Source organism: Lepidochelys kempii, chromosome 1, assembly GCF_965140265.1.
Source record: "Lepidochelys kempii isolate rLepKem1 chromosome 1, rLepKem1.hap2, whole genome shotgun sequence".
NCBI lineage: Eukaryota > Metazoa > Chordata > Testudines > Cheloniidae > Lepidochelys > Lepidochelys kempii.
In genome coordinates this window covers 165,028,112-165,172,290 of record NC_133256.1, presented here as the reverse complement: position 1 = coordinate 165,172,290, position 144,179 = coordinate 165,028,112, and the positions used below count along the sequence as shown (strand labels likewise).

Here is a 144,179-nt window from a genome sequence, read left to right as displayed (position 1 = left end):
TGTTTACCCCCCACCCCTTTTCCAGAAACTACAAGTACACTAAATCAGCTGGATCACCCTTGTCCACATGTTTGTTGTCACTCGCAAATAATTCTAATTGATTGGTGATTCATGATTTACCCATTAGCCATATTGACTCTTCCAAAACATGACCTTGTCTTTCTTGAGTTCTCCTTTAGCACCTCAATCATCCGGTGGCCACACTGACTTTGTCAGGCTTTCTGCTTTTGATGTACTTTAAAAAAAAAAATTGCTGTTAGTTTTTGTGTTCTTAGCTAATTACTCTTCAAATTCTTTCTTGGTCTGCCTTATTATACTTTTACACTTCACTTGCCAGAGTTTGGGGTCCTACCTATTACTATTACCTATCACTAGGTTTTGACTTCCAAATTTTAGAGGATGCCTTTTTGCTTCTGCTGGCCTCCATTACTCTGCTGTTTCACCCTGGTTGCATTCTTTTGGTCCTTTCATTGTCTCTTCAGATTTGGGGTATACATTTAGTCTGCACCTCTATTATGGTGTTTTTAAATAGTCCCCATGCTGCTTGCAGGCATTTAACCCTTGTGACAGCTCCTCTTAATTTCCATCAAACTAGTGCCTTCATTTTTGTGTAGTTCCCCTTTTTAAAGTTAAATGCTACTGTGATGGGGTTGTTTTTTGTTTTTGTGTTTTTTGGTATTCTTTTACCTACAAAGATGTTAAGTTTAATTACATTATGGTCATTATTACCAAATGGTTTGGCTGTGTATACATCTTGACCAGATCCTGTGTTTCACTTAGGACTAAATCAAGAATTGCTTTTCCCTTATGGGTTCCAGGACTAACTGCTCCAAAAAGCAGTCATTTAATGTGTCTAGAAATTTTTCTTTATAGCCTCTCTAATCTCCCTGAGCATTTCACAATCAATGTCATCATCCCAGTCAGGTTGTCGATAGTATATTCCTACCACTGTACTCCTATTGTTCAAGTATGAAATTTCTCTCCATAGAGATTTCATGGTACAGTTTTATTCATTTAAGATTGTTACTTTATTTCACATATAGTACCACTCCTCCACCAGTATGACCTAAGTTGTCATTCCTATATATTTTGTATCCTGGTATTACCATGTCCAGTTGATTATCATCAGGATACAAATTTCCATGATGCTTATTATATCAAAATCCTCATTTAATGCCAGGCACTGTACTTTCCCCCTTCTTGGTATTTAGACTTGCAGCATTTGTATATAAGCACTTGTACATTTTGTCAATGTTCATTTGCCTGCCTTTATGTGTTATTTAAATGGGACTCTGTTACATTTGACTTTCTCACTAGCTCCTACCTGTACTTTACTAATTTCTCTTTACTAGGATATAGAGTTCCCCCTTTAATAAATTCATTCCCTAGGGATGTCTCCGCCTGAGCCCTGTGTTCCATCACACCTCTGGGTGTTCCCCCAGCTCTTAGTTTAAAACATCCTCTACAACCTGATAGGATATAGATATTCAGGCCTGTGTGTAAAGGCTTACGCTCTAAGAATTTAGGTGTATTCTTATCACTTAGCTAGTTATAGAGGTATAAAAGAAAAGAATCAAAATCACTGTCTGCCGGTGTAAGGTCCTTCTCTTACTGTGACAGTCTGAGGCCCTGTGCTTAGGCTAAGATCTTTGGCTAAGCAACCTAGGCAGCCATAAGCTGGGAAGTCAACAATGAAAAAAATTCCTATATGTTTCAAAGATATGAATAGACCAAAACATTATGGTCTGGTTCCTGCTTACTCTAAGGCACATTCTCAACTTTGCACAGGAGAATAGTTCCACTGAAGTCTTTGGACTGCTTATGTGTATAAAGTTAAATATGCACGTTAAGGTTTGCAGGATCAGGACCAAAATGTAAAACATCAAGAATGGTAGATTATATATATGAGAAATACAGGGAAGGTGAAGTAATATCTTTTATTAGACTAACTTTCTGTTGGTCAAAGGGACAAGATTTTGAGCTTCACAGAGCTCTTCTTCAGGTCTGGAAAAAGTAACCAGAGTGTCACATACATTACACAGATATAGAATACATGATCATATGGTATAGCACAAAGGTTTTATCAGCATGAGTTTGGGATGCCTGCATTACTTATGACCCAGTCTGTGTGCAAAAAGCTCACTGTAGTTTTATTATTATTTAACATTTATATTGTGATAGCACCTAAAGGCCATAATCAGGTTGGGCCACACACTGAGTCAGGTGCTATACAAACATATAATAAATTACAGTCTGTACCTCAAAGAGCTTGAAATCCAGTATGGCTTACTGAACATTTTACATGACTTTAATGCCATATATTTTATAGTTTTAACTTTTTTCCTTTTTTGATATAGTTTTCATCTGTGCTTTGGAAGCACCCCTTTTTTTTCCTCTATTCACCCCTGTACATGGGTTATTTTAACACAGTTTCAGTCTGCATGCTCATATTATTAGCAAAGGGATGACTATACTAAAGAATAGATGTATAGATACCTGGGTGTGAGTATGCTATATATAAATCACAGTTATCTGATGTAACAGAAAAATTGTTGATGCTTCATGACTTTTACTCACATTTCATCAGCAGCTGCAGGGCCAGAGTTCTTTACTCAAGCTTGTTTATTTCTGAAATAGTTCTCTGCCTTCGGCGTCTTTGCTGTTGTTTTCTACCATAATGCAACTTTCTGCCTCATTGATTTTCAATTTACATTACCTTTGGCAGATACATGATTATGTACAGTTCTTATAAATTTTTTTTTGCAAAGTAACATTAGTAGATCCTGATCCTGCAAGGTGCTGAGCCAACCTAAGCTTTCCTTAGTGTCTTCTAAATCATTATGACCATTGTAAGTCATTATTGACAAAATGATATGTGAAAATAACATTTTTATGATTATCACCAGTTTTTCCTTGATTCTCCATATTTGCCTTTGATTGTTACTCTGATGAATCATTAGATAAAGAGCAGTTATCACTTGAGGTATTGTCATCACTGTCATATTCTCATTTACGGGTGTAATTGATGGGGTATGGAGTTCTTGAGCAGGATTTCCTGAAATCCTGTCTTCTAAAGTAAATGTCAAAATCAGTATGCATGCAATGTTGCTTTCAAGTTCTGTTCCAAGTATTTAGTCCTACTTTAAAGCCCTGGGTTCTAATCCATAAAGCTTTGTAAGCTGGCTACCCTATAGAGGGCCTCTTTCCCTGTGCACCATTACTATGACTGAGATCAGAGAAGTTGTTTTTGTGGACAGACCCTAGATCTGTGATGTTGTCACGTAAGGTTCTCCAACTGCAAAACTTACTGTCTCTAGTGGTCTCCCAAAGACTGCTTGCTTGCAAAGTGTATGGAGCAAAGTGTGTCTTTTTTGGTCAAGGATTTAGTCCCTCTGTTGGGTTTTACAGTTGGTTGAGACAGTGGGGACTTAGTGCTGTTTGTGTTGTCTGTTGTGAGCACTATAAATTATGTTGTGTGCCTAGATAATGCTATAATGGATATATAAAAAGTATTAAATAAGTAGCTTGATTTCTTTCTAGCTGTTGAAGAGACTTTGGGTCTCCTGAACTCAGCTAATGTGTATCTAATCATTGAGCATGTAGCTTACATATATCCAATGTTTAGTTTAACGGTTCATTTTAAACTTTGCAACCACGGTTGAGCCTCTGATCTTTCCTCACATAGATGTCACACCATCAAGATTACCAATAAATAGTATGAATTCACAGTCTTAAACCACATCTACACTACAGAGTTAAGTCAACTTAAATTAAGTCAACAATCATAAACCACTGTGCATATTCACACAACACTCCTTGTGTTGGCAGAGCATGTCTACATTTGGTACTTTAGCACCAATAGAGCAGTGCATTATGGGTAGCTATCCCATTGTGCAAATCGCCACCTTCTCTCACTAGGAGTTCTGGGAATGGATTGCAGTGCATCGTGGGGACAGGATCACTGCCCCAGGAGGCAGTGTTCTCCGTCCCATAATTCCAAAGGCTTTCAACTATGTTTTGTGCCATTTTTCAACTGCCCCTGTAAACTCTGAGCCCACCATCTGTGCCTGAAAGCATGGATCCTGCATTGATCACCTGTCTTGTGATGAGTGTTATGAACACAACACGACTGATCCTGCAGCATTTCATGAGCTGCAAATCTGAAGAGGAATCCATGCTGCCTGCCCTGCTGTGTGTCATAGAAAGGAAGAATTCAAGACTGATGTTGGCATTCATGGAGCAGCTGCACGCAGTGGACCATCGCTATTGGGCTCAGGAGGCAAGCACTGAGTGGTGGAATTGGATTATGATGCAGGTATGGGATGATGAGCAGTGGCTGCAGAACTTCTTTATGCACAAAGTCACCTTCCATGAATTGTGTGCAGCACTCATCACCACCTTGAGGCACAAGGACACCAGAATCAGAGCTGTCCTAACTGTGGGAAAGCATGTGGTGATTGCTTTCTGGAAGCTGGCAGACTGCTACCAGTCAGTCACAGATTAGTTTGGAGTTGGGAAGTCCACATGGGAGTTGCGATGATGCAAGCATGCAGGGCCATTAATCACCTCCTGCTACGAAGGGCTGTGACTCTGGGCAATATGCAGGAAATGGTGGCTGTGCAGCAATGGGATTCCCTAACTGTGGTGGGGCGATAGATGGCATGCATATCCCAATTCTGGCCCCAGACCATCTTGTGATGGAGTACGTCAACCGAAAGGGCTTTTTCTCTATGGTATTGCAGATGCTGGTGGATCAATGATGTCATTTCACTAACATCAATGCAAGGTGGTTAGGGAAGGTATATGACACCTGCATCTTCAGGAACACTCGCCTGTATAGAAAGTTTCATGCAGGGACTTTCTTTCCAGACCAGAAGATTCCAATAGGGGATGTGGAAAGGCCGCTACTGATCTTGAGACCCAGCCTACCTCTTACTCCAGCCTTACACTGGAAGCCTTGCCAGCAGCAAGGAGCACTTCAACAGGCTCAGCAGGTGTAGAATGTGCATTTTGTAGATTAAAGGGTTGCTGGTGTTGCCTTTTCGGCCAGTTAGACCTCAGTGAGGAAAATATTCCCCTGGTCATAGCAGCCTTATGTGCTTTGCATAACATTTGTGAAGCCAAGGGGGAAATGTTTCCTTAGGGGTGGAGCATCAAGATGGATCCACCTGGTGGCTGATTTTGAAGAGCCAGAGCTGTTAGAGGGGCTCAACTGGGGGCTATTCAAATCAGGGAGGCTTTGAAGCAGCATTTTGACAATGAGTACCAGTAATGCGTCTTTCTGTAATGCATTCAGCCAGGCATTGTTTACTTGCCACCTTGAATGACCCTTGTAATGATTCCTGCCTGAGCATTAATTGTAGTTGGCAAATGTGCCAGTTGCCATTATATATGAATTTCTGCTGCAACCAAATGTGTGTAGGTCACAATAAAGAATCACTGTCTTTGCAAGACTAAATTTTTATTAAAAACCTCCAATACCCAGATTAACCTTTCTTACAAGGGACATGACAGTGAGCAGCACTCTTTGAAATGAAGAAAAGGAGTACTTGTGGCACCTTAGGAGACTAACATTTTATTTGAGCATAAGCTTTCATGAGCTACAGCTCACTTCATCAAAAGCTTATGCTCAAATAAATTTGTTAGTCTCTAAGGTGCCACAAGTCCTCCTTTTCTTTTTTGTGGATATAGACTAACATGGCTGCTACTCTGAAACCTCTCTGAAATGAGGATCTCACAGCTGGGTGTAAGTCTAGCTGTCATTATGCAAAATATCCCCATGTCCGGGAACGTGCAAGGAATGTGTTTGGGGAGAGCAAGGAATGCAGTTTTGTATGGGCTGCAGAGGGCGTCAAGCATGCATTTATTCCGACTACAGTGCAGTCAGAGACCCGAGCATCTCTGATTCATCCCCTCCTGCCCCCATCTCCTCTCCTAGCTATCTATTTCCATAGGCACCGGTCAGCACCCACCGGCAGCTCCCCACAGCCCCCCCAGCTCACCTCTGCTCCATCTCTGCCTCCTCCTTTAAGTGCGCCTCCGCTCCGCTTCTCCCCCCTCCCTCCTGCTCCAATGCCACGGCAAGCCTGGGAGCAGGAGGGAAGGGGGAGAAGCGGAGCGGCAGCAATGCGCTCAGGGGACGAGACGGAGCGGAGGTGAGCTGGGGCGGGTAGCGGTTCCTGTGTCCCCCCAAGGGGTACTTCTTGAACACCCCCACCGTCTCACCTCTGTTTCGCCTCCTCCCCTGAGTGCGCCGCCGCTCTACTTCTCCCCCCTCCCTCCCAGGCTTGCTGGGGAGGAGGGGAAATGCGGCACGCCCGGGGGAGGAGGCAAGAGGACCCACTGGCGCCAGCTAAAGTCGGCGCCTGTGTCCAGTTCTAGTTTTTCGTTTCTTTCCATGTTCTATGCTTGCTATCGGCCTGATCTAATGATTGCAGCACTTCGCAAAACATGTCTTCCTTGTTCACTTCCTTATCTGATGGAGGCGTTCCACTGATGTGTAGTCCCTCAAGGGCACAGCTGCAGAAAGAAGCCAAAGAAACAATACACAGAGTCAGTATTGTCTGTGTGCACTCAGTCCTGAATTATAAAAGTTACATACATCTCTTTCTCACTTTCCCTTGGCAAGCACGCACCACAGACAGAGTACTAAACATGGTGAGTTCAGCCCGTGTGTGTGTGTGTGCACGCTCGCAAAGTGTCAGGGTGGTTTCAGAAATGGATCAGTAAAAGCGCCTAGGCCACTATTCTGAACACTGGCACCATTTTTCCACAGGCAGGGGCAACTGAAGCTGAAATCTCACCACTGAGAGTAACCGAAGATGCAAGGGCATCTTCCGCATGTGTGCGGCTTCAGATCAGGCCTGTGTGCTGCTTGCCTGTGTGCTGCTTTGGTTCCTGCAGAAGTAATTGCCAATTGGCACAGCAAAGATTCCTACAACGGGGAAGAGAAACAAAGCAGCTCTGCCCAGGAATCTTCGGCAGAGGATTGCAGAGTATCTGCAGGAAAGTTTCCTAGTGATCTCTAGGGAGGATTCCCAGGAGATCTTGGTGTGCATTAACAAACTTTTCCGCAGTGCCCCTACTGCGTAGCTGCACAGGGGAGTGAGAAGCAGATGCAAACAATACCTAGTGTTAATTTCAATCCCTTCTCCCATGTGCACCATGTAACAAAATAAAGGGCACCTCTGTCTCATGTATCTGCACTATCAAAGCAAATGAGTACTTACTGGAGCTCCCCTCTCCTGCTTCAGGCACACCAGAGCTGGACTGCTGGGACTGGCTAGACCCTTCTGGAATCAAAAAGAGGTCCTGTCTCACCACACCACTGGACGGGCCTGTCCCACATCCTCCTCCAAGTCGACCTCCTTGTCCACTGCTTCGTCCTTGGGGTTGACTCTAGTGGCTGCTATCTCCAATCCCCGCAAAGTATCTACGGGGCTCTTGGCGGTGGAGGTGGGGTTGCTGCCAAGGATGGCATGCAGCTCCTCATAGAAGCGGCATGTCTTTAGCACCGCACCAGAGCGATAGTTGGCTTCCCTTGCCTTCTGGTATGCCTGCGTCAGCTCCTTGATCTTAGAATGGCACTGCTGTGTGTCCCTTTTGTACCTCTTGAGCAATCTGGCCGTAGGTATCAGAGTTCTTTGCTAATCTCCCTCCTTCCTGAGAAGTTTCCTGGGATGCTGCTTTGACGCTGCAGGGTCAGGTGACATGTCACTGGGTGCTGGACACCATCTTGGACTTCTAGTATTTTTCCGTTAAAAGGGGGTGGGGGTCAAGCTGGGAAACAAAGGATTCCCGCCATATGCAAATCCTATTTAAGTTTGGGGAATGAGTTAATCTAGGCTCTTCTCCACTGCCTTCCCACCCAAGAAGGAAGACTGCTGAAAACACCTGAAGAAACAAAGGAACTAAACTGGGGGGAGAGGCTGAGTCCAGGTGATAAAGGTCTAGCCTGTGAAAGGAATATCTGGAGATTTAAGCTGCTAGCAGTGCAGCTTACTTTCAAGAAACTCTGCAACCTGTATAAAAGACATTTAGGGTAAGAATTTGTTACTATTAACCAGTTAATTTAGTGTATTAAGCTTAGTTTGCATGCTTTGTTTTATTTGCTGAGTAATGTGCTGTCAAAGTTCCTTTCCCACTCTGAACTCTAGGGTACAGATGTGGGGACCTGCATGAAAACCTCCTAAGCTTACTTTTACCAGCTTAGGTTAAAACTTCCCCAAGGTACAAACTATTTTACTGTTTGCCCTTGGACTTTTGCTGCCACCACCAAATGTTTAACCGGTATTATTATTATTATGAAAGAGTCCATTTGGAAACGTCTTTCCCCCCCAAATCCTCCCAAATCTTACACTGCCTTTCCTGGGGAAGGTTTGATAAAAATCCTCACCAATTTGCATAGGTGACCACAGACCCAAACCCTTGGATCTTAAGAACAATGAAAAAGCATTCAGTTTCTTAAAAGAAAAATTTTAATAGAAATAAAAAGAATCACCTCTGTAAAATCAGGATGGTAAATACCTTACAGGGTAATTAGATTCAAAACATATAGAATCCCTCTAGGCAAAACCTTAAGTTACAGAAAGACACAAAAACAGGAATATCCATTCCATTCAGCACAGCTTATTTTCTCAGCCATTTAAACAAACAGAATCTAATACATATCTAGCTAGATTACTTACTAAGTTCTAAGACTCCATTCCTGTTATGTCCCCAGCAACAGCATCACACAGACAGAGAGAGAGGCTTTGTTTTTTCCCTCCCGCCAGCTTTTGAAAGTATCTTGTCTCCTCACTGGTCATTTTGGTCAGGTGCCAGCAAGGTTATCCTAGTTTCTTAACCCTTTACAGGTGAAAGGGTTTTTCCTCTGGCCAGGAGGGATTTTAAAGGTGTTTACCCTTCCCTTTATATTTATGACATGTGCTTTGATCTGTTTGCTATTCCTTATAATCAGTCAAAATCTATCCTTTGTAGTTTATAACCTTGCTTTTTGTTTATTCTAAAACCAGTTTGTGTAATTCATAACTTGGGGGAGGGGGGGAAAAACCTGTGTATATCTTCCTCCACATTGAGGGAGGGAGCGAATTTCATGAGCTTATGCTGTATAGACTTCTGTGCAGTGCAAGGCAATACAGTTTTGGCTTTACTCTCCAGAGGGGGTGTGGACTTGAATGCTGAGCAATTTCCTAGCTGAGTCTTCCCATGGAGAGCTGATTGAGGACTCTGTGATTCTACATCTGAGTGTGTCCCTACCTGTGTGTGTGTGTGTATTGGAGGATGCCGTAGAGCCTGGCTCAACAAAACAGTGTAAGGGAGCCCAGGCTGGTGGAGCAGGCAGGCTCAGTGAAACCCTAGTATATCAGGTGGCACCCTAGAATGGGTGACAACCCCTTACAGTGATTATCATGAACAATAACTAAAGAGAGTCATGTTTCAGGTCTAGATGTGAATTACACAGAATGTTCTACTTAAAAACAATAACGAACACACACCGTTTTCTGGGGCAAAACGGTTGGAGACTTTTGAAGTGATTTTGTTTGTGTGTAATTTATGTACATGGTTGGTTGGTGTACTGGAACTGTGTTAAAAACTCCCCTACTCAGCATTACCAATCCCAGGCATTCAAAATTCATGAGTCAGGTCCCCCCCCCAATCACAAGAATGGCTTAAAATAATTAAAAATAATAATTTCGGGGTTCTTTTTATTTGCCTTCTGGCTTTTGAGCCTTTAGAGATCATATATTCCAGCTTTTCCTCTTAATGAGGGAGACTAGAAATTTAAATATTTTTTTTAAAATGATAGCTGAGATTCTCACATAATCCTAAGACTCCAGATGCTGGGACTTTAAGAAAAACACCAAATATTATGAGATTTGCAATAAAATCATGAGAGTAGCAACTATGCTGGATTTGTTATGGGAACATGGCCATCCAGTATTAAAGACGAAGAGAGAATGTCCAATTAATTAACTTTTGAAATGGTTACATAAAGATTTTGCAATTCAGTAGAACAAAGCTCTTCCTGTAACCGTCACTTAGAATCATAGAATCACAGAATATCAGGGTTGGAAGGGACCTCAGGAGGTCATCTAGTCCAACCCCCTGCTCAAAGCAGGACCAATCCCCAATTAAATCATCCCAGCCAGGGCTTTGTCAAGCCTGACCTTAAAAACTTCTAAGAAAGGAGATTCTACCACCTCCCTAGGTAACGCATTCCAGTGTTTCACCACCCTCCTAGTGAAAAAGTTTTTCCTAATATCCAACCTAAACCTCCCCCACTGCAACTTGAGACCATTACTCCTTGGCCTGTCCTCTTCTACCACTGAGGATAGTCTAGAACCATCCTCTCTGGAACCACCTCTCAGGTAGTTGAAAGCAGCTATCAAATCCCCCCTCATTCTTCTCTTCTGCAGACTTGGGTGGTATCAGCAAGGTTCTATGAAAATCAAGTTGCACACAGTATGCTGTATTTAAAATGATGTCATAACTGGGGAAAAAAGGATAATTGACAATGATTCTTCTCTGTTTTGGGCCTATAAAATAAGTGTTATGTTATCATATAGACTCCGATCCTGCAGTGGACTGTATGTGGGCAGACTGCTGTCCTCGGTGTAGCCCTGTCAGGTTTCACGCAGCGGTAGCAGTCTGTCCACATGGTCTATACTACAGAGTTAGGTCGATGTAAGGCAGTTTACATCATCTACACTACAATGTTGCTCTGTCTGATGTAAGTTGCCCACTACACTGACCTAATAACTCTCCCTAGCACTTAGGTCGATGCAGTTAAGTTGACAAAGTGTCTGTGCCAGTGCGTTGACTGTTCCAGCTGTCAGCTGCCAGGGGCTAGCAGTTGGAGCCCCGCCACCTGTGTCTGACAGCCGGAAGCCGTCTGGGCTGACACCTGGAGCCTGGCTGCCTGGGGCTGACACTGAGGCTTGGGGCTGTCAGCCCTGGGTGGCGGGGCTCTGGGTGTCAGAGCCCCAAGCGTTCCTGGTGAGGAAGCATACCACAGACAGAAGAGTGTAGTGTGGATGTGAAGAGCCAATTTAATTACTGCAGTGGGTAATTTAAGTCTACTTAATTTTGTAGCGTGATCTGTTGCCGCATCAGGGCGACAGCATAGCAAATGAAACGTCAGATTTTCTGAAATTCCACTTATCAGAGTAACTGCCATGAAAGGGACTTTAACATTTGCTTTGGTTTCTACAGGGAAACAACACTGGCACAATAATTCTTGTCATTACATTAGTTTAACTTTTCATAATTAAATTCTATAAACTAATGAAGAGTTGTGCTTATGTGTTTAAACTTCATTTTTCCACTTCTGTGTACTGAGGCAATTCCCCTTGGTGACCAGTAGATGGCACTTGAGTACACACTGAAAAGGAGACAAGAAGGTTTAAGTAATTTATTTCAGATTGAAATTTTATATCTGTGCAAAAATAACTTTTTGAACAGGAACACAAGTATAAACTATATTATACACATGTGCATTAAATCCCAAACCGGCAAGCTAATCTGTGCAAGCCTGCCCTTTGCACCGCATGAAGTGCCATTGAAGGTTAGGGAGTCTGAAGAAGTGCAAAAGTCTACCACACTGGATCTAATTGTAGGATCGTGGCCTAAAACATGATCCGCTTGTGTGAACATAAACATGTGTACTACTTGCACTGTGAGTCTGGTAAGTATACTTATTCATTTTACAGATAGACACACTTCAGGCATACAGTGAAATACAAGATAAAATATCACTTCTGCCTGTAGTACATTGGTCAGATGGCTAAATCCCTGCTTTCAAAGTCCAGGAATGTGTTATTCCACATAGAAACTTGTATTTTCCTTTCTACAGTAAGGTTTATTTTAAAATAATGAAATTATCATATAGGAGACTGTCAGTTCAAAATTTTGTCAATAAAAAATAGAATTTAAAAGCTGTTTCCAGTGCTTTCACCACCCTGGGTAAGGTTCTGGGCTGCAACTGTAAGGCCTAGTCTAAACACAGATTTTGGACTGGTACAACTAAGTCAGTTAGGGGTGTAGTTTTTCCCCACCCAAATAATTATGCTGGTACAGTCCTTACTGTGGACATAGTTATACCAGCATAGTTTATTTGTCTTGGCTTATGGAAAGAAGACAGAGGAGGCTGGTATTGCTTTAACTATACTGGGATAGTTAAAGCAGTGCTATTGTATATAGACCAGCAGTAAGAGGCCCAGTACAGAGCCCACAACCTAGGAACAGTGGGGGGCTAAGGTATGGTGGCAGTCACCTTTCCATCCTCTCAATCCTGGTCTGATCCAGGGCTCACAGCATACGTTAGGCAACCAGGGATTCCTGCCTAAATTACAATAGCCTGCCCAGACTGTGCTGTGGGCTGCAGTGCTGCCTGGAATCTCTGAAATGTTGCAGTACCATCTTGGCATGCCCCTCTCACCTCCTACACCAGGGCTAGCCCCAGGGTGGTGGCAGGACAGATTTATTACTTTCTATCACAGTGGTGTGCCAGAAGAATTCTCCCCTGGTAGGAACCAAGGTGTTTAGGGCCCCTTAGCACTGCTCTGGCCCTTTCACCTGGTTTACAGGATCCAGGATGCTGTTGCCCCCACACATGTTTTTTTAACACTGATTTATTTTCAAAGACTTCCTTCAGCCCAACTGCATCATTTTTTATAAGAACAGCAAAGGTGGAGCACTCTGTACTGAAGTGAAAGTGTCAAATTGCTGTCAAGCCATTAAGATCCTTCAGTCCTCAAGTCTGCTATAATTAATGCAGTCCTGGAATGAGCTCAGATACTACAGTGATGAGGGTGGTATAAGAACCAGAATAGAATAGAATTATGAGTTTAGCATAGATTGCGGGACAGGAGACCTGATTTCTGTACACAGCCCTGCCACATACTCCCTGCTGCAGTGCCCCTTCCATAAAATGTGCTTAGTAGATTACCTTTTTGAGGTTATGTATTGTTAAATTCACCAATGTTCATAAAGTATTTTGAGAACCCCAGCTAGAAGGTGCTAAATGACTGCAAAGTTTTATAATCTTTCTCTGGACCTGTTAACCTAAGGATCAGAATATATACCTTTCAGTGCAAAACAGCCAATAAAGTATAAAACATTAATGAACACCAATACATACTGAAAGCCCAAGTTTAGGGTATATTTTCATCTCCGAGGGTAGGATGGACAAGTGTAACTTCCAGTTCCATTAACTGGAAATAGGCATGTCAAAGTGACAATATGCTCTTGAGCTGAATTTTTTAATTAGTGACATAGCCTTCTACAAAATATATGCAGACGGTCTTCAGTTGAAGAAAAAAAAATTGTGTGCATATGAATTGAATGCTCATGCAAGATGCCAGATAGACACTGCTATAGAGTGATATCCTATATTTTTTCCACAGAAAAGCTAAAATATAGTCAGGAGAAGTGCACAGTTTCTTCCAGTGTACCACACATCTGACCTAGAAGGCCCATCAGCACAGGTGAGATGGTAGTTCAGTCTCTGAGCCTTTTGTGAGATTGCCAGTAGTGTGCCAATTATAGCAGTGGCAGTTTTTTGTTTTGAAGACAAATTTTTCAAAGCTCCTAAATCAGTTAGGTGCCGAAATCCCATTTTCAAAAGAGCCACAAATTCAGATTTTCAAAGTGACTAAAGATGCATTTAAGTGCCCAATGGAATTTTCAAAAGTGCCTTTCAATAGGAGTTACGAACCTAACCTGCTTAGTTGCTTTTGAAAATCCCACTAGCCACTGAACTGCAACTTTAGGTACCTCAATGCCTTTGAAAAATCTGGTCCTAAAGCACTCAATCCCACTGACTTTCAATGAGACATAGGCTCGTAAGTGCTTAGGTGCTTTTGAAATTTTTTCCTGAGGACACTTGGACTGAGACCACATAGACCACCAAATAGCCATCAGATAAGTAACAGTTTTTGGTAACTGTTGACCTGGGGCCTGATCTGGCATTGCTTATGCTAAACTAGAATTAAAATTCTGAATGTTCAAGAAATGCAGAACAGGGCTCCTGGATTAGATTTGAACAAAGATCTGGAAGTGAGAGGCTCAATAATCCCATTTCCTCTCACCTAAAGCATCTAGCTCCCCCTAACCTCAGCTTTGTGTCTAATGAAAATACAGTAATAATTTTGATTTTTCAGGAGTTTTACATTTTAAAATGAGTAATAATTGTATATTTTGTCTTTTTATTTTGCAGTGCTCTGTCTTTTGAGAGCTCACTATAGTAGTATAGCAATACTTTGTTTTCTGTATCCACTCTGCTGTTGCCAGGCAACTAAATACTAATACCAATTTCCATAACCCATTGTTTGGATTATATTAATATGCAGGCATTAGTGTGGTCATGTAACCAATCACAAACAAGGATCTCCTGAATGGCTGCCTCATTTCCTAATGCTGCTTGAAGCTGCTGCTGAGTGAGCTACTGCAAATTATCTAGTATTAAATGAGATGTAGAAATGTTAGCACCAAGAAAAATATGACTTTACATACCCTGAGATCATCTTGATTTACTGAAGACAGAAGAGCATTCAAGGGTAGAGAAGGGAATGTGGTTAGAGGTTTAGTGTGACAGATATGTTATTATGAGCAATAATTTTAAATATAGGATGACATGTTAAAAATGATCTTTGTGATAACGTGTGCCCTAGTAATTTTACAATCCCACTGCTAAATCTAAAAGTGTTTGGCCACCTGTACGGAAACTATTTCTGGGAAAGATTCCAAAGCTGTGGTGACCATCTTCTTTCTGATAGTATTGAGGCAGATTTTCAGAGGCATAGATGGCAGTTAGGCACCTAACTCACGCTGATTTCCAATGGCAATTAACAGCTATTTGTGCCTTTGAAAATCTCCCTCATATAAAATAATTTAATGCGGATTTTTTTTAAATCAGAAAGCTTCTTTGAAAAAGGCTAGGATACGTTACACTGATATAGGAAATATGGTTAGAATAGGGGATTGGCAATCAATAAACAAAATAGGGAAATACAACCTAGATGGAGCTACTATAAGGTGGGTGCATCACTGGTTGGAAAACCATTCCCAGAGAACAGTTATCAATGGCTCACAGTCAAGTTGGAGGGCTGAATCAAGTGGAGTCCCGCAAGGATCAGTTCTGGGTCTGGGTTCTGTTCAATATCTTCATCGATGATTTAGATAATGGCACAGAAAGTACACTTACAAAGTTTGTGGATGATCCCAAGCTGGGAGGGGTTGCAAGTGCCTTGGAGGACAGGATTAAAATTCAAAATGGTCTGGACAAACTGGAGAAATGGTCTGGAGAAAGTAGCATGAAATTCAGTAAGGAAAAATGCAAAGTACTCCACTTAGGAAGGAACAATCATTTGCACACATACAAAATGGGAAATGACTGCCTAGGAAGGAGTACTGCGGAAAGGGATGTGAGGGTCATAGTGGATCACAAGAAAAATGAGTCAACAGTGTAATGCTGTTGCAAAAAAAAGCAAACATCATTCTGGGATGTATTAGTAGGAGTATTGTAAGCAAGATACGAGAAGTAATTCTTCCATTCTACTCTGCGCTGATTAGGTATCAACTGGAGTATTGTGTCTAGTTCTGGGTGCCACATTTTGGGAAAGATGTGGACAATTGGAGAAAGTCCAGAGAAGAGCAACAAAAATGATTAAAGGTCTAGAAAACATGATCTGTGAGGGAAGATTGAAAAAACTGGGTTTGTTTAGTTTGGAGAAGAGAAGACCAACAGGGGACATGATAACAGTTTTCAAGTACATAAAAGTTTGTTACAAGGAGGAGAGAGAAAAACTATTCTCCTTAACCTCTGAGGATAGGACAAGAAGCAATCGGCTTAAATGGCAGCAAGGGCGGTTTAGGTTGGACATGAGGAATAATTTCCTAGCGGTCAGGATGGTTAAGCAATGAAGTAAATTACACAGGGAGATTGTGGAATCTCCATCATTGGAGATTTTAAAGAGCAGATTAGACAAACACCTGTCAGGGATGGTCTAGATAATACTTAGTCCTGTCATGAGTGCAGGGGACTGGACTAGTTCCTTGCAGTCCTATGATTCTATGGGTCTATGATTCCTACGTTCTATTCCCAATGTTGCCACTTGCTCTGTGAACTTGGGCCCATATTTTCAAGTGGGCTCTAATTTTGTGTCTTTATTTTTATGTGCCGAACTTGAGACACTAGATTTTCAGAGATGTAATATTGTATTTCAAGGAACAATTAAGAAGTTTATATGTCAGAGGTGTTGTTAGGATATCCTCCTAAAATCTGTCATTAATTCAAGATTAATTGCATTATTTTGTGTAGGAATATCATAGATGTAGATGTGAAAATCGTAGTATAAAATCTGAAATATAAAGTTATCTTAAAATTCATGAAACAAATGTAAATCAGATACTTCTATCTTTTAATTTGTTATACATTTATGTAGAGCATTTCTTGTAGCTAAAATAATTATTTTGGCCCCAATCCTGAAAACACTTAGAGACATGCTTGACTTTACTACTATTAGTATTTATAAAATTCTGGCCATGGTGTGGTGTTTATATATTTATTTATATAATATATATTTTCAGTAAGAAATGTTTACATATGGATTTGAGATATGATGTAAAATTATGATTATGAACGTAAAGTTCTTCAGAAAAGGTGTCATGTAAGCATATCAAACATAGTTATATGTACTGGGAAGTTGAACTCATATTGTGGTCAGTTAAAGATTGCAATGTAATTTTTTGGTTTCTTATTTGTACTTAAGTGTATTGATTGAAATATTATGTAAGCATATATTATTTCTAAAGTTTGGGAGATAAACTTATCTCAGGATTTCCTTTATTTTTAGTAATGTGTTGTTTAGAAATGGATGACAACCTTAACTCCAAGTTAATGCAGGATGGTTTTTTGTTGTTGTTGTGTTTGTTGTTATTGTGCTGACTGTGAAACTTTGCTGGAATCTCTTTTTATATTCCTTATTAATTAGAAACATTGGTGAAATCCTGGCCTCGTTGAAGCCAGTGGCCTAACTCCCATTGAATTCAATGGATTTCACACATAGAGTTGGATCCTTTAAATCTTTACAGCAGTAGTCCTTGTGCACACACGTACTGTGGTCCCATTACTTCAACAGGGCTACTTACATGAGTAAGGGTTTGTAGAATTTGGCCCATTTTGAACATCAGCCTTTAAATATAATCATATTTGCTTTTGATCCCTTTAAGAATACTTACTCTGTTTATTTCTAGACAAAACTCTATTTTTTTTAATCTGTATGTGTTCTTAAGGTAGGTTATTATAATAGTTCAGGGGACTTGCTTTTCCATAAAATGCTTACGTATACTAACTGAAAACTGTAAGTGATTGAAAATGCTGCAGTGTATTTAATAAATAGATATTTCCTCATAATCTTTCTACATAATCTTTCCTGGCTCTGTCAGACAGGTGATTGGTTTTTCATTCTAATTTTGACTGTCATGTAGAGTCTTCCTATTTATGTGAGGGGCTTTCAGGTTTGCTGGAACTGTATACCTGTTCATGATGTTGAATATGCATGTGCACACATTGTACCATATCTCCATGTTCCAATCCAACTCCATTTTTATGGGCCAGCAGGGCACTAAAATTTCCAAGAATCATGCATTTGAGCATTCCTTATAAACTCAGCCAGCGAGGTCATGGTGATGACGCTTTTCATCAACAGTGATTTTAAAGCTTAGGCAACTCTAGGCCTGAAGGGCTAATAGTTTTGCATGATACAATGCATTTATCTGGAAGCATCTGCCTTGAAAAACAGGACCTGCCTCACACCATGGCCAGCCATCACACCTTCTGGTCTGTTTATAAACTGATGATCATCATATTGCACGTTCAACTAAAATTTTACTTGCTCTGATGATTTGTATTACAGAATGCATTGCACCTAAGAATGTGTGAAATTTGAATTACTTGGCTGAGATGGTGAGCAGAAATTCCACCAAATCTGCTCGGCTCCTTCAGTTGCCATGTGAGCAGTGTGCATATGGGGTGAAGGGTTGTGGGAAGGAGGATTAGAACGGTTATCTTCCATATATCTTCCTTCTTTCAGAAGAAGCAAGGCTGATCTAGCCTTCCCCACTTTTCCCCAAATATCTATTCAAAGTTTCACACACTTATAACGGCTCATCATATTTTGGGTCATCTAGAACAAGAACTTGTGTACCTATTGACTGGATATTCAAATACACCAATATGTTCAGACCAATCTGTGATGGTTCTCAGGGTGCCCAGGCCTGCGAGTCACCTTGTTGCCCCCCTGCCTCCTGCAAAAGAGACTTGCTGATGCTTAACTGGTTGTCTGCTCCCTGATAACACCAGCCTATTAGCCACTATGACCGAATGCACCCCTACAATCAAACCCTACACATTATTGTAATAATCTTAGTACAAAATATGCCTTGAGAGGTGTCATTTGAAAACTAATCATTCACTGGTCAATAATATCATGAAGAAATGTATGTAGCAACATTATATGTAAAATTTTGAATGTTCCCTGAATGATGTTGATGGCACATGTTCAAACCCATCTAGTACCGATTAGGCAGAACTGGTTAAGCAGGTCTTGAGCAAAGGAATGTGTGTTTACCTCAGTTTACATATAAGTTGTAAACAGGGTCCTCAGCTAGCTAACGGGGGAAGACAAGAGAAAAAAAATCTTTACTTCAGCAAACAGAGGTGAGAAGAAACAGCGTACATCCTTTTTCACTACCAGACAACATTGCCTTCTTTATTATTTGAATAAACTTTGCTTTGAGGGGTAACCTTCAGGAAAACATATCTCAAAGGGGGACTGGGCTATAAATGTGAGGGGCAAAAACACCCCCAAGTTATCTCTCCCTATCCTCTTCTCTCTCTTTTCACCTAAAAAGATACAAGAAATAGCCCTGGGCCTTGAGAATTTGTTCAGCAGTGTTACTAGAAATATGGTATGCGACTTCATCTTAAACCAAGTATGGTTTGTTAAGTAGAAAGCAGGGAGCTAGGGGTAATGAGTTTGTCAGACCTGTCAGTGAACCCATTGCTAGTTGGCACTGAGGGGTTCTTAGCATCATACCATCAAAGAAACCCAACCGCACCCCACTTGCCCTCACTACAGTTACCAACCTCTTCTTACAGTACCAACTTCTTAACTTCAATTACAAGACTGATTCCCTCCCTCTGTAAATCTATTGATGGGACCATGACCAGCCTCCTAATCCCTTTCCATCATAAACCACCCTCCTGACTTCCCCTCTTGTCTTCACTACAGCAAATAAAATAGAGTTAGCTTGAGTTAAGAACATGCTTTTTTGCAGTGATGACAAAGCCAAAGGTTTTGTGGCTAATACCTCTCATCTGCCAAACTTTTCATGATACCTCAGAGCCCACCCATCCATCAGTGCTTTTGCCTGGGGAAGAGTACATTTTCTACAGGATCAGGTGCAGGAATTATAATAATACCCTTATCTATGGGCATTATAACAACCAACCGGTTGTCTCCACATATTCAAATATGCCTTTGTGTGATATTACAGTCAAATACATACACAAACACAGCACAGTTCTCTTCTCCTTCTCTCTTTTATTCTGCCTCTCTCCTGTTTTGTGGCTCTTATTTTTTTAAAAAAGGCAAATCAAATTTTAAAAAGTCTCCTTGTAATAATTAGGTTGACAATTTAAGGGCCTTATTCAATGCCATTTGGAGTCTTTCCACTGACTTCTGTGGGCTTTGGGTCATGACTTGAATGTACAGAAGTCAGGAAATTTAGAAATTAAGGTTCCACATTAACATTAATTTGGTCATACTGTACATATTTAGGGCCTGATTTTGCAAAACCTCACTCACATGAATAGCGCAATTAAGTTTGACAGGCATACTCATGAGTAAGGACTTATGTGAACAAATGTTTGCAGGGTCATATGTATTATGGACCACATTTAATGGCATAAACAACAATCCAAATACTACATATGACATGTGCAATGGGTCAGAAGTAAATTTTCTGTGAGAACTTTCTTTTTGTTTCCTGATTTTTCTGCATTTAAATCCCCAACTTTAAGCTGCATCCATGTAAATTTTTGCATTTAATTATCCATTTTTAAACTTCTAATGTAAATAACAGACACAATATTTTAATGCTGGAAAATGAGTATTTTTTGACAAGTTACTGAATCACAGAATCATTGGATTGTAAGGGACCTTGAGAGGTCATCTAGTCCAGTCCCCGGCACTCATGGCAGGACTAAGTATTACCTAGACCATTCCTAACAGGTGTTTGTCTAACCTGTTCTTAAAAGGAGAATCCACATGAATCAGATCTATTGAACATAGGTGTAGTTAGAAAAGGTGTAAATTTGTCACCAGCCGATTTGATGTAATATGTAGAAACAGATGGGCATACAAATTCAGACATAGAAAACTCATTCATATCCTCTTTGTTTTTAGTATGTTAATTCATTGCTTTGGACTGTGCCCTGGGATGTTTCAAGAGATAAGAGGCTGTGTAATAATCAAATATTATTCTGTACAATGACCTTTTACCCTAAAATGAAGAGAAAAAATTTTATAGGGTCATTGACTCATAGCAAATGTAGGTTTCTAAACATGGAGACACTGCAGTTAATGCAAGGAAATTAACTTTCTTTCTGAACGTTGAGTATCTAACCCTGAGATATGAAACAATAGGAGGGCTAGGGACTATTGCCAATATTCACAATATTGTTGCAAGTTTTGTGTTATTTGGTGGTTTTCTCAAAGCTTCATTTCCACATGCAAACTTTTTTCTTTTCTATTCTATTCTATTCTTTTCTAGTTTCTTGCCACAAACCCAAGCGTACCTTAAATGCTCAGAAATCAAATAAAAACAACCCAACATTTATAATTTTTTAAACATCTACAGTTTTAAGCCAATCCCATGATTTTGGGAGCCCTGACTCATGATTTTTGAATGCGTGCAGCTGGCAATGCAAGGTAGTGTTAATATGAAGCATTTTTCATGGCATTACAGTGGGAGGAGGCTAGGTGGCCACAATAGAATGCCAGAGGAAGACATGCCACAGATCAGTACTGGAGGAATGTGGCGGAAGGTGATGCAGAACCTCCTGGACCCATGAGGTTTTTGGGATGAGGACCATGGAGCTTTACCATTTGCTAATACCTGTCTCAGTGACTTCTGACTCAGGAATGTTTTGGAGTTCTTTTGCAAACTCCTGCATTTTCCATGAGAAGTGGTAAGCTCCTTTACACACTCTTTTTCAATAAGGTGATTTATTTCATGTGATCATCCTATCAGCGCCAAAAGCACAGTGCAAAAGTTTTGCCATTAATTGGACAGTCTTGGCTTTCTGCTCAGGGATTAGATTTTCTCCTACTATCAGAGCAGTAGTTATTTCTAACCCCAACTCCAGTTTGGCTGGGGAAGGATCTATAAACATAGCTTCCCCCACTTTCCAAGGTGATGTTTGCTTGCTTGATGCCTGTGGATCCAGTCACTTCCTCTTGATGGAAATAATCCATGTGAACCATTATTCCACCGTAATCACTTCTGCATGCTCAGGTGTTAGCAAGCACCAACATAGTTTCTGTGGTAAAAATTTCAAAAGCACCTAAGTCCCATTTTCAAAAGTCAGGTACGTGGGAGCCTCATTTGTATTGATTTTCAGTGAGAGTTAGGCTACGATGTACCGGTCACTTTTGAAAATGGGGAGTTTGATGGTTCTGAACATTTTACCTTGTAGCTTCTGGGCCACCACATAGCAACAGACTCTAGGCAGATATTTCTGCTTGCAAAAACATCTCAGTACATTTCTTCATTGATATTTGGCGGTCCAGAATAGCAACAGCAGCTTCCAAGCCTGGGCTACCCCATCAGATATGAAGCCTGCTGGATTGCCCGCTGTTTAAGTGGTCAGCAAGACACATCTGGTAGTATTTATGGGTCTGTGGCATCTAGGACTGCAGCCTGCCCTTGCGGCAGCCGCTTGCTGTACCAGCTGTTTTCCATGGCTGCTGCTGCAATTGGCTGCTGCTGTTGCAGCTGGGCAGCCAACCATTGAACAAACTGTTGTTGCTTCTGCTGAGTCTGGTTTTCTGCCATCCATTTTAATGTCCATTCAATTTCCATGCTGCCAGCATTGAGTGACTCTTCCTCACCCTCTCCTAGGAGCGTTCAGCAGAAATCCTGCTCTTGCCCCATGTGAGTAGGAAAGGGCCGAGTGGCCACACAGGGGACAAAAAGGAAGACAAGGTTAGGAAAACCCATCTCTTTCTACTTGTAAAAATGAGAGAGATGCTAACAAAACCTTGGGGAAAGGGTTCCTTAATCAACCTTGGGTTATGGAGGTGGAGACAGTGACCAAACATTCTAAATTGTATATTGTCCCACAGGTTTTAATTTCTGGTGCCATTGGTGTCTCTAAAAACTGAATGGGATAATTACAGTATTTGAGAATTTCTGGATTTCTACAGAGAATGAAGTTTATAGCTACTACTTCAGGGGATAAAATAAAAAACAAACAACCTGACGAGAGCCAGAGCGCAGATGGGAGTAAACTTTCTGCTGAGTAAGCGGCAAACAAGGGATGAGTTAAGTGGTTTTGGCCAGGTTTTGCTGTAGTGAAATCCTGAGTAGCTTCACAATCTTGCTGCTACCACACTGTGGCAGTCTTAGTCACTGATGCCAGAAAGCTAGAGTTTGAGTAGACTGGTGGCTATATATAAAAGAAAATCATCAAACGTTAAAAGATCCCTATGCAGACCACAATGTGACTTGACCATTGGCAGCTCGGAGCAGGATGCCAACAAGCTCTGTGAGAAAGTACTTTAAACGGTCTGTCTGAGCTATTGTAAAAAAAAGGGATACTTTAAAAAAGGATTTTCATACTGGAGAAAACTTTCAGATATATCAAATTTGTATCTAAATGGAGTTACCCAGGAGCACCACTTCTAAGCTATATATATATATATAGTGCAGAATGCAGATACCCTGTTTATTTAGTAATGCTAGCCACAGAGAGTACATTAAAATTTTCCTCCAAAATCTACCTTGACTTCCTGTTTGGTTCTGGGAGCAATTTTGGGTACTGATTTTGACTGATGAACCCCCGTGCGGTTTGAGTCCTATCTGCCTAAGGAATTGCCTCTGCCATTGTGGACAATCATGACAGCTGAGACCAGTCAGGGTGCTTTTGTTGACATGCCCTGCATTTGAACATCTGGTGAATGAAAGCAGTGCATTCTTGGTGGAGAATACTCAGCTCTGGAATTTACTTCCCCCCTTGGTTTGACTGTCAGGGCACAGTATAAGGCCTATCTGTTTTCTCAGGGCTTTGCCTGAGGGGCTGGCAGAGATGCTTATATGTAGCTTGTTCTGGGGGAGTCTATTAAGACTGACTTTGGTCAGTACATTGTGTATCTTATTTTTAAACTATGTACAGGTACTCAGTGTCTGAGAAATACATTTAAAAATAAAATTATTTTACCTTACGTTTCACAATGATTTTAGAGTGTATGCTAATTATCCTGGTGTTGTTTATACTTCTTAGACCATCTTCTCTTGATGCTGCAGAGAAACCATCTCACAATCACTTCCATGACAACAGACTGTGATATAGTATATGCTCAGGATTATACCATCACTGAATCATTAAACAGAAGAGTTTGCCTCTGTGGTAGGAAGCCCTTAGTAAAAAAAAAAAAAATAATTTTAAAGGAATATAGAAGCACATTGGCCAAATAAAGGACTTCTTGTCAAACGTTTTTTCTCTTTTCAAGGTCATTCTAGTTAGTCTCCCTTTAAGGCAATGGATAGAGAAAACAGCAAGCCTGGTATCAAGATGTCCCCACACATGGGCTCTCAATAATATGAATGGAAGGTGATGGAATAAACAGATATCACTTCACTATTGGAAACATTTTTAATGGACCCAAAGTCTCTTGGGAATGTGGAGGATGTCTTTCTGCTCTCAGAACATCTCCAAGAGGAACTCCAGATCCTATAGGAAGCTCACTGTGGCCCATCCTGAAAGCTGTTACAGATCCTTGGAGATCTATTTGTCTACTTCCTCTGCTCTTGTCTTCGTGCCTTCCTTCATGTCACCCCCTGTACTTGGCACAGCCTCCTTCTTCCTGTGTGGCATCTCTCTTTCATCAAATCCTCTTTTAAAATGTACTACATTTGTCCACACTTCCACTGCTGATCAACTATGCCTCTGCCTGCTCCTGCTTTCCTCCTTTAATTCCTCCTTGCATAACTACTTGGAGCAGGGAACAGAGGCCAAAACTTTTCCCTTTTACTTGCACAATAACTCTATGAAAGCCAGTAAGAATAATCTCATTAATAAAGAAATTGAGATTTGGTCCCACATCTAACTTTATATTTGTAAAGCACCATACACTCCTGTGTTTTATATATATATATAATTAATAATAGTCCCCTACTGTCATGTTTGTTAACTGTAAATTATTAGGAACATAAACTGAATATACCAAATCCCACCTAAATTAAACTATTTCAGCACTTAGTTGAATCACATGGAAATGATTCATATTTTAAACCTTGCCTTACATTCTTTGTTAATAAGCCAATGTCATTTGTAAAATATGGCTTCAAAGCAGGCAGAGTCCCATGTGCATGCAGAAATGTTCACATCTGAAAATCAACCGTGCACTTCATAATTGAATCCCTCATCTCCAAATTTTTCTCGTGGTTTCAGTACCTGGGAGAATTGCATAGAGAGATATGACTGCAGCAAGTTAACCGTGACTTGCAAATGAGATTTAACAATAATCGTGCAGCAAGTCTATCTGTATACAAAAGAAGACACAGAGAAAATTAATGTTTTCTGTTTCAAAGCACCAAGATGAATTTTCATAGCTTAGAACAAGATTGCATTCCTTTCAAGGGCTATAATCTGATTAAAAACTATAATGTGTCCTAAATTCTCACTTAACACTGAATTTATTAATAGGATTTGTATAGATATATATTATATTTTGGAATTTGTGCAAAACAATCAAACCAATGATTAGCTAAATACTATTTACTGTTTTTTCATACCAGATAGAAATCTGTAGTGTTAGTTGATTTAAATATAATTTCATGGATAAGGTGCTGTCTTCCTGGCTGACAGACAACAAATCTGATTTATTATGAGCCAACAAGAATCCAAATGTCTGTTGGGTAAACAGTGAATAAATGGCACTCCTGCACCACTATAAAACTTGGGGAGAGCCCAGTCCTGCACAGGGACATGCAGACCTACTTGCTGTGTGCCCTAGTGATCTCTTGGTCCATAATTCCCAATATGAAAGCAGGCAACCAACTATAGCACACTGGCTATGCTACATTCTGCCCTAGGTTGGATAGCACCTGTTCACTCCTTCTGTACGCTCCTGGTACAGCAACCTATATGGAACTTGAATGGAAGAGCACAGGAGGGAAGTGTTTGGATTAGGCACCAGGAAGTTAGTCTGTATGCACATGGCACAAGTTGCAGCCTCTGTGTAAATAGTTCTCTTAATAAAGAGCCAGCTTAGTTTTACAGGCATGCGGTACATGAATCACCTGGCTGCTATTGCCTGCAGAAAAGGAAACAGGTAGAGAAGGGTATGCAGCAGGGCTAAAGTGGAAATACTCCAGACCAGCTGTCATGCATCCATTTTTGAGTTAAGCATTTAATTCTACATACCTACCGCCGAAGTAACTGCCTTTACACAGTTCAAATATACTGGGATCTAGCTGCAATTCCATTATAAAACTCTGTTTTCCAAGAGTTTATAATTCAGTTACAAAAGTTTGCTTCAGGCTTTAAATGAAGCATGTAGATCCTTAGCCCAGGAACGAATCACTTGGTTTGCTTATAGATTTTTTTTCCCCCTATGTAAACAATGGGTTTGGGAAATTTGTTAGAAAAAGCATTTAAATTGCTGAAGTACTGAAATTCAAAGATCAGCTGTGGCTGTGGGTACAGGAATATGAAAGGTGCCTCCTGGTTGTGGCTCAGCCCAAATACTGAGTCAACAAACCCAAACTAGGTCCTGAAAAGGTGTATTAGGCTGGGATCTTTTTTTGATTTACAAATCAAAGCAAACAAACAAAAAAACCGCAGGCATTCATGTTCCAGTGACACTGTGTTGTGGTGGGTCTGCCACTTGCATGTCCTCTGACCCATGAATATATTTTTAAGAGATAAGTTGTACAGAACCACTTAGACTTCAGTTCAGCACCAGCATTAAACCCAAAGCTTTTTCTCAAATATCTGCTCCTCCTTAGCTTTATGGTGTGTTTAAATATGCCCATATATATATAATGAAAATTAATAATGCAATCAGCAGCCCCCTGCTATTTACTTTGATATTAAATTTGATTTGTAATGTACTCCTATACATAGGCGCTGACTTCCCCTCTTTTCCCTGGGTGCTTGCCCCTGCCCTGCCCCCGTCTTGCCCCCACTCCACCCCTTCCATGAGGCTCCGCTCCTGCCCCACCTCTTCTCACCCGTTCCCCACCCCCATTCCAACCCCTTCCCCATAGTCCCTGCCCCAACTCCACCCCCTCCCAGCCCCTATTCCAACTCCTTCCCCAAATCCCCATCCTGGCCCCGCCTCTTCCCCACCTCCTCCCCTGAGCACGCCATGTTCCCGCTCGTCCCCTCCACCTCCGGAGCTTGCTAATGCTGCCAAACAGGGGTTTGGCAGGCTGGGCGGGAAATGCTGGGAGGTAGGCGGAGGAGGGGGGATGCGGCGCACTGGGGGGAGGAGAAGGTGGGGCGGGGGGAGGGGAGCTTGGCTGCAGGTGGGTGCAGAGCACCCACTAATTTTCCCCTTGGGTGCCCCAGCACTTGCGCAACCACAGAGTCAGCACCTATGCTCCTATATCTACATTACCAATGTGTAAGTACCACAACATGAACTGACCCAGAAAATAAACTGGAATGGCTTTGTCTGCATACATAACACTGCCCAAACACTCCTCACGCTTTTCCCAGCGCAACTCCATTGACTTCAGCAAGGTCACTGTGTGACTGAGAGCAGAATTTGCCCATCCATGTTTTTAAATTTCTGATATTTATGTCAGATTAGTTTGTTGTGTCAACTTTCCTGGATTTGAGTGAGAGATTATTTTTCTTTAATATTGTTATAAAACTTATAATAAGTTAAATATAAAAATTTCTAATGAGCCATAACATTTAAGGTCTCCTTTGTTTCTCATATTGTTTCCAATATGTAAGGGCTTTCCAAAATCATGAAATGTACACATATATGCATAATTATACAAATTACTCTCTGGCTAATGGAACTTAAATTCAAGGTCCTTGTATTCTATGATACTCTAGACTAGAGGTTTTGCAGCAGCTTAATTTAAATGTTTACATAGATACTTTAACTTAATGAAATATGAAAATTAATAATGCAATCAGCAGCCCCCTGCTATTTACTTTGATATTAAATTTGATTTGTTTTTATAGTGTCTCCATGTTTTCAACATACTGTTGTCTTTTGTATTGACAATGCATAATTGCACCATTGAAGTTATTGGGCTGTGGGTGTGGGAGAGCTGGAGGTTTTGGTGGCTGCATAAGGACAGTTGGGGCTTTTGCCACCTGGGCAGGTTGTGTGGAATTGTGGGGTAAACCCATTACCTAGACATTTCTGTTAAAATCATCATCAAATGGTTTAAAATGTTTACATTTAATGTTATCTTGAGATTTCGGAATGAACAAACCATGGAGATGAATAGGTCATTTCATACCTCTCAGGTATTTTTTTCCAAGCTATTTGCAAACTCAGAAAGGAAACAGTGTATCTTTTTACTTTACACTCTGTGTGCTCAAGGTTTTCTTCATAACCATAAGGGTTAGAAACACAGGGCCTGATTTTTCCTTTCATTTTTTAGCCTGGTGTAAATACACTTTGTGACGTTGGACCCCATAATGCTTTATGGGAATATGCTTATGAATGCATATATGACATAACTGGGATATGTTTGATGCTACATATGCCATGTAACATATTTCTGTAAAGGTTATGATCTACTGTATATATTCATCCTATTTGTATGCATGTGTCATTTTTGTACTCAAAGTTATGAATATTGGCTGTGTACTTGCTTGATTTTAAGTAGCCTTAGTAAAACATTTGGTCAGCTTCTTGAGAAAGGAATGTGTAAATTAAGTGCTCAATCAAGAAACACTTAACGGACAATGGATCTCGGAAGGCTCCAATCCACATAAGAAGTCTACTTGAGGACATTCAAGGAAGCATGTGAACAATGGCTGCTATCTGTAAGTTCTGAGTCATGCATGGACATGTGACTTGCCCATGTGACTCCAAAACTCCATTTTGTAGCTGGATTCTAAACAGGGGGAGGGAGGGGTGTCCACCCACAAAAGAAAGTCTATTTAAACCCCTGGAAAACCCCTCCATTTTGTCTTCAGCTGGCTCAAGAGATAGCCTCTCCACCCCCAAAGGATACCTGAAAGAAACTGGAACAAAGGACAGTAGCCACAGGGGGTGTGAGTGTGATTGCTGAACCCAGACTAGAAGGAGACTAGTCTGTAAAAGGAAGCTTACTGGAACACCTCTGAGGGTGAGGTTTTATCTGTATACAGCTTTCTTACTGTATTAGGCATAGACTTGCATGTTCTATTTTGTTTTGCTTGGTAATTCACTTTGTTCTGTCTGTTATCACTTGGAACCACTTAAATCCTACTTTTTGTATTTAATAAAATCACTTTTTACTTATTAATTAACCCAGAGTATGTATTAATACCTGGGGGGGAGGGCAAACAGCTGTGCATATCTCTCTATCAGCGTTATAGAGGGCGAACATTTTATGAGTTTACCCTGTATAAGCTTTATACAGGGTAAAATGGATTTATTTCGGGTTTGGACCCCATTGGGAGTTCGGCATCTGAGTGTTAGAGACAGGAACACTTCTTAAACTGCTTTCAGTTAAGCCTGTTGTTTGTGGGATGTGGTTCTGACCTAGGTCTATGTTTGTAGCCGGCAAGTGTGTCTGGCACAACCAGGCAGGACTCGGGAGTCCCAAATTGGCAGGGAAAGCAGGGTCAGAAGTAGTCCAGTAGTTGGTAGCCCCAAAGGGGTTTCTATGATCCAACCCATCTCACAGTTCATATGGAATTTCTTCAGATTTACACTGGCATAAATGGGATTAGAATCTGGTTGATAACATTTTTCAAATTAAAATTTCACTTCTGGAGCACAGTTCTGTGACAAGGAGTAAGCAAGAATGGATTCTGAAGCTATAGATTACATGTGGCTGTGTGTGTGAATCTGCAGGACAGATTCTAATACCCTTACTTACAGTAAGTTCCTTATTCCTTATGTATTAGCACTGAAATCAAGGAGTGAGGTACTATTCAATTTGAGTAAGGGTATTCAAAGCTGCCTCTTTGTAAATATATCATATCAAATGTCAGAGGACTGTTGTCATATGCATTTCTGTATGAGCATACAGGTAATACCATTATCTTATATTGCACATCAATAAAATACCAAAAGAGCTAAATTTCTCATTGCTGTCCTCATTAAGCACAATATGCAGGGCAAAAATACCTCTGGTGCTGCACCATGCACCTAGTATGTCACTGAGGAAGTGTCAATAAGTTGAGGATCCTATGAACTTAAACTTGGACCAGAGATCAGAATTTAAATGCTGTAAAAACAAGCTTTTATAAAACCTAAACCCAAACAAAAATATTTCCAAAATTGTTTTTTAAAATTCAAGAAAACAGTTGTTGCAAAACAAATAAACATTCCCCCTGCAGTGTTTGAAGCCCAAACAGTACGGCACTGAAAAGTTGAAAGAAAAATTAGCAATAAACAAAAATGACTTTATTGATTTTCATTGTCCATGCTGAAAGAAATAAGAGACAGCAAACAACGACAACTTGACTTTAATTTCTTTCCTCTTTTAATAATATAAGATGTTAGTAATATCAGTAAAGTTTTCAGCATATAGTTTTTAATTTGACAATGTCTCTAATAATATACTGTGGAGAATTGACGGCAAGTGGAGGGTAGACAGAGTGTGCATGGAAGAAATTAGAGGGAAAATGAACTTGGTACTCTCAGTGATAGAAAGGCTGGAGAGAGCATGTTTCAGGCACGCTGGACATATGATAAAAATGGGGAAAGAATGGCTAGCAAAGAAAAGCATAGGAGGAAGAAGACAGCAAGAAAGGATGTGGAAGGAAACAATGGAAACACTCTGTCAAGAGAAGTTTGAAGAGCAAAGAACTGGATCTCAAAGATCTATGAACCTGTCCATGGACCAGAGGAGTGGTGAAGAATGTGGGCACATCTGCCCCCATGTAAATGGGAAAAGGAGTCAAGAAGTGAAGTGAAGTGAGTGTCTCTTTAATAATACTTGGGGTGAAATCTTAGTCCCATTGAAGTCAATGGCTAAATTCCCATTGACTTCCATAGGGCCAGGATTTCACTGTCTGCACTCACAGGCACAGATCCTCAAAGGGATTTAGGTATTTGGTTCCTTCACTCTCAGATCTCAAAGCAGATTAGAAAGGCAAGTAAGAGCTATTATTGTATGCCTTGTCTACAGATGGGGAAACTGAAGGTATATCTACACTGCAATGCAAGCTCAGAGTTAATGGGATTTGAATCTGAAGACCCTGGATTTGAAAGCCTAGGACTTGAGCATCCACACTCATTGGTGACTCTCGGATAAGTATTTTCAAGTCCGCACCCCACACTGGTGCTTCAACATCCCCACTGCAGTATGCAGACCCAAGTTCAACTAACCATATCCCAGACTGCCTATTGCCCTCCCAAAATGTGGTGATGTAGGCGCCCTTTGTTTGTGGTTCAACGTGGCAGAACCAACACATTCTGCTGAGCCATCATTTTGGTCTGAACACTCCCAGCAACCGGAGCCAGCAACATGGAGGAAGAACTTCCCTTGCTTGGGCTTTTGCTCCTGTTTCAGGAATCGGGGAGAGATTCCATGAGATACTGGTGGACACTTTGGCAGTGTTTTCTGACCCACCGAGTCCGTGATGGCTAATGATGAAACAGAAAGAGGAGGAGGAAGATGATACAGATGGAAGACTTGAACTGGCTGATGTGTCTCATGACTCTCAATATAGCTGCTGATGTCCCCTACATTGACTGGCACTTCTGGAACAGGGTCATAAGTGTAGGCTGATGGGATCACATTGTCATACGGACCTAGGATGACCATCCATGGGTCCAGAACCTGCCTTGCTTGCCCCAACCTTCCAGCATTACAGCATACACATGAGGGTGGCCATATCAGTTAAGAATAAGGTTGCTATAACTGTCTGGAAGCTAGCTATCCCAGACTGTTGCAGGTCCGTTGCTAATCAGTTCGGTGTTGGAAAGTCAACTGTGGATAAAGTGGTGGAAAGGATGGAAGTGGTCAGGTGTGGGATGTACCCAGTGGTGGGGGGGCATAAATAATATTCCTGAAGTAATTGCTGCTTTTGAGAAAATGGGCTTTCCAAACTACACCAGGGCCACTGGTGGGACTCATGTGCCCATAGTTTGCCCTCCTCAGGGAGCAAATGAGTACATGGACCATAAAGGATATGCCATTATTATGCAGGTCCTTGTGGATGATTTACGGATATCAGTGTGGGCTGCACTGGAAAGGTTCATGATGCCGAAGTTTTCCATTGGTTGGCAGTCCACATTCATGGATAGGCTGGGGAAACTATTCCCACCAAATGACATGGTCATAAATGGAGTTATTGTCCCCATCGTTATTCTGGGGATCCCATGTACCCCCTTTTGCTTTGTCTTTTGAAACTACATCCTGAGCTCAAAGGCCCTGGCAAAAGAAGGTGCAGAATGGTGGGTGAATGTGCGTTTGGCAGATTGAAATCCCACTGGGATTCCAGCGTTATCAGTGCTGTCTGCATTATTGTGGCTTGCAGTGCTCTTTGCAATCTTTGTGAAGCCAAGGATGAGCCATTTGCCCCTGAATCATCCTATGACAGTAGTGGATTGCTGAACTGATACACTCAGCCAGAAAGAGCACTGATCATAGCTGGAACAGGATGCACCTGGGCAACAGACATCAAGGATGCTCTGTGCTCCCACAGTATGGACTGGAATGGGCCAATGGAAGAGGGAGAATAGTATGTTTGTCAATGTTTTTGTACAGCAATGTTTACAGTAAATGAGGTATTGTCACATCATGCAATGAAATGGGAAGGGGTACTGTCAGTGTACGTAGAGACTAGGGGGGCAGTGACTGTCCCACATTTTTATTTTGGATGATATGACTGTTAATGTAATGAGGGTGGGGGACCAGTGCACTTTCATTAGTGACTGATGTACACAGATGTACTGAAAAAAGAACAGGAGGACTTGTGGCACCTTAGAGACTAACAAATTTATTTGAGCATGAGCTTTCATGAGCTACAGCCCACTTCATGCTCCTTTTCTTTTTGCAAATATAGATGTACTGAGGTATTGTGGTTGAATACAACTTGCCAATTGTGCCTTATCCTGTGTTTATCTTTATTATTCAAAGTACACATTATAAGATGTGATGCAGAGATGGCAATAAATTTTCGTAATAAAATAAAAGCTTTTACTTGTATTACAAAAATAAAGATATTAAAGTATTGCCAGGCAAGCCAGTTGCCACTAGAACACTGGAATAGCAGTAACAAACCAACTTCACAACTAGTAATAAAACAAAATGCAGAAACCAAACACTGAACAGGGCAAACAATGCAATCAAAAAATCCCCTAATTTTAGGTGTGTCCCCTGGCATGTTCTCCTTTCCCTTTCTTGTGTGTTTAGCATGCACTTACCGCTGCTGCATGGGTCTGGAGGCCTGCAGGGGGGTTGTGGACTGCACAGGGGAGGGGTCTGTGCCGGGGCGGATGCATGCAGTTGGGTGTGGGGGACAGCATGGGATAGAAGTATGCAGAAGAGTGGGGGTCATTGCAGGGGTAGAAGTATGCAGGGGGGTAGATGTGCCCTGTCCAGCTGCTAAGTCCCAGTTGCGTAGGCCACCTAAACATGGAATTGTCCAGAGTGTTCCTGGTATGCAGCACATGGTACCGCGGAGGTGACTCAGTCTCAGGCCACAGTGTGGGGGCAGCTGGAGCCTGCACTCTTGTGGCCATTAGCAAAAGCAGCTGTTCAAACAGGTCTTTCTGCTGCACTATGTCATCTTCCCTCAACCGACGTTCCCCGAATGGCAATGGAAGTGCCTGTTCCCACACTGCAATTCTGTCCTCAGGCTTTGCAGCCTGCCTGTGCCTCTCTACTTGCCTCTCCCCTTGCCATGAATCCTTCTCTTTCTGGCATTGTACATGCTTGTTGGCCATGTTCAGAATGTCAACCCTAAGTTCATCATGGAAATCACTTCTTCTTGGACTGGTCCATAACTCTATGGTGACCCAGGCTTGGCTGGAGTATGTGCGATCTACTGGGTACAATGGCCAGTAGAGCTAGAGGTGCCTGCAAGCAGACATAAAACAGAGCATTATTGTCTCCGTTATTTAGAAATGGTTCAGTGCAAGAGCACAACCTGCTTTCCCCCAACCAAACAAAAAACAACAAGCCAATCCTTGTAGAATCTCAGGGACAAAAAATGATACTTTGCAAAACTGAATGTCAGTATATTGTCAGAGGAATGCTTCAGATCCCAAAAACTCCGTGAACAGAACTGGGTTAATCACAATGAAAAGAGTGCCCACAGAATGGTAAGTTAAAAATCACAATTTTGTTTAAAAATTGTGACCACTCTGGGGGAAGTGGGTGGCTGTGGTGTAGTATGTAAGCCTTCTCTATCATTTCAGGCATTCCACATTTTGGAGGACAAAACAATTCTTGTGGTTCCTGAATGACAAAGAGAGACTTTATTCCCAGCTTCTGGTGGCAAGCTAGCCCCATGTATGCCACCAAAATATTCAAACTTATGGTAACTGAAAAGCACAACTACAGTGGAGAGGGCTGGCCAGCTACCACAGTGGCTTTGGAAAATACACCCTTCCCTAAAATGTGACTATCTCTCTGGAGTTCCCGTTAGGGGCATATGTTTGCAGTTGTCAGCACCCAGGATTGGGATAAAGTTCCTGGAGGAATCAGCAGGATGCTCTGTTAGTGTCCACATGGATTACTGCCTCCCTGTGGCTTCTGATAGAGCCTTTTATGACTGCATGCAAACACACACACTAATGTGGACTTGCAAAGAACTCCACAGCGACAGGATTGGCCTGGAGTCCCCAGGAGTAAAGATTAATCTTTAATTAAAGATTATGTCATGTGATGAAGTCTCCAGGAATACATTCAACCAAAATTGGCAGCCCGAGCACGGTAGCCAGCACCCAGTCAAACGCTGCATAAAAGGGGCAGGATGCTGGTGAGTTCCTAGAGGTGCAGTTCTCATCTCTAACTTTCCAGTAGTCAGTCTTGAGTCACTTAATCCTCTTCCTGCACTGGTCCAGTGAATCGCCAACACTGCCAGCTTCTTTGCTGTCTCTTGGTATGTGTAGTCATTCCTGGTGCTCTTAGTAAAATCACGCTTGTTGCTTGCCTCGCACCAGAGATACACCATAACCTCCATGACCAGGAAGCAGCACACTTGGCAAAGGTCTTCCTCTGGTAGGTGGACATTTCAAACGCAGGAGAAGGTTCATTGTGTTTGCAGTTCAGAGGTCAGAATAAAATGGACGCTACTGTACTTGAACAAGGGGGGGCGGGGTTTGCTACCATTTCTTGGGAGTTGATTGACTACCCTTGCAATAGAGAGGACAAACAACACCATCAGTAGGATTGTAGGATAGCATTGGCAGACTCTTAGGGCCCGAGTCCAGAGGGCATAGACCCAAGCTGCATCCACACTGCAAAATAATGGAGTTTGGGCCTGAGTCCTAGCAGGACCCATGCTTGAACCCACCCATCCTGCGCGTTGTTGGGGGTCAGGGTCTAAGTCATACAGAGCTCTGTGTAGCTAGAAGGGCGGGTTTGGGCTCAAGCCTGTGTTTGAGCCTATGCTTATATTGCAGTGTAGACATACCCTGAGGCACAGAAAGCCTACATATCTCAGCCAAAGTCATGGAAAGAACCAGTGGCAGAGTTGGGAATAGAATCTAGATGTCCCAGCATCCAATCTACTGCTTCAACTGCTAGATAAAAGTGCTTAGAATGCTGCTTTTACAAGTGTAGCAAAATGAAGTAGCTAAGAGGTTAAAGATTAAACTTTGTGCTAAGGCTCCCATGGGGTTTGACCCTGCAGCGGTGTCTGCTCTGACCCATGCAGTTCCTTTTGCAGGACTGAGGCCTAAATGACCCAGTTGTTCCTAGCTGTTATAAAGATCTCATAGCACTGATTGAGGCATATTCTACTGCAATATTTTAGAACAATGAAGTTAGTGAAGGACCAAACAACTTTGAATTTCTTTGCATTTGTGGGAAGAAATCTGGATCTTACTTATTTTTAGTAGCTGGTTATAACACCTTTTTCAACCTGTAACTACGCTGGTACCTTTAATTCATTAGTAATTTCAACAGTTAGTCAGAAAATGTCATTACCTAGGACAACTACAGCTCAGATTAAAGCACACAGGAGTTAAATTTAAATTAAAGTACTGACAGAAATAAATGCAGCCTTTGATCCCAGCAATCCCCTTACATCCAGACTGCACCCTGATGGGCACAGCTGGATAGGATAAAAACCAGAGAGAGGTGAGAGGCTTGCTTGTTTAAAAAGAGACTGTCAAGCTATTTAGTTCCCAAGTTTAGTAAAATTTAAAAACAGTCACCAGGTCCTTTCAGGGTTCCTCTCATGGTCTCTGCAACATTCATTTAAAAAAAATATTTTTGAAAGTTTAAATGACTGTATATGCTTAACATCTATTGAACTCTCTATCCACAGTGACCAAAACTACATTTGTTAGCTACATACATGTTAGCTGACATGTATCTTTATCTTGTGTGTACAAACACAGTAATATATGCCCCTCCCTTAAAGTGTATCCCAATGGCCAGATGGGTTTTCCACCTGTTATGCTCCTGACTAAACCTGGGTAAAATTTTTTGGCTGAAACCTTTTTTGCCAAAAAAATGCAGATTCACGTCAACTGAAACATTTTGCAATTTCTTGTTGATTTTGGCAAATTGTTTCAATCAAAACAAAAAAAAATTCAGAAATGTTGATGCATTTCCAAAACTAAATGCTTTGATTTTCTAGGCTACAGTCACAAAGGGGTTTAGGTTTCAGAGTGGTAGCCGTGTTAGTCTGTATCAGCAAAAATAACGTGGAGTCCTTGTGGCACCTTAGAGCCATGGATCTTAACCTAGGGTGCATGCACCCCCAGGGGTGCAAGATGCCCTTTCTGTGGGTGCGAGACATGCTAGATTTTTTTAGAAGGTAAATCATCGAAAACACAAATTAAGCACAGGCACGTAAGTACAACTACTTGGTTTAATCACACCTATGTATTTATTAACATTATACATTTTTTAACGATTACTGCAATATACAAACAAAAATATATCTAGGTTTAAAGAACTGACCAACTTCAACGATTTTTGATAAGGGACGCAAGAACAAATTTGGTTTTTGATAAGGGGTGCGAGAACATATTTTGAGAACCAAAGGGGTGCAGGCTGCAGTAAAGGTTAAGAACCACTGCCTTAGAGACTAACAAATTGATTTAGGTGCCATTTACAAAACTGAGGAGGAAGGAGAGGTTCTACCCTTATTATCTTTAGCTTAGTGGTTAGGGCACTCACCTGGGATGTAGACCCAGGTTCAAATCCCCATTCTGGAGCAGGGCTTAGGTCTTCACCTTTCCAGGTAAGTGCTCTAAACACCTGGCAATTGCCTGTTTCTGGCCCAATGACTACTCCACTATTCAAGTGGAACGGCTGCCCCAAGAGAGACTGAGTGAGCCTCACTCTGGAATACCCTCTAGCCTGGTAGTAAGAGTATTCACTTGGTAGTAGTAAGATCTAGGTTCTGCTTCCTGCTCTGGGTTGGGTCTGTGACAATCTCAGGTGAGTACTCTAACGACTGGGCTAGAAGTTAGGAGGGAGGTTCTTCATCCTCTTCCAATTCTGTGTGTGTAGTTGTTCGTTGCCTTTGCCTATGTTAAAAATGCCTGAAACAAAATGTTTTCTATGACCCCAAAATGAAAAATTTCTGACATTTCAATTTGCTGAAAATTCAGAAAGGTTTCAATTCGACCCAAACGGAACCACTTTTTTTAGATGTTTCAGAACGGCCAGAAAACTAAAAAATCAGTTATTTGGTCAGCTGTACTCCTCACATGTTCAGATAGTGGGTAGTTCTCCTAATGCCTGCTGTCAGCTGGGAAGTGGTTTCCTAAGGCCATTTCCCTGAACACAGCAAGTCCCTAAGGCCTTGTCTAACCTCATCTACACTGGACTGCTTTTGCTGGTATACCTTATTACAGCTGCCCAAATAAAATGAGCTATGCTGCCAAAAGCACTTCTATGCCAGCATAACCACATCCACATTGGCTTTTGCCAATATAAAAATGTCACAAAAAAATCACAGCTCCAGCCAACATTGCTATACCTGCAAAAGTTTCTAGTGTAGACCTGGTGTCAGTCACGGAAGGTGTCCCTCCTCCTGACAATCTGTTCCCAATGGTGGAGCAAGCAGGGCTTAACACTTTTGGTGTGAATGAAGAGGATGGTCCTGAAGCATTCCCACTTTATGCTCCAAGTCAGGGAATAGCTACAACACTTATATCTGAAGTGGGGGAGGGGGAAAGGGAAGGGAGAGTTTATCAGCTCCATGTGATTTGCTAGGGTTGGGAGGAACTGGGAGTGCTGTGTGGTTTGTTTGAAGTGTGGAAAGTTGGTCAGGGCCAGATTATTTGCATGGGCAGAGAATATCAATCTTCCTTGTTTTTAAAACCCTCCATGAACTTACTGCTGCCTGTTCCATGGACTTTATCTTTCTCTCTACTCCCTTTCTGCTCCTCTGCTCATCTTGCACTGACACCTTCTGTGGACTGTCACACAGATTCTCTCCTATTTCATACCACCACAGTTGAGCTAACTAGCTGCATTCAAGATATCGTCTCTCTTGGTTTAACTGAAAGGGGGCATGAGCAGGTCAATCTTGGTGAGATATCATCTGCAGTGGAATTTGTTCCCTGGTTTGGCATGTCAGAGCCTGAAAGTGTTAAACTTCAGGACAAGCTGAAAGAGCCATTTGTTCTCCCAGACTTTTCCTTAAGGGAAGGATATAGTTCTGGAAAAGGGGTGGGAATTGAGAGCTGGTGGGTAATTTGATTGTTATTTTCTGTTCGGGTATATTGTAATACTGTAAATGTATCCAGAGCATGCGATGTGTGTATATTTTAAAACCAAAAGGAAACCATCAAAATAAGCTCTATTGGTGTTAGACCCTTCTGTTCAGTTCCTGTCCATATTTCCCCTCATTACTTTTCCATCTCATTTGAAATCTCAGCTGAAAACTTATCTTTTCACCAATCATATAATATCTGATGTAGCCTTGTTGGGGGAATGACTCTACCCTGCACACAGAGGGGGAAGGGTTTTCTCAGTATTCATTATTTCAAAGTCTCTAATACTATGCTAAATTGGGGCAGTTTCTTATTTGTACTCTGAGGCAAAGAGCTTACAAATCAGTTTCAGACACATAACACAACATAGGGGGCAGCAAAACAGCAGGGTGTAAATGGACTGGAGGAAGCACTGGGGTAACAACTAAAAGATTATTCAGTTACTTAGCAAAGGTTAGTGTACATGGTGGAGCAAAGCTATTTTGACTTTTTAAGTGTAAATAAAGAGAAACATCTTTGATTTCTTGTGGGTGTCATGGTACAGGGAAGGTTTAGGTAGGAATTTAAATGAGAAGAGGTCAGTGACCTTCTGGGCCAGCTCAGGAAGGGCTTTTATGTGTACACAGGAATTCAGCCCCTGACTGAGGTACTGAATGTCCTCAACTCCCAGGGACTTCAGTGTAAGTTGAGGGGTGCTTAGCTTTAGGATCAGGACCTCAGGTCTTTTAAATCTCTAGACTCTATTATCCTCCCTTGTATATGTCCCTGATTGCCTCTGTAAATACCTGCACATACTGTGTACAAAAGAGGGGAAGGGAGGAGAATGGAACAGTCTGATTCCTTTTCTCCCTTTGCCTGGGATGAGGAAGATCTCTACAGAAAGGATTGTCCTCGCTCCACTAAGGGGGCAGGGGATCAGAACCCATGCCTCCATGTCTGTCTGCCCTCTTGTTTTACCTAATACTGCAGGCAGGTGTATTATGAAGCACTGAAAAACATTTTAGGATACAGTTTATAGGAAAGAAACTATACCAAATAAAGTTATGTTGTAAAATGCAACTTTGAATTAATTGGTAACAACAAAATCAGGGTAGAGAACTTAGAAATGTAGAACCCCCCTGTAAATAAAGTAATAATTTGAACTGAAGCAAAAGGGTGGTACATCGAAAAGCTGCATAGGAACTACATTGGCACTCTCAGGATTTTTTAACAACGTCGTGGGTGGGGGGGGGTATTCATGCACTCAATAGCAGAGCTGTCACGATCTCAGCTCTGGAGCACATTCCACCAACAAAGGAGTGAAAAACACACCCACCCTGAAGTGTTCACAAGTAGAAAGGTGGGGAAAGCGGCGCAGGATACAAATATTCTCAAGCAAGAATAAAACATAACGAGAAAATAAAACCACACACATACATGTCCAGAAAAAGAACCACGTCGAATGTCTGTATCCGGCTGGGAGCTGGGATTTGTAGTCTAATTATCCAGAGAGAGGTGCACTGTCATGACTTTCAGGTGGCTTTTCTCTCTGGGAGAGGGGTTTGGGGGTGTTCTGTTTTGAGAGCCCTGCACTAGCAGAGGGGGAAGGAGGGGCGACCAGGGTTTGAAAATGTTCAGGCTGCTGTGCTGAGTTTAGATCACATCTGTTCCCGCCGCGTGTGATCGGATTAAATTACTGCACATTCAAACGGAATTAGGCTCCCCCCCCTCCCCCATCCGAGAGGGCGCCTCAAGCAAAGAGAAAGCACCTCTCTCGGCACAGAGCGAGGGAGGGAGACACACACAGACAGAGGGGAGGGGTAAAGCGAGACAGACCCAATCGGGAAACCGGCTTGCACGGGGACTGGAGACAATTGATCTGCGGGAGCTGGCTCTCGCTTGCTCTTCAACGTGATGCGCTGTGTGCCAGCCTTGCACGCTCGCCTTCAGTAGCTGCTGGGCTGGCTGCACGTTGCATTGTCGCCGGCGCTCTCCGGAGAGGATCGTGCTGGAGCGGCCGCCCCACCTACCCCCCAATCCAGCCCGCGGCTGGTCGGAGGAACTTTTCTCTTTGCCTCAAGCAGGCGCCTGAGCAGCCCCCTCCCCAGCATCCCGCCAGCCCCACGTGCGCTCGGGAGGCGAGCGCCTGGCCGCAGCCTCTCCGCGGGGCTCGCAGAGCGGGGAGCGGGCGCCCGCCGCCGCTGGCCGCGGGGGGAAGACTCTGCAGGGGCGGGACTGGCCCCGATGCCGAGGGAAGGTGCCCGGCGGCGGCGGCGGCGGCAGTAGCGGCGGGCAGGGCAGAAGCGGAGCCGGGGCGGGAGGATGCCGGCGGCGGCGGGCGACGGGCTGCTGAGCGAGCCGCCGGCGGCGGGGTTCGGCGATGGCGGGGAGCCGAGGAAGCCGCCGCTGGGCTCGGAGGGAAGTTTCCTGCCCGCCTGGGTCAGCGCAGCGGGGGCGCGGGAGCGGCTCCGCGATTTCCAGCACACCAAGCGCGTCGGCAACTACCTCATCGGCAGGAAGCTGGGAGAGGGGTCCTTCGCCAAAGTGCGCGAGGGGCTGCATGTGGTGACCGGCGAGAAGGTACCGACCCCTCCGCTCCCCCGCCACTTCCCTCCAGCTACCCATCCTTCCCAGCCCCGGCCGCTCCCCCCGTGCACCCCGGCCCCGCTCCCCGGGGGGCAGCTCCCCCCGCCATGCACCCCGATCCCGGGGGGAGCTCCCCCACTATGCACCCCCGACCCCGCTCCCCGCGGGGCAGCTTCCCCCCCGTGCACCCCCGACCCGCTCCCCGGCGGGCAGCTCCCCCCGCCATGCAGCCCGATCCCGGGGGGAACTCTCCCACTATGCACCCCCGACCCCGCTCCCCAGGGTGCAGCTCCCCCCCGCCATGCACCCCGATCCCGGGGGGAGCTCCCCCACTATCCACCCACGACCCCGCTCCACGGGGGTAGTCCCCCCCCGCCTTGCACCCCGATCCCGGGGGGAGATACCCCACACTATGCACCCCCGGTCCCGGATGCAGCTCCCACTATCCATCCACCACACTCACCCTAACCACTGGGTAGCTCCCCACTGTGCACCACCACCACGGGTCAACTCACCGCTGAACACCCCATCCCAACCACAGAGGCAGCTCCCCACTGTCACTCCCCAGCCACACCCACCCTGGGCATAGGCACAGCTCCCTTCTGTGCACCCCAACCAACTAGACTCCCGAGGGCAACTCCCCACTCTCATCTCATTCCAGTGTGCTCAAAGGGCTGGCGCCACTCCATTCCCCGCAGTCTTACTAGAAGGGGCAGCTCCGCCAGTTTACTCTCCCCCTCCCCCCCGGAGGAGATCCCTCTTAAACCAGCCCCTCTTCTGGCAAGGAGTATTGCAGTCTCCCTATAGCTGTGGCCCCAAAGGCTTCCATTTACAGTTGTGATACCGCAGTGTTACTGTATTTGTGTTTAAATTCTCCTCCCCTCACTCCCCCCTCCACCTCGCCCATGGGCAGCTTCCCTCCACACTTGGAGAGCAGCTCTCCTGCTAGCCGCTCACAAGGAGAATGCACTTTTCCATTTGAGTTTTGGGTCAACTCCACTTATTTAAGGGCGAACTGAGGCAACTTCCCCCTCTCCTTGTTGCTTGCATGTTTGTGGACAGTTCTCTTGCAGATTGTATTTGTTCCTGGGATTTGGTTGCGGTATGTGAAATGAATTTGGTATTCCCAGTTCTGCAGGGAGCAGATAAGGGTCTGCCACGCCACTCCCTCCCCACATCCCAATTGGTATAACTGCTGGCAATCTGAGCAGAGAGATGCTCCCACTAGGACTGAAGTTACCTGTGATTGAAAGGACAGCAATTGATTAAACTGTCCTTTTTGCTAGAGGCAGTCTCTCTATCTGGATTGAGGCTCATTGGCTGGGCATTATGCCTGTGCTCTACTATGTAGATAGATGGGTACTTGTGTCTGCAGGAGGGCTATTAATCCAGCACCCAGAGGTGCAAAACCTCTGAGGGGTCACTTCCATTGATAGATAGCATTTTATGCCTAAGAAAAAATAAATGTGGTTCTATATGACAGTGAAAAGAAAATATCTGAATTTATAGTATACTGAACTTTGTGACTAGTTTGACTCTCTAAACATTCAACACAAAAATAGTATTTTCAGTTTGTCAATAAACTAAGATCTTTGATAATTATAGATTTTGGGTTTTTTTAATGTCTTAATCACTATAATACAATATAGATTATTCAATTCTCTATCTTCCCCTTTTGCTTTTAGTTATAAATATGCTTTAAACATTGTGGTAAAGAACACAGCCTCTTAAACTGTTGCAATATTGGCCGCTCTGTGTAATTTCGTGTGTCTGCAAGCAAGACAGATACTATTTGCTTATTGAAATGAGAGCTAGGGTTTTTTGGGTGGACTGTATTTATGATTAGAAGTTGTTGACATTGTCACACACTGGAAGGTGTAGCAGTTTAGTTTTTAGAGGACATTAGTAAGAGATGAAGTCATCTCATGGAGACTCACTTTTGTTTGTTTATTACTATCTTATACAGAATCTTTTAGCATAAGAATATAAGAATGGCCTTGCTGGGTCTGACCAATCGTCCACGTAGCTCAGTATTCTGTCTTCTGACAGTGGCTGGTGTCATGCTTCAGAGGGAATGAATAGAACAGGGAAATTACTGAGCCATCCAGTCCTCTCATCCAGTCCCAGCTTTTGGCAGTCCAAGGTTTAGGAATACCCAGAGCACGGCGGTTGGGTCCCTGGCTGTCTTAGCTAATAGCCATTGGTGGACCTATACTCTAGGAACTTACCTAATTATTTTTTGAACCCAGTTATACTTTTGGCCTTCATAACATTCTCTGGCAATTAGTTCCACAGGTTGACTGTGTGTTGTGTGAAAAAGTACTTCCTTTTGTTTGTTTTTAAAGCTGTTGCCTACTAATTTCATTGGGTGAACGCTGGTTCTTATGTTATGGGAAGGGGTAAACTTCCTTATTCATTTTCTTCACACCATACATGATTTTATTGACCTCTATCATATCCCCCCTTATTCATCTCTTTTTCATGCTGAATGGTCCCAGTCTTTTGAATTTTTCCTCATATGGAAGCACTTGCATACACTGAATAATTTTTGTTGCCTTTCTTTGTACTTTTTCCAATTCCAGATCCTACAGCGATCAAACATGAGGTCACTAATATTATTAAGAACGTAACTACTTGGTTTGTCAGTACTAGGAGCATTGGAGAAAAACTAGCTTGTTGACAAAGTGCAATACAATTAGTCTGCCCTTTTCTGAGCCCATAAGTCTCTGCCTTTTTCTCGCCAGTTTGTCAATGGAGAACACCCAGACTTGTCTAATGCAGGACACTTTGTGATAACCCTCATTGGACTTATTGAGCTGAATTTATTCCTGACGTAACTCCATGAAGCCAAAGGAATTATTCATCATAGGTGTATTGGGCTATTGCATAAAATGTGTCCTGATAAAATGGATATGGCGGCAAACACCCCAAAAAGGAGCACCTTCCAGCTAATGCAAAACTATTAATTTTGATATAATCTGGCCTTTCTAGTTATGTGCAACAAGTGATGAAAAAATGACTGTTGGTGTCCCACACCGACCTGAAACGTCTTTCGAAGGAAGGTTTTCACATAAGCCTTTTAAAATCTTTTTAATTTTTACAAGCAGCCTGTAGAAATATAGTTAAGTAACAAAAATGGAGGCTTACTTTGGAGACACAGTGGTCTAATGCAGTGGTTCTCAACCCATGGCCCAATCAGCACACAGCTGCGACCCATGTGACATCCTCAGGGCCATACAGGTATAATATACATTGTGTGGATGTGGCCCCCATAATACACAGAGAGCTGCATATGCGGCCCATACTGGTAAATGGGTTGAGAATTAGTGGCTAACATACTACATGGAGTTTCAGGAGTCTTGGGTTTTAGTCCCAGCATTGCTACTGGGGGTTGTGGGCAAGTCACTTCATCTCAGTAAGCCTCTTTTTCACTTCCTAGCCTTCGACTGTCTATTGAGACTGTATACTCTTTTGGGGCAATGGCTGTTTTACTGTGTATGGTGCTTCATGCAATGGGGCCCCAACCTGCATTGGTGCCTCTTAGTGCTACTGTAATGAAAACAAATACAAACAATAATAAAATGGATTAAAAAATCCTAAAAAGGGTTTTCTCTACAGTTGTTCAGAGTGGGTTTGACAGCTTATTTTAACCAGTTAGATCACGGTAAGCAAATGACAAGAGTATAATGTACTCTAATTTTAGTGGCACTGTAAATGCAGCTATCATTAAGATTGTCATAATTTCCATTATAAATTCCTGTGCTCAAGTTTTTAACTCCAGTTGTAAAAGAAATTTGTTATGGGCTGAAATTTAACATGAGACTTGCCCTGAAACTCACCATGGGAACAATAATAGGGTTAGTGATTATGATATTATAGGAGTGCAAAAAAATTCCTTCCCTGCTCTCTTCTGTTACCAACCTCATGCTTCTCCTCAGTAACAAATTTATCAACCAGAGGATTAGATGTAAGACACCTACACATGCATGCCCTTCCCACTTCCCTTTTTTGGATTGCTATATTTACTTTAGTCTGTTAACAAAAAAAAGAAAAAGACCCACCATTGGCCACGCTGTCTCAGTTTCCAGACCCACAGTTTCTTTATTGTCTTGAATAACAGCAATTATAACAAAAGAAACAAACAGTGAAAAGTGTTGGAGAAACAGCTTTTTCAGTTATGTGGGCTAGTGTCCTTATTTGTGGACAGGCAAGTTGCTTTACACCTGTCAGGGCCCCCAACCTTGAGTCCCCAAGTTGTTTTCTGGGATCAGCATCTTTCATACAGTGGAGAACTAGATGTGACTTTCTTCTGAGCCTGTCAGTGTTGCCCTCAGATTGGACAGAAGCATTGGTGTTGAGTGTTCAAGACATCCATCTTTCTTTAGAGGCTGAGCATTCCACCTCCCTGGCATTCTAAGCCCTGGCTGGCTTGTGTCAAGTAAGCCTCTAAAGTTATTATCCAAAACTGACGCGAACCTCTTTGCCTGAGTAATTGGAATGTTTTGATGAGAATTGGAGTACATTTTGGAATACTGGAGTTGGAAGTACAGGGAAAATTCCTGTGATATTTAGCATTTCCACTTTTTATTTCTGGCTGAAACTAAGGAAGAGCAGGAGTGTATGGAAATAATAAAAATGATAGTTACTTGAACTTCTCTGAACCCCCAAAAGGTTGAACTTTAGCCAGATCAGTTTTCTCATATCTACTGTTTGCCCTGGGAACAAAGAGCCGCAACACTGTTCCCTTTCAGGTGCACACATGACCCCAGACCTGAACTTCAGCCCCTATATGGAGCTGATGAACACGCAGCTCTCCTGTTCATACTCCTCTACTGAACTTCTGATGTAGCCTCCAGCCAGCTTACACAGTGCCCAGCCTGCAGCATGAGGTGGGAGAGACAAACATCTGCTTTCCTGGACTCCTTTGCTTGGTGTGTGGGGTTTTGGGGAGGAGATTAGAGCAAGCACCTCCATGAATGAGATTGGAAGAGAGTATCACTTGGGGAGGAGAAATAAAAGTGGGAAGGGAATGACACCAGTGCACAGGAGATGGGTTAGTAAAAAGGGAAGTTTTACTTAAGTAGTTTGTTGCTATGTCAATGTCCTTCCCCACGTGCCTGGTAATATATTAAGAGGCAGATTAATTTATTCATTCATCAAGCCTTAATTTTTTAGGGCTGGAATCTACCAGCCCTATATTGAGTAGTTCCTTGAGAATTCTCAGTGACTGCAGTGGGGCAAATTGAGGAGCAATATACTACTCAACATAAGGGTACCAGAATCTTGCCCTAAACGACTAAGGGTTCAATACTGCACTCCTTACACAGATCAGACAGCCAAAGCCACATTGAAGTTAATAGGAGCTCTATTTTAAGGCACATATGACCAGCCTCTATATGACAGTTACTTTATTGATTTCCCCTTGCCCCTCCAAATTGCATTTCTGATTGCTTAGCAAGAAATGTTCACTAGGTGTGACATCTTACTTGTCTCATTGTACAGTTAAGAGGGAATGTTGAGCTGGGTCTGGAGTCTGGACTAATATCCAGATATTCTACCTGGCAGTGCACAGCCCTCTCACTCGGCCAGAAGACCATTGTGTAAAACCTTTTAGCCCATGTAGATTTAAAAAAGAAATAATTTAGGGCTCAAAGCTGTAAGCTGATCTGTGTGGGCAGACATGTGTGCCTGTAGATGGAGTCCCACTGACTTCAGAGAGGCTCCTGCTGGAATAAAGGTCTTCTCATGTGGAACAGTTTGCAGGATCATGGTAGTTGCTGTATTTTTCTAAACTGACATTTTTCAGGCCTATGATTCCATGATGCTGATTAGTGCCCTTAATATATTTTAGAAAAAGGAAAAATAAATTGACAGTCGATTTTGTTTTTTAAAGCAGTTATTGAGCAAGGGCACTGACTTAATTTCAATAAAAATGCCATAAAAATGTGAACGCTTAGTGCTAATATTTGGTGGCTGCATTGGCACAACCTGAGCCTATTACAGTCTTTCAAATTCCAAGTAAATTAAGGTACCCAAAGAGGCACGATGCAGGAGACCCAATAGCTCTGGAGGAGTTAATACATATTATTGTTTCATAAATGTATGTACTTAGGCATTACATTTTTGAATTAATGAGGCCCCAACTAGGTTCAGATGCAATTGTGTTATAGCACAAGATCAAGGCAATACAAAGTAAATGCCAAAACTCTGCGGTTACTTCACCCCATCATCGGTAGGTGTTGCAGGGACCTTCAGGATTTGGCCCAAAGTAATAAAATATCACAGGCTGTCTGGTTACCCTACTCCCTAGAGTAGTCTTGCTGAAACTAATGGGACTACACTTGTGAGTAAAATAACCTGGATTTGGTCCTGTACTTCTTGCAAATGCCTAGGCACAACAGGGTGAATTAAGGTTAAATTTTACAGCTTTAGCTATGAATGTCTTTACTTTTTGAGGGTTTTAGGTCAAACCTTTTACTGTTCTTTTTGTGGTTTAAGGTTTCCATAATAACAGGCATGTGATTACTTTCTGGTCTTGAAAAAGGAGTGGTTATGCTTAATGCAAGTAAATGCATTTAAGCTGAGCACAGGAGAATACTGAACAGATTATTTTTTTCCCATTGCTGTTTAGATGAAAATATCACAGCCTACAATCTGAAAATTTTTTGGGAAAGGATTGATTTGTAAGATTCCTCAGTTCTGACAATCTTTCTTGCTACTTCTAAGGAAGCAGTCTCTCTTTTGGTAGCGTGCTAATTTAGATTTATTCTTAAATTGTGATGATGAAATCCTTGTTGAGTTAGCTCTATTGTCGTTCAATGAATGATAGGAGACTCACTCATGGTATTTTCTGAGGTAGTCTCAAACTCAGTGTCTTTAGACTCAGAATGGCCAGCCACTGAGCAATGAAAATTTGCCAGAAATAGATTTCACAAGATATTATTCCTTATGGCATTAATGCAGACAGAAAAGGCTATGTCCCTTTGAATATAATTGAGTGAGACTGTTTGTACTTTCAGTAGATTGAGGAGGCTGGATGATCTATTATGTACTCTAATAAAATATATGAAAGCCTCTGTGTCATATCACAGAATGACAATATATTAGGGCTAGAGAATGTTTTAGTGCTGAAGGTTATATAAAGGAACTTGAGCTGAAATTACATTTAATTTCATTCTGGGATAGATCTAGGCACTACAGAAGTAGTTGCAGAAATTGAGTTGCTTGATTCCTAACCCACTGAAAAACCTATTTATTGGTTTCTTTAGAGATATTGTTGATCTTAAAAAGGTGCATTTTTAGGTCCTGGTAATCAAGTGTTTTCCATGACAATGCTGATTACCCAGTGGGAAGTAGCTACTAAAAATATAGTTTTCTAGGTTCTGCCATAGAGGTAAAATGACTAATATTAGAGGTGGCCTTTTCACGGGAAGTTCTGTTTTCAGAATACATTTTTGTAGCAAACAAATGCTAACTTGTGTATTTTAGAATCCTGGAAACGCAGGGGTGGGATACGTGGGAAGAACAAGCACTCTGTAGAGAGCTGGAAACTCCTATTAACCCTCAGCAGGTACTCCGTGAATGAAGCAAGTATTTGTAAAAAGCACCTGCATAGTATGTCCTGTAGAATCTGTCATCTGTCAATGACAGATTGCTCTGCATACAGATTACAAAATTACATGCTACTGTAGCAGGCACGTTCTCTTTTGAACTTCATGGCCTGCTTTACCTTTTGAAGTGCTTATGAATGATTGAAATAGGCGTATAGGGAATAGTACGGCTCTAGATTTTCTCAGCAGGTGTTGAGTCATAGAAGTGCTATTTGGCTTCCATAGAGTCTAAATGAGGCTCACTCAGAGAGGCAGTTACACTGTCTGTTCTAGAGCAGCCAAGGCAATCATGTGCCAAGAATTTACTGTGACTGAAAAGACATAGGCTGCTATATTAACATCCATTTACATTTAAGTGTGTGTGGATACTAACACAGCTGCTACTCTGAAACCGAAGGATGTTGGGAGATTCAGTATATAAGAGGGTAAGTCTCTATCTCTCTCGTATCACCTACATATCCCAACACCACCCTACTGTTCCATATGCAAACACTTGAAGAGGCTGTAGATTGCAGCCAGTCTTTTTCTGGGTGAGACAGACATAAGAATGACCATACTGGGTCTGATCAGTCGTACATCTGACCCAGTATCCTGTTGTCCGACAGTGACCAATGTCAGATGTGTCAGAGGGAATGAACAGGAAAGGGCAATTATTGAGTGATCCATCTGCTGTTGTCCACTCCATGCTTCTAGTAGTCAGAGGTTTAGGGACATCCAGAGCATGGAGTTGCATCCCTGACCATCATGGCTAATATCCATTGATGGACCTATCCTCCAGGAACTTATATTTTTTGAACCCACTTATAGTTTTGGCCTTCACAATATCTCCTGGCAATTATTTCCACAGGTTGACTGGATTGTGTGAAGAACTACTCCCTTATATTTAGTCTGTGCGTGAACAGTTCAGGAGTGGGGGTTCTCACAGCAGAGCAGGGTAAGGCTGGCTCCCAGAGTCAAGGATTGGAGTGACATAGCAGATCAGCAGTCCAGATAACACCAGGAGAACGTCACAGTAGTGCAGCGAGCAGGGTAGGAACTCTTATCATCAGGGATTTCATATATTACGCACTGCCTTTCGAAGGTAGTCAGATATTCAGCAATATCGTCCTCCTCACTGTATGCAGGACATAAGTGTTCTGATTTTTGGAGTGATGGGAGTTGTTGCAATTGGGGGGGTTCTGGTTCTGCAACTCTAGCATGTCCAGTTGGTGTTTTCACGCGCGCGCTCTCTCTCTCTCTTTCTTCCCGCTCACTCTCTTTTTCTTCCATGGCCCTTCTGTATGTAGCCTCCTCTCTGGCTGCCTCCGCCTCCATAGTTTCCCTGGCCGCAGCTGCTTCTTTGAGCCTCATTTCTGCCTGCCACATTTGAAACTTGCTATCCTTTTCCTTCTCTGCAGCTTCCAGTCTGGCCAGCTCTAGTTTTGTAGCTGCCTCACTGGTAGTCGTTTTTCTGCTTTCTTGTGCTTATTTCCCTCACCCGAAATAAACAAACAGAAAATAACAAAACTTTGACCTCTTCCTGACTGTTTTTAGCCATTGCACTTAAGACTCACTTAAAATCACAAATATCAGTGCTTAAAGTGTGAACTTCATTTGGAGTAACAAGCCACACGTACACCCTGCTCACTGTGCCACTGTGATGTTCCCCTGGTGTTATCTGGACTGGTGATCTGCTAGGTCACTCTAATCCTTGACTTTGGAAACCAGCCTTACCCTGCTCTTCTGTGAGAACACCTACTCCTGGACTTTTCACGCACAGCCTCTAGTGTATAAGCTGCTCCTTGGATTGTGCAACCAAATGACACTAGCCAATATCTCCTGCCTCAGACACAACCCTAGGAACCTCCGTCTTGCAGTGTCCAGTTATGCCTGCTGGACGCTGTAAGTTTATATGAGTTCATCAGTTTAACAAAGAAATTGATATGTACCAGGCTTGTTATCCCAAGGGGAGTCTGACATGTTTCAAACCAAACACACTGCTTCTGGTAGAATAAACACACACATTTATTAACTACAAAAAGATAGATTTTAAGTGATTATAAGTCAAAGCACAACAAGTCGGATTTGGTGAAATGAAATAAAAGCAAAACGCATTCTAAGCTGATCTTAACACTTTCAGTGCCCTTACAAACCTAGATGCTTCTCACCAGAGGCTGGCTGGTTACCCTTCAGCCGGGCTCTCCCCTTTGATCAGCGCTTCAGTTGCTTGGTGGTGATGTCTGTAGATAGAGGTGGAAGAGAAAGGAAGAGCATGGCAAACATCTCTCCCTTTATCGTGTTCTTTCTTCCCTCTTGGCTTTGCCTCCCCGCTTCAGGGTCAGGTGAACATTATCTCATTGTAGTCCTTGACTGACCAAGGAAAGGGGGGTGAATCTCTCAAGAGTCCAACAGATCCTTTGTTGCTGCCTAGGCCAGCATCCTTTGTTCCTGTAAGGCTGGGCTGGGTTTGTCCCATACATGCCCTGATGAGGCATGAACTGCCCCTCTGCTCTTGTAGAGTTTTTTCCTGGGCTTGTTTTAAGCCATGAGGACACATTTTCAGCCTCATAACCTATAACATTACTTCCCACAGCCCCCTTTGGCCTGTAACGGCGAACTGCAGCCAGTGGGAGCTGCGATCGGCCAAACCTGCGGATGCAGCAGGTAAACAAACTGTCCCAGCCTGACAGGGGGTTTACCCTGGCGGGCTGCGTGCCAAACATTGCCGATCCCTGATCTATCCCTTTCCTGATGGTTCCTAATGTTCTGTTAGCTTTTTTGATTGCCGCTGCATATTGAGCAGGTGATTTCAGAGAACAATACATGATGACCCCAAGATCTCTTTCTTGAGCGGTAACAGCTAATTTAGACCAACATTTTGTATCTAGATTTGGGATTATGTTTTCCAATATGCATTACTTTGTACTTACCAACATTGAATTTTATCTGCATTTTCGTACCCAGTTTTGCGAGATCCCTTTGTAACTCTTGTCAGTCAGCTTTGGACTTAATTATCTTGAGTAATTTTGTATCATCTGCAGATTTTGCCAGTTCACTGTTCACCCCCTTTTTCATTTATGAATATGTTGTGCAGTACAGGTCCTGGTACAGATCTTTGGGGTACCCTACTGTTTACACCTCTCTGCTCTGAAAACTGACCATTTATTCCTATCTTTGTTTCCTATCTTTTAACCAGTTACTGATCCAAGAGAACCTTCCCTCTTATTCCATGACAGCTTACTTTGCTTAAGGGCCTTTGGTGAGGGAACTTATCAAAAGTTTTCTGAAAGTCCAAGTACACTAACTGAACTGGATCATCCTTGTCCACATATTTGTTGACCTCCTCAAAGAATTCTAAGAGGTTGGTGAGGCATAATTTCCCATTACAAGAACCATGCTAACGTGGGTTTTTTCACACCCCGACCAACATGACTATGCTGACAAAACATTGTAGCATAGACCTGTATTAAATGTCAGATCATCACCAGAGAAACAGATAACAAGAACCAATAGCTGGAAGTTCAAGCCAGAAAAATTCAAATTAGAAATTTTAACAGTGAGGGTGATTAACCATTGTAACAAACTACTAAGGGATGTGGTGCATCCTCCATCTCTTGAAGTCTTTAAATCTTCAAGTCTCCACTGGATGCCTTTCTGGAAGAAATGCTTTAATCCAGCACAAGTTATTGGGCTCAATACAGGGATAAATGTGTGAAATTCTGTGCTCTGTGTTTATATAGGAGGTCAGATTAAATGATCTAATGGTTCATTCTGGCCTTTAAAATCTTTAAATTGACAACACCCAGGTCTTGCTTAAAATATCAGTTTAAAAAAATCATCTTTGTAATGAGATTCCAAAGAACAGCAAGTTATGCTAAAAAAAAGTATGAACCAATTTTCTTTTTAAATGATCTAGGGAGTGTGCCAGTGGAGGGAATGGGCCTGGCCAAAACATCCTGGACCCCAGCTGTTGCAGGCTGGTGTAAAATTGCACTGGGGACTGATGTCAGAATATGGGAGATGCATGTTGCTGTCCTATGCACAAGAACAGGAAGCAATGGGAAATCTGGCCTGTGGTCTCTAGCTTTCTAAGGAAAGTGTGCACACTCATGTTCTGATACAGTAGTATCTCTGTCTTGGAGAATGTAAGATTATACTCAAAACCATTGCCTCTGTGTTGAAGACCATACATGTCAAAACCTGCAAATACATTGTGTCAGATTCTCTGCTACTGTGAGTTGGCACAACTCCATTGACATCAATGGAGCTGTACCAGTTTACACCAGCGAAAGATTGTGACTCTGTGTCAAATACTACAAATATTATACATTTAGATTGTTAACCTGTTTGTTCTGTACTACAAGTGTCCTTCAGAGATCAATACTTTTGGTTCAGTTTTAAACATGCTGGGTCAGACCCACTGGATGTGATCACTTGCACTGCAGGAGAAATTCAAAGAGGCAGGGGTGGTTGTGGAGTCACTCTTTGACTACTTGCAACGTCTTGGAATTCCGTCCAAAGGAGGGGAGCTTTCATTGATGGCCAAGACTCTACGAGTATTGCCAGCAGAAGCTGTGCTGAGTCAGTGCATCTCCTAGTTGTACCGTCTCCCCAGTCATTGTTGCCATCTTTTAGAAATTTAGGGCTTGGTTCTTACAGGTGTTGAGTGCTTCAAGCAAGGTGCTGTGCACCCAAATGAGTCATTGCCAACCCCAAGTGTTCAAAAGTAAAGAGTCAGACTCCCCACCCCCCCAAGTCATGAGATTAGCTTTAAAACCATGAGCTTTTTAAAATATGGTTTGGGTTCTTTTTCTTTGCCTTCTGGTTTCGGAGCATTTAGGATGCACTCAGGTCACGTTTTCAAGCTTTTCTCCTCAACCATTCTGGCTAGAAACTTACTTTTTAAAAATGAAACTGAGGAACACATATAATCACATGACTCCTGGAGGCAGGGCTTTAAGAAAACCCCCAGATATTGTGTGCCTGAAAATTGTGAGAGTTGGCAAGACTCATTGCTTTTAGTGACTCATGGCATTAGGGCACAGATCCTTAGTTAGAAATTTGGCTTATTCTTTTGCCTTTTTCCCCACAGTGCTGCGTGTATAATGTTAGTTTTCTAGATGCATTCTGTTTCTCACCATGAACATTCAATTAGTGGCTTTATTTGTCAGTGGGTTCTCACATTTTTAAAATTTTATAGATGTAGAAGAGCTTGTTTTGAAAAATACTTACTGTAAAATTGGTACAGTGACCTTCTTCCAGGAACTCTTTTTTCCATTAAAAGCTACCACTTGTGAGAAATCTTTCCTTTTCTTTTGTAAAAGCTTAAGTTAAAGCAGCAAAACTTAATTCCCCCATCTCATAAATGGAAATATACAATGTTCAGTGTATATAGCCCCATAGGTGTACATGATGTTTTACATAGTAATTAAAGAAATTTCTTTATCCTGAGGACTTTACCATTTAATTAAAGCCTTGATTGTGTAAGAATTCATGTGCTCAACTTTATGTACCTTGTGGTCCCGTTAACTTATCACATGAGTAAAACTAAGCAATTGTGTGTTTGCAGGATCAGAACCTAAGTGGAGTATAACAAAGACAGAAGAAGTACCTAAAATAAGGTGTGGGGCTGCTAAGGAACAGTTCATGACAGGTTAATTCTTTATTGTAGCTAGAGCTGGTAATGCTACCTAATATTACGTTTCCCTAATGCTTTCCATTATGAGATGCTGTTTTCAGTTGTGTAGAACTTTGCCAGACTTTAACCCAGAGGTCCCCAAAGTATGGGGCACGCCCCCCCCGGGGGGGGGCATGGAGGAATGTCCAGGGGAGTGAGACCAGGGCCAGCATCTCCCCCCGCCCAGAGCCATGACCCTGCTCCTGGCTCTGGGCAGGCAGGGGCCATGGAGGAATGTCCAGGGGAGTGAGACCAGGGCCAGCATCTCCCCCCGCCCAGAGCCATGACCCTTGCTCCTGGCTCTGGGTGGGCAGGGGAGGGGCATGGACAGAAGTAAGGGGGAAAATGACCCTCAAAAGTTTGGGGATTGCTATTTTAACCATTCGGGATGAAATTTTTCCGTTCTGGGTGTCTGCCTGAGGATGATATTTTGAGAGGAAGTTTCAGCCAAAATGATTCAGATGTTTCTGAGAACAGGGATAGGAAAAAATGTTATTTTCCCCATTGTGACCCTAAAAGCATCCGTGTATCAGGAGGCAACTGCCTCTCTGGTCTCTGGTAGTAAGTATCAGTTGGCCTGACTGGCTTCATGTACCCCTGCTCACCAGCGGGGGAGAACACAGCATGGAATATATATCAGACAGCATGGCATCCACACCCATACAGGGAAAGGAACTTTATCTGGGGATACATTTCAGAAGAATGTATTTCAAAGGTTTATGGGACTATAAAAAGAGAGGGAGTGACCCTCCCCTAAGTTATCCTTCACCTGAGGAGACATGGAAAACTAGTGCCTTGGGAATCCCTGTGGGGCTCCTGATCAAAAGCTAATCAGCCATTGCTGGAAAAGGAAGACTGCTGAGGAAACCAGCTTGAATAAAGAATGTAGCTTGTTAAGTTAGCTCTTAGCCATTAGAGCTACTGTTTTTTTCTAACCCCTTCTATCTTTATCCTGTATATTTGAATTTCCTTAAAACCAATCTCTCTTTAATTAAATAACCTTTTTACTTTTTATCTAGACCAACCCAGTGCTTTGATTGTATGGAAGTGATTGTTAATTCCAGTCAAGGCAACAAGTCATTATTTATGTCTTTAAAGGAGCAGCAAACTTAATCGCTTTTGTTATTGCACCATGGTAAGGGCTGTGCACTGCTGAGAGACATCTCTGAGGAGCTCGGGGGCTGGAGTTCACTAATGGTTATATACTGGGCAAGGTTTGGGCTGGGAGAGCCCTGAAGAGTTTGTTGGCAAGGCAGACAAGCTGGTGTGTCAGGCAGTTGTCACATAGCTTAGGTGCCACAAAGCTCCCACTTACTGAGGCTGAGAGGGGTAGCACAGAGTCTCACAGCTCTGGGTATTCCCAGCAGCTTTCCAGACCCATATTAGTAAATTATGGTGACCTTTTCTTTGAAAAGCTCTAGAGCCCCCATTCTTTGGAGCAAGAACTTGGAATTTGGCAGGGGATGGGAAAAATCACATACCTGACATAAATGTTTGTGAAGCACTCAGATACTGCAGTGATGAGCACCACCGAAAAACCCATGAGGAAATTAATAATTCTTTTGTCAGAGCAAGATTTGTGGTGTTGGGCCACGTATACATTAAACTTTTAGGCTAAAACAAAATATTGAAGAGCTGCTCTTTAAGTGAGGACTGGCCATTCTGCGCATGGAATGAAGCAGAGGTCCTGTGGAACAAATTCTAGGTGATCGTATAATTTAAGATCGTATAATAACACAGATGTACAAGGGGGCCAAATTAATGTTCACCAATAATTTTAATTCTGCTTAGGTTTTGAGTGCTTGACTTTTCAGTTGTAATAATGTTCTTTTAATGTAGTTTTCTTGTATGTAATTTTTATTTAAATTATTGAACAAATGCTTATGTAAATGTGAAATACTTTATCAAATAATTTTATTTAGAATATAATTGGAAGGATTTTAAGTCAAGGTTACAGTAACTTCAGTAGGAGTTTTGCTTGAATGAGGACTGTAGGATTTGGCACTTTGTCAACACAGTGTGGCGTAACGCATGTTATGGAGCATTTAAGGATTTTAACATAAGGCAGGATAAACACCAGGCTGCTGATGTTCAATCACCTGTTCATTATTTCTTATGTAATCAACTGCTCGCAATGGATTCATCTGGAAAATAACTAGTTTCAACAGGAGCCTATTACAAAGCTGAACTCTTCCTTCTAACCCCCTATTGTTCTATGTTTCATGTTTGGAGTAAGTAAAATGGTCTTTAATAGTCAGAGAGGCTGCTCACTATTCCAATCTGTCTTCCAGGAAGCTTGTTTTAATATTTTTCAGCTGTAGCTCTCACATGTTCTGCAATGATCTGAATTGATGCACATGTGGCAGTTGCTTATCCTCTTGAGATAATCTGCTTTCAAGTTTACATTCAGCAGTTTTAAAGGCATCGCTAACAGTGCATGTCAGTAGTGCTTGCTTCTCATATATACCATCATAATTTTAGTGATTGGTGGCAAATGGGGGTAATATCCAGTGTTGAGATTAAATTGACACCAGGTGTAAGTTTTTGTGTAATTCTCACATCTGGGTCCTTGTATTTGCTCTTGAAAGCTTTGTATTTTTAACATTTTTAATGAAGTGTAAAGCTGTGTGCCTGGTTTTGGTGGCATATGTTAAATATAAATGTCTTGTTAATTAAAGTGTGTCCTGCTCTCTTTGTCTCAGAATGGGCCTTATTCATCCCGGATATATGCTCTTGAAGTTATACCGGGATTGCTTTTGCACTGGTGAATAATGGGATGCTTCTATTTATCTTCATACATTTCAGAAGACATAAAGCAACTTACTTATATTCCCCCTTCCCTTTGCAAGTTGTGTGGTTATCCCAAACTCAGGAAAATGGAAGGTAATAGTGTATAGCATTTATCTTATTTAGGGGGATGATGTAAATTCCTAAGTCAAGCAGCCACTTAACTGTTGTGACAAACCATCCTGTAACAAGTGAATTGTAATAGTCTATCTAAAACTGAGTAGTTACATGTTGTATAAACAGCAATATAAAAAATGATCTGTTAGTTATTATGTTGATTACACCCTTCTCCAAGTTTTTCAAGGGAATATCTACAATTATCTGAAGCGTGTCAGTGCCAAGGTGGAAGAGGAATTATGCAGGGTAGTCTGGGGTGTTTCAGTAGGAATAAAGGGATACAACAGAGCAAAGGAAAACTTGCATTGGCCTTCAGAAAATACTTCTTAACAGCACGATTTATTTGTCTGTCCAACTGTTTCCCGTGGGAAGTGGTGGAAGATTCAGTACTAGGGTTATTTAAAGCTGCATTGGACAACCTCTGTCCACCTCCATTGAACACTTTTTGAAATCAAATCACAAACAAGATAGAGATGCTGAAATCTAATGTTTTGAGGGTAAACATTTCAAATAGTGTAAATAAATACATTGGCTTTCTTATCCCTCCCATCAGTAGCAACCTCAGGAAGAGGCTGAGGGTTGTATGGTCATAAAGGTTAGAGTTGGAACCATCTCCTAACTACTGTAGTGTGTCTCAAACACTTTCCCTAATGCCTTCTGAAACAACATTGTCTGCTGGTGGGCAGTGGGTTACAGCCTATGACTCTTCTAGCTGGCTGGTTCAGGAAGTGCCAATAAAGTGAATGAAAATGCTTATTTTGGTATATTTCCTGGAATCACTGATCTCAGTATGAGCACCAGTAAAAATGTGTGTCCACACTAGGGGTTTGTACTAATTTAATCAGACCTGTTTTAAACTGATATAGCTAAAACAATACAAAAACTGTGTGGACCAGCTCTACAGTAAAGATCCTATGAGAGGTTAACAGGGCCTGTGAAGAGGACTACCTGCTAAAAAATAAACAGAAAGCTGAAGTTGCACTTACTAAAGATTCCTTTTTTTATGAATGCTTCACTCCCTTACCCTGTCCTTAGAAATGATTTTTAGTTTTCGATCATGTAATGCTGTTCTTTCTTTTAGTATAGGATCAGAAATGTTATTGCTTTGGAAAAGGTTTCCAAATGAAGAGACTAGAAAAGAGTAACACACAAATAAAGTTTCATGGCTATCTGCCCCCCCCCCTTTTTTTTTAAAATATAAATCTTCCATATTTGGTTTTCTGTGTGTGATATCCAGGGAGCTGTGAGACACAGAATATGGAATCATTGTGCTGCCTTGAAACACTTCTCTTGGTTCTCAACATTTGTGAACTTTCTGTCACTCAAGTTATAACACCACACAAATAATGGTGCTGAGACTTAAACCTTCTGTGCATCAAAAGCAGAAGCATTTATTGCTCTGGTAAGTGTAAGTTTTCCTCTAGAAAAACTATAAAGCTACATCAGTATTAAAACCATTTATTATATGAGGGACCCTGACTTTTCTGCATACCTAGTTATGCATTTCATCACTGAAATGTGAAACTGGGACAGTTTAATGTATTACAAGTCCATGAATGTGGATATTAGAAGATTCATAAGCAGGGGCTCTCATGCGAGGGTTGCTGTTAACGCAACATTATTATCTGGTATCAGTTCTCCATTTTTGTTTCCCTACATGTAACTTGAGAGCCTCATCCATCTCACTATGACAGACAAAATTGTAAGCATTAAAAAGGCAAGTTTTACTTTATCAGAAACAGCTGTGTAGGATATGGTTCATTTGTGACTGAGGCATAAACGACGCTTTGCTGTATTTTAGACATAGCTGTTTTATGTTGTTCTTACAACTTAAAAGGGCCAGGTTTAGTTCAAGAGGACCTCTGTTTTGTAACAGTTGTCACACTGGCTTCCCCCATGACCAGTCATGTGTAGCAATCAGTTTGGTCAACACAGAATAGGGACCACACTTGCCTTAACAAGTTTTCCATCTGCCATGGTGATCACATATCACTCCTCATTCATTTGTGTAACAGCCCCTGAAAATTCCTTTCCTCTGACTTGATTATACTTTGTGCTCCAACTAGTTTTCTTGCTGAGTGACAGAGTATTATAGCAATGTGAGCTTTACCTTATGTATGGGGAGAAATCTTTCTTTGAAAAATATTCAATATTTGGAGAGTGATATTTGATGAACACTTTAAATTGCCAGGCAAATCATGTTGTTTCAGACATTCAAGTGTGTGTTTTCTCCTTGCTTTGCCTAATCTAGGGCTTAAGGCTGGTTTTGACAGGCTGGTAAGGATTTCCTGTCCAGTCTTTACCATCATTATGGAGCCATCATTTATTTTTGTCTCTGGCCTTCTTCCTTCTTGACCTCCATCCATCTCTGCCTAATCCTAGTCTTCTTGTATATAGCCTTAGATACCCAAGAGGTGAAAATTTGCTGATGTCACTGGGGACACCATTAGGGCCACCCCATTCATCGGTTGACCAGGAGAGACTGAGAAGTCAATGGAACGACCTTCTTTCTGTCTAAGACTGAGTAGATCTCTTCCATGATTCTTGAAATCCTACTTGTCCATGGAGAGTCACATCATCCCTCTCATACCCAGGTTTACAATGTAGCAGCGCGAAATACTGCTTTCCAGTCTACTGGGCCATACACTGGCTATGTGACACCAAAATATTGCAACTCATTGCTCCTGCATCGGATCCACATATTCGTGGATATTTGTCAGTCCATCAGAGTGGAGGCGAAACAGACAGTGATTATACTTGTGGACAAGTCTGCTTTTGCAGATTGCTGTTGGCCTGGCTTATCTCTGTTTTCCTTGAAATGAACAGCTAACCTGTAAATAGGGTGAATAAAGAGTTGGTTAACTTTCTGTTGATACTTTTAAGGATTGTCTGCAATTTCCTCAGAAATCATAACTTGAAGGATGCATAAAAACATAAAGCACTAATATTTATTAAGGAGACTTGTTGCTAGGAAAAATATGATGTTACACAGGATGGTCGAAAAATCCCTTAGAAAATTGTAGTAAAGGGATTCACAAAATATGCCACTTTAAAATTTACAGACACAAATAGTTAATAATGCTGTATGAATTGTGTGCTATAAACCTCAGGGTATTTAAGTACATGCCTGACTTCAAGCACATGAGTATTCTTGTTGATTTCAGTGGGCCTACTCACATGCTTAAAGTTAGGCATGTGTTTAAGTACCTTACTGAATTGGGGCCCTGAGGCAAGAAGTCTTACTATGATACAGCAAAACTCTGAATTCCATCTCTTGAGAACAGAGCAGTCACAGCTGGATGTACACTTTTCACATTTTGGCAGCTTACATGAAAGGATTTTCTTTTTTGTTCAAACAGTGGCAATGTCAGTCAATTTCAGTAATGGATTTGCTTGAAAAAAAAAAATCCATGAATCTGCACACCTATCTTTTAAGACCTTGGAACCTGTCATCTGAAAGACAACATTTAGCAACAAGTAACTAAAGACACCACAGAGCCTGAACAGTCTACTAGAACAAATGGTAAAGACCCAAAACTTAATGAATCTGACATTTTCTAATCCTTCGATGCTTCCAATTCATTTGTTGAAAGCAGTAGCCATTTTACTGAAGAAAAATCTGAGTAACAGAGACCTACCTACATTTTCAAAAGTGACAACTAGTCAATTTGGGTGCCTCAGTGTTTGGGTGCCCAACCTGAGATACCTTAAAAGGGCCTGATTTTCAGAAAGCTCTGAGCATCCTACAGTCTAAAAATCTGGCCTTTTTAACATGTCTCAAGTTGGACACCCAAAAATCACTAGTCAATCCTGAAAATTTGTCAGATTTTTTTTTAGTTAAAGTAGTGTTAAATATAAAGCAAAGCTACAGGTGATGTAAAATATGTAGCCCAAAGAAAATACACAGGGCAAAAAAGGGCATACATCACAAAGACATGCTTTATGTGTATCTTAAAAAATACAAATGGAGATGAACTTACATAAATGTTTGTAATATAGTCTATGCTTACACGGTGGGCCTCTTTGTTTCCCTCTAAACTGACTCAAACCTCTAAGAAGTCCAGCCACTATAGAGCTGCGTATTTTACCTCAGTCAGTAAAGGTTCGTACTTTCAGATCTAGAGGACCTAGTTCTCTGCTTCTCATAAACCATCCGGGGGTGCCGTGCTACATCTACATCAGCCCATAACTGCAGCCCATGAAGTTTCTTCTCTCAAGTTATATTTATTACTTAGGGCCAAATCCTACAATGCTTATTTGGCCCTTACTAAGACATACCTCCTTTTAATTCTGTGGGAGTCCTGCCTCAGTAAAGGACTGCAAGATTTGACTCTTATTTGAACTTATAAGATAAAGTATGTGGGATAAAGGGGAGAGTCATTCAAAATTATCTTTACTTTGTTAGGCCCCTAGCCTGCAAATGCACGTGCGCGCTTTTACTCAAAAAGAAAAGGAGTACTAGTGGCACCTTAGAGACTAACCAATTTATGCTCAAATAAATTGGTTAGTCTCTAAGGTGCCACTAGTACTCCTTTTCTTTTTGCGAATAGAGACTAACACGGCTGCTACTCTGAAACCTGCTTTTACTCAAGTGTAAAGTTACACATATGCTTAAGTTTTTACAGGATCAGGGCTTAAGTGTGCCACTGTTTTTCTTTTGGTAGAGGGGAGACTCTTAAGCATCTCACCTCAGACCCTATCCACTACACCCTGACCCCAGCCTCAGGGCCAGTCCCTCCAGGGATTTCGTGTTCTGCAGCCAGTAGAATATGCTTCCATTGATGTGCATTACACCTTCCTGTCTGACAACCAAACCTGTTTTTTCCATATACTAGTGCAGAGTGTTACTGACTAGCCACTGGAATGTTTTATAAGAGGTTCCACGTACTTATTCAGGTAGAATGAGAGCGTGTCTTAACTGAAGCAAGTCTTTGAGGTTTGTCATGGAAAGTTATGTAGAGGAATTGGCATTTTTAGTGTAAAAACATCTCAGATAAAGCTTTAGCTGCTAAAAATACTAATGCCTTCTAGCAATTTTGTATGTATTTGGAGATCAACTCTGCAGTGAGATTGTCTTCTTCTTTTTTTTTTTTTTTAAATTTTTTTGTTAGCATCCTACTTTGTGATGGGGTCCAACATTTGGTTTCCCACCAGCAGGACATTTCAAAGATGCCATGACTTGAATTACTTATCGAAATAGGACTGAGGTTTAGGCATAAAGAATACAAATTTTTTGGCAGCAAGTTGCTAGCATCATGGGGTGTTTATATAGAACTGGCTTAAAGAAAAATCTGTCTCTAAATAAGACTGAGCCCCTTGTTTAAACAGAGCTATATTGCTTTCATGCTAGCATAGAACAGTTAATAAACAGTTAGGAAAATACCTAATTAGCTCTGTGCATTTGTACTGTCCCAGAAAATATTTGTCTTCAAAAACAGAAGCACAACTTTTTGGCTCCCATTTTCCCCCAATTCACTGTTTGATTCAAAAGGAAGGGAGCAAACAATAGCCAGATATGATAGTGGCTGGCGCACCCAGAAAGTCGGGGAGAGGGAACGGCTTTCTGGCATACATCCATTGAGCACGTGGAAGTTCCTCATCTCCAACACTATGTAGTAGCTCAACTGCTGGGCTTTGGGTTGGTGTCAGAGGGTAGTACCTGATCCAGGCAGCATGCTTCCCTCACAACCTGGTAGATTCTGTGCTGGGATTTCAATCAGGAAACGGTGAGACTGGCCCAGGATAAGACACTTTTGTTGGACTCTAGACTGGGCCAAGACAAGATGCTCTGATGTAGGGGCAAGGCATTTTGAGCAGCTGGGCACTGGATGTGGAACACCTGATTAGGTGAGATCAGAGGAAGCCTGACTGCGTTCAAATCTAAATGCAAGACCTATCTGTAGGATAAGACATTCCCCCAGAAGCATTCCACACTTTGGGAGATTGGGTGGGGAGGAAGGAGAAGGTAGGATGGAAAGAAAAGCCTCTCTTCTCCTCCCCAGACACATACACTGGAGACAAAGGAAGCTGTGAGAGCACTTCCATTTCAGGCATACTCAGTGCTATCTTTACAACAACTGTTGTATGGCGTTTAGATATGACCAAAGAGGAGCATTTCTGACAAAGAACTTTTGGGCCAAGTTTGTCCCTGATATAACTCCATTGACTTCAATAGGACCAGTTAAGCTAGGGATTAATTTGGCCCCTTCCTTTCCCACTACACGCCGTCCTCAATACACACTCACCACAATATTTTATTGCCACAATCCCAATAAGCAGAATTTACTCATATGATGTGTCACAGCACAGAACAAACTTCAGGAAAGCGAGTGATTCTAACAATATAATTCTGAGAAACTGAAACCCAAATATGGCCTGTTACTCATCTGTGTATCTCAAAACACATAGTAACCCAAACCATTTGTTTGTTTACATGGCAAAGATTTAACCAGAAGTGAAGTGTGGGATGTCAAGAACTACTGTTTCTACCGATTCACTTTAATCTCTTGCTTTATTATTTATTAAGATTTCTGCCATGATACACCTTAAGGACTCTGATCAGGGCTCCATTGTGCTAGGCACTGTGCAAACAACACAAAGACAGTGTTTCAGAGAGCTCCCAGTCTAAGGTTTGTGAGAGCAAATAAATAAAATAGAATGAAAAGACCTTCCCTGAGTAGATTTTGAAACCTTAAATTTGTTTTGTTATTTAGCTAATATCTGTGGCACATGCCTTTTCCTTTATAGGTGGTTGAGGTTTGCAACATGGCGGGGAGGGGGGAGGAGGGAATGGTGTATAGTGAATATGTAGGGCCATATTCTGCTTATCTATACTGTGGTAAATATGGAGTAACCCCACTGTAGTGAATAGGATAATTCCATATTCTCCCTAGTTTAACCAAGAGCAGAGTTTGGTCCTTCAATATATAAAATATGAGGATGCGGGGGGGCAAGAGGAACATGTATGTTCTCTATATAAAATATCAAAACAAAAACAACCTACCTCATGGGAGGGGACCCTTGCTGACCCCTTGCACCAATGGGGTTTTTCTTTAAGGAAAGGAAAGAAACACAGGAAGGAGAGCCACACAGGAAAAAAGAATAGAGTAAAAGGGGCAATAAAAAAAAGGAATGGGCTAGCCAGAAACGAGAGACAAGAGAGCTAGAACTTTTATAGGAAAATACCCAGATGCCAGGGTAGGTGTGTATTTTATTCTGTTATTTCTTTTTAAGTGTGTGCAGGCTTATTTAAACACAGGTTTCTGAACAGTCCATGTGGTCATTTCTTTTTTCCCCTCCATCAGTTGCTGGCTTCATTTCTGCTGATCACTGCTTGCAGTATCTGCTCAGTGCTCCCCCATTTCTTTCCATCTCTCTCTTCTGGTGGCAGTGATTGAAATGTGTTACTTCAGTGAATGCTGGTTAGACTTTGTTGCCCTTTGGCCAGGCCTGCCCTGTTCATGGAAACAGGTGAGAGCGGGAGGCGCTATGTAATCAGGTGTTGCTGATGCAAGATCATGATTGTATAAAATTAAGTCAAATTTTATTTTGGGCCTCTTCCCCAGACCAATGGCACTGACCTGCACTGGATTCCAGATGTTAGATAGGTATCTTCCAAATGGCTGTTTGAGCAGTCCCACTCTCGCCCCATTTCAGGGGATCTTTAGGAAATGTTAACACATGCATCTTAAAAGTATCCTTTCAGGTGGTGGGTGCCAGGGTGGAGCCGCTGGGGTCACAGTTACACACATCCACTAGCCCAGTGTTTCTTAAGCTTTTGTATTGGTGACCCCTTTCACACAAACCACAAAGGAGTGCACCCCCCCCTTATAAATTAAAAGCAATTTTTAAAAATTTAACACTATAATAAATGCTGGAGGCAAAGCAGGGCTTGGGAGTGGAGTCTGACAGCCCGCGCCCCCCCATGTAAAAATCTTGTGACCCTCTGAGGGGTCATGACCCCCAGTTTGAGAACTCCTGCACTAGCCATACCCCTCCAGGTAGGGGTTGTGTAGGTATTGGGGGCCCCCTGTTTCAGCCCAGGAGTTGTAATAGCTTCTGCAAAAGGGGCTGCAGAACCGCTACTGGCAGAGAGAAAGATTCTGTCCCTGCAACCCCTCTTTGCGGCACATAGCCTGTTCACTCAGATTGTGTGTATTTTACCCTATGGGCCTTCTTTCCTTCTTCCCATGGAGCCATAAATCCTGCCACCTTCTTCCCCGCAGTCTGTGCCATTTGCATTTTCCCCATCCTGAGTCTCCTTTTCTCTTGACTCTCTTCCCCACATCTCCTTTTTCCACTTCCTCTACAGAGTGTCTCAGTGCTGTGCTCTTTGACCTCCCTGCTGAAGTAGGTGTATGCCCTGAGGTCAGAAGCTGGCCTCTGGGCAGGAAGGCATTCTAGCAGCCTGTGGCTGGGGTGGGGCAGCAGGCTGCAGAGGGTTTGCAGGGGTGTCACTGTTTAGAGTGGACTGGACTTCTGCAGTGCAGACGGGAGGGAAAAATGCGTGGGGCTTGCTTGGCCTAATGTTCTTTACAGTGAGCTAGCAGGGACGCCTTATGCCAGGGGAAAACCAAACCAAGGGAGAATAATGGAAGCATCTAATAGCAAAGCACCATATATGTAGGTATTTCTCTGGTGCCCTTTGCAGTAACTTGGTGCTAGGAAGGAGGATGCACTCTCTCCCCAGCCAAGAGAAAAAACAGTAGTGGTAGTTTCCTCTGAGCTGGGTGACTCAGTCCTCCTTATTCCTCTCTCTTTTTCTCTCACTCGTGTGGGGGTGGTGCTGAAACAAAGCTGCCAGTGCCTCCCTTGTCTGCTTTACATCAGCCATGGCTGTTAGACTCTTACATTATAGGCCAAATGCAAGGGGGGCAACTAGTGTGGACGGGATGGAGCTGATAGAACTTAAATGTGAGGGAAAGGTGGCCCAGAATGAAGGGATGGACTTAAAACAACCCTACAATTCTGTCTGAATAGGTGGTGTGCAGTCATACCAAGGGTCTGATCCAGCACCTGCGGAAGTCAGTGGCAAAGCTCCAATTGACTTTAATGGTGCAGGATCAGGGTCCAAATTCCTAAATAAAAGTGAAAGAATATGGCCAAGTTGCTGTCTAGGAGTCCCACCTTCACATGGCTTTCTCTGCCTCCCCATAGCAAATATAGTGAATGTGGGAGTTACACATGTGCTCAGCAATGTGCCTTTATATTCAATGAATTAGGGATGACTTGATAGGAGTGAGAGATGATTCACAATACGCCTCAGACAACAGATTTATGTTCCATGTGGTTAATACTTTGTATCTTTCAATTATGAAAAATACCAGCATCTTTTCTTCTGCAGATGTTGTTTCCTGCTGGTATGATACAAACCAGCACATAATCTTTCTGTATCAATGAATTTGTTTGTCCTTAGCTGACTAACTCTTGTAGTTTGCTGTTTGAATAGTTTACACTAGTCTGTGTTATTGCTCTTATCTCATTAGGTAGAGATTTCTTGGTGAATCACCGCAGGCTTTTAAAAGTTGTTAAGATCTGATTTCCCTGTTGTTATCTTACAATGAAATGATTTTTCTTTCATTTGACGTTAATGTGTCAGGAATGTAGCTTCCAGACCTTTATTGGAGTGTTGCCACAGTCCTAGGCTATACGTTTCACCTGTGCAGCACTTCACTGTATCTTTATACTATAGCTATTCAACTTTTTTTTTTTAAAGTCAGCCTCCTACGTGAATAATTTATCCAGATAATTTAAGGTCAGTAGTTATTTCTGATTAAGTCAAACTTAGTGCTTAATTCTTCAGTTTCTTATGAACTTGAATTAAATGGGAATTTTGGCTGTGAGAACAGTAGTCAGGTCTTTTTTGGGTCTATTTTTGTTGTAAAACTCTCAGATCATAGTATTCCCCCTCCGCTCCCTCAAAAAAAAGTTAATGAATTTAACCTTTTTTATCTGCTTATTTCATTAATGTGAGGCTAGTTATACCTAGTGATGTGATTTAATCTAATTACAAGCAATTTTCATGATTCTAGTCTAACAATTCAAAGCATTTATTTATCATAGCATAGAATGATAAAGCCAATGTTCTCTAGGTTGGTTAAGAAGTGGGCTTAGAGCACTTTTTGAATAAGGCAGAAAGCAACAAATTTCTAGGTCTATTTTTTTCTTCAAGATAGAAATAAGCATTTCTTTATATCCATTATTAATATTATTATATGGTGTGAAGGCCACTATGGTTCCCACCACATATGGCCTAGTATGCAGAGAAAAAAACCCTTGTAACAATAAAGTATTCCACCCACAATAATTACAAACACCCCCCCATACACCTTACCACCACCCCCTCCTAATGTGGAAGTAATGTAGGCTGTGTTATATTTTCTGGAGCTCCAGGCAAGATACCATCTTCACAAGCGAGTGAGAAAGCATTTGCAAAAGTGTTTGTGATACTTCTTGGGGATACCCAGGGTTGTGTGAGGCATATCACTACCACCTGACCTTCGTGTGAGGAAGCTTTGTCTGTGCCTGCTGAGGATCAGTTCCTCAACTTCAGCAGCCACAGTCAACACAAGCACTGGCTTCCAGGCCTCTGTAGGCCCTGCTCTTTCTTCGCAGGTCAACAATAGGCACACTCCAAGCCCTGAGTCCTCCGAGCATCTCCCTGGAGTGGCCAGCCTCTGATCTCCAGAACACTCACAATATGTGTAGGTCCTCTATTCCCAAAGGTACAGTACTCCACAGCTTACCAGTTACATGGTAGAGTCTGGCTCCACTTAACACACAGCACTTAGATTTGATTATAGAGAAAGCAAGGATACATTTATTTAATAAAGAACAGAGATTCAAATGGTAAGCAATGTCACAGTGTGGCAACTCACCCCTGCAGCACCTCCTGCTGGTCTCTCAGGGAATTAGCTCTTCCAGCCTCTGGAGCACTCCTGCAGGCCAGTGTCCCACTTGCCACTGGCCCTCATGTCCCTCCCAGATCCCGGTGCCCCTTTGTCCCAGCACCCCCCCCAGTCTCTGGGTCTCCCCTCCCCAGGGAACCCCAACCCACTATTCCCACCTCAGCCTTTGGCTAATGCCAGTCTCCACTGAGCCCCCGCATACTGGGGTGGACTGCATTGTATAAGCCAATCATCACAGGCAAGGGGAGTTTGGACCTGCTTCCTCTGCCTACCTTTGAGCTGCTCCCTGTAACCCCAGTACCTATCCGGCCTTACACTAGGCCTACAGGGTTTCCAGGCTGGAGCTCCCCAGCTCCCTTGGCCTTTCCCCAGCCCTTCTCCACCTCAGGTACGGTACGGTACGGTACGGTACGGTACGGTCCCCTCCCCTCCCCTCCCCAGCCCAGCCCAGCCCAGCTCCCTCTACAGCTAAAGGAGACTCTCTGTTCCTGGCCCACTGCCCTCTTATAAGGGCCAGCTGAGCCCTGATTGGGGCGTGGCCACACCTGAGCCTGCTTCCCCCAGTCACCTTGGGAACTGCTTGCTCCCAGCCGCAGCCCTCTCCCAGGCCTGATTTCAAGTCCTTTAGGACAGGAGTGGGTGACCACACTCTACAAGCAGAAATATTAGAAACAAAGAGTTTTTTTATAAAATCAAATCATAACATGCTTTCTAGAGCCTAAACTTAACTAACAAGACATTGTCCTGTCATAGAGAGCAAAAGCTCACCCAAAATCCTTCCAGTGTATTACAGGTGGGCTTGGCTGTGATCTTCTGTTCATGAAACAAGCACATTGTCCTCTTGCCTCCTCAAGGAAAAGATCCAGAATATGTCTCTGTCCCTACAGTTATAGTCCAAAAATCCATTGTCATTACTTGCGAACAGGGTTATACCCTGTTGCTTGTGTTTGCCTGTCTAGACTCTCCCCTGGAGACTTTGCAATCACTTGATTAGCATTTTGCTCAGACAGTAAATCGGTGTTCATTGTGAAGCATACAATACTCAGTTTACATGTAGACAGATACATAAACACATCTTGCCTGAAAGAAACCTGTTTCTCACCTTTTGGTGACCAGCCCCAAGTCAGAGACCTTAAGAATATAATGTTCAGTATATAGACATAACTCCTTACATATTATCTGTACTTATATTTCACAATGATTATGAGGAGCAGTGTGACACAGGCTTTCATTGGAGACCTTACGTGACATTCTTTGGTGAACTACTATGTAGATAATAGGGGATCCCTACGACCCCCATGCCCTCTGCCAGTTGGCACCCAGAGGTCCCTGGATCACACACATACTTAAGTAAAACAATACAGAGAAGTCTTTTCCCCTCAAGCAGAACACATAGCGGTTGACTGTGGGAACCAACAGAACCACTGGCTGAAATTATAAGCCATATGCTGATCCAGAGAAAGAAAGTTTTAAGATATCTTAGGCATTTCTCGGTGGTCCATCATCATAGTATCTGACAGCCAAATACGGTAATTAAAATTTGCACACTTGTCCCTAGTGGACTTTAATATTTGTCTCTCTCAGGTATAGTATATATTTCTAGTTTGTGCCATCATGTTGTTGTAATTCCCTGTCTTTGGTTAGTGCAGCCCTTGCATATCTTGAAATATACTCTAACAATGGTTAGACTTTGGCTTATCCATACCTCTTCCAGCAGCTGGCTTCACAAATGAACCCCTTTGACTATATTATTTTCAGCTCTTGAGAGCTTCACTTTGGGCACGGTTAGCTTGTTAGCTGCATCATCTCAGAGGAATGCAGCTGTCTTCGTAATTTGTGAACAGAGAGGTGACTTCTGTGAAGGGTCCAAACCTGTTGAGAATATTTGTACTAGGGCTTTGTATTGAAACTGGAAGCAAACCTGGAGCCATTGGAGGATATGTTTTTGGCACTGTTTCCAGGTAGGAAAGTGATCTTATGTGATGTGTATAAGCTACAAAGAAAAGGAGTACTTGTGGCACCTTAGAGACTAATAGATTTATTTGAACATAAGCTTTTGTGAGCTACAGTTCACTTCATCGGATGCATGCAGTGGAAAATACATGTTCTCTGTGTATATAAAATCTCCCTACTGTATTTTCCACTGCATGCCTCCGATGAAGTGAGCTGTAGCTCACGAAAGCTTATGCTCAGATAAATTAGTTAGTCTCTAAGGTGCCACAAGTACTCCTTTTCTTTTTGCGAATACAGACTAACACGGCTGCTACTCTGAAACCTGTACAAGGTACAGTATACTTGTTGCCTTAATCATCAGCCCCAACTACCATGAGTTATAATAGTTTAGTTGGCAGGCAGTTGAAAGTATGAATTACTATGGCTAGATCATCATCCCGGAGGAGGGATGGACATAGTTGCCTGCTAAGCTGGAGGCAGAAGGAAGGTCATTTTCACTACCATTACTGTCTGGATTAATGACTAGTCCAGTAAAACTCAGATACTTGTCCTGCATTGATTATTTCTGCTCTTAATAGGAATAGACAAGGCAAGGTAGTGCACACAAGAGTTGCGTGTGACTCTCATACAGGCACACAATAATGCTGTTTGTGGCACATGTGTATGCCACTTTGAGGGTACAGATGCCACATTTCACACGCTTGCCTGAATTTGGCCCTATGTAGACAGGAACCTTTCAAATAAACTACGTATAAAATTTGTTGTCATGCAAAAACACCAAGCTCTTTTTTCTGAAAAGTTAACAAGTGTCGCAGTAGAAATGGTTAGTGAGCTACTTGATTTCAGTGCATGAGTTAAAAGGACTCCTGTCGTTGCAGAGGAAATGTAGAACATGAGGGAAGGACTGAGCATAGCCTTTTGTTGTTCAGCTGACATATGTTGTTTAATCATTGGCTGGTACTAATGACCTGGAAGTCTGCAGCCCTATGTCTAAATGGGAAAGCTTAGGAATTAAATAAATATCTAAAAACACGAAGCAACTAAAGGGGTGACTGGGTTTTTACTACAATGAACCTGCCAACACAACAAATAGAACCAGTGCCTCTCAATGTGTAAAACAATGGCATCATAGAATGCATCCAAGGCTTTTGTTCATGGAAGACACAAGTGGTTATTGTGTTGTGGAGGTAATAGAGAGAGTGGTTTTAAGTGTATATTTTTAAAGAGATTGTCAAGGTTGACCAGGGGCTGGAAGCGGTGCTCTTTTTTATTTTTATTTATTTATATATTTATTTTGGAGTACATAACCAGCTACTTTTCCTTGTTTGGTTAACTTTTAAGAAACTTGTGCTGGAATTGTGACATCTCAAAACATAAGCCCAATGCCATACACATGTCTAAATCACTTACAAAGGTCACATTCATGGTTGCATGTAAATCTGATCCTCAAAAACTTCTGAGCAAATAGACAAGAAGAAGACTAAGTACAGCATGTTCAGACTAAGCTTTCAAGTCTGCTTAACAGAAGTGTTTTCGCCCCTTTGATAGCCATATTTTTGCATCAACTTTTGTCTGTCATCCCATAAAAGGAGCTGGGAAAGCAATTAGGTCTCAGTGGAAAAAAGAACAGCTATTTCTCTGTGCTTGGCTGTTGTGCCCCAAACAGCTTATCAGTTGGTACTTACATCCCTTGATTTATTTTGAAGTTATTTGTACAAGGTCAGAGCTAATAAATCATTGGTCTGTATGATGTCAACCATGCCTCCTTTGTTTCTTATCAGGTGGCAGTGAAAGTTATTGACAAGAAGAGAGCCAAGAAGGATACCTATGTCACCAAGAATCTGAGACGCGAGGGGCAGATCCAGCAAATGATCCGACATCCCAACATAGCTCAGCTGCTGGATATATTGGAAACTGAAAACAGCTACTACCTTGTCATGGAGCTGTGCCCTGGAGGCAATCTAATGCACAAGATCTATGAGAAAAAAAGACTGGAAGAATACGAAGCACGTAAATATATCATGCAGCTTATTCTAGCAGTGGAGCATCTTCATCGGGCCGGGGTGGTTCACAGGTAAGGTAGAAATAGCTGCCTGTGAGAATTTACCCAGGAGCATTTAAATGATAATTTATATATTTATTATTTTTTTTAAACTTTGATATAAAATTTTCTTTTCAGGTTTGTAGCTAATCTTGATGTTCCTCTTATCCTAGACAATAGTGAGCATCTGCCCACTTGAGCCCCAGCAAAGTTCTTAAGTATGTGTGCAACTTAAGTAAGCACGAGTAGTCTCATTGATTTCACACACTGAAAGTTATGCACGTACTTTGCTGAAGCAGGGCCCTACTTCTACTCTTTATAGCTCGAGCTTTGCATCTTCAAAGCACCGTACAAATATAAGTTGTCTTCCAGCCATCCCTGGAGGTAGGTAGGTATAGTCTCACTTTAAAGATAGAGATACTGCAACACAGAGAGGTCAACTGACTTGCCCAAAGTCTCACATTGAGCTAGTAGTTAAAACTGAATTAGAACATGGTAGTTCCTACTTCTCTACTCACTCCATTAGATTGTGTTGCTTCCCAAAACTTCCACATGATTTAAAAATAAAAAAAAACACAGAATTTGGCACATTTCAGTCCATGTCACAATCTCTTCTGAGGATAAATCCAGAATTGGCATGGCAAGAGCATTGCAAAGAATCGAGCAGAGCACTGTTAGAGAGGAAGGATGATCTTGTTAAATATACGTATGGGTTCAATTCTTGGCTCTGCCTCAGATTTCCTGTGTGACCATGGGCAAGTCACTTAGACCCAGGCCCTCCAAGGTATATAAGCTTCTAAGAGGATCTGGGCCCTAGTGTTTCTAGGTCTCAGTTATCCATCTGTCAAAAGGGGGATAAATATAATTCCTTTCTCCCACTTGTTGTCTGTCCTGTCTATTTGTGTTGCAGTCTCTTTGGGGCTTACGGTGTGTGTATACAGCATTTGGCACAATGGGGCTGATCTCAGCTGAAGTTTCTAGCATTACTGTAATATAAATAAGTGTGGGAAAAGTTATTTCCTCTACTGGTTCCATTGCAATAATTAGGTAAATTGAATGTACTGACTCAAGTTGAAATAGAGCCATAACATGGAGTATTGTCCTTGCCCTTGTGAAAAGTGCCACAATTGGTCTGGGCCTTGATTTTTTAATTTTTTTTCTAAAAGTATAGGCAGGAATTGAGGCAGCACAGTATCCCTTCACACTGCATTGAGGTCCACATTGTGCCCTTCAAGGATAAAAGTCTCAAGTGGGGGCTTTGGGCGAGGAAAACTGCAAGGATTTCCTCACTGAGATTCCTGTGTCATCTTTTTCTGAGGGGGAGGGGTTTGTGTGCCCCTCCTGTCCTCTTGTGTCCCCCTTGTGTCCCTCTCCTGCTCCAAAACCTAGCTGATCTCAAGGATTCATGGGAGGCCAAGGCTATCCATGAAGAGACTCAGTGGTGGCTCTGGCCTCATTTCCCCTCTCTCAACTCCTCACCATCACACATCAAAGGGAGTCATGCTGCTATGCACCATCTGGCTGCAGTGCCCCCAAAGAGGGGAGATATGACCTGGGGTATATTAACTTTTCCAGACAGGTTTCATGGGACTGAAAGGAGGAGGACTCTTCTGCGCAGAGAACTCTCCAGAGGGGCTAGGGAAAGTGGGGGAGCTGCCCTGGAACCACCCAAATTCCCATCTACATGGAGGGGCTGAGCTCCATGCATGGACGTGCAGTTATTGGAGGGCATGATCTGTCCCATGACATTAGTCTAGTGTTTCCTTAGAAGAAAAAGTGCCACCTACTGCATGACGAGTACCAATATACTGCCTATAACTTTTCCTTGGAAGTCTCCTGTAGTAGTGACCAAGTACTCCAAGTAGTGACCAAGTCCAAACCTGCTTAACTGATACAATTTGGCAGGATCACAGTCAGTATAGTTGTAAGTATTTTCTGTTGAGGCTTAACTATTCAATATCTTGTCTTTCATTAAGAATGTGATATTTGGAGTATCATAAAGAGACAAGAAAGCCCACTGGAAGGATAATTAGAATTTGTTGCATTGGATCTCTGTTTGCATAAGAAAGAGAAATGCTAATAGCTGCCTCTGGAGTTGTCATTCAGCCTGTTGGGCTTTGGGCTACAAAAGCTCTGAAAATAGACTGCTCAATCAGAAGCATCAAAAAAGCAAGAAAGCAAGCAAGAAAGAATCAGTGCAGAAGTCTGATTCATTCTCACCCTGAATGCAATGACAATATTCTCTTGTTGTTGTTGTTGTTATTTTTAAAACTGTTTCAAAAATAGCTGCACTCAAATCTATTCTGTGATCTGTGGGTGTTCACATTCCCTGTTTGATAAAGAAAACACAGCCGCTGGGATCTAATGTGGGCTGACATTGTTGGTGCCCCTTTCAGAACTGGTTCTTTTGATCATTCATCCTCTTGAATGGAGATGGGCATTTAAAGCAAATAAGTAAATTGTTGAATATTTTGTTCCAAAAATTCACCAAATTTGTCAGCTAAATTATTTACTGAATATAGTCACAAATTATTTTCCTGGTTCTGTAAGCTGGGTGAAAAAAATTAGTTAAATAACATATTTGAAATATTATAATGAAACTCAGCTAAGCTATCTGATGGATATTATTTACCGAGCTCCACTGATTATGATAAAGTCTCGGTATGGTGAGAAATCACTCTGATCTCAGGATCAGATATGGGACCCTGAATTCAAAGGAAATGTGTCTTTTAAGAGTATGGTGACATGCAAACAGTTTATAATTCAGAAACTCCAAGCAGCCTCATTTATTTTAGAGATAAGTAAATTGCTTGTGTATATGTATTGTAAGTGATGTGTGTTGCCACAGACACATGCTTTTCCTACACCTTTCTGAGGCCAATACTGACTGTGAAGGATGTAGATGGTAAACTCCTCAGTGCAGGGACTCTTTTCCTGAAGGTGTACCCAGCACTGAGAACTCTCTAGCCGCTACAGGAATACAATATAATATATACCCTAAATATAACTGTGTAAAAAAATTGTGGATCATTGTTATGATGAGAAGAGCTGGTTGGTTGTTAAAATTGTGCAAGTAGCAAGCTCAAATATGATTCAGATAGGAATCTTTATCTTTCCCTCTGACAGAAGAAAACAAACCCAAATGGCAGTATATGGTGAAGCTTTCTCTTTTCAGAGGGTGTTTACACAGGCCTTCATGCTGTCAAAAACCAGGATGAACATTAAGCCCCTTGGGAGCGTAAGGACAACAAAGAAAATGAAGTGAAAGCCTGGGTGCTTGCAACAGCATCCCACAGGAAATTCTCAACAACCTTTTAAAAGTAATTTTAACAAAATTCAATCCTATTCAGTGCAATTACTGTCAGAATGTCAAAGAAAGGAATTTAATAATGTACTGGGAGCAAAGATAGCTTTCTGTATACCCTGGTTTTTCTATCTTTTTTCTTCATGGAAATATATTCAGACCTTCTGTTAGGATTGTGCAATTTAAAAAGATCAGAACTGTTGAAGACAAGAGAAACATATATGGATGGGAATGGAGTATCTATATTTTTTCATCCACTGCCCCCTCCCCCGCCCCCCCCCCCCCCAAAAAAAAAGCACATTGAGAAAGAGTAGAGGTAGAGTCCTAGGATTTGGTTGTTTAGGACATCGTAAGATTCGTGCGTTGACACCCCTTGCTTGTTGTGTTAGCTTTGATAACTTTCATCCTATTAATTTTAAGTACAAGTAATCTGGTGGCTGGTGCAATATTTATGACAAATCTTTGCACTAGAAAAGAATGTGTCCTTTTGAAATGCAAAGCTGGTTTGTCTTTCTATTTTGTGATATATTTCAAAGTTGCCATTAGTCATTCTCTGTTGGAGCACAATGTCATTAACAAACTAAGCATTGCTTTAAGGATGTCAGTCCAAATTCCCTTTTCACTTACATTGATACTGCCACATTGACTTCAATGGTCTTGGGCACAATGAATATTATTTGGTAACGAAAATGGTCTCTTTGGAATGTATATAAGCATTATAACTGACACAGATCCATGCAGTCTGCTGCCTATTTCACCTCCAGCTCTTCTTGTGGCTATAAAGTGGTTGAGGGTGTGTGGATTAGTGTTGGGTTGGTTCTTTTCTTATCTTGTGATGGAGAAGGTAATGCAGGATGCATCCACCATTACTACTGCTTTGCAGCTGCCTGCTGATAACAAAACATTGGCTTCCAGCAAACACATTGACTCCCTTCCCCCCACCTCTCATAAAAATAAAATGCAAAAGAAGCCTGAGTTTTGCTGTGTGACACCTGCAATGGTAGTGAATATTTATAAACTTATTTTAAGCTGCCCAACTAAAGACTTGGCTTTATAGACTGGCTGGAATAAGGATATCAAAAGTTGGCCCTAAAGTTATGCAAGAAACAAACAAACAAAAAAACCAAAACAAGGAAATGTATTTTCAAAACCAGGGAATGATGACAGCATGTTCGTAGTTTCACAGCGCAGGAAAATTATAAATATACTCTATTTCTCGGTATTACAGTAACATAGCTTGGTCTGTGCTGAAGGTCTGACCATTTCTAGACCTTAGTAACTAGCAGTTTTGCCAGCACCAAGTGTTGTCTCAGCCCCTGCAAAATCAGGAGATTTCAAAAAAGAATGCTGGGTTCTTTTACTGAAGTCTCCTGGTTTCTGAACCTGGAGGGTGCACCCAGGCCATGTGTTCAAGCTTTTCACTCATGAAGGCTGGAAACTTGAAACAAACAAAAACATGAAAACTGATATTTTTCCATAATCTTATGCCACCACTCCAGGAACCTAGACTTTAAGCAACACACCAGAAAGCGTGAAACTCATGCCAAAAGTGCAAAAGTCGCAAAAATTGCAACATTGACCTTGATCTTGCAAAGATTTCTGCATGTGCTTAACTTTACACACGCTGGGTAGTCCCATTGATTTCAATCAGGGCCAGATTGGTTTCTGTGTCCCTCCATAAGTTGTATATGCGCTGTGTGTCTTGGCCATTTTAAAAGCACCCTTGGTCAGAGTAGATTAGATGTGTGTTTGTTTTTATTTTTGTTTTTTACTTTCTGTAAATCAGCACAATACGTTTTCCTACTTTCTCTCTCTCTCTCTCTTACAAATACAGCTTTGAGTGTCCTCAGTTCAAATGAATTATCATGAACCTTCTCAGCTGAAGATATAATTTGGACACACACATTCACTCAAAGCAGAATTAACAGAGCAGAGCAAAAGAAAACAATAAAGAAACTTCAATGCAATAACAGTCAATCCTGTTCCTGGAGGGTGAGCCCAAGCCAGGCATAAAACCAGCTGTAATCAAACAGAGATAAATAGCATGTCAACTCCACCTCTCCCAAGGCACTGACCTATTCATTCACTAATATTCTATTCTGTAAGTGCCCTGTCTGCTAGGAAAGGGCCCCACACTGACTGTGTGGCTCTTTTCCTGAAAAATTTCCCATCATTACTAACACCACTGCAGCTCCATTGAAGCATCAGAGGTCAAATGCCAGAGACTGCCTGGAGCCTTAAGCACCATGTTATCTAAAGCTGCTTAGAGTAGGTCTGTGTGGTATAAATGCTGGCGGGTGCCTTGTCTATGTTAATGCTAACACTCATACAGCATAAGCAATGGTGGGATATCTTCCAGCCAAAAGATATAGTGTAGACAAGGCTCCTCTGGGGTACTCTGCCTCCTTCTGCAGCACCTCAGACATAATTTACTTGATGAGAAAGGCGTGTCTAACTAATTGGAGCCAAAGTTCACTTGTTGGTAGATAATAAGCTGGATGTTTTTAAAAGTCATTTTGTTGTTGATTTTGAGTTCATCCACTGAGGTTAAAAAAAGAAACATGCACTCACTGGGCCTGATCCAGCATCTCCTTTAGTAAAACCCCACTCACTTCAATCACTTTTTAAAAGTGATATGCTTGTAATAATCTAAAATGGAATATTAATGAAAAAAAATCCTTGTTGGGTACTATCCCTTTGAAATATAAACAGACTATAGGGACAAGAAGGGGACCGTACCTCAGTTACTACCACTTTCTATTGACCATATTCCTTTTAAAATATTCTCCAAATGTACCCCTCTCCAGATTTGCTACATTGTTGTCAAAAAGACTGATGCCAAGGGTGTGTATGCATCTCCTCCATGCATATTGAACAGGGTCATTGTACACCAAGTGGGCTTACTCATTCACATGCTCAGAGTCCACATCCCTGAAAGCAAAAATGACTGTGGGTGTCTGGCTTGATTTGGTAGGGAGGTGGGTGTTGCATTGGTTTCTGATTTTACTGGTTTGGGTTTTTGTTCTTTATTTCAAAGAAGGATTAAAAAGAAATAGAGCAGCTGTCAGGTATAAAAGAGGCAATAATCATTTCCACTGTCATAATGCTGAATTGTTCACCAGGTAAGGGCCGGTCTACACTAGAAAATTAGTTTGACCCAGCTACGTCACTCAGGAATACGAAAAATCCACCCCCCTGAGCGATGTAGTTAAGCCAGCCTAAGTCCCCATGTAGGCAGTGGTAGGTCAATGGAAAAATTCTTTCGTCAACCTAGCTATTGCTCTTGGGGAAGTGGATTAACTACAGTGATGGGAGAATCCTTCCTGTCGCCGTAGGTAGTTTCTACACTTGAAACGCTAGCGTTTGAAGTGTAGGCAAGCCCTAAGTAGAGGTATACTGATCTAGTTCACAGTGCTGCATTTTAAAAAACTTTCAGATTAAAAAATTAGTGGTACATGTGGACTACTAGATCAGTTACCACTTACTGGTAAATCTGTTGAGAATGCAGATATATGGGTAAACAGCATGGATTAACCAGGTCTGACTGCACTCTATGGTACAGCCTGTCTATTTTTAGCTACTTTATTTTTCTCTCTGTCTATGACACTTTTACTTTATCTGTTTTTATTTTTCTTAAACTTTATTTCTTTTACATGTCTTTAGTTGCATGTATTTTTAGTCTTTCTATTCTTTCTCTCATTTATCTCATTATTCTAATTACCTTTGTGGCTTTTTTATTCCTTCTGTGGGCGTTTTGTCTGCTTTTCACTGATTTTCAGCTTTCATTTCATCTAGCAATTCTCTCTCCTTTTTAAAAATCTTACCTCTTTCTCGCTCATACTTTGTCTTAATCCTAAAACTTCCTTTTAAGTTCCAAATCATTTCTCTCCCTGTTCAGAGATGTAGTATTGTCTAGTACTGGACAATTCACTTTACTGCATGAAATTCTGTTTGCTTCTGCTGATTTCATACCAGATCAACCTTTTTCCTGGTGCTTTGCCCCTGTTAATTCCCAGTGGTCAGTATCTACCTGGTTGTTAAGCATATGACAGCCTCTCTGAAAGTCTGTTTGTACAGACTATCAGACAAAGAAGAAATGAGATGTAGATATTTAAGGCCCAAAGGGTAAGGGCTATAATTTTGGAGAGGAGACACTGTATTCTTTATAGGTTTCAGAGTGGTAGCCGTGTTAGTCTGTATCAGCAAAAAGAACGAGGAGTACTTGTGGCACCTTAGAGACGAACAAATTTATTTTAGCATAAGCTTTCGTGGGCTAAAGCCCACTTCATCAGATGCATGCAGTGGAAAATACCGTAGGAAGATATATATATACAGAGAACATGAAAAAATGGGGGTTGCCATACCAACACTAATGAGAGTAATCGATTAAGATGGGCTATTATCAGCAGGAGAAAAACAACTTTTGTAGTGATAATCAGGATGGCCCATTTCAAACAGTTGACAAGAAGTTGTGAGTAACAGTACAGGGAAAGTTAGCATGGAGAAATTGTTTTTAGTTTGTGTAATGACTCATCCACTTCCAGTCTTTATTCAAGCCTAATTTAATGGTGTCCAGTTTGGAAATTAATTCCAGTTCTGCAGTTTCTCTTTGGAGTCTGTTTTCGAAGTTTTTTTGTTGAATAATTGTGACTTTAGGTCTGTAATTGAGTGTCCAGGGAGGTTGAAGTGTTCTCCAACTGGTTTTTGAATGTTATAATTCTTGACATCTGATTTTTGTCCATTTATTCTTTTGCGTAGAGACTGTCCGGTTTGGCCAATGTACATGGCAGAGGGCCATTGCTGGCACATGATAGGATATATCACATTGGTAGATGTGCAGGTGAACGAGCCTCTTATCGTGTGGCTGATGTGATTAGGTCCTATGATGGTGTCCCTTGAATAGATATGTGGACAGAGTTTGCAACTGGCTTTGTTGCAAGGATAGGTTCCTGGGTTAGTGTTTTTGTTGTGTGGTGTGTGGTTGCTGGTGAGTATTTGCTTCAGGTTGGGGGCTGTCTGTAAGTGAGGACTGATCTGCCTCCCAAGATCTGTGAGAGTGAGGAATCGTCCTTCAGGATAGGTTGTAGATCCTTGATGATGCACTGGAGAGGTTTTAGTTGGGGACTGAAGGTGATGGCTAATGGCGTTCTGTTACTTTCTTTGTTGGGCCTGTCCTGTAGTAGGTGACTTCTGGGTACTCTTCTGGCTCTGTCAATCTGTTTCTTCACTTCAGGTGGGTATTGTAGTTGTAAGAACGCTTGATAGAGATCTTGTAGGTGTTTGTCTCTGTCTGAGGGATTGGAGCAAATGCGGTTGTATCGTAGAGCTTGGCTGTAGACAATGGATCGTGTGGTGTGGTCTGGTCTGGGTGAAAGCTGGAGGCATGTAGGTAGGAATAACAGTCAGTTGATTTCCGGTATAGGGTAGTGTTTATGTGACCATCGCTTATTAGCACCATAGTGTCCAGGAAGTGGATCTCTTGGGTGGACTTGTCCAGGCTGAGGTTGATGGTGGGATGGAAATTGTTGAAATCATGGTGAAATTCCTCAAGGGCTTCTTTTCCATGGGTCCAGATGATGAAGATGTCATCAATGTAGCACAAGTAGAGTAGGGGCATTAGGGGACGAGAGCTGAGGAAGCGTTGTTCTAAGTCCGCCATAAAAATGTTGGCATACTGTGGGGCCATGCGGGTACCCATAGCAGTGCCGCTGACTTGAAGGTATACATTGTCCCCAAATGTGAAATAGTTGTGGTTGAGGACAAAGTTCAGCCACCAGGTTTGCCGTGACATTATCGGGGATACTGTTCCTGACGGCTTGTAGTCCATCTTTGTGTGGAATGTTGGTGTAGAGGGCTTCTACATCCATAGTGGCCAGGATGGTGTTTTCAGGAAGATCACCGATGGATTGTAGTTTCCTCAGGAAGTCAGTGGTGTCTCGAAGATAGCTGAGAGTGCTGGTAGCGTCGGGCCTGAGGAGGGAGTCTACATAGCCAGACAATCCTGCTGTCAGGGTGCCAATGCCTGAGATGATGGGGCGTCCAGGATTTCCAGGTTTATGGATCTTGGGTAGCAGATAGAATACCCCTGTTCGGAGTTCTAGGGGTGTGTCTGTGCAGATTTGTTCTTGTGCTTTTTCAGGGAGTTTCTTGAGCAGATGATGTAGTTTCTTTTGGTAATCCTCAGTGGGATCAGAGGGTAATGGCCTCTTTTTATGTAAGAAAATGCTTTAAGTGTCAAACTAAACTCAACTTTAACCATGGAACCATGTCCACTGCTTCCATACTTCATAACATCGATCACTATTTCTGACTCTTGTAAGGAAACAGTTGAGAATGACTAAAAGTTGTTTCATCATTTCAGATGCTCACCCAAAACATTTTATTTCTTTCAGAGACTTGAAGATAGAAAATCTGCTGCTAGATGAAGACAACAATATCAAGCTTATTGGTATGAAACTCTTTTGACCATTCCAATAATTGAAATCTGTGCAATCATATAAAGGGAATTTTTGAGTCCTCACAATCCTCCACGTGACAACACATAATGGTGTTACAGAGAGATGCTGAGAGAGTGCAAATAGCATCCAAGCTGTTGCTGAAAGCACCCCGTGAAAAACGTTCCAGTGAATTCAGATTTATTTATTAAAGGCCTGATCCGGCAGCCTTTACTTAGGCAAAGCTGCTATTGAAATCAGTGGGAGCATTGCCAGAATAAGGATTACTGAAGAGACCCCACAAAAATCATTTGTTTTATCCTGTTAATTTTATATTTATTAAGTGCTGGATTCTGCCCCCAGATGCACATGCTTCTGCTGAAGTCAGCAGGAGCTGTGCGCGCACACAGCAGCTGGCAACATTTGGTCATCTGTTTATATACAGTAAACTCATTTCCAAAATCAGATGAGAAATTGATTTAGAAGTGTGTTTAAAAAAATAAAATCAACAATGGACTCTTGATTGTGTTAAGGCACCCATTGTATGCAGTGCTTAATTCATTCAAGTCCTGCAGACATTGTAGATTAATCATCTATGAATATATTCTTTTCTCACTGCCTGTGTGTAACTCCCATTTATGTTAATGTGGGCATTGAAAGGAAAATATGCCCCTTATTAAAGAACATCTGTTTATATTTATTTCCATGCCTACACATTTTATAACAGCAGTATCTTTAGTTGTCTGCTTAGAAGCCAGATTCTTTCTTTCACTCTGTCTTTGAAAGAGAGGTTTCGTCATCTCATACTTGATGAAAAGTGTTGACTAAACTTAGGTCAAAAGGTGCGCCAGGTCATCTAGATGAATGATACACATCTCTGTGCAAACAAGAAGGGATATTTTAAAATATCCAAAATCCACTTAGGAATTCGGTGTTTTGAAAAATGGCCATGACTTGTTAGTCACTACATTTTAGTGAATCAAGTAACTCTGGAAAGATAATAGCAAAACAAAATGTTGCATTGCCTCAATTGCAGGTCAAGAGGATATTGATATGTTACCATGAATCATTCATCAGTAATGATGGATACCACCCATTATCTCAGTTTAGCAGCTAAGTGAGACCAGATGGTTTGTAACACTGTAATGAGAACATCTGATGGATTTAAAGAATTTCTATAACTTTCTTGTTATTCGGTGTTTGATTACCCAACAGTACATACACTTGACATCCTAATACAGACACAGTCAGATGATTCATATACAATATAAAACTGGTGTGCCAAAACAAAAGAAAAATTTTCCAAACTGTTTCCACAGTCTTACTTGCTTCAGTTGCATAAGTAAGGTGGGTGGTGTGGAAAGGATAGGGAAGGAGATGTTTAGATCTTCCTTAGATTAGCTAGCATTAAAGTAAATTGTCCTCTAGTCCTCACAACTGACAACATCTTAACAGTAGCAGATTGTGCTCAGTATGTGTTTTTAAAACAAGGCAATTAAATCCCATTGTCCAACTGTATATGTTATAGAACATAAAGAGCTTTTTATTAGACTAATAGTTTATTAGACTAAAAGTAAAAGCAGATTTACAGTCAATCCAAACAGCTCTTGTTTCAGGTTCTCCTATTCTATAAGGAAATCCTTTGATTTAATTTTCTTGAGAAGGCCACCATTTGATGAAGCAATCCAAAACAGATATGAGTTATCTTTTAAGTTATCCACCAATTGTTGGCTAATGTGTCTCCTCTGAACAATTCTTTATATGACACCTGTAGTGATTGGTCCTGATACCTTAGTGACACCAGTTCAGGGCAACTGCACTTGTATTCCCCCTCTATCGTCCAGCAAGGACGTCCACTTTCAGGCTTCTGGCTCCCAAATTGTTGACTCTTTTGGGTGGAGACATGTGTCTCTCTTCCTCTTGACGAGGGTATTTCCCGGCCACACAGCTCCCTGCCTTCACTATAAATTCCCTAGCAAAGTGAGGCGTCTAAGCCAGCCTGCTTTACTTTTCTCTTTAGAAAGAGTACACAGTGTAATTGCCACATTAGTTATCACACAGCTCTTTCTAATAAAGCACATTTACTCTTAAGGTAAAAGCACTACAGAGAAAATGGATTAAAAACAATAAAAGAACCTACATGCATACTAATCAGCTTACCAGAGATCACCCCCTCACTCTAACAAGGCTTCTGGCTGGTGAACAGTCCTTCAAACTTTAACCCCGGGGTTTTCCTGTGGTTACCCGTTCATAACTCCTTTAGCTCAGAACAAGCACTCCCATGAATCTGTGAGTTACTCCTTTATTTCGTTTGGGCCCTTTGATCCTGGGAATAGGTGATTTATAGACACAGGTCCCATCCCCATGGTAAAACTCAAAAGATCAGGTCAGGAGGTAGGCATTTGCATTTCCCTCCTCCCAAGTATTTCCTAGGAAACCTACTCAACTAACAGCTCGTTCTTATCTTAACCCAAGAGTCCTTTGAAGCTTATAACGCTTCCCAAGGTTTGAATTAGTCCTGTGTCCTAGGCAAATTACATACAATCCCATAACAACACAAACATTTTTAATACAATGAGCTCCTAAATTACTTAAACTTAATTCAGTAAGTTTTGTCCTGGATATTGCGGGAAATTGTCATACCTCTTACAACACGCAGACAAGCATTTCTGAAAATTTTGTTCTGAAACCCTTATGGCAGTGGTTTTTAACCTGTGGTCTGCGGACCCACTATGTCTAAGATTTCCAAAGGGGTCCACACCTCCATTCGAAATTTTTTAGGGGTCCACAAATGAAGAAAGGTTGAGAACCACTGCCTTATGGCCTTGATTCGTCATTCCATTGGAACTACGTTTTGGGTGGAACAGAGAAAAGGGACCACGGGGAACTGGTTGCAGCTCCCTGATTCAGAACCCCTGGCCCTGGTCCAGGTTAGGGCACAGAGGCAGCTCTAACTTACACCAAGTGGAGGATTGAGTGTAGTGGAGATCCCTGTCCTGCCCCGGCCATGCCCTCACATTTCCCTTAAAGGAACTCTTCTGTGTAGGGGAAATTCTCCACCAGCTGTCTTTGGCTGGTTGAAGGCTGACGTGTGTTGCTTGTGCAGCACAAAATGGCCTCAGTGGACAAGAGAATCTGCCCCTCTTGGCTCCCCTGTGCACTCTCTCATTTAGATGATACATGATAATGAAATGTTTTATACCTCCATAACTATGGAAGGTCTCTCAGCAGAGGCTGTCATTGAATGGATGGCTCCCAGCAAGGGCTTCTGAGTGGCAATGAGTCTGATTTGGAGAATTAAGCTCTCCTTTGTATGCATGAATATGCAGAGGTAACTTATGTTAAGCTCCTTGGGGCAGGGACTGCAGTCTGATGTGGAATAGGACTCTGGAAATTCAGTTCCCATTAGAATGCATGAGTAAACAGGAACTTTCAAAGTCAGATGAATGTATTAGGTCATTGGTCTTCAATTAACCAAAACATTTTTTTTTTTTACTTTGACCAACATAAGAGTTATATTCTGTATTAGGTGCCAGTGTGCTTGGCATTATACAAAACACAGACAAAGACAGTGCCTGCCCCAAGGAACTTAATACAAGTTATCTCAGTAACAGAACGCCTCTGCTTACTCATGCATACAAATGAGAGCTTAATTCCTTGAGTCTGACTCCTGTTCTGCATCACACTGCCAAAATGATGGCTTCTGATTTTGTCAGTTCTTCTTTGCTCCGTATTAAGATGATTTAAAGTAAGTTGTTAGTGATTTGTATTAGGTGCATTGGTTATAGTCTGTTATATATATTCCTTTTATTGCATGAAGTGTCGCCCTTGTCAGCTGCTTGCTAAGACTCAGATCTGGGAAGTGGGTTTTTGAGGTCTTGGTGAAATAAATGTGCTTCTCTGTAGCCAGCAGCCCTTGATCACAGGTATCTGATAAAGACACAATCGTAGTGCTAGTTGTGGGGCTTGGGGCATTCTTGGTACCACAGGTTGGCATTCTGTTCAAGAAATAATGGGCCAAAAGCAGCTCTTGTGTAAGTGGATGCAACTCCACTGAAGTTGCTGCAGCTTTGCCTGCTTGCACAAGAGCTGAAATATCCCATAAGTTCTTATATTAAATGTCTGAGAGTACTAATGGCCCTGTTATTTAGTAACATTCCCATCACTGTAACAGTCTAGTTTAATCAGTAGCCCATATGCTGAGCTCAGTATTGTGTTCCTGAAGGTGTTATAGCATAGAAGTGTAATGTGATGGTTCCCTGGTTGAGCATTAACAGGAACAGTGGGGGGGTTTCCCCATGCCATAATATTTACTTTGAGGAACCAATCATGGTCTTTGATCTTAATTCTGCAAACAGCAAAGGTTACAAAAGATATTGGATAAAGACAATACCAGCATTACAATTATCAGTGTTTGTGCCAATTACATTCTCTCATTAAGATTAAAAGTAAATATTTATTTAAAAGCCCACTGCATATACTACCAATATTTTAGCAAAGAGCTTCTTCAAAAATGTAGACCAGAAGTAATCTGGTCCAGTCTATGCACAAAATAATAACACTAACAACAAGAATATTCAGAAGTATTTGTATAAACTCGAGGGATAAGTCATCTCTGGCAGGGATGATTAATCAGTATCCAGACAGGGTAGGATTCCATCAGAGGCAAGGAATAGTGCCAACCCTTCCTTCAGTTTTAACAATGTGCTCCTGCAGACTCCCTCCGGCACATTTTGAATGCTCAAATGTAGGGCAGTGTACATGCATTCTGTGCTTGCCTTCCTCCCAAATAGTCAGTCAAGTGGAAAGTATTCATGTGCATTCACTTAGACACTTCAGCTCACATGGTAATCTTTATAATTTTATTTTTTCCTAGGCATTATTCAGTTTTCCTGTCTACACTGATTTCATTTAAATCACCCTGAGATCCATATGTGTTGTATGCATTCTGGGAATTTGTAAGAAGCATGAATCAAATAAAAACACTCAACTGGAAATGGAGACTTTACATGGATAGATCAGATATCACTAAGGGCTACAAATACATTACTTCAAACAAACAAAAACCGAAACAAAAAAACCCCAATTTTTTTTTCCTCCCATATTTTCCCCTATTTGCCATTTTAGAGTCAGAGTGCTGACTCTGCAACCTTGTGTTTATATATTACCACCACAGCCCTAGAAAGCAAAACCTCTTGTTAAGGTTGACAGCTCATTTATGTCATTTAGTGGAAAAGTTTGAAGCCATAACATTTAGACTTTGCCTTTTAGCAACGTTTTGCAATAATATAAAATATTGGACAATCTTAAGGTCATCTTCTGCCCCATACACATGAACACACAGGCCAAATTCTGCTCTCAGCTGTGCTCATGCAACACCCATTGAAATCACGCAGTTGCAAGTGTGCATCTGACAACAGAAAGTATCCTAAGTTTTGTTTCTCCGATAAATTAAAAAATTACTTGACAAAAGCTTCTACTCTTTCAATCCATAAAGACAGCAAACTCTTGAAAGTTTCTTTTTCAGGACGATTTCTTCTTATGGCAGTAGACTGCATATGTCTGGAAAACCTGTGCTCTTTTCACTAATGTTTCAGTGCATATGTGTGTGAACGTGTGTGTATGATCTAGTATTTCCTTCATTTTCACAGACTTCGGCTTGAGCAACTGTGCGGGTATCTTGGGTTACTCTGATCCATTCAGCACGCAGTGTGGCAGCCCGGCCTATGCAGCCCCAGAACTTCTTGCAAGGAAAAAATATGGTCCCAAAATAGACGTTTGGTCCATGTGAGTTATGTAGCTTGTAACAGCTAATTTTTTATTTTTATTTTTTTACTGTAGCTCATATCAGATATATTAAAGTGTTTGGTTACCGTGATCAACCAAACTCTCTAGGAGTAGCATGACCCACTGCTTTATGGCCTGGGGGACGTCTGGATTAGAAAATGGACTCTATTATATTTTATATTTATTATTTAGATTTGGAGGAGCTGAAAATGTGCTAAGAACTTTCCAAACACAGAAGAAGATATGGTTTCTACACTGAAGGGCATAGAATCTACTGTATGTAGTTCCTTTTACACCAAAGGATCTCCAAATGCTCCCACTAAATCCATATATTGTGTACAGTCAGCTCTGGCATGAAGGCTGGAAGCTACCCGGATCACTGTATAAAGAGCATAATAGTAAAGGGAAAAGACATTTCAGCTGAGGAAACTTGGACAAGCCTTTTCTCATACAAATACAAGAAATGTTGTGAGATTTTTAATGTCCATGCAGTGCAGACAAAAGACTCCATTGCTGGAGGTAGGGGAATGCGAAGGATGTTTGGGGCCGATGTATGTGTCGGCATTACTGGAAAGGCTTGTACTGCACTCCTCTGTTTGCCTTCCTGTTGCCCTGTATGTGGTGTCAGCTGTATATATAGAACCTTGTTTCTTCTCCTGGTTGGAAATAAACACAATTGTAGTCTACGAGCAGGAAGAGGTGGGAAAAAATGGCATAAGGTCAAACATTAATGAGGTAGTGCCTTTCTGAGCACTAGAAGTCTGGAGCTCTAGCCTTGCCCTGCTACTGACTGGCTGTGCAGCCTCAGGCAAACCATTTAACCTCTCTGTGACTCAGGTTCCCTGTCAGTAAAATGGGGATCATAAAACTTACATGCCTGAACTGTGAGCATTCATTAATTAACGTTTTATAGCCCTTTGAAAATGTAAAGTATTATCTAGTTATTATTACTGCTAAGAGGGATAAACCATAGATATACATAGCAGTAAGAGAAACAGTCAAATGTATGCTTATGTACAATGGGTAGAATGGGTTAATTTCTTATATAACTCCATTGATGTCAGTGCACCAGGGCTGAATTTGATCCAGTCATATCTTTTTACAACTAACCACTTTTTAGGAGCTTTACAAGTTGGAACCTAATTTGTAGTCCCTGCTCTGAGGAGATCCAGAACTAAACTATCATACAGCTACTTAATCTCTCACTCCTGCACAGGGTCATCCATCTACATCAGGGATGGTGGGGGTTACCAGCACTGTGGAATGCAGGAACTCTTACTGTGATTGGAATGCAGACAATCAGAAGCCTGCCATTCTTCTAAACCCTTAACCTTTACCTGCAAAAATACCCTGTGCCAATATTTTTTTTAATTTAAAAAATATATATAGTTAGTGCCTAGCCTTCCCTGTATCTAACCACACTAATGCTAGGGAGTGTGACTGACCTTATAACATACTGACTATAATATACTAATGTTTGTGAGGGGAGGGCTCCTACCTCATACTGAGACTGAGGGGCGATCAGCAGGTTATCTCATGTGCCTATATACAAATGCGCAAAGCCTTGGAAACAAGCAGGGAGAACTGGAGGTCCTGGTGAAGGAAAGGAATTATGACGTGATTGGAATAACAGAGACTTGGTGGGATAAATCACATGACTGGAGTACTGTCAGGAAGGTTATAAACTGTTCAGGAAGGACAGGCAGGGCAGAAAAGGTGGGGGAGTAGCACTGTATGTAAGGGAGCAGTATGACTGCTCAGAGCTCAATTATGAAACTGCAGAAAAACCTGAGTGTCTCTGGATTAAGTTTAAAAGTGTGAGCAACAAGAATGATGTAGTGGTGGGAGTCTGCTATAGACCACCGGACCAGGGGAATGAGGTGGATGAGGCTTTCTTCCGGCAACTCGCAGAAGCTACTAGATCGCATGCCCTGGTTCTCATGGGTGACTTTAATCATCCTGATATCTGCTGGGAGAGCACTATAGCGGTGCACAGACAATCCAGGAAGTTTCTGGAAAATGTAGGGGACAATTTCCTGGTGCAAGTGCTGGAGGAGCCAACTAGGGGGAGAGCTTTTCTTGACCTGCTGCTCACAAACCAGGAAGAATTAGTAGGGGAAGCAAAAGTGGATGGGAATCTGGGAGGCAGTGACCATGAGTTGGTCGAGTTCAGGATCTTGACACAGGGAAGAAAGGAAAGCAGCAGAATACGGACCCTGGACTTCAGGAAAGCAGACTTCGACTCCCTCAGGGAACTGATGGGTAGGTCCCCTGGGGGAATAATATGAGGGGGAAAGGAGTCCAGGAGAGCTGGCTGTATTTCAAAAAATCCCTATTGAGGTTACAGGGACAAACCATCCCGATGTGTTGAAAGAATAGTAAATATGGCAGGCGACCAGCTTGGCTTAACAATGAAATCCTTGCAGATCTTAAACATAAAAAAGAAGCTTACAAGATGTGGAAGATTGGACAAATGACGAAGGAAGAGTATAAAAATGTTGCTCGGGCATGTAGGAATGAAATCAGGAGGGCCAAATCGCACCTGGAGCTGCAGCTAGCAAGAGATGTTAAGAGTAACAAGAAGGGTTTCTTCAGGTATGTTGGCAACAAGAAGAAAGCCAAGGAAAGTGTGGGCCCCTTACTGAATGAGGGAGGCAACCTAGTGACAGAGGATATGGAAAAAGCTAATGTACTCAATGCTTTTTTTGCTTCTGTCTTCACGAACAAGGTCAGCTCCCAGACTGCTGCACTGGGCAACACAGCATGGGGAATAGGTGGCCAGCCCTCTGTGGAGAAAGAAGTGGTTCGGGACTATTTAGAAAAGCTGGACGTGCACAAGTCCATGGGGCCGGATGCGTTGCATCCGAGAGTGCTAAAGGAGTTGGCGGCTGTGATTGCAGAGCCATTGGCCATTATCTTTGAAAACTCATGGCGATCAGGGGAAGTCCCGGACGACTGGAAAAAGGCTAATGTAGTGCCCATCTTTAAAAAAGGGAAGAAGGAGGATCCTGGGAACTACAGGCCAGTCAGCCTCACCTCAGTCCCCGGAAAAATCATGGAGCAGGTCCTCAAGGAATCAATCCTGAAGCACTTACACGAGAGGAAAGTGATCTGGAACAGTCAGCATGGATTCACCAAGGGAAGGTCATGCCTGACTAATCTAATCGCCTTCTATGATGAGATTACTGGTTCTGTGGATGACGGGAAAGCAGTGGATGTATTGTTTCTTGACTTTAGCAAAGCTTTTGACACGGTCTCCCACAGTATTCTTGTCAGCAAGTTAAAGAAGTATGGGTTGGATGAATGCACTATAAGGTGGGTAGAAAGTTGGCTAGATTGTCGGGCTCAATGGGAAGTGATCAATGGCTCCATGTCTAGATGGCAGCCGGTATCAAGTGGAGCACTTCATAAACGATCTGGAGGATGGTGTGGATTGCACTCTCAGCAAATTTGCGGATGATACTAAATCAGGAGGAGTGGTAGATACGGTGGCAGGTAGCGATAGGATACAGAGGGACCTAGACAAATTGGAGGATTGGGCCAAAAGAAATCTGATGAGGTTTAACAAGGATAAGTGCAGGGTCCTGCACTTAGGACGGAAGAATCCAATGCACTGCTACAGACTAGGGACCGAATTGCTAGGCAGCAGTTCTGCGGAAAAGGACCTAGGGGTGACAGTGGACGAGAAGCTGGATATGAGTCAACAGTGTGCCCTTGTTGCCAAGAAGGCCAATGGCATTTTGGGATGTATAAGTAGGGGCATAGCCAGCAGATAGAGGGACGTGATCATTCCCCTCTAGTCAACATTGGTGAGGCCTCATCTGGAGTACTGTGTCCAGTTTTGGGCCCCACACTACAAGAAGGATGTGGAAAAATTGGAGAGAGTCCAGCGAAGGGCAACAAAAATTATTAGGGGTCTGGAACACATGACTTATGAGGAGAGGCTGAGGGAGCTGGGATTGTTTAGTCTGCAGAAGAGAAGAATGAGGGGGGATTTGATAGCTGCTTTCAACTACCTGAAAGGGGGTTCCAAAGAGGATGATTCTAGACTATTCTCAGTGGTAGAAGATGACAGGACAAGGAGTAATGGTCTCAAGTTGCAGTGGGGGAGGTTTAGGTTGGATATTAGGAAAAACTTTTTCACTAGGAGGGTGGTGAAACACTGGAATGCGTTACCTAGGGAGGTGGTGGAATCTCCTTCCTTAGAAGTTTTTGAGGTCAGGCTTGACAAAGCCCTGGCTGGGATGATTTAATTGGGGATTGGTCCTGCTTTGAGCAGGGGGTTGGACTAGATGACCTCCTGAGGTCCCTTTCAACCCTGATATTCTATGATTCTATGATTCTGTGACTTCATTTCTATGCTGTGCACGAGTTACTGAGATTGCCAGCAAAATGGAAAAAGTAAATTCTCCAAGGCAATTCAGTTTAAAGGCCCTTTTAGGAGTGAGGAGAAATAGAAGGAGCATAACCGAGTTTTCATCAGTGAACTGGCCAGTTTTGGGGAGCTAATACCAAGAATTGTTCAGCTCTTGTTATATAGCTGCTTTGTGGGCCTGATCCAAAGTCTACCGAAATCCAATGGGAGTCTTCTCAGTGGCATTGGCTCTGGATCGGGACCTTTATATGAAACTCCCACTGACATCAGTGACTATTCCACATGCAGAGCAGCAGTGAAATCAGGTTCCTATTCCAAGGTTCTAAGGACCCTAGAAAAATGAAAGTTGCACATTAGTTTTACAGTTGTTGACCGTTAAAGTGAAAGTATTGCAGATAAGTACAACATCTATGCTTTTCTACATGCCTTTCCCCACTCCTGATGGCATAGTTTTAGTTCCTTAACTGTTTCTTCTCTGCTTCTCTTTTCAGTGGAGTGAATATGTATGCAATGTTGACTGGGACTTTACCTTTCACTGTGGAGCCATTCAGTCTGAGAGCTTTGTACCAGAAAATGGTGGACAAAGAAATGAACCCCTTCCCTGCCCAACTCTCCACAGGTAATCAGCACAGCATCCCCAAGTCTATTCATATTCATTCAGGTGGAACCATCGCATTTAACTGTGGATTTCAAGATTTTGCACTAGCATAACATGTTAACTGTGAAAGAATGTAGGTATTTTTTTCATTATAGTTAAAGAAAGATCTGCATGTCTCACAATAACATAGTGCTTTGCTTTCTGAACACAAGGTAGAGAGGGACAATGTTGCAGTGAATCTGAGGTATGAGCATGCTGCAATATTGTGGAGAGGAATTTGTGTAGTTGCTCTGCTTTTTCTGGTGTGTTTGGTCTATTTTTCATTTCAAATTATTCAAATGAGTTAGATTACAAAATTATTAGTTGTTATTATTATTAATAATCATAATAAAATATTTGTTCCCACAGTAGATCCTTGCCATTTGCAACAGTATCATTGCTAAACTTCAGTACAAATTGTGTCAGCGTGTGTCAAAAACCCTGCTTTTTTCTTAGGTTTTATTTGCCTGGACAGAATTTGGTCTTTCCTCTTATTCTCCAAACACATGTATTTTGAGACAGAATTTTAATTTTTTCAACCTCCTGTGACAATGAGTTCCACATTCAAAATATGCACAGTGGGAAAAAATATTTCATTTGATCAGCTCTGAGTTTGCAGCCTTTTAATTTCATTGAATGTTCCCTTGTTCTTGAGATATCAGAGATGAAGAACAGATGCTCCCAACCTGCTTCTCTGTATCAGTCATCATTTTATATATTTTTATTAGGTACTGCCCACCTTTGCTAGTTGAGGGACAGGTTGGAGGACAGAGGGACTTGCTGAACCTTCACCAGCTCTCAGCATGGGAATGTTGTGGTGGGGATTGGGAGCGTTGAGTTGAAAATTGGAGGATCAGTACTCTGTGTGTGGGAGTTAGGATAGTCAAGACACTAACTAGGGAGAAGTGGGTGATAGTACCGAGGGGGAGTAGTACTGGATTGTTGCTGGGTGACGGGTAGTGGGTAGAGTGTAAGGATATGCAGTTGGAGAATCCTGATTGGGGATCGGTTGCTGATTAGGAAGTGGGTCTGATGCTGCAGCTGGGAGGGGGACTATTGAATCTGTGCAGGTCATTGGAGGGACTGTGAAGGTAGAAAATGGTGAAGGGGACAGGAAAATGGTGAACAGCGGGGAGGGCTGTAAGCAAGGACTGCCTCCCACAGATTAGCAGCATACCAGCTAGGGCAGAGGTGGGCAAACTACGGCCTGCAGGCCACATCTGGCCTGTGGGACCATCCTGCCCAGCCCCTGAGCTCCCAGTTGGGGAGCCCCTGGCCCCTCCCCTGCTGTCCCCCTTCCCCCGCAGCCTCCTGCTGGGCAGTGCGGCGGCGTGGCTGGCTCTGGCCGGGTGACACAGCTGCCAGACATGCTGCTCTGAGCGGCATGGTAAGGAGGTGGGGGGGGGGTGTTGGATAAGGGGCAGTGGGTCCCGGGGGGCAGTCAGGGAACAGGGAGCAGGGGGCGGTTGGATGGGACAGAGGTTCTGGGGGTGGGGGCAGTCAGGGGATGGGGAACGGGGCGGGGGGGGGGTTGGATAGGCATGGGAATGCCGGGGGGGGGGCTGTCAGGGCGGGGGTGTGGATAGAGGTCAGGGGACAGGAAGCAGGGGGGGTTGCATGGGGCAGAGGTTTGGGAGGGCAGTCAGGGAGCAGGGTGGGTTGGATAGGCGTGGGAGTCTCGGGGAGCCTATAAGGGTGTGGGGGTGTGGATAGGGGTCGGGGCAGTCAGGGGACAGGGAGCAGCGGGGGGTTGGATAAGGGGTGGGGTCCTGGGGGGGCGGTTAGGGGCAGGGGGTCCTGGGAGGGGGCGGTCAGGGGCAAAGGAACGGGGGGGGTAGGGATTGGATGGGTGCGGGGTTCTGAGGGGGACAGTCGGGGGCAGGGGCCAGGCTATTTGGGGAGGCACAGCCTTCCCTACCCAGCTCTCCATACAGTTTTGGAACCCCGACGTGGCCCTCAGGCCAAAAAGTTTGCGCTGATCTAGGGACATGTTGAGTAGGTGCTCCTTTTGCAGTTATCTGTGTAGAGTTGGGGAGAGAAGGCATGTTGGCAGTTGCAGAGGAGGAGCAGCTAGGTCCTACATTCAAGGGTGGATAAGGAATGCAGATAGAGAACATGTTGGAAGCACAAGTAAGGTATGGATTTTCCACTGGTTCCCTTCCTCACAGTAGAAGGTGCCCACGATCACTGAGCCATTATTTTAGATGATTTGTTGCATTTAGGAATCACTGGGTAAAATTCAATGGCCTGTGTTATACAGGGGCCAGACTAGATGATCATAATGTTCCCTTCTGGCCTGGAATCTATGAACGTGTGTAATGTATGAATGTGTTTTGCTTTTTCAAATGTAATCGTACTTGTTCCTTCATAACGTGCAGTTGGTTGGAACTTTTCGTGTTCACAATCAGACTTGTATAGGTGAAGGTATTTAGGTGAATTTCACTTAGGCCTGGTCTACATTAGGAAATTAGGTCAGTATAACTACATCGTTCGGGTGTGTGAAAAATCCACACCTCTCAAGGAGGTGGACACCTTCACCCTTAGGAGAATCCCTCCATTGGCATAGGTAGGGTCTGCATGGAAGCACTACATTTACAGCGTTTACTTCCCATTCACTATAGAAACTCACTGTAAAAGTGTTTTGCTCCTATGGAGATTTCTGTGTGCCCGAGAATCCCCCTAGTTATTGCAAGTTTGTAGAAGTGGTAAATACTGTATTATTACCACTGTTTACTATTAAATCCCTTCCATCCATGCTTTCCAGGCCCTGAATCCCAGCCTCTGTCTTCTGACTGAGGAGAATTAAAGAAGGCTCCCTTTGGAGTCTGTCAGCATTGCTCCTTGTTCATCCCAGACCTGTGTGTGGCCCTCCTCTTCTGCCCAAGATTCATGTGCTAGTGTTTTATGAGTGAGCTGGGATGCTGCAAGTCTCAGTATCTATCTGATACAATTAGAGTGTTTGCTATTTCCATTCCAGAGTCTTTCTGGTAGGATTCTGTGCATTAAATTGACATTTTTATATCCTAGTCCACTTTCTAAAGCTCCACTGAGTACTTGGGTTATGAGTAAGTTTATAATAACTGCTTTATGCTGTACTGGATGAGATCCCAAATTTTGATCCTCTTGAAGTCAATGACAAAAGCTCTTATTGACCTCAGTGGGATCAGGATGTGGAGCTAAAATCATACAAAGCCGGGATTCAGAGAGGCATCTGCCAATGCAGGTCTGTTTCTTACTGGGTATTTTCTGGTGTACTTGGACCAGTGGGCTTTGTCCATTATTCATTTTCATTGTAAGGATCGGAATTCTTCCAAAAATTGCATCTTTGTGTAATTTGTAGCTATCTGACATGAGTCTCTACAGCGAAAGTAACATTTCATTTATCCAGTGGGAGTTACAGTAGTTACTTTGAGCTTTCAGAGATAGAAGATTAATGGAACAGACTTAAATCTGTTAGCCTTTACCCTACTGTACATAAAGGTATGCCTCAGTTCTTGATTTAAGGCAGGGGACCTGTACATTCACTGATTTGGCAAACCGTGATTTAAGATGACATTTTTCTTGCCACTATTAGGCTGTGGGTCAGTAGACAACAGCTGTTCTGCTCCTCTGCTTGGCAAATTATTGAATTTGTTAACTCTTTAGGGAGACAGCCTTTTTTCTTTAGCCATGTAACGAACGGTTTAAGTATTTTTCTGATGCATGTAGCGGTCTGAGGAGAAATTATTTGCAGAAGATTGTCTTTAACTGTGCAGTATATGTTGTGTCAACATATAATTTCATGAATAGAAAGTCAGTTACATCAAACGAGCAGCCACTTCAATCTGCAAAAGATAACAAATCATCTATCTAAAAATTAAAATTTTCAGTGACCATGAGCACCCAAAGCAACTATATGGCAACAATGGGCCAGAATTTGAAGTTGGTGTTCAATCTTCCTTCTAGGAATCCTTTTTTCATTCGGCCTCTTAGACAACAGAGCCATCCTGGTATTGGTTTTAGATGAACAATATTTCCATGGGTAAAGAGCTTGACAGCAACCTCACAGAGACTCTTGGCTTCTCTCTTTACTTCTTCTGTACCTCAAATACTTTCCTTTGGGAATAGAGAGATGAAGTGAAGACTACAGGAATACTTCCAAAAGGGTGTTCATCAACACAATGCTTTCCAAACTGTGAGCCATACTTCCCTTGGAGAGCCACAAAGGGTTCATGAGGATCCCATGAGTGTTTGGGAGAAAAATGGAATTGCTACACCCATTTTTTGTTTTCTAGTTGACTATTAAACTTGCCTTAAAAATCACCTGTGGTTTAACTAAGGATTCTGCTTCTTATGCTGATGCTGCTATCAGGGCTGGGAGTCTCTCTGTGTATATCTACAATACAGTTGGGAGTAAGCCTTGCAGCCTGGGTAGACAGGCTCGCGGAAACTCAAGCTAGCACATTAAAAATAGCAGTGTAGATGTTGTGGCATTGGTGGCATCTTGGGCTAGCACCCGATCAGGTGATCAGGTGGGCTTGGATTTGGGTGGCAAACCTGAGCAACCATCCATGCTGCAACGAAGTTATCTGTAGCGAAGTTAGCACAAGTCTGTCTGCCTGGGCTGGGAGACTCTGTCCCAGCTGTAGCATAGACACACCCGCTGTGCCCTTCTTTCCTGCAGGGAGCCTTCTGCAGAGAGACTTCCTGCTGGAGGAGTCAGTCAGCTGGAAGTCTCTCAGCTGAAAGCCTACAGTTGGAGCGGAGGACAAAGAGAGGCCAGCAGCATCAGCCCTAGCACATGGGGTAAGGGGGCTGAGGTAGAGATAGGTGCATCTCGTCTTTATAATGGAATGATTTTTGCTAAATGCTCAGCCTGTATGTAACAATCGTTGGGCTGAAGAGGAAGATGATTTTCATAAAGTTAAACAGAAAAGGAAGCAAAGTAGATAATATGACAAGTTACGTTATGTTTGGATTTTTATGTCTTGCTATTACTGTGGAAAATCCACAGCCATTTCAAGCGTGTCATTTGTTTTCAAGTGTTCGTAACTAAGAGTGCAAGGCCTGGGAAACTAGAGACATTTAGAAACCAAACACCCAGAATATGTAAACAAGAGCTGTGATTTTTTCCTTCAGAAACCAGAAGAATTAAAGTGGCCCAAAAAAAAAAAAAAAGTAATGTCTAAAGGAGCAACTGTTCCTCAGAAAGCCGTAGAATCATCTTTTGGTGTGGCCACGTGAATTGCGAAATGCAAACAAGCACACACTACTGGCAAGTCCCATTGATTTCCAGCAGCAATAGACACGTGTAGAATTATGATTGGGGAACATGCAGCTATGACACTGCAAACCATTCCTATGCCAAATAATACCATCCGTCGACCCACTGATGCTCTTGCAGAGAATGTCCAGGACCAGTTGATAGAACAAGTTAAAGAAGAGTTAATATTTTGCATTGCAGCTTGATGAATCTGCAGACATAGCCAAGCTTCAGGCTCAGCTTCAGTGTTATGTGAAGATTTGTCAAAGTAGGTACAGTATTGAAGAAATTCTCTTCCTCAAAGAAATCCCAATCTGAACAACTGGTGAAGAAATGTTCAAAATCCTCAATTAATTCATCATAGATGAAGGTCTCAACTGGTCTATGTGTGTGGGGCTATGCACTGATGGGGCAGCAGCCATGGCTGGAAAGAACAGTGGGCTTGAAGCATAAGTAAAGAACGTGACACAAGCAGCAATTTGGACACACTGCATGATTCATCACCAAACTTTGGCTCAAAGAAGTTGCAACCTGAAGTACATGAGGCCCTCAATGTTTAAATCATTAATGTTATAAGCAGGGCCCCACCAAATTCACGGCCATGAAAAACACATCACGGACTGAAATCTGGTCTCCTGCCGTGAAATCTGGTCTTTTGTGTGCTTTTACTTTATACTATACAGATTTCACGGGAGGAGACCAGCGTTTCTCAAATTGGGGGTCCTGACCCAAAAGGAAGTTGCAGGGGGGGTCATAAGGTTATTTAGGATGGTCACAGTATTGCCACCCTTACTTCTGCGCTGCCTTCAGCGCTGGGTTGCTGGAGAGGGCAGCTGTTGGCCGAGTGCCCAGCTCTGAGGGCAGCGCCCTGCCAGCAGCAGCACAGAAGTGAGGGTGGCACTACCATACCAGGCCACCCTTACTTCTACCCTGCTGGCGGTGGCTCTGCCTTCAGAGCTGGGCTCCCGGCCAGCAGCCACCGCTCTCCAGATGCTCAGCTCTGAAGGCAGCGTTGCCGCCAGCAGCAGCGCAGAAGTAAGGGTAGCAGTTCCGCAACCCCCCCGTACAATAACCTTATGACCACCCCCTCCACAACTCCTTTTTGGGTCAGGACCCCTACAATTACAACACCATGAAATTTGAGATTTAAATAGCTGAAATCATGAAATTTATGATTTTTTAAAATCCTATGGCCATGAAATTGACCAAAAATGGACCATGAATTTGGGAGGGCCCTACTTATAAAATCCTGGGCAGTGAACACATTGTTTCAACATTCTGTGTGAAGCAAAGAGCTCTGCCCACACTTAGCTTCCGTTTTACACTGAAGTTAGGTGGTTGTCACATGGGAAAATGTTACAATGTATCCTTGAATTGTGTGACAAAATCAGAATTTTCCTCCTTCGGAAAACAGACCTTGCAGATTACATGTATAAATATGGACATGACTATGTTAGTTTACCTGGTGGACATATCTGGCATATTGAATATATTGAATCTAATACTTCAAGGAAGGAATACAAGTATACTAGATATATTTGAGAAAATATACTAGAGAAAATCAGGGGATTCTTGAAGCTTTGTCTTTGAAGATGCCACATTTAAAAGAGAGTTACCAAGATGTTTCCAGTGTTATCAGACTTTTAAAAAGAACAGAGTGAAAGTGATGAAAACCTCTTAGACCAGATATTAACTCGTGTCTGGATTGTATTCCCTTTTGGATTAATATTTTTCTGGAGTTGAACATGAATCTCCAGATACTTGACTCCATTCCAACCTCAAGCTTCTGAGCTCAAGAAAATCTCTTGGAATGGACAACTGATCACACACTGAAGACCAAGTTTTCAAATCTAACAAAGCAAAGAATTCTGTTAAAGGAGAGCATGAAAAACTCAGTAGAAGCTATAAAAGTGCTGCTTCCTTTAATCTCTGTGGGTGCGTCTACACTGCAATTAAACACCCATGGCTGTCTCATGTCAGCTGACTCAGGCTCACAGGGCTCGGGCTACAGGGCTTTAAAATTGTGGTGTAGACATTTGGGCTCAGTCTGGAGTCCAAGTTCTGGGACCCCACAAGGGGGAGGGTCCCAGAGCTTGAACGTCTCACCTCAATTTTACAGTCCCGCAACTTGAGCTGAGCAAGCCCAACTCAGCTGACACAGGCCAGCCGTAGGTGTTTAAATGCAGTGTAAACATACTCGGTGAGTCTGGGCTTTCAGCAATGATTTCTGTGAAAATTAAACACAGAAATAATTTAAATTGGAAAATGAGTTATGTCCGGTGCCATCAGAGAGTCAACCAAACATCATGCAACTGTGCAGTTTGAAACAGACCCAATCTTCTCACTAAAATCTTGGACTATGTCCAAACACACCCCAAAATCCATATTTTTAATTATAGTTTTAAAAACCTGGATTAGATTCGATTATATCATTAAACAAACTGTATGTGGTTGAATAAAGTCCCCAAACTGTCCAGACTGTAGTGTCTCTCTTGAATCTAGTGTCCTGAGTTGGTTAAAAAACAAAGGTATTTGGTTGTGGGAAGCCACCAAGTTTTAAAATATCTGTAAGTAAACTGCAGTACTAAAAAGTTTGGGAACCACGGCTGCAGAGCATTCAAGTTTAATCGCATTTTCTTTTATTTTCCCTCTCTCTGCTTATTACAACTTATTTATGTTACAGAATTCTAAGTTTTTCACAGCTGATAGTCCATAAATTCACTGATATTTTACCTTTTAATCACTGCATCCCAACGATTGTTTGTAAAGCCTATCAGACAGTATCTCCAGGGTGTGTAAGCGTATGCACCATTAAGCAAACCCTGTGAAGCAGAAAATGAGGTGTTAGCATTTATGACGGCTGAGCAACTGATAATTAAAATTCCATAAATGAGTTGCATCATATAATTACCTCTATTGCTAATACAGTTATAAGGGGTTTTAAAAATTGGGTCTAACTTATGGCTCAGTGGTATGAAATTGCCTTAGCTTGTTTCATGTGGTCAGTAGTACAGACAGCAACTCTATGCATAATTTCACCAGGCAGACATTCACATTCGGCATTCTCTAAAAACAATAGAAACCAAATTGTTTCTGACCACTGCAAGGAATGTGGCTTCTCAGTGTCAAAACAGAAGAATGTTTGTATTCCTATTAATAAAACTCATTTTACAACTTTTTAAAACTGAGCTTGGTCTCAGAATGAAATTTAAAGAGAAACTAAATTTCCAGTGATGTTGGTCTTGAAACTGTAAAGAGAACAAACATTATCCCAAAATTATACCACAGAAAGAAAATTCTGCCAAGTGTAAGGTGATTGGCTAACCAGATTAGCACCATCCTTGATTTCATAGATGAAGCCCCAGCTTTGTGTATATAGACAACTGTTGGCTGGGTAATTCAGTTATATCTTTGTTAGCTCAGCGACTTTGTTCAGCATGGACCAAGGGAATGATATAACAGTTTTATTTGCATCTGACTTCATATGTAACATGCTCTACCTCCAAAGATTGATCTGTTGGCTTCATGTTTGCTTTTCCGTACAATTCATGGTGTTAGATCTTATGCCTAGGGCCCTACCAAATTCACTTTCCATTTTAGACAATTTCACGGTCATAGGATTTTAAAAATAGTAAATTTCATGATTTCAGCTATTTAAATCTCAAATTTCATGGTGTTGTAATTGTAGAGGTCTCCACCCAAAAAGGAGTTAGTGTGTGTGGGTGTGGGGGGGGGGTGTCACAAGGTTATGTGGAGGGGTTGCATTACTGCTACCCTTACTTCTGCTGGTGGCGGCGCTGCCTTCAGAGCTGGGCAGCTGGAGAGCGGCGGCTGCTGGCTGGGAGCCCAGCTCTGAAGGCAGAGCCGCTGCCACAGCAGCTGCACAGAAGTAAGAATGGCCTGGTAGGGTACTGCCACCTTTGCTTCTGTGCTGCTGCCTGCAGAGCTGGGCCCTCAGTCAGCAGCCGCCGCTCTCTGGCCACCCAGCTCTGAAGGCAGCAGTGCAGAAGTAACGGTGGCAATACTGCAATCCCCCTAAAATAACCGTGTGACCCTCCTGCAACTCCCTTTTGGGTCAGGACCCCCAGTTTGAGAAACGCTGGGCTCCCCCATGAAATCTGTATAGTATAGGGTAAAAGTACACACAAAAAAACAGATTTATGCAAAGAGACCAGATTTCACGGTCCATGATTCATTTTACATGGCTGTGAATTTGGTAGGGCCCTACTTATGCCTGTAGGGTTTGGATCCTGGCTAACTGAGAAACTGCCTCTCTCCATCTGTGCCATCACAACACTTAAGATCAGCTGAGGTACTTTTTCTAGATACTAGATGCAGAGCAATCTCAGTGGAGGGTTCTTGGCTCTGGAATTCATTTCATTCAGCCTGAATCTTTTGATCTTTATAGTATGGCAGAAGTCTCATCCACTTAGTCAGTCATTTGCTGGAGGAAAAGGGAGCTTTTATAGGGAATTGAACTCATTTGGAGACTGAGTTTATTTACATAACACTTTCAATAAGCATTGTGCACTGTTGTTGTAACTGTGTTCAGAATCTGTTGGGAGGTGCATTTTATAATTGGGAAAATGGGAAAAATGGAAAGTCATAAGCCAAAACAGAAGAACAATGGATTTGTTGTTCTTGACAATAGAGAATTCTTTATCTAAGAAACGTGACATGGGGCTTGCAGCACGCTCATGGAATAGCCATAACATCAAATTCCAAAAGATTTATGGACAGATTTCCAATCTTTCCCTGCTGTTACTGCAATATTATTGCTGTATGAAAATACGGAAAAGTCAGGAGAGATTTAAGCTAAAATAGCCCATGGTAATTAATGATTTATGAAGATAGAAATAACTCTACAAAAATTTGATTCATGCTTAGGTGACCTGGTAACTGCATAATCGTAATTCTCTCCGTCTGCCAAATGTAAACTTCTTGACAGTAGGCCTGTCTAAATTGGATAGTCTCTCAGGGCCCTGTCCAGGAGATATTTGGTTTCTGTAGGATGTTGAACACAGAGGCTCCTCAAGTTGGTAGGGCTCAGCACCTACAGAACCTCCTCCTGACTTATATAATACAAATCTCTCCCTTCCTTGTGTCACAAATCTACAGGATTTGTGCTGTGGCCCAGCTTTTAAACAGTCCCCCATTCAACGTGCTAGACCACATGGCCTCAATGCCTCTAAGGGCTTGTCTACATTACCCGCAGGATTGAGGGAAAGCAATCGATCCAGTAGGGGTCGATTTACTGTGTATAGTCTAGACGCGATAAATGGACTGCCGAGTGCTCTCCCATCGACTCCGGTACTCCACCGGAGCGAGAAGCGGAGGCGGAGTCGATGGGGGAGCGTCAGCTGTCGACTCACCGCAGTGAAGACACCGCGGTGAGTAGATCTAAGTACATCGACTTCAGCTACGTTATTTACATAGCTGAAGTTATGTAACTTAGATCGATCCCTCCGCAGTGTAGACCAGGCCTGAGACTCAACCCTTGGGCTCCAGCACTCCTGCTTCTCACTGTGAGCTCTGTCCAGCAAGTCCAACTGGGAAAGATTCCTATTCAGAGAGGGTTGCACCCTCTTCAGGGATCAGTGCACCTCTGCAAGTATTTGCGGTGACACCAGGCAATCTTTTCAAAACAGACTAGGATTTATCAGTCAACTGGAATGCAGCACTGGGAAGTCCTTAGCTGGCATAGAGAAGCAAAGGTTAAGACAGTAGCCCACACCCAGGCTCCCTTGAGCCATCCTGCTATAGGAACCATCAGGGTTTCTTTTCTCTGTCTTTGTCCATTCTCAGTCCCAGGCGAGAGCTTCCTTTGTCTCTGTGAGCTCAGCTCTTAACGCAGACATCTGACACCTTTTGGTCCATTGTCCTCCTCCTGGGGAGCGCTGCTGAGTTCACATGTTCCATCTGCTGAAGTTTCTCACTGTTAAGTGTCAGTTGTTCAGTAGCTGGGGTTCCTGTTGTCTTTCTGGATCCTTCCTTGATATGGGTTGGTTCTAGTCAGCGCTGAATGAGCCATTCCTATCATCCCAAATGCCTCATGTCTCCTGCAATGGCCCAGGAGCATCTTAACTTCCTGCACCCCCTGGGTAGCAATACTAAGTCAAGAAAGTCACTGCCATGCATAAAAATATGACAGAAAATTCACACTTTAGTCATCCATTGTCCACTGATCTGCTTTAGAACATAGGCACACACTTCCTCTTCTTGACCCCACATAGACCAGGCTTCATGGTGACTTCCTGAGCTGAGCATGCTCAAAAAGGACCAGTGATGTACATAAGGGAGGGGACTGGATAACAACATGACTGCAGACAAGAGCCTTTTAAAGGCAAGTACACTTTATCTTTAGTTAACATTTTTGCCCTTTTCAAATGGTTACATCCCAGCCTAGAGAGCAAACATGCTGCTCTCCAAACACAAGGGAGGGTACAAAAATAACGAAGCCTGTCATTTGTGTTTCTGGCCCCTGAGATGCCCATTGATTACTGTGTAAATGGCAGTCCATGTAAAGCATTTGAGACGATGGTGAAGAGGATATGCCATTGCTACTCTAGTGCAAAGATGGATTCAGTTGTAAAAGACAAAAATGGCATAAAACAATTGGGTGGTATCCACTGACCCAACATTAATGGTCTATAAACTAGAAGAGAGTACATGTTTTTGGTGTTTGCTATGGAATTCATCCAGAATTCTTTTGCAGCTCGGCTGACTATTTTTACCTTAGTACGTAGCCCATGTGTGCTAGCCACATTATTATATTTGGTGGCTTCTGTGGTGTGTATGATGTGTCCAATTTCTGCGTATGTGAGGCTGACTGCAAGCATTTGGGTGATCTCGTGTACAAAATCTTAAAAAACCCCAAACTCCTCCAACATTAGGTTTCTGTGTCTGTTCCATGAAGAATTTTAGAGAGCATATTAAATTCCTTAAGATTGCACCAGCAGAAGGCAGGTTTTAGTCATGATGGTTTGGAGATTAAAATATAGGACTAGTCAAAATGGAGATAAGTTTCCAGCTTCCTGTGTGGCCTTGGGCCAGTCATTTTCTCTCTCCTTGTAACTAACAACTTTAAAGGCATGATGTCAACGAATGTTTGTAAAACACTTTGAGATTCTTTTATGGAAAACTTTGAAAGGAATGGAGTCACATAGGCCCACTTCCGCCCTTAGATACTCCCTTGCAACTCTGTTGCAGTCAATGGAAATACAGGGGTTCATATCTGAAAACAGAAATGAGCCCACTAAGTTTACTGCTCTATTTTAATTGGGTCAGCGTGTCCTATCATTGATTTCAGTATGGATGCACCATTTTAACTGAGAAACTAATTTGGTCCCCTGGGCCTGATGCTGTGTGATACTGAGCACTGGTGCTGACTGGAAGTTAATGGGAGTTGAGGCTGCTCAGCCCTGCTCCAGAGGCATGCAGTTCCTTTTTTAGATTGCACCTTGGGCCTCTAACTTTATACTTCTGCTGATTTTTTGAAGGGATGTATAAGGAAGAAACCCTTATGTTGTTGCCGAGGGAACATTTAAATAATGAAGAAATGATTGTAATGCTAAGGGCCTGATTCAGGAAAGTACTTAAGAATGTGTTTAGGTCCCATTGAAGTAAATAGGACTGAAGTATGTGCTAAAGTGTTTTACTGATCTGGGGCTACATTCTCTCATCTCTCATGTTTAATATTGGGCCAAACCTCTAGACAGGTAAAATTCCAGATGACTTCTCTTACTGTTTGTCCCACACAATTTGCTATTGAAATATGTTGCACAGGGTAGTCTCTAGATTAGATTTGTATCAAAGATTTTTTCCTTTTTTTAAAATGTAAAATCAGATCTGGTGCATGTTATGATCCTCCTGTCTAGAATAGTATTATCTGACCAGAGTCAGGGTCTGGGGATAATTTGGAACAAATGCCTCTCACCGTGCTGGGTTTTTTTCCTGGAAGCATGAAGGTTACCTTCAGAGCACACACAGATAATTTTCCCTCTTCTCATTTATGATTCTATAAAACATTATTTATTTTACATATGGATTAACTCCTTAGCAGATAATTTTCTCAGGGACATTAGAGCATATCATAAAGGAAACCGTTGCTTGATAGTATATTTTTGGTAAGGTTACTTACCATAGTAACTCAGTTGCTAAGTTAAGTTGTAAAGCATATGACATAGCTGTCATCTTTTCTTAATATCTTCACAGCGGCCATAAACTTTCTACAATCTCTGCTAGAGCCAGATCCTGCAAAGAGACCAAACATCCAGCAAGCTTTAGCAAATCGTTGGCTTAATGAGAATTACCCTGGGAAAGCACCGCATAATGTCACGTATCCAAACAGGTATTGTAATGAATACAATACTTCGCAAATGTGAGAACACATTAAACCATTAGAGGCTTGATCCTGTATACCCTTACTCACATAACAAAGTCCCATTGAACTCACTGGGATTACATACATGAGTACGGATTGCTCAGGACTGGGCCTGAAATAAATGGGAGATGGTATCAGTTTTGAGGGAGTTCTTAGTGCAAAAGTCAAAATTACTTCCTTAAACTAGCAGAGAGATGCCATACTGCTGCATGGTGACCCAGGATCAAGACCACATACTTAGTTGACTCCTCGATCTTCTCAGAATTGATGGGGGAAGCCCACTGTACATCAGTCTTGGCACCCCTTTGTTTGCTGTTGGAGTGATATTACTATGTCACTGGAAGTTACTGCCTTTCTAAAACTCCAGCTCAGATTCTGTGTGATAAATACAACATTATTATGGTAACCGTTATGGCAAGGATCAGAGTTAGATGAACTTGCTTAGATGAGTATTAATCTTGAACACCTCAACAGACACAGAGACATATGACCAGGGTCAGGTGGATGACAGATCTCATGGCAAAATGCATATGCAGCCAGGAAAAAAAGAGTGCTATTTTTGATACACTTAGGGCTTGATCCACCAAGGGATTTAGGAGCTTAAATGTCACTTGACGCACCTAAGTCCAAAATTTACATCCTCAACCCCCTGCTGCTTACACTGTTGGCACCTAAATTCCTATGGCACCTAAGTTTCGGCCAGTGGACATGTGCAGTGCCAGCTATGTCCTGACACTGCTGAGTTGCTTGGTGTCTAGCTATCACCTAATCCATACTGCCTGATGCAGTAGGTGTTTCCAAAGGCTGTCTGTCGGATTGAGCCCCACACAAAGCATTCGATCAGAGGAGGAGTGGGTGGTGTGTGTCCCGCCTCCCCTCCCCTTTGCCTTGTGCCTTATAGCTCAGTGGTTTATATGTTCACCTAGGGTGTGGGAGGTCTAGAGTCACATCCCTGCTCTGCCTGATATGGAATGGGCATTTGAACCCAGGTCTCCCCACTCCCTGGTGGGGCTCTCTCTTGCTTAAGCTGTTCAGTTTTTGTACAATATACTTAAACATTCATTGGGCCAGGCACAGACTGAGAATGACTCTGTAGCTAAGTGGTTAGCTGTGCCCCTTCCCCCCGCCTCCCAGAACAGTGAGAATCTGGTTCAAGTCTTTGGGCTTGTCTACAATACCTGCAGGATCAACGGGCAGCAATCGATCCAGTGGGGGTTGATTTATCGTGTCTAGTCTAGATGCTATAAATCAACCGCCGAGTGCTCTCCCGTCGACTCCAGTACTCCACCTGAGCGAGAGTCGCAGGCGGAGTCAACGGGGGAGCATGAGCTGTCAACTCAGCGCAGTGAAGACACCGTGGTGAGTAGATCTAAGTATGTCGACTTCAGCTATGTTATTCACATAACTGGAGTTGTGTAACTTAGATCGATTCTTCCCCCCCCGCCCAAGTGTAGCCCAGGCCTTCATTCCAGATCAGGCAGAGGGGAAGATTTGAATCTGGCTCTCTGACATTCTGGGTGAAGGCTATAGGGGGCTCCTCCTTATTTTTGTGGAAAAGAGCAGATCTGATTTTGGTTTAGGTGCCTAATTCCAGGAGACGGATCGTGGGGAGAATCCTGAGTGGAGACAGGCAGATCCCACCAGCCTACAGTTAGGCACCTATCTGATTTTGAGCGGCTTGGCCACACCCTTCTTCTCAGCATTTCCTACTGGCTTGCTTAAGCAGCTCAGCGTGGTGACTTTTGTGAATACCATTCTTAGATGCCTAACTCTTCGCATGCATTGCACAGGAGGCCTGGGTACTTACCTCAGACCTACGGATTCTTTTATGTGGCAGGGCATCTAAACATTAGGTGTTGCAATCACGAGTCTAAATCCCCTTTGTGGATGTAGCCACTAGTCAAAATGCAATAGCTTTTGTGTAAAACGCAATTCAGCACCAGCTGTGGGTTTATTTATGCCCAGGGATTGCAAGCCTAGAGTCACATAGAGAATAGCAGCTTCTAGTTCTCAGAAAATGGGAGGATCAAACTTGAGTGAGACTGAGGGCTTTTATTCTGGAATGGAAGTTCATAAGAGAGATTTGGTGAAACAATGAATCATTAGGCTGGTGAAACAATGAATCGTTAGGCTGGCATACAGGGGAACACAGAGTTGTGGTGCAGGGAAACGTGATTGGCTACATTAATGGATGGACTATAAAGAAGGAATAAAGAAGTGGTTGGTTTACAAGGGATGTGGTAGAGAATGAGATGAGTCATTGTCTCAACATTTTTGTCCCGATACCAAATCTAATTGAGCTAACACAAAACACACACAGCAGATTTGAGGAATCTTGGTGCATTGGACTGTACTAAAGTATGGTACATATGAACATTTTGTGTTAAAAAAGGGAAAATAAGTGTAAACTGAATGAGTCATTATGCTAATTAAATCACTGTCATAATGAGTCTAATCAATCTACTAAACATGGCATCTGTTAAGCAAATGTAACTGTAACTGAGAGCTGTGTGGGTAACTTAATACTCTCACTCCTAGTCTTATCTCCACTAAACACAACACAAGGGCGGCTTGAAATACGTTTGATTTCAAACTCTTTTCCATTTGCACGTGCAAGATGCACTTTTATATTGATATATATTTTTAAATCCCTGGCATGCACTTGAGTTGCACTTTGTCACATTGTATTGGAAGTGTTCTTTCTGAGTTTGCTCACAGGTGTAACTGATTGTATGTATAATTATTTAGGTGACTTGTAAAGGAAGCTAGAGTCTAAAATGTTAAAGAAAAGAGCAGTGCAATGTCCTTTATTTCTCAAGTGCCCACTAATCATTCTGTCTTGAAGGCAATGGAACTAGCTGGGAAGGGAAGTATTGTACATAGTCTAGTTTAAAGGGATATCCCTTTTTTAGAAAAATCACTCTTACAATAAATATTACAGTAAAATCTCAAAGTTACAAACTAACCAGTCAACCACACACCTCATTTGGAACCTGAAGTGTGCAATCAGGCAGCAGCAGAGACCAAAAAAAAAAAAAAAAAAAAAAGCAAATACAGAACAGTACTGAGTTAAACGTAAACTGCTTTAAAAAAAAAAGGGAAAGCAGCATTTTAATTCTGCATAGGAAAGTTTCAAAGCTGTATTAAGTCAATGCTCAGTTGAAAACTTTTGAAAGAACAACCATAATGTTTTGTTCAGCGTTAGAAACATTTCAGAGTTACAAACAACCTCCATTCCTGAGGTGTTTATAACTCTGAGGTTCTACTGTATGTACAGAATCATTTTTTCTCATCACTCGCGTCTCTGGAAAATCAGAAAATTAGACCCCTGTGTATTTTGACCCACATTTTGTGCTGAAGTCAGTGGAGTTCCATAGGATTAAAGTCATGTAGATTATTGCCTTTCTATCTTTGGGCTATAGTGCTTTTTTGTTTTTAACTAGCTTAGGTCCCAAACTTCACCTACCTACAAGTTGCTATACAATAGTGTGATAAGAAAAATCCTCTTGATTGTAAATATTTAGGGCCGTATTTTGCTTTCATTTAAATTGGTGTAAATTTGGAGTAACACAATTAAATTCAACTTTGAAAGAATTCCTCTGGATGTAAGCCAGAGTGTGTGAGCAGGAAATATACCGTAGTTCTTATCCACCGCCTAATCACCAAGAAATCTCCACTCTCATCCCAACCACTATTTTTATTGAACTAACAAAAAGCAATGTATTGTACTCACGGGTACCCCTTCTGCCCTTTTATGGGCATCACTAAATGCTCCTTAGATAGGGAGTTGGTAGAAGGAGTGGAAGGGGGAGGGTATAAAACTGAGATGCAGGAGATTTCTCATAAAATAATTCTGCCTGGCTTTTTATAAGCTTGCGTTTATTAAAGAAATACTCTGAAGACAAAAAATACTTTACATTTTACAGACTACTTCCAGCAACAATTGCCTGGGTTCTTTTTGCTATCCGAAGATAGACTTACTTACCATACAGCAGCAGATACAGTTTGCCTAGTAATTTCTTTAAAAAAAACCCTAAAAGCAGTCCCTAAGTACAAAATTAATTTTAATAAGCACGTTGAACAAAAGTAAACATTTGCTAGTCAAGATTTACCAGACTTGATTTTGAATATTATTTAGAGTCCTGCTATGGCCAACCCCATCTCACGTGCAGTAACGGCTGAATGTAACAGACATTAAAAATACCAGTGCAGGGGGTGAGATGGGAAATGATGAACCTATTAAAAGTAGAGGTCAGATTTTTTTAAAAAGCTCAGCACCCAGCAGTCCTTAGTAAGGCACCTAAATAAGTGGCTAAAATAGCTATTGGAACAAGGAATAGCTTTTTTTAAAAACAATGATTTTTGAAAATAATGGGAGCTACTGGGTGCTGGGCACACCTGGAAGTCGGGCCAATTCATTTAGAAGCCTAAATGAGCTCTTTGGGAAATTTGACCTTCCAATGTACTGTTAAAGGCACTGTTATAACTGCACAAGGCTATTGCCCTCCATTCCTCAACTCAGATAAGCCCATTATTGAGAGCGTGCGCAAACACACACATATTTTATGTATAACTTAGCTTTATATAGTGCCTTCTACCTCAAAGCACTTCTACAGATTTAACAAACTGCTATAGAAATGTTACATATAGCTCTCTTCACCTACTGTTGAAATATACCGATCTGTGGGATGAAACACTCTAGCTAGCTACTTAATGCAAGGAGAAACACCCAAGCAACAGTTAACGATTGCAGATGAAGAAGTACCGTATCTAATGGAAAGAACAGAAACATATAGGTAAGCAGAACGTAGCTAGCTGAGCGGGATTTTAGCTCTTCTCCTCCAAAAGGAGCCATGGGATGTTTAATGACTACAGTGGTCAAGACCTTGGGTTTTATGTGTTAATCAGACTGTGGCATCTGCAGCACTACAGTGCCTCTTAACACCATGCTGGGCCATTGGTTCACGATTGACTCAGAGGGAAGAATGCCATCTATTTAATGATCAGTGTCACTTCCCGCAGCGCATACTGTAGCTGTTCCTTGGCAATCTACCATCCAAGTAATAACTAGCCTTGACCTTTTTTAGTTTGTCAGATCTGAATGGAACACAGTGTAGGGTGGTAGGGCTGAAAGCCACATAGAAAACTGTATCCAAAATCCTTGAGTACAGAGTGTATGCTGAGTTAAAGTATCAGAAGGTATTCTTTATCGCTAAAATAATTTTTGGCTGCTTTTTGAACTAGAGCTACCTTCACAAGAACGTAAGGCTAGTCATGTTTACATTACTTAGCTATATAATGGCCTTCAGATCTCTAGTGCATACTCTGCAGGTGTCCTCATTGCTAACAAGCATTCTAATGTCTCATCTGGAGGGTTGTAAGAATAATTTGTTCGGTCTCTCTTTGTGTAGAATTCACCTAGAAGACCTCAGCCAAAGTGTGCTGCTCCATATGACTGAAAAGCTGGGTTACAAGAACAGCGATGTGATCAACACTGTCCTCTCTAATAGGGCAAGCAACACTCTTGCCATCTACTTTCTACTTAATAAGAAACTAGAGCGCTATTTGACAGGCCTGAGAGTAAGTATTGCTTGATATTGATTCTTGAAGATGATGACAACAACAACAATAATAATAATAATAATTAATAATAATATTAATAATTATATAATAAATATAAAAAGAGTGCTGTAATATACAAAAATTTTCCCACGCACTGACATTTGATTCAGAGTCTTTAACTTAGTGAAGTGTAGCCCCTTGAGATTCACTGTTCATATAACATTAGTTGTGAAAGGGAGATAATGCTGGTAAATAGATAACATTAATTCAGATCAGAATTCCCATGCATGGGAAGTAATTGCTTGTAGGTTGTATGTACATGGTTTTCAAATGTAGGCATTGGACAAAGAGGCTCCTGGGAAGGCTTTTGGCTTACAGAAACAAAATCCTTGCCATGTAAGGCTTTATTTTTGTCCTAGAGTTGTCGGGTTTATGCTCTTTAGATACAATTATTCTGTTATTAAGAAACATTCGTTAATGTAATGTGATTCTTGGCAGGAGAGGTGGGACAGTTGAATAGCCATTAAAATGTGTGTGTTTGTTGTGAAGTGAAAACTTTAAGATAAAAGTGGTACTTAAAAATAATATGTATGTAGAGTTTGTTGATTAGTTTTTGACCCTCTTGGCCCATGGCACAAAGCATTAATACCAAATAGCTCTTGCATATGACCTTGGGTCAAAAATCCTGCTGTCCAATTTGCATTGCAGGCTTCTTGCAGTGAAGATTGTTATTGCATATTCTGCATTCAGTTTCTGCACAAACCTCCCATTGGCATCAACAGATGTCTACTCTGGGGATGAGAAGAGCAATAAGTGACTTAAGAGACTGACAGTGCAGTTGCAGCCCAGGCTCTCCCTCACATAGATTATGACTAGGGTTGTGTGAAATTTGGCAGTTTCACTTTGTAAGGGTTCTTGCAAACACTTTTCTTTGTTCTTTGGTGTCAGTCTTCTTAGGTTTCAGAGTGGTAGCCATGTTAGTCTGTATCAGCAAAAACAACGAGGAGTCCTTTTGGCTTAGAGACTAACAAATTTATTTGGGCAGAAGCTTTCGTGGGCTAAAACCCACTTCATCAGATGCATGGAGTGGAAAATACAGTACAGAGGTATAAATACACAGCATATGAAAAGATGGGAGTTGCCTTAGCAAGTGGGGGGGTCAGTGCTAACGAGCCAATTCAATTAAAGTGGAAGTGGGCTATTCTCAACAGTTGACAAGAAGGGAGGAAAAATCACTTTTGTAGTGCTAATGAGTTCAATGTAATCAAGGTGGCCCATTTCAAACAGTTGACCAGAAGGTGTGGGTATCAGCAGGGGGAAAAATTAGTTTTTGTAGTGACCCATCCACTCCCAGTCTTTATTCAGGCCTAATTTGATGGTGTCCAGTTTGTAAATTAATTCCAGTTCTGCAGTTTCTCTTTAGGGTCACTTCTACCTCTCCATTGCATTGCCCCCCTTCCCATGTTTGACTTTGAGGTTTGGATTCAAAGCAAAGGGCCATTGAAACCAGCAAATTTCTCCTATTTTCACATCAAAACAATGCAAAATTCTGTAGTCCACATAGTTGTGATTTGAGCCCATAACAGTGGGGAAGCATGCACTGGAGTAGCCATCCTAACACTTTTCTTTGAACGAGTACAGTCTGTGCACTCTTTTATGCTGGCTAAGGAGGGAGGGGGGCCATCATCCTGCCCCCACCTCACCTCAGCTTACCCCTCCCTGCCTGCTTAAGGGAGCCTAGCACTGCCAGTACGGGTAGTTTCGTGCTCTCTAGCGACATAATGGGTGGCCCCTGTACAAGTGTATGGGGCATGCAAGGGGCTGAGGCACCTCGTACTCTGTCCTCCCGTGGCATCTGTGCATAGCGAGACACAAGCTGGGTCTGAGATGTAAATAGTGAGGAAGCTGTAAGCATCTACAAGGCTGCTTATAAGGGGGCAGGGTTTTATGGGTTTTTCCTTTCAACTTATTAGTTTCTGTTTTATCTCAGAGGGATTCCTTGTCTGATGAATGGCCATGGATTCTTCACTCCTCCTCAGAGCATAGTTATATTAGAAAGACCATTCAGATGTTTTAATAATGATGTCTCGCTGGCCATTTGCAGATGAGCAAGAATGATATTTAAATATAATGGGTCAAATCCATCATTGCCATAAGCCAGTGCAACTCTGTTGAAAGCCACAGTGAATTTGGCCCAGCAGGTTGTAGTTTATCAGTTTTATTGATTCAAATTATCTCACATTATTTTTTCCCCTCTTCAACAGAAGTCAGATGTCCATGACAACGTTTGCTATAGGAACCAGCTATACCAGATAGAAAAATACAAGGTGAACCAAGATGCCTATGAGGTAGAGCCTTTTATAATGATACTTTGATACCGGACTGAATTTAAGAATTTCCCACTGATTGTGAATACAGTTGATGGGTTTCTGGCCCTGGGGGGAAAACAGAAATAATTCCAAGCCCAGAGAAATAGGGAAAGTTGCTTACAAGAGAGAAAGTTACCAAATGACTCATTTGGGCATCTTCATTAAAAAAGTGACTGATCTGCTTGCACAGAACAAATGGACAGAAAGGTCAGAATAATACCCCAACAAGTAAGCCTAAATGTGAATCTCAGTGACAGTGAAGAATAGAAGTTAGAGATGCGAATATTCTAGACAGCAAATTCCATTTGTCCATCTAGGTATTCTGAACCCCACAATTTGACTTTGAGAACACTCCCAACACTGATGAGTTCATAATAACTGCTAATCACTAAAGCTATTGTGTTTCTCCTCAGATATATTCTGCTGTAATACAGGCTGCATGGGGCTGTGTGAAATTTTCTTAGGGATATAAAAAAACCACCGTAGCTCCTCTACAACATCTTCTAGCTGATTCTCTCTAAGCACTTCACAAGAATTTATAAATTAAGCCTCACAATATTTATGAGGGCTAGTCTCCAACTCCAAGATACAAGTAGCTCCCATTGAAGGCAACTGGTGTTGCATGATTGAAGGCAATCGGTGCTGCATGTATCTTTCTGAGGAAGAATAGAGCTCTCTGGGAGGTAGAAGGAGTATTATCATCCCCATTGTACAAATAGGAAACCAAAGAACCAAGAACTTAAGTAACTTGCCCACGGTCACAGCCTTCACTGCATTTGAGCAATGTAACTCAAAAATTAGACAATGTTCAGCCCAGGTTCATTGACAGGCTGTGAGCAGAGCTGTTTGAAAAATGGGTATTTTTCCCAATGAAAAATTTTGGTGAAGATTTTTTTTTTTTCAATTTTTTCTAGACTTGATTAAAAAAAACTAGAAAACTTGCCGTTTTAGTCAAGCAAAAGCCAAAAAATGTCAGCCCAAGCCCAGAACATATTTGGTTTTGCATCAATGTTTATTAACATTGAGGAGAAATGTTTCAGGCAGGGCTGGCCCAAGGTGTTTTGTGGCCCGGGGTAGAAAACTGTGGTGTTCATCACTTCATTCTGCACACCCACCTCCCCACAAAACAAATGCAAGCAAAAGGAACAAGACAACAAATGGGGATTTGGCACTCCTGGATGTTGGCTGCCCGAATCGCCCGCCCCTCAGGTCAGTCCTGGTTTCACAGGAACACTGCTGGCCTGTTATATGCCCAGTCTTACTATCCAAACTTCAGTGAGAGCTCTGTGTAAGAAATGCCTGTCTGGGCCTATCATTGCATACCAGTGGCTTTGATGATTATTTATTGTTTGTATTACTTTAGTGCCTAGAATTCCTAATCACGTCATTGTACTAGGCACTGTACAAATGTTCTCTGCCCTCAAGAACTGTGTTTCATCCTTGTGTTGGGACCTAGGAGTGTAAAAAAACACTATTGGTAAAAGCCACTCTGGTTTTATTGTGTTCTGCAATCTGCTAGTACTGTTCTGTCTGGAGACAGAAGACATGGGTCATGTAAATTAGGACGCTGACTGATGAGGAGTGCCTACACTCAATGGTTCCCTCTCAGTGATCACAAAGATACTGTTCATTCATTAGATAGAAGGTGTTGCTTTTGTGTTGCCTGTCTCTATCCTTTTTGCCTGGGTTTTAAAGGAATCCACTCCAGATACCAGGGCCCTTTGATTTTAGGATTTCCTTCTCCTTTCCTTTCTTTGCCGAAGGGAGGAATTACAGTGGTGCAAGCATTGTGCAGGTCTAACAACCATATGATAAATTACAGTATTCCCAAAAGATCACCTCTTTCTAAAGCTGCTTTTCACAGTTATGATGGTGATGGTCACTGTATTATTAAAAATGGTTTCCAAGCCCAAAATTACATGGGCACATTTATATTGTGTCTGGTTTTGTTTGTTTTTTTTTAAAAATGCATTTACCAATTTAATAGACAAGTTGAATTGCAAGCCAGATGGAAGTATCAGGGCAAAGCACGTGCTGCATTTTATTTATATAAAGAGCACATACTTTATTTGCAAAAAGAAAAGGAGTACTTGTGGCACCTTAGAGACTAACCAATTTATTTGAGCATGAGCTCATGCTCAAATAAATTGGTTAGTCTCTAAGGTGCCACAAGTACTCCTTTTCTTTTTGCGAATACAGACTAACACAGCTGTTCCTCTGAAACCATACTTTATTTGAAACATATCAGCTGTAGATAGATTGAGCAAATATATTTCAAGATGTGCCTGAGGGCTCTTTAGAGCCAAATTCTTCTCTGTATACACATAGGTTCCCAGTACAATCACTGGGAGCCACTTATGTGTTTCTGAGTGCGAATTTAGCTGTTAGCTTATTGTTTACATGTGTGTATTGTGTATATGTGTATGTATAGTAATATATAAGAACATACAACTTGTATTTCTACACAAGTGAAAGAAAACTTATTTGGCAAATAGTGCAACGATAGAAACACACAGATTGTTTTGGTGTTATTTTTAAAATGGAAGTGCATTTGCTTCTGCAGCCCTAAAAGCCAATTGCCACCAGAGAATTGATGTATGACTTCTATACGAAAAATTAAGATCTAATGACAGTGCTACCACAATTGCCTATTTTGGCAGTATACATTCTCATGGCTAAGGGGTCGCTGCTTATTCCCTCTGAAGCCTGGTCTGGAGACAAAGTTTTATGTATATCAGTATCACTGTTTTGGTTAGGTGTGTGATTTTTTTTTTTTAACTGGAATAGCTATACTGGTACAGCAAGTAGTGTGGATGCAGTTATACTGATATAGCTTCTTCACCTTCCCACACAGGAATAACTATATACACCTTTATAACACTATAGCTGTGTCCACACTAGGTGGGCTGTATCGCATTTACAGTACCTGGATAGTTGAAACAGTACAGCTTTTGTTTGTGGACAGACCCGATGATATTGTTGCAACATGTTTTGAAGGTGGACATGGAAGCCTTCTTCTCTCCCTTCTTAAATTACTGTACCTTATAAATATTAAAATCTGTCTTATAATGAGGGAAAAAGACATATCAAATATATTCTTAGTTGTAACATAAAAATTACTGTCTAAGCCTGCAAAAATGTCTGTACGTGTTTACTTTTGAGCACATGAGTAATCCCATAAACTTCAAATCCTGCAGGAGCAGGGCCTTGGTACATACAAGACGACAGATTATAGAAACTGAAGTTAGCTTGTAAAATCTTGGGTAGTCTTTCTATGTGTTTGTACAGTGCCTAGCATACTAGGGCCCAATCCTGACTGGGGCATTTGGGCAGCAATACAAATAAATAATAATATTCTAAAACAGAAGATGAACTGTTAGCACACTGAAACAGAAAAAGAAATGCTTCAGAAGTAACCTACCTAAAAATAATCACTAGCCTATAACTAAACCTGTTTCTATAGGGACTCTTAACAAATGCTTTGTGATGGAGACATCCTTTGGGTGTCTTTTCAGATTCTTTGGGAAATTTCCAGGGTCCATCCCCTTATTCTCTCAAGAAGGAAAGGTTTACTTACAAACTAACCTTTGTTAGGCTATTTGGGATCTCCCAATTTGACTGTGTTCTTCCACCACTGCTGCAAGTATCAGCATCCCTCTCAGTCTGCCTTTCAGCTCCAAAGAGAAACATGGGAGACTAGTCCCTAGATAAATGATGTAGCTGTGTTGCCATGGAGATGCCATGCAGACGTCTCCTAAGGTTCTGCAGCACCTGGCTGAAATTCTTCCACATCACGTTAGCAGCAATGTAAAAAATGCAAATGTAAGTGACTGTGACCATAGTGGTTGTGGCTCGTAGTGCCCCATATTGCTAGTGAGGAAGTATTGTAATAGGGCTGTAGCTGTTAGCATGGCAAGTCCCCTTTCCCATAGGGCTCACTGGAGGGGGAAGTTAGCAGCAAGCTCTGCAGTGGTGTCGCTAAGACAGCTGTGAACTGGGGTGCAAAGAACTCCAAGATACAGGTTCCCTACCCACATAGGGTCTTTTAAAGCCTTGTTTCATATTTATATTTAGCAGAGGTGTGTAGGCAAGCAAGAAGGGGTGTTGGGAGGACTCGGGGGATTGGGAACAGTAGTGCTAAAGTAGTGCCCCATGTACGGGATCCCTGGAGGCTGGATTGGGTGTGATGCTCCCCATGCAAAGTAGCTGCCGGAGTCAGATTCAGGTTTGGAGGGAGCTGAAGGAATTCTAGCACAGAGAGCTAGTGCTGTGGTCCTATCATAACAACAGACAAAGACAATATAAACACCAGTTATCTTCCTTTTAAATCTATTGCTGGGATTAGGGTAGCTTTTGGGGTTGAGGTCAGGACAGGAAATAGCATAGAATGAGGTAATGCCAAATATTCCCAAGTATAGCTTACTGGTACAGCTCTTTCATTGTGTGAGCTGGATGTATACAGTATGTTGAAGGCTGAACATTTATAGCTCCGCTAAAGAAAATCTTCCTTTCCTTTTCAAAATATAATGGCATTTGGCACCTTGGGACTCAGGTTTTTTTTCTTTTTAGAGGAAATAGTCCTAATAAATTTTAAAAATAATTAAAAGACCATTTCCAGCATGTCGCCAGGATGAAGTAACTCACTGATAACACAGGATATGTGGGTTTCCTTTTCACATGGGTACTTAAGTCTGTACAAGACAGCTGTGCTACTGCTCCATGAAAATGTTACAGCAGCATGAATGTAATATAATGTCAGGGTCACTTGGAATGTGTTTCAGAGTAGGGCAGAGTTCTGGTTTAGCTCTGTCTGTTGTACCACTAGACTAAAAATAATTGCTGTATGGAAATGTTCTCGCTGAGGCTGTATCAACCAAAATGCAAATCCTTCCCTCAAAATACCAAATAGCTGTTGAGAGTCTTGATGGCCTTTTTGTGTTGATATTTCACCATCTGGTCCTCTCATCCCAAGTACCTTTAAAAAAATGCTTCTGAAAGAAGCCCAATTTCTGCTGGGCTTGGCATCATAGCTGCAGAGCCTCATGTAACTATTCAACATGATGCGCAGGGAATTAACTGCACAACTCCCATTGACTTTATTTTTATGATCTATTATTTATATAGTGCCATGTGTGTGCATGGTATTTTGCAGATATGCAAGAAGGCCAGGTATCTGCTTCAAAGAATTGACAGAATAGACCGAATGAGAGATGTGCAGCTAAAACCACATGCAATGCATTATCCATGTAGGAGTTAATCTGATTGTTTGCACGTAATCCACAGCCTGTGTGAAAGAGGTTTTGTTGCTCAGTAGAGATTTTCAGAGATGCTTTAGATTCTAAGAAAGATCTCTTTGCCAGCCCTAAAAATTCCTCCTTTACAGCCTTGTAATAGGTCATAAAGCCTAAAGAGTGCTGTTCTTCTGTGAGTCACTGATGCCCTTCCTCAGGAGTATTTAACCTTCCAAAGTTCAAAGGGCAGCAAGCATGGGGAAAAATCTGAAAGCTCCTTTTTTTGGTCCATGGATGGCAACAATGAAGTACCTGAGCCATGGGAATGATTAAAATGGACTTTGCCCACCTATTTTCCTAATGTGTTGGTCTTATAGTTGTTAGTTTCAAATCTTCTAGGGGTTATTATAACAAATGTCTGTTTCTTCATCCGAACTGGTTTTCCTCTATTACGTGAGTACTGATTTGTTACTGTAGGGATGGCAATGAAATGAGTGCTCAGCTGGTACCATTGATATTTTTTTATAATGAAATCTTAAGATGGGCTCCTTTTAGTTAATATTTTATCTATCAAAATGTATACGTAAAGACTTAATGGGGGAAAGAGCTCTGAAGCATTTCTTTAAAAAAAGACTTGTAGTTTTACAGACTTTTCAATTGAATATAACAAAAAAGGTGGCTAAATAGAGAGTTTATAACAGCGTGAAGAGTGTTGCTTCAAAAACAACACACGACTTTTTTTCAGCCCCTCCCCCCGAAAGAAAGAAAGAAAGAACAGATAGGTCCAAAACTGGACCAGGCAAAGTCTTCCTAGGAAAGTGTAAGATTCTTGCAGTCTAGCAACTAAATCTAAATGTGAATTGCAAATCTGGAGCCTGATTTTTCCAAGGTAAAATAGCATCTGAAGCTTCCACTAAAATCAAGGGAGTGGAGGCTCTCCGTGCCTTGCAGAATCAAGCCCCTTGTGTTAGAAAAAATGCTAATTCATTTACATTTTAAAACAAAATTTTGAAAATTAGGGTGTTTTTACTTACCTTCTGAGTCCTAAAGGTCAGTATGTGCTTCCCACCCCCCACTGTCAGTTGATATAAAATCATTTGTTTTAAGATGTATGGCTCTGTCATGTTTAAAGGGCAAAGCCCCAATCATGCAGTGAGTGCTAGTCAGGCACACAGAGTTCATGGCAGGATTGAAGCCTACGGGCTTAATTCTCGACTCTCGTTCATCTTATGTGGACTCCTTTGCGTAACAGCTTTAAAATGTTACCAAATCTGAATGGCAGTATTTTATATCCTGTTGGACTCATTTTTCACAGGTATATGTGGCTATGCAAGGTGCAAGACTATGGAGTATCAGGCCCTAAATCTGCAGTATCAGGTCCATATTCTTCAGGTCAGGGCCCAGACAGACTGTAAATGACTTGGAAGTTTAAACTTCTTCAAAGCTTCATAACTCACTTTTTAAAATGTCAGAGGATTGAGTGGCCTCTGAAGAAAGAGCTTTTCTTTTGTTTGAGTTTCTGAAAACAGTTTTCACACTGCATGAGTTTTCAATGTAGATGAGAGCCATGAAATCATGTTTAACAGATCAGAAGAAAATGTTACATGGAAGATTTAGTTATTTTGGGTAGCCAGATGTATTCCCGTTAAATCTTTGAATTCAGCTAGATAAGCTAGATAATTCGTTTTGTTCTTAGGGCACATAAACTTTCTAAAATAAACCAAACTATTTTTGTTTGTTTTATAACTTAAAGGACAAAAAGCAAAAAGAACAAGAAAAGAAAGGGGAGCTTCTCCACCGCCCACTCCCAAAGAAAACAGAGAAAAATTCACCTTCTTACAGACAGCCGTCCTCCTGCCTTATTGCACAGATACAGAACCCCAAGGCACTGCTGAAAGAGCGAAAAATCACCAAGACTGGTGTTCCCGAGAAAGGTTAGTAAAAGAGTTTTGTGTGGGTATGGGGGGGTGTGTGCACTATCTACCACACGTAGAAGGAAGTTGTAAATAAGAGAGGATTGAACAAAAAAATCATGCTTAAACACAATTTCTGAAAGACACAATGACAATTTTGGATAATCATGAACTCTTGGTTTTGTGTCTCTTCTGATTTGCCTTGTGATAGAGTTGCCATGGCTTTGTTTAAAGTCTTCCTTCCTCTACACACATAAATGCATGCAAAATCACCTTTATTTTATACCAGCACTTTAAAAGCAACAGCACCCTCCCCAGCACCCTGCTGATTTAGTCAGCAGATGAGTGAACCTGACAAAGAGATTTCTTTTTGCTGCCCATGAAATGCAGTAGGAGTGGAGTAGAAGGGAGCAAGGAAAGCAACCACTGAGCCAGAGGAGGAGAGTTCCCGTAACCAAGAGCAGCTGGAGAAAACAGAGGGGAATGACTGGGTGATGAAGGAAGGATAAACAGCCAGCCAACAGGGAAGGGGAGGGAAACCCCAAACCACAATAAACCTTTGAAACAAAAACAAAGGGAGAAAGCAAAATATGTAGGACTAGGGAGAGAGGTAAGAAAAAGTGTTAATTATGCTGGAGGGGAGGCAAGCTGGAGAGAGAATAGGTGGGAGGGAGCACTGCAGGGTGTGACAACACAAAGGAATTGAAGCGAAGAGCATTCAAGAGGGAAAATGGGATAGTGTGTATATGGAGCAAGGACTTCGGGGGAGTGGCAGTGAGAGAAGGGAGTAAATAATGTGTTTGGGAGAGGTTATACCCAGATGTTTGTGGAGACACACATAAATTTAAACCTGTGTTTATCATACGCTTTCCCGTAATCTGACATTTTATTCATTTGATTATTTAGGTTTCATAACAAAAAAAAAAAAAAAAAGTCCAATAAAGGGCATTATCAGGCCGTGGCACTGTCTGCCATAAGGTAACAGTAATCCATTGGGCTGGTCAGAAATGGTACATATTTTCCATGAAAAATTTCAAAAGTAATGGCAAATTTTAATTTTGTTGAAATTTTTAATAGATTTTTTTGCAAATAAAATTATTTTTTCCATTTATATTCTTTCTCTTTCTCCCTTTTCTGAAACTAAAATCTGAAAATCTTCCAGATTTTGATAAGAATGAAAATTTTCTACTCACCAGACAAATATTTTGACAAAACGTTTTGACCAGCTTCAGAAAGCAGACCAATCAGACAAAACTCCATCAATGTATTCCAGATTAAACTCAACACAAGTAATGAACATTCACACCCACCCACAGATCTCAGCCCCCTGCCCAGACTCCTCCCTTCCTAATGTCCCAAAGAAATAGATATAAACTTTGCAGTGTGTCCTGAAGATCAGCAGACCTGAGCTATTTCAGACTAAGGATATTTTAAAGCATGGGATCCTTATGGAGAGTGCTTTATTGCCAGTCCTCTCTCCTCTAAATCAAGGGGAATCCAGCTAAAGAGTCTCTGTGGATTGATTTTCACAAACACAAGAAAAATTTGTGTTGCCTCACATTGGTTCTAGTTACAATCAGTTTGGTGTAGGTAGATGCGAACATTCAGCGAAAACCAAGGAGATCTCATGATTGCACTGTTGTTTTATTATTGGGCCAGATCATGAAAACCTTATTCCATTTGAATTCAGTCCTTTCTGAGGCAAAATTCCCTCTAAAGTCAACAAATGAAATTCTGCTTCCAGCTATAACTGTGTAAATCTGGAATGCTGTTATTCTATATGTAGACCTGTGAAACTGAGGACACATTTCGTCCAATGGGAGTAAATACTTCAGGATTAACCTCATTATTATTACATGTATCTCTAGGCATTTGATAGGTAAAGTGTTCCGTTCCTGCTAAGAATCATGCAATGCTCTAATAAGATTTAAAAAAAAATAAAAAGGAAATATCATACTTCCTAGACTTTGCTCAGAAGTTCATGATTAATTCAAACGATTAAGACATCATCAGCATGTGGTTGCATATTTCAAGCCCTCTTCTTACTAAGTCAATGCACTTGTCCTGCCACTGACATCACTGGCAGGTAACAAACCCACAGAACAACCATGTAAGTACAAAATAAAAATCAGAGTATCAGCTCCATATACTGCACTGAGTATATGCTGCAAGGCCATTTGGTTTTTATGCTGCATCCATCCTGCCAGCTAAACTTCTGTGGAATGTAAGGTCAAACACCCTCTGCCCTAGGCCAGAGCAAGTATTAGAGAATGTCATTCACTTTTCTAATTTCTTTTCCTTTTGTTCTGTAGATTCTACCAGTGGTTTAAGCCCTTACCATGAACCCATGGCAACCAAGACGGGCTGTGTCACTTCCTGTTCTCTGGAATATCTGGAAATCCAGCCACCTCTTCCAAGGACACCTAGACTCCTTAAGAGGCAAGATTCTCCTCAGCAAGAGTCTGCAAGCATCAGAAGTCAGACAAAGGATGCTCCTTTGATCCTGAATATTGTGCATTCTTTTGAATCTGTTGATAGAGAGGACCAAATAGATCAGATTTCCCCCTCTCACCAGTATAGAATTTTAAGTTCACCAGTGAATTTTAGTTATAAAAGCTCAAGTGAAAGGACACTATCTCCACTTTTCCAGCCTGGAAGCGCATCTCCTGCCAAAACTCCAGTTCATGGCACTCAAGTCTCTTTCACATATGAAGAAAAGACAAGTCCTTTGAGAGAAGAAGTCGTGTCTCCTACTCAGCCAGCTTCAAATAATCTTTCCAATCCTTTGGGGAGCCCTAACTGTGTTAAAAGCAGAGGCAGATTCCCCATGATGGGGATTGGACAGATGTTACGGAAAAGGAATCAGACAATGCAGTCAACCACTGACAAGTCGCTGGAAGCAAGAATGCCTCAGTTGCAGCAAATGAACCCAGCACAGATTTCATTTAATGCAGCAGATGCTGTGAACGGCCAGTGTTAATCTGACGCTCTTGAAAGCCAGGATTTGCAGTGCTGCTTTCTAGGGCTTCAAATGTTATAGAAGAAGAGAAAACTGCAGGCATGTTGGTCTCCCTATGTAATATATTATAGCAGCCAGCCTGGCAAATCAAAGGTCTACTTGTAATGTTTTGATGGGTTCTAGTTATTGAAATTGAAAGAAGAGGGCCCAACTTAATGCTGTTAAGAAAATTTAGCAAAGGTGACATTCATTTGGCTTGACTCTACAGTGAAATGCGTCTTAAAAGATCTACTGAAAATCTACATAAGGAGATGCTATAATCTAGTATTACATTAAAATTTTTAGCATCAAAAGAAGAGCAAGCATAACAGCTTGATTCACCAGTGTTACCTGCATTAATAAACTTTCCCTTGGCTTTCTGCTGCCGTGACTGCTGGTCCCAGCTAGGAACTGTGATTGAGACTACAGTCGGTCTCGTATCGTACTGACACAGGTATTGTTCATGTGGCTGAAGTAGAAGCAAAACACTAGAGATTGTATTGTTGAGACCAAGAGCTACACTTCTAATTCAAGAACAGGCTCCACCAAGAAGGAAAAGCAGATCAGTGGGAACTTGGATAACAGCATGAGTTCTAGACATTCAGAGCAAGTGAAGGCTTTGATTGTCAAAGCAGATTTTACTGTTAATCTTACAAACTAGATAATAGTTGAATTTTTTTTTCTTAAAGAAAATGTTCATTTTATAGGAGGTATTATGGAAAAGAAACATTGTTTTAAAACTAGTTTGGTCAAATTGACATTTTCCTGCTCAACTCATAAGACAGGTCTGCAAGTGGATGATTAAAACAATAGTCAAAACTGCAACTTGGTCGTTTAAACAATCCAGTCACCTCTGACTTTTGTATTTGTACTAATTCTGTGGAAGACATAACGGGAGAATTACATTAACCTCTGTTTTAGCAAAATAGCATTGACCATACGTGAAGGCTTCTCTGAGAGACTGCAGTAAATTTAAAAGAGTTAAAAGGACACACCAGTGTCATTTCAGACTGCAAGGATGGTAATGCAGTGGTTACCAAAAATTTAGTAGTATTCTGAGATGTGAAGATTAACTTTCCTAACAGGCAACATACTCTACACACTGGCATTCTTTTCCTAAGTAAACAATACATCTGAATAAAGGGGGTAACATTTTTGGTTAATTTTTTTGCAAACCATTTGCTATAAACTTAGACGATTTAACCAAAGACTATTTTGTGGTTTGTCTGTACTGTGCTGGCATATGAGTTGTGTGTACAGGATTGTTTGATAATGCCGGGTCAGTGGCAGGTAACCACCAATTATGTATGTGCTTCTCCTTCCCCCCGCCCCCTCCACATGTAGTCAATGGGTTCTAATGCCTTTTTAAAAGACAAGGCAGAAAAAAGAGCAAAAAAAAAATGGCTCCGGGGATTGGTAATGAAATATGGGGACCTTCATCTCAAGATCATCATTTTGAATCCAACCCATATCTTCTTGGCCATAGTTATTATTTGTGTTACGGTAGCAGTAGAGGTCCCAGCTGACACTGGGGCCCCATGGTGTCAGATTCTGTGCAAAAGCATAGTAAGAAACCTTACCCGCTCTGAAGAGCTTTTGGTCTAAATTGAAAAGACAAAGGGCGGGTGGGGAAATAGGAGCACAGAGAGGTGAAGTGACTTGCCCACGGTCACACAGTAGGTCAGCGACAGCCATGAGTAGAAATCTGATGACCTGACACCCAACCCAGCACCCTGTTCTCTAGGCCACACTGCCTCCTAAATTATTACCCCTGCTTGATGGCCTATGTGACCTGAGGTAATGGTTAGTCCAGCTACTGATGAGATAGATAGCCCTCTCACTCAAATAATCCCCACATTGCTGGCAATGCCAACCAAAGCAATGGAACCATTGCTGGCAATGCCAACAGAGGATCAGGACTTGAATGGGCATGGAGGAGGAAACACCTTCTTACCCCTGGAGATGAGCCGTTCAGGTCACAGCTAAAGTTATGTGGTACGTCAGTATAGGGAGCCTTGCTCTGTTTGATGTACAGAGGGTTCAAGTCTCTGGGGCTGTCAGACCAGCACTAGAAAATATATAGATATATAATGTCCCCCAGATAGTTCAAATGGTATTTTTAAATATAACTAAAAGCATTTTTACACATTTTTGGGTTTCAAAGTGTCCTATTTTATTTGCATCAAGCATCTGTGCGTCTTCTGGGTCCATTTTACCGCTGCCATTTGTGTAAACCATCAGGTATCTTTTTTTTAAAAAAACAACAACAACATACTTACACTAAGAACATGAAAATGCTTGCATTCAAGTCCAGTGTAGTGAGAAGAATCCTTTGCATGCTTCAGAGTTGTGTACCTAAATATGTTGCAAATACTAACTTGAACTATAAACTCAGGTTTCTTTGAAACCCAATAGAAGATTGGGGGAGACAGGAAAGAGAAGTGTATTTTTGTGAACTCACAGTAAATATATGTAAGTAACAGAATGAAAACAAAAAATGTTAAATCTTTTATTATTTTATTATATTTATATAGAATATATGAGTATTACATTGGTAAGCATAAATATGTATCCAATTTAGCCAGCAGCTATTTACCATCAGTCTGCAGTAACTACAGAAGAAAGTTACAGAACTATAGTAGTGTAAATTCCAGGAAAAAACGACTGATCCATTTTCTCATTTTTTAGCAAAGAATGTATTTACTATCGTTATTAAATATATGTGTTTTTTAAATGAGATCTCAATGGAATGCTGATTTTGTGTGCCAGGCCACCCAGCAGCATATGTACCTAAATGTTTACATTGCAAATATCTACACTACACAAAAAATGAAGGGATCTAGATGATTATCACTTACATTAACTTCACCCATCAAAAGCTGTTGCTTTAAATCCTGCAGTTGACTGGTGCGTATAGGCCCTGATTCAACTAAGAAGCGAATTAAGCACATGCTTAACTTGAAGGACATAGGTAGTCTTGTTGATTTATACTTAGGCATGTGTGCTGATCCACTTTGCTGGATCAGCATCTACTGTGAGCATGGCGTCATTGACAGTAAGTAAGTGGGATTACTCACATACTTAAAGTTAGTGTAAGCTTAACGCTTTGCTGGATTGGTCCATACAGCCTGGCTGTCAAACTTAGTATTTCATTCAGAATATTTCTTTGGTTGTTATTCCCACAACATTTTTTTTTGTCATAGGGCCTGATCCAGAGCCCTTTAAAATCAGTTGAAAACTTTCCATTGACTTCAAAGGGATTTTCATCAAGTCCATAATGAACTTGCGCCATAGCTGAAAATATACAGTATGGTGACTTTGTCCAGATTTGCCTAACCTATAACAATAAATGTCAGATTTATTCGGCAAGGCAGAGAAGGCTGTTTAGCATCTGTTTCTAAGGCACTTGGTCTTCACTTTCTCCCAGGAATGAATAGTAAAATACTAGGGAACATGAGTGCTAAAGGAAATGCTGCTCTTAAAGCCAACATTGCCTCCATACTTCCACACTTAATGTTCCAGACTTTATCTTGACATAACATGGCATAATGCAAATTAAAAGAACGATTTCAATCTGTGGGCCAGAGTTCATGGCCCTTGTGCACCACTAAGGTAATCTGCCTTCAGATTCCCAACACACAGCAGGATCTGCACCTATGGCTGGTAACGGGAGCCTTTTTGTGGAGGAAAAGGGTAAGGCCAGGGTAGGGCAGAGCATAGTTCCACAATGTTAGGCCTCCACTTAGCATGGGGGCCATTAAAGACCTAATGTCAGTGTCCCATCTTATTGCTGCTTCCTCGTATTGGGGCAGGAGTTGTGACTTAGGATCAGGGAGCTGTAACTAGCTCCTTGACACAGACAACTGCATTGCTACACAGCAGCAGTTTATTGCCTTTTGGCAGCAGACAGTGCAGTATGACTGGTAGCCGTCGTTGACGTAGTCCTGGGTGCTCTTTTAACCGGGCACCTGGGCAAACATGGGAGTGACTCAGCCGGGTCATTTCCCTTGTTTCATCTCATGGTGATTCAGTCCTACCGGCAGTGCACTGTCTTTTAATCAGCAGCCAGCAGAAGACTATGGCCAGTAGTCATACTGCACCATCTTCTGCCGAGCACCCAGGAGATGACGATGGCTAGCAGTCGTACTGCACAGTCTGCTGCCAGCAAGATGTATAAAGATAGATTAAGTGGCTCAAAACAAGAAATAGACCAAATTTGTTTTGTATTCATTTTCTCCTCCCTCCCTCCCTCTGTGAAATCAACAGCCTGTTAAACCCAGTTTTGAGTTCTGTCCTTGAGGGGACCATTCAGTTTCTCGCAAAGCCACCCCCTTTGTTGATTTTATTTCCCTGTAAGCCAACCCTATCAGCCATGTTGTCAGTCGCCCCTCCCTCCGTCAGGGCAACAGCAGACAATCGTTCCACGCCTTTTTTCTGTGCAGACACCATACCACGGCAAGCATGGAGCCTGCTCAGATCACTTTGGCAATTAGGAGCACATTAAACACTACACGTATTATCCAGCAGTATATGCAGCACCAGAACCTGGCAAAGTGATACCGGGCGAGTAGGCGACGTCAGTGCGGTGATGTGAGAGATGAGGACATGGACACAGACTTCTGTCAAAGCATGGGCCCTGCCAATGTGGGCATCATGGTGCTAATGGGGCAGGTTCATGCTGTGGAACACCGATTCTGGGCCCGGGAAACAAGCACAGACTGGTGGGACCGCATAGTGTTGCAGGTCTGGGACGATTCCCAGTGGCTGCGAAACTTTCGCATGCGTAAGGGCACTTCCATGGAACTTTGTGACTTGCTTTCCCCTGCCCTGAAGCGCATGAATACCAAGATGAGAGCAGCCCTCACAGTTGAGAAGCGAGTGGCAATAGCCCTGTGGAAGCTTGCAACGCCAGACAGCTACCGGTCAGTCGGGAATCAATTTGGAGTGGGCAAATCTATTGTGGGGGCTGCTGTGATGCAAGTAGCCAACACAATCAAAGATCTGCTGATATCAAGGGTAGTGACCCTGGGAAATGTGCAGATCATAGTGGATGGCTTTGCTGCAATGGGATTCCCTAACTGTGGTGGGGCCATAGACGGAACCCATATCCCTATCTTGGCACCGGAGCACCAAGCCGCCGAGTACATAAACGGCAAGGGGTACTTTTCAATAGTGCTGCAAGCTCTGGTGGATCACAAGGGACGTTTCACCAACATCAACGTGGGATGGCCAGGAAAGGTACATGACACTCGCATCTTCAGGAACTCTGGTCTGTTTCAAAAGCTGCAGGAAGGGACTTTATTCCCAGACCAGAAAATAACCATTGGAGATGTTGAAATGCCTATAGTTATCCTTGGGGACCCAGCCTACCCCTTAATGCCATGGCTCATGAAGCCGCACACAGGCAGCCTGGACAGTAGTCAGGAGCTGTTCAACTACAGGCTGAGCAAGTGCAGAATGTGCATTGGACGTTTAAAAGCGCGCTGGAGCAGTTTACTGACTCGGTTAGACCTCCGCGAAACCAATATTCCCACTGTTATTTCTGCTTGCTGTGCGCTTCACAATATCTGTGAGAGTAAGGGGGAGACGTTTATGGCAGGGTGGGAGGTTTAGGCAAATCACCTGGCTGCTGGTTACGCACAGCCAGACACCAGGGCGGTTAGAGCACAGGAGGGCGCGGTGCGTGTCAGAGAAGCTTTGAAAACCAGTTTCATGACTGGCCAGGCTACGGTGTGAAAGTTCTGTTTGTTTCTCCTTGATGAAACCCCCCCACACACACCTTGGTTCCCTCTCCTCCCTTCGATCACCGCTTGCAGAGGCAATAAAGTCGTTGTTGCTTCACATTCATGCATTCTTTATTAATTCATCACAGAAATAGGGGGATAACTACCAAGGTAGCCCAGGAGGGGTGGTGGAGGAGAGAAGCACCGGGAGAAGGGGATGGAGGAGGGAAGGACAAGGCCATACAGCACTTTAAAAGTTTAAAACTTTAAAACTGATTGAATGCCAGCCTTCTGTTGCTTGGGCAATCCTCTGGGGTGGAGTGGCTGGGTGGCCAGAGGCCCCCCCACCGCATTCTTGGGCGTCTGGGTGTGGAGGCTATGGAACTTGGGGAGGAGGGCGGTTGGTTACACAGGAGCTGTAGCGGCAGTCTGTGCTCCAGCTGCCTTTCCTGCAGCTCAACTATATGCTGGAGCATATGAGTTTGATCCTCCAGCAGCCTCAGCATTGAATCCTGCCGCCTCTCATTACGCTGCCGCCACCTTTCAGCTTCATCCCTCTCTTTAGCCCGTCACTTACTCTCTTCAGCCCGCCACCTCTTGTCCCGGTCATTTTGTGCTTTCCTGCACTCTGACATTGTCTGCCTCCACACATTCGACTGTGCTCTGTCAGTGTGGGAGGACAGCATGAGCTCAGAGAACATTTCATCGCGAGTGCGTTTTTTTCACCTTCTAATCTTCGCTAGCCTCTGGGAAGGAGAAGATCCTGTGATCCTTGAAACACATGCAGCTGGTGGAGGGGAAAAAAAAGGGACAGTGGTATTTAAAAAGACACATTTTATAGAACAATGTGTACACTCTTTCAAGGTAAACCTTGCTGTTAACATTACATACATAGCACATGTGCTTTCGTTACAAGGTTGCCTTTTGCCTCCCCCCAGCGTGTGGCTAGCTCTTCCCCCCTCCCCCTCCCCGTGGCTAACAGCGGGGAACATTTCTGTTCAGCCACAGGCAAACAGCCCAGCAGGAACAGGCACCTCTGAATGTCCCCTTAAGAAAAGCACCCTATTTCAACCAGGTGACCATGAACGATATCACTCTCCTGAGGAAACACAGAGAGATAAAGAATGGATGTTGTTTGAACGCCAGCAAACATACACTGCAATGCTTTGTTGTACAATGATTCCCGAGTACGTGTTACTGGCCTGGAGTGGTAAAGTGTCCTACCATGAAGGACGCAATAAGGCTGCCCTCCCCAGAAACCTTTTACAAAGGCTTTGGGAGTACATCTAGGAGAGCCGCAAATGCCAGGGCAAATTAATCCTTTGACATGCTTGCTTTTAAACCATGTATAGTATTTTAAAAGGTACACTCACCAGAGGTCCCTTCTCCGCCTGGCGGGTCTGGGAGGCAGCCTTGGGTGGGTTTGGGGGGTACTGGCTCCAGGTCCAGGGTGAGAAACAGTTCCTGACTGTCGGGAAAACCGGTTTCTCCGCTTGCTTGCTGTGAGCTATCTACAACCTTATCATCATCATCTTCCTCATCCCCAAAACCTGCTTCGGTGTTGCCTCCATCTCCATTGAAGGAGTCAAACAACACGGCCGGGGTAGTGATGGCTGAACCCCCTAAAATGGCATGCAGCTCATCATAGAAGCAGCATGTTTGGGACTCGGACCGGGAGCGGCCGTTTGCCTCTCTGGTTTTCTGGTAGGCTTGCCTCAGCTCCTTAAGTTTCACATGGCACTGCTTTGGGTCCCTGTTATGGCCTCTGTCCTTCATGTCCTGGGAGATTTTGACAAATGTTTTGGCATTTTGAAAACTGGAACGGAGTTCTGATAGCACGGATTCCTCTCCCCATACAGCGATCAGATCCCGTACCTCCCGTTCGGTCCATGCTGGAGCTCTTTTGCGATTCTGGGACTCCATCATGGTCACCTGTGCTGATGAGCTCTGCATGGTCACCTGCAGCTTGCCACGCTGGCCAAAAAGGAAATTGAAATTCAAAAGTTCGCGGGCCTTTTCCTGTCTACCTGGCCAGTGCATCTGAGTTGAGAGTGCTGTCCAGAGCGGTCACAATGGAGCACTCTGGGATAGCTCCCGGAGGCCAATACCATCTAATTGCGTCTACAGTACCCCAAATTCGACCCAGCAAGGCTGATTCCAGCGCTAATCCCTTTGTCGGGGGTGGAGTAAGGAAATCGATTTTAAGAGCCCTTTAAGTCGAAAAAAAGGGCTTCGTCGTGTGGATGGGTGCAGGATTAAATTGATTTAACGCTGCTAAATTCGACCTCAACTCCTAGTGTAGACCAGGGCTTAGTTTCCTCATCTGGTCAGTTTTCCTTCCCCCATCTCAACTCCAGAGCACAATGAAACTACTGAGTACACTGCAGACACGTGTTTTTCCTACTAAACAGTCATCATAGTTCTTTGGAATAAAACATATAAATCACTTGGTATGCAGAAATATAACAATGTGTGGCAAAATCATAAAGTACTTGTGACTTCTGTGGTCTGTAAGTCCCCCCTGCTTATACTATTTGTTTTTCTTCTCTCACACTGAATACTCAGTAAGGATAATTCAGAGGAATCCTGGGAGCTGGTTCATTTAATATCTCTTTTCAAGGAGAAAAACATGCTCCCTCAGCAGTAAATGAGTGTATTATTTGTAGCAGTTTTCTGCAACAGAGCTTCTTAAGCATTTGATTTGAAAGACAAATGGGTTATCATTTGCACATCTTTCCATGGACATGGTTTCATTACACACAATTGTCTTTCACTGTAATGACTTGCAGACTCACGGTGGGCGGGAGATAGGTTAGATCACTTGTTGTCCTTTAAATATTTAGCAGTAAAAGAAACTTTTAATATTATACATTCTATTATTTAGGTACAGACAACTAACACAATTCCAAGGGACAGAAGGATAGAATGCAAAATGTGACCAGGAATTAATTTGACTTTCTCTGCTGTGGCTTGCTAATGCTTTGGCAATGGTATGCCCCCGAGAGAAGGAATAAGGAAAACTGCCTTGATTAAAGGTGAGCTGCAAAGCTTGTTTAAAAAAATAAGGTTAAGATCCTAAGCAGTACCAGAATGATTGTGCAGACTTAGTTCATAAAGAAATATATTTCAAAATTTGTATTTGAATATCTAAATCTGAATGAAGCAGGGGTCCTGTGGAAAAAATAGTATGTGATCATGTAATTAAAGACTGTACCATAATACATACACACAAGGGGACTGAGGTTGTACAGGCAATCTTAATTCTGGCATTTCCTAATTTTTGAGTGCTTGACTTTTCAACCTTAATAGTGTTCTTTTAATACAGGGGGTTGTGTGTGAGCGTGTGCATGTAATATTGTATATGCTGCAGCAATCCCCACATATATGTAAGATAAATAGGGTTGTCAAGCAATTAAAAAAATTAATTGCAATTAATTGCACTGTTAAACAATAATAGAATACAATTTATTTAAATATTTTTGGATGTTTCCTACATTTTTAAATATATTGATTTCAGAATACAAAGTGTACAGTGCTCACTTTATATTTATTTTTGATTACAAGTATTTGCATTGTAAAAACCCAAAAGAAATAGTATTTTTAAATTCACCTAATACAAGTACTGTAGTGCAATCTCTTTATCATGAGAGTTGAGTTACAAATGTAGAATTATGTACAAAATAAACCTGCATTCAAAAATAAAACAATGTAAAATTTTAGAGCCTACAAATCCACTCAGTCCTACTTCTTGTTCAGTCAGTCACTCAGACAAACAAGTTTGTTTACATTTGCAGGAGATAATGCTGCCCGCTTCTTGTTCACGATGTCACTTGAAAGTGAGAGCAGGTGTTGTCATGGCACTGTTGTAGCTGGTGTCACAAGATATTTACATGCCAGACGTGCTAAAAATTCATATGTCCCTTCATGCTTCAACCACCATTCCAGGGGGGATGCGTCCATGCTGATGGCTGGTTCTGCTCAATAACAATCCAAAGCAGTGCGGACCCACGCATGCTCATTTTCGTTATCTGCGTCAGATGCCACCAGCAGAAGGTTGATTTTCTTTTTTGGTGGCTCGGATTCTGTAGTTTCCACACTGGAGTGTTGCTTTTTTAAGTCTTCTGAAAGCATATTCCACATCTTGTCCCTCTCAAATTTTGGAAGGCACTTCAGATTCTTAAACTTTGGGTCAAGTGCTGTAGCTATCTTTAGAAATCTCACATTGGTACCTTCTTTGCATTTTGTCAAATCTGCAGTGAAAGTGTTTTCAAAAATGAACAACATGTGCTCGGTCATCATCCGAGAGTGCTGTAACATGAAATATATGGCAGAATGCAGGTAAAACAGCAGGGGACATATAATTGTCCCACAGGGAGTTCAGTAGCAAATTTAATTAATGCATTATTTTTTTAACGAGCGTCATCAGCATGGAAGCATGTCCTCTGGAATGGTGGCCAAAGAATGAAGGGTCATATGAATGTTTAGCATATATGGCACATAAATACCTCGCAATGCCTGCTACAAAAGTGCCATGCAAATGCCTGTTCTCACTTTCCGGAGACACTGTAAATAAGAAGAGGGTAGGTAGCATTATCTCCTGTAAATGTAAACAAACCTCTTTGTCTTAGTGATTGACTGAACAAGAAGTAGGACTGAGTGGATTTGTAGGCTCTGAAGTTTTACATTGTTTTGGTTTTCAGTGCAGTTATGTAACCAAAAAAAAAATCTACGTTTGTAAGTTGCATTTTCACGACAGAGATTGCACTGCAGTACTTGTATGAGACGAATTGAAAAATACAATTTCTTTTGTTTATCATTTTTTCAGTGCAAATATTTATAATCAAAAACAATATACACTTGGATTTCAATTACAACACAGAATACAATATATATGAAAATGTAGAAAAACATCCAAAATATTTAATAAATTTCAATTGGTATTCTATTGTTTAACAGTGCTATTAAAACTGTGATTTTTTTTTGAGTTAATCGCGTGAGTTAACTGTGATTAATTGACAGCCCTAAAGATAAACAATTTCCTCTCTCTTGGTAGTGGAAAACAATTAAGTGAAAACTGGGTAAGAGATTTTGCTCATTTGAGAAGTATGACTTTTCAAATGATTAGATCAAATGGGTTTTCAAATCCATTTCTGAGTTGATCTGACTGAGTCTGATCCAATACCAGCTGCAGTCTATGGAAAGACTCCCAAGTAACTTCAATGGGTGTTAGAAACAGTCTACTGCGAGGTATTTTTTTTCATTTGAAAGATCAATATATTAGTTTGAAGAAAATAGGTGCAGTGTCCCTTTAAAAGCCCAGGAAATAGAAGACTGGAATTCTAGCTGTCCCATGAAGATTATATGGAATAAACTCCAGAGAATATTTTAATGGACATGGGACAGTCATCAACGCTAATATTTTAATTAGGGCCTTCATCATCACTCTCCCAGCTTCTTTCTCGCACTTGACCAATTACCACATTCCAAAGACTAAGTTAGAAAAGCAATAGTGCAAAACAGTTTCACAGAAGTGAAACACGTACTTTCTCACAGCGTGCTTTCCATAGTGAGAAGTCAGCCACCCCAAAAGTAAATTGCTTAAATCACTTGTCCCAGTAGAAGCCACCAATTTGCTGTGATTTATGGATTAATTAGATTTTACTTGGAACCCCATGGCTACTGCTAAAATCTTCAGGCTTTTTACTTACGGTTTAAGGCTTAACTTCTTAATAACCACATGCATGACATAAGCCTTCTTATTTAGTAACTTAGGCATTCAGCAAAATTACAAATTACAAAACCAGCTTTTATTTTAAATCCTTTTTGTTAGATGATGTTGATGGGGTTGCAACCGAAATTCTAACTTACCCAGCTGTTAGTTTTATCAACTCCATTTGGCAATGAGAGAAGGAAGAAGGAATAGGTATCTCTTCTATTGTTAGGTGGGGGGTTAGTGTTAGCTTTCAGCTGACTGTGGGGCTAGTTCTTCATGCAGACAGGGTTCCTGGACCATTTGAGATCAGGTTGGAGGCTGGATTGGAGGCAAGGTCCAATTGTGACCTGAAGATTTTGTTCTGTTGGGTGGTGGTCGGTACCAGTGGTCTCTAGTGCTCTGTGCAGTGACTAAAACTGGCATTGTGGCAAGCAAATTTTATATATGTATCTTAATAATTTCCATGCGAACTCTGCACTGTTTACATGTACTTCCCTACAGCCAGCCTTGCAAACTCAGCCTGAGATCTGAAAGTCCAACTGAATTCTTTCCTCCTTATGTATTAGCAGCAGTAATAAAGGTCCCTCAGTCCAAGCTCTTACATCTATGCAGCAACCTCCTTGACTTCAATGGGCTGCCCAATTCCAATGGCAGGACCAATTTTATTGATGATGCAACATAAGGATTAGACTCAAGCTAACTCTCACTCTTAGCAGTTAGTTCTGCAAGTTCAATGGGAGTAAACATTTAATTGTCCCTGAAGGCAGCACATATGACTCTGAATACACAAAAAGAAAAGGAGTACTTGTGGCACCTTAGAGACTAACCAATTTATTTGAGCATGAGCTTTCATGAGCTACAGCTCACGAAAGCTCATGCTCAAATAAATTGGTTAGTCTCTAAGGTGCCACAAGTACTCCTTTTCTTTTTGCGAATACAGACTAACACGGCTGTTATTCTGAAACCTGAATACACAAAGGAGCTGATCTGATGAGTAAGAAGGTGCCGTTTTTACAGACTCTTTCTAGAGTAGAACCACACTTTAAGCAGATGGCATGGTGTGCATACTTGTCAGTAACTCACCAAGAGTCACCCATCACATTAACAGTATCAGTAGTGCCTAAGGGAGAAATGGAGGCCAGCAGAGAAAAGTTAATGAGTAACACCTCCCAGAGAGGCAGGCGTCCAAGGGGAAAGAAAAAAACCTGTTCATTTATTGTTGAGTGTAAATGATATAAGGATATGACCTCCCGCTCTGCGATCACTGCTAGTTGATGACTTTATTAGCAAAGGGAGAAGTAGCTCTGTCTGGTTTGGGCTTATTTTCTGTGTGCTAAGTGGAAAGATCTAATTTTAACCCATCCTATGACAGGCTTTGCTGGGCAGGTCCATATATCTTGGTTGTGGCTACGTAAATCAAAGGCACAGCAGGATCCATCTTAAGGCATACAGTAACTCCTTGCTTAACATTGTAGTTATGTTCCTGAAAAATGCGACTTTAAGCAAAACGATGTTAAGCGAATTCAATTTCCCCATAAGAATTAATGTAAATGGGGGGGTTAGGTTCCAGGGAAATTTTTTTTTGCCAGACAAAAGGCATTATATACATTTTAAACAATTTTAAAGGAGCAATTTAATACAGGTACTGTACTATCGTTGGGAGGTGCCCTCGCCTTACCCCACACAGGCACTGCAGATGATGAGGCAGGCAAGGAGGCTGAAGGTGCCGTCGGCTCGGAGAAGCACCTTGTGCAGCAGCTGCAGCAGCTTCCCAAGCAGAGCACTGACTTTGCCAGGGGGGGGCTCAACCCTAGGCCAGGCTGCTCCACCCCTTCCCTGCAAGCCCCCACCATTACCCTGCCTCTTCTCCTCCCCCGCTCCACCTCCTCCCCCTTTGCTCCACATGTCCCGTCCTCGCTCCTCCCACGTCCAGATTCCTGAACATCACAACCCAGCCGATTGCTGTGGGCAGGGGAGAGAGGGGGGATGCTGCGCGCTGCATCCTCGCTTCTCCCCCCAGACTCCTGAATGCCGCAAGACAGCTGACTGCTGCGGGCAGGAGGCGGGGGGAGCAGGGGGAAGGCGCTGATCCGCGGGGTCCACCGGAGGGCGGGAGGTGCTGGGGGGGCATAGTGGAGCTGATGCGGGGGCTGCCAGCCGTGGACAAAGCAGGCCAAATGACATTCTCGGGGAGCATTGCACAACTTTAAACGGACATGTTCTGTAAGGGAGCCGGGATGTAAAATCGAAACAACGTTAAGTGAGAGGACGTTAAGTGGGGAGTTACTGTATTATAAACCCAGCAGAAGATGCAAGTTCTGCTTTCCCACTGTTTACTGTACTGGCTATTAACTTGTAGAAAAAGATTGGTGTCATTAACAGAGAAACCCTTCACATCCACAGCAGCAGTCAGAACAACAGATAGAAGAAAGAAAAATAATATTTTATGGGATTTGCTTCCTCCAATTTGAGGTTTTCTTGACAGTTAAGAAGTGGTTTGGGTAAGATTTCTCCACTTTGCCTTGGGCATTGAACTTTCCCAGCCAGTCATTATCTTCCAGATAATGCTGTCTCACTGGGTCATTATTGCTCATTTTAGTACCAATTGTTCAGCCTTACCGGCAAATCTTGCCCAACCCTGCCTGAGTGCACATGGCCCTAAAGGTAGCAAAACTATGTGGAGCCACTGTGCTGGGGAGTTTGGATGCAGAGACAGCCTGAGCAAAGGGATCCACGTACCTTGTCTGCAATGAAGCAGTGCTTCATTTGGTGCTAAAAGTATAGTAATATGGGATGAGGAGGGGGGTGGATTTAGGGCCGGGTAAAGGTTTGGCCAGCGGATCAGAAATCATGAAGTTCCACCAACTAAAAATCTTCCAGGGAGTTCTGAGGCTGTAATAGAGGCTGCAGAATGACGTCAACTGGGAATCCTCTCACCCACAGAGTTCCCCTGTGCAAAATATGTTCACTTAGGTGAGCTGTGCACAGGGGAAAGGATTTAATGTTTAGATTGTGAAAAAACCCAGAGCTTAAAGTGAAAGGGGTTGCAGACTCAGAAAAGAAATCAAGCTGGGTTGTTCAAGGACTCACTTTAAGCACTCTCTTACCAAAGTTGCTGCCTCCAGGTTATGATAGGCCCTGCCATCTTGTTCAGACCACTTTAAGCACAGCACAGGCAAAGGATCCCAATTATAAAGACACTGGAACAAATTGCACTCTGATTCACAAACTGTTCAGCTCCACTGTAGTCAATGGAAATGCACTGGGTGTAAACCAGCGCAGAATTTAGGCCATATTCCAGTTTAATCATTCTCTTTCTTATAATTCAGATGGGCAACATCATTCTGTTTGCCACCCCAGTACAACCAGAATAAAGAAAGCATAAAGGCCCAGAACCTCAAAGGTATTTAGGCACCCAACTTCCATTGATTTAGGCACCTAATACCTTGAGGAGCTAAGCCAAAATGGCCACAAGCCAAATAGAAATGGAAAACATGCATGTTTGCATGTGTCACAATATAGATAACAGAGTGAAAGACAGTTGATCTAGATCTTCACCTGCAGCCCCGCTGCTATCCTTTTCCTCAGTTTCTCTTAGAATCACAGAATCATAGAATATCGGGGTTGGAAGGGACCCCAGAAGGTCATCTAGTCCAACCCCCTGCTTGAAGCAGGACCAATTCCCAGTTAAATCATCCCAGCCAGGGCTTTGTCAAGCCTGACCTTAAAAACCTCTAAGGAAGGAGATTCTACCACCTCCCTAGGTAACGCATTCCAGTGTTTCACCACCCTCATAGTGAAAAAGTTTTTCCTAATATCCAATCTAAACCTCCCCCCCTGCAACTTGAGACCATTACTACTCGTTCTGTCATCTGCTACCATTGAGAACAGTCTAGAGCCATCCTCTTTGGAACCCCCTTTCAGGTAGTTGAAAGCAACTATGAAATCCCCCCTCATTCTTCTCTTCTGCAGACTAAACAATCCCAGCTCCCTCAGCCTCTCCTCATAAGTCATGTATTCTAGGCCCCTAATCATTTTTGTTGCCCTTCGCTGGATTCTCTCCAATTTATCCACATCCTTCTTGTAGTGTGGGGCCCAAAACTGGACACAGTACTCCAGATGAGGCCTCACCAATGTTGACTAGAGGGGAATGATCACGTCCCTCTATCTGCTGGCTATGCCCCTACTTATACATCCCAAAATGCCATTGGCCTTCTTGGCAACAAGGGCACACTGCTGACTCATATCCAGCTTCTCATCCACTGTCACCCCTAGGTCCTTTTCCGCAGAACTGCTGCCTAGCCATTCGGCCCCTAGTCTGTAGCGGTGCATTGGATTCTTCCGTCCTAAGTGCAGGACCCTGCACTTATCCTTATTGAACCTCATCAGATTTCTTTTGGCCCAATCCTCCAATTTGTCTAGGTCCTTCTGTATCCTATCCCTCCCCTCCAGCGTATCTACCACTCCTCCCAGTTTAGTATCATCCGCAAATTTGCTGAGAGTGCAATCTACACCATCCTCCAGATCATTTATGAAGATATTGAACAAAACCGGCCCCAGGACCGACCCCTGGGGCACTCCACTTGACACCGGCTGCCAACTAGACATGGAGCCATTGATCACTACCCGTTGAGCCCGACAATCTAGCCAGCTTTCTACCCACCTTATAGTGCATTCATCCAGCCCATACTTCCTTAACTTGCTGACAAGAATACTGTGGGAGACCGTGTCAAAAGCTTTGCTAAAGTCAAGAAACAATACATCCACTGCTTTCCCTTCATCCACAGAACCAGTAATCTCATCATAAAAGGCGATTAGATTAGTCAGGCATGACCTTCCCTTGGTGAATCCATGCTGGCTGTTCCTGATCACTTTCCTCTCATGCAAGTGCTTCAGGATTGATTCTTTGAGGACCTGCTCCATGATTTTTCCAGGGACTGAGGTGAGGCTGACTGGCCTGTAGTTCCCAGGATCCTCCTTCTTCCCTTTTTTAAAGATTGGCACTACATTAGCTTTTTTCCAGTCATCCGGGACTTCCCCCGTTCGCCACGAGTTTTCAAAGATAATGGCCAATGGCCCTGCAATCACAGCCGCCAATTCCTTCAGCACTCTCGGATGCAACTCGTCCGGCCCCATGGACTTGTGCACGTCCAGCTTTTCTAAATAGTCCCTAACCACCTCTATCTCCACAGAGGGCTGGCCATCTCTTCCCCATTTTGTGATGCCCAGCGCAGCAGTCTGGGAGCTTGACCTTGTTAGTGAAGACAGAGGCAAAAAAGGCATTGAGTACATTAGCTTTTTCCACATCCTCTGTCACTAGGTTGCCTCCCTCATTCAGTAAGGGGCCCACACTTTCCTTGGCTTTCTTCTTGTTGCCAACATACCTGAAGAAACCCTTCTTGTTACTCTTGACATCTCTTGCTAGCTGCAGCTCCAGGTGCGATTTGGCCCTCCTGATGTCATTCCTACATGCCCGAGCAATATTTTTATACTCTTCCCTGGTCATATGTCCAACCTTCCACTTCTTGTAAGCTTCTTTTTTATGTTTAAGATCTGCTAGGATTTCACCATTAAGCCAAGCTGGTCGCCTGCCATATTTACTATTCTTTCGACTCATCGGGATGGTTTGTCCCTGTAACCTCAACAGGGATTCCTTGAAATACAGCCAGCTCTCCTGGACTCCTTTCCCCTTCATGTTAGTCCCCCAGGGGATCCTGGCCATCCGTTCCCTGAGGGAGTCGAAGTCTGCTTTCCTGAAGTCCAGGGTCTGTATCCTGCTGCTTACCTTTCTTCCCTGTGTCAGGATCCTGAACTCAACCAACTCATGGTCACTGCCTCCCAGATTCCCGTCCACTTTTGCTTCCCCCACTAATTCTACCCGGTTTGTGAGCAGCAGGTCAAGAAAAGCGCCCTCCCTAGTTGGCTCCTCTAGCACTTGTGCCAGGAAATTGTCCCCTACGCTTTCCAAAAACTTCCTGGATTGTCTATGCACTGCTGTATTGCTCTCCCAGCAGATATCAGGAAAATTAAAGTCACCCATGAGAATCAGGGCATGCGATCTAGTAGCATCCGTGAGCTGCCGGAAGAAAGCCTCATCTACCTCATCCCCCTGGTCCGGTGGTCTATAGCAGACTCCCACCACTACATCACTCTTGTTACACACACTTCTAAACTTAATCCAGAGACACTCAGGTTTTTCTACAGTTTCGTACCGGAGCTCTGAGCAGTCATACTGCTCCCTTACATACAGTGCTACTCCCCCACCTTTTCTGCCCTGCCTGTCCTTCCTGAACAGTTTTTTAACCATCCATGACAGTACTCCAGTCATGTGAGTTATCCCACCAAGTCTCTGTTATTCCAATCACGTCATAGTTCCTTGACATCACCAGGACCTCCAGTTCTCCCTGTTTGTTTCCAAGGCTTTGTGCATTCGTATATAAGCACTTGAGATAACCTGCTGATCGCCCCTCATTCCCAGTATGAGGCAGGAGCCCTCCCCTCACAGACATTCCTGCCTGTGCTTCCTCCCGGTATCCCGCTTTCCCACTTACCTCAGGGCTTTGGTCTCCTTCCCCTGGTGAACCTAGTTTCAAGCCCTCCTCACTAGGTTAGCCAGCCTGCTGGCAAAGATGCTCTTCCCTCTCTTCGTAAGATGGAGCCCGTCTCTGCCCAGCACTCCTCCTTCATGGAACACCATCCCATGGTCAAAGAATCCAAAGCCTTCTCTCCGACACCACCTGCGTAGCCATTCATTGACTTCGACGATTCGACGGTCCCTACCCAGGCCTTTTTCTTCCACGGGAAGGATGGACGAGAACACCACTTGCGCCTCCAACTCCTTTATCCTTCTTCCCAGAGCCACGTAGTCCGCAGTGATCCACTCAAGGTCATTCTTGGCAGTATCATTGGTGCCCACGTGGAGAAGCAGGAAGGGGTAGCGATCCGAGGGCTTGATGAGTCTCGGCAGTCTCTCCGTCACATCGCGAATCCTAGCCCCTGGCAAGCAGCAGACTTCTTGGTTTTCCCGGTCAGGGCGGCAGATAGATGACTCAGTCCCCCAGAGGAGAGAGTCCCCGACCACCACCACCCGCCTCCTTCTCTTGGGAGTGGTGGTCGTGGAACCCCCAACCTCAGGACATCGCATCTCATGCCTTCCAACCAGCGGAGTCTCCTTCTGCTTTCTCGCCCCAGACATATCATCTGGTCCACTCTCCGCAACGGTACCTGTGGAGAGAACATGAAAGCGGTTAGTCACCTGTGTCTGTGTTACTGGAACCCGGACATTCCGCTTACCTCTTCTGGAGGTCCCATGTTGCCAAGCTTCTTCACTGGCCTCTTGGCTCCTCTGTGCAACCTGCTCTATATCTTTAGAGCTTTGTGCCCCTAGAAGCATATCCTGAGTTTTGTCCAGAAAATCCTGTTTCTCGTATGCAGCGCAGGGTTGTTATCTGTTGCTCCAGACCTTCAATCTTCTCTTCCAATATGGAGACCAGCTTGCACTTTGTACAGACAAAGTCGCTTCTGTCCTGTGGAAGAAAGACAAACATGGCACATCCAGTGCAGGTCACAACAGCTGAACCCCCCCCTTCCATATCACCTTCCTACTATGAGCTTCCTCAGAGCAGTTTGCAAGACGTAAGCCTCACTGGGCTCACTCCAGGCGAACTCCCAGGCAAACTCCTGCTGTGAGCTGCTCTGCTGTCCCCCGCTGCTCAGCTGGTTCGCCGCCGCTCGAACCAGCTGAGCAGTCTTAAACCAAGACTGTTGATCATATTATTCCTTTATATTTAGGCTAGTTTGTGGCATAGACTAGGGATTCAAAAATTATTACGTAACTTACTTTTGTTGGTGACCTACCGTAGGACTGAAACCGAGGTTGGATGAAGGGACTCAGATAAAATCAGAACTGACCCAGATCTTCAACCCAGCTCCAACCCTAACCTCTTCTGAGATTTAAAAATGTTCGGTTGATGATTTTAATGTTGTGCCTCTGCATGTGTAGAAAGTGTTCAAATACCATGAAGGGGGGACGTCATATTTCAGACACACAAGATTATAAGAGTCTGGATAAACATCTACATTTTGGGTGCTCTTCTGAACCATCAAAGCTTTTGAGGTTTGCTGCCTATTGCTGAATAAAGCCAATGGGCCAGTTTCATTAGTAGACTCACATTGAACTTGATGCAGGACCCAAAAGGATGGGAGGCAAAGGTGGTTTTACACCTCCTTTACATTTACTTTAGTCTGGGATTGCCCTGTGACTGATTCAGCCCCTACACAAGTTAGAGACACCTTGGGTCTGCTCTACCTTGTGCCTGGCTGTATATGCCCCAAGGGGCCTTTACAGCAACCAGAGCTCAGCATAGCCAGACCTCAGCAGTGCTCTGACCATGCCCCTTTACATTCCAAGCTGTTATGTCGATATTGTGTAGTCTCTGCCACACTGGGGGAAATTCTTCTACAGTGGGGAAATTATCCAAGGATTGAATGAGGCCCATGTGCTGAATGAGGCTCAGTGTCTTCAATAGTTTAAGGCTAG

At 42.3% G+C, this 144,179-nt stretch overlaps 1 protein-coding gene and 1 long non-coding RNA gene across 2 annotated transcripts; one reads left to right on the top strand and one right to left on the bottom strand.

The window, feature by feature from the left end:
• The first annotated feature begins 40,611 nt into the window (after positions 1-40,611).
• Positions 40,612-127,554, top strand: HUNK (hormonally up-regulated Neu-associated kinase). Its single transcript, XM_073362364.1, has 10 exons — positions 40,612-40,892; positions 71,710-72,002; positions 81,666-81,721; positions 87,359-87,494; positions 92,361-92,488; positions 105,963-106,098; positions 111,543-111,711; positions 113,958-114,041; positions 121,047-121,227; positions 123,519-127,554. Exons 1-10 carry the CDS (start codon positions 40,635-40,637, stop codon positions 124,184-124,186), a joined length of 2,109 nt encoding a protein of 702 aa, XP_073218465.1. The 5' UTR covers positions 40,612-40,634; the 3' UTR covers positions 124,187-127,554.
• Positions 91,653-137,395, bottom strand: LOC140918311 (uncharacterized). The gene is made up of 4 exons (XR_012161141.1): positions 137,319-137,395; positions 105,889-106,001; positions 100,482-100,570; positions 91,653-92,200 (listed from the first exon to the last, which is right to left on the bottom strand). It is a non-coding gene; the product is annotated as an uncharacterized lncRNA (long non-coding RNA).
• Between the last annotated feature and the right edge of the window lie 6,784 nt (positions 137,396-144,179).

Excerpts from the sequence above, each read along its gene's own strand:
- HUNK (XM_073362364.1), top strand. The coding sequence starts at position 40,635 with ATGCCGGCGGCGGCGGGCGACGGGCTGCTGAGCGAGCCGCCGGCGGCG. Across the intron at positions 40,893-71,709 it reads ATGTGGTGACCGGCGAGAAG|GTGGCAGTGAAAGTTATTGA; the intron begins GTACCGACCCCT and ends GTTTCTTATCAG. Across the intron at positions 72,003-81,665 it reads CGGGCCGGGGTGGTTCACAG|AGACTTGAAGATAGAAAATC; the intron begins GTAAGGTAGAAA and ends TATTTCTTTCAG.